Source organism: Ciconia boyciana, chromosome 7 (assembly GCF_034638445.1).
Source record: "Ciconia boyciana chromosome 7, ASM3463844v1, whole genome shotgun sequence".
NCBI lineage: Eukaryota > Metazoa > Chordata > Aves > Ciconiiformes > Ciconiidae > Ciconia > Ciconia boyciana.
The window spans coordinates 434,956-548,588 of record NC_132940.1 but is presented as its reverse complement, the minus strand read 5'-3'; the positions used below and the strand labels follow the sequence as shown (position 1 = coordinate 548,588).

General features: G+C 43.1%; 1 protein-coding gene across 1 annotated transcript; it reads left to right on the top strand.

Annotated features, from left to right (window-relative positions):
• The first annotated feature begins 11,853 nt into the window (after nt 1–11,853).
• TNNI3K (TNNI3 interacting kinase) lies at nt 11,854–108,859 on the top strand. Its single transcript, XM_072867333.1, has 25 exons — nt 11,854–11,893; nt 12,530–12,638; nt 19,781–19,866; nt 21,434–21,531; nt 25,046–25,156; nt 34,348–34,446; nt 35,932–36,070; nt 43,886–44,030; nt 44,122–44,226; nt 44,888–44,982; nt 45,629–45,778; nt 47,841–47,927; nt 49,156–49,212; nt 50,184–50,276; nt 50,362–50,419; nt 50,535–50,729; nt 51,083–51,187; nt 73,557–73,609; nt 75,027–75,079; nt 76,264–76,396; nt 82,031–82,140; nt 94,358–94,417; nt 96,089–96,258; nt 103,795–103,874; nt 108,783–108,859. The coding sequence occupies exons 1-25, from the start codon at nt 11,854–11,856 to the stop codon at nt 108,857–108,859; spliced, it is 2,508 nt and encodes an 835-aa protein (XP_072723434.1).
• Nucleotides 108,860–113,633: the final 4,774 nt, after the last annotated feature.

Below are 113,633 nucleotides of genomic sequence, written 5' to 3'. Positions count from 1 at the left end.
CAGATACCTCAAATTATTTATTTTTAATTTTGCTTCTAGAGTGACTGCATTTTTAATTTTTCCATTTCATGCTATTTTTAAGCATGTGCTGTGTATTATATCAATGTAATTTGACTGCAAACACAATGCATCTTTTTCTCGTGCATTTACCTATGGGTTTTCATATTTTATTTCATGTTTCATTAGAGCCGTGTTTATCTCCGTACTGACCGAATTCCCTAATGGCATCTTTCTTACGCCACCTACAAGGTAGTAGTGTAATAGCTCATGAATATTACCCAAGCTGGTTTAACCTTCACCAAGTTTCTTCCTTATTGATAAACCTTTCAAGAGACATAGTATTTTTCCTGAGGATCTCTTCTGAGCAAGAAGAAATACAAAGGAGCTAGACATGGAGGCTGGGAATTGCTGAGGTTGACTTCAAAGGAATAAGGAGAATTTCTGAGCAAATAGAGGTTTTAAAAGTCATTATAAAATACTAGCTTAGCAATGGAAAACAGCAGTAGATTTGAGAACATTAGGGTCCGGGACAAATGCGTAAAGTCACAAAGTAAAAATCATAGAACATGGAGCATGAAATTGTGGTTTGTATATCATCCTGTTTGCATAATCTATTCATCTATTGTTAGAGTATACAAAATGTTTGGGGAAAAACAAATGTTTGACATAGACTTTGCATCTTCAGTTGGAGAGCAAACTTTGTTCTGAAAAGACTTCCCTGGTGATTGCTTTACTGCTAGACAAGCTTTCTGGATGTTTAGCAACAGTAAAATGCAGTTGCATTCTTTTAACATGATTATTCACTTTAACTGTTACAATTGCATTTATTCTAAATTCCCTAAGTACCATGTATTGATTTCATTACTGAAAGCAATCTGGATATAAATAGAAAATGGATTTGCTTCTGACACGTAAGTAATGGGGAAAAAAGAATGAGGAAAAGCATACTGACTTAATGGCTTTTGGAAAGTATGGGGGTAGACTTGATCAAATAGCAGCTGCTATGGTCTTGGAAGCAGTGTGCTTCCAAGGAAAAAAAAAAAAGAACAGGAGTGAAATCCTAGTCGTAGTCTTAGACTAGCATGCCTGGCACCTGGGTTAACAGGCTGCCTCAGGCTCTGTCAGCCCACCAAGTGCACAAGGAGAGGTAAGAGGCACTTCTTAGAGCATTCCTCTCAGATTTGCTTTCCTGGCAGCTGCTGTCCTGCCCTGGACTGCTCAGGTGTGCTGGCCCAGCTGCAACCAGAAGTAACTACTCACAGGCCTGCAGAAGGTAGTATCCTCTGGGATGTGCCATCCATTACTGTCATTCCTTAACCTAGCCTCTGTGTCAGGGTGATCCAAGTTACTATGAAACTGTAAGTGTTATGCAAAAATTCTGTCATTCTGATATAGTGTGTTGGAGAGGGGCTGTGTGGTTTTGACAGGGCAGTAACCTCCACTGGTAATCCCTTAACGTCGACAGCCCGCAGGTCTGACCATAAACCCAGGCTCAGACTCTTGCGGTAAGCGTTGGGAGCCCGGTAGGTGCTCCTTAGGGGCCACAAAGCAGCCTGGCACTTGCAAACAGTAAACGCTCATAAAATCCCTGGATTACAAAATTCACAGATAACTGCTGGAAAGCTCAGTTGTGTCTTTGTCACCGAGGGCAATAACACTTCCACTGTGCTTAGTCCTGCTGTCAAGGATCTAAGTGAGGAAAACTTCTGTAAAGATTTGCTGAAAGTAGTTCTTTGGCCACAGCCCCAGAGAGCGTGGCCGCACTGTAGGCAGTGCGCAAAAGAGCTGGATGTCGGCACACCTCAGAACAGGACGTTGTTCCTGTTCGTGATCTTCTCTTCTGCTCTGCAGTTTGTAGAGCCCAGCCCCATGCAGCGATTGCTTAAGCAAATGGTGTCGGCGTTCAAACACACCAAATGTGCGGTCAGATGCTGCTTCATTTATAGCTCTTAAAATATGTGACTGAGTTGAATAGCTTGTGGCTAAACACTTCAGTGAGGAGCTAGAAATATTTTCTTAACCTTTGAATAAAGGCCTAAGATGCATTCTTCACAGGTTTGCAAAAAAGGTAATGTCCAGTCGCATTTAACAGTTCTTAGCAGCGTGTCGATGAGTTGCCCTGTTAGCAAATAAAACATTTGGATCTTGAGGCAAAGAACTTAATAAAAAAAAAATCAGTTGTAATGGAATAAGCGTAGATTTGATTTACTAGGTAAGAAGCATTAGACTGCTTTAAGTCTTTATGCCACTCCACGCTTTCCTTTTACACTAAATATTTTTGTGTCAAATTTTGGAAGCGGATTTTGGTCAATAGTAGCCATAGGTAATGTCAGCAAGCTTAATGAATTTATTCCACAGGTATTGAAACATCTGGATTTGTAATATTTTTCATTTTGAAACCACAATCAAGTTTAATGTAATATTTGATTAAAAACATTAAAAATTATATTTTATTTAATACAGAGCTCTATTAATTATTTTCTCATATGTTCTTATATCATGTAGGGTTATGTGTGTGCATGTTCACACACACATTCTGTAAATTCATTCTTGGACTCCACACTTAGGAATAAACACTTTTATATAAAGGCTTCCACTAACTTCCATTGAGCTACAGGAAGTGCGTGTTTGCCCATTAAATTTCTAATGCATCCATAATCCTTTGTGGTCTTTCTTACTATCAATAAAATTATCATTGTGAAGTACAAGATTAGAATGTTTATGGAACTATTCAGAGAAAATGGACCATGCCATAGCGGATGTTAGTGCACGAAGATTGATAATCCTGGCAATCCAGGCATCCATCTGTCGGGGGCTGGTGGAGTTTAAAAATTAAGATACACATCCATTGCAGTTTGATGAATTTTGTTGAAAGGAGTGGTAGACATGAGGCATATTTTTCTGCAGGCTTTGTTGTGAGTTTTAAATGCTGAAACGTGGCTTTACCCTGTCAAGCTACAGAAAGTAGCTAGTTTTGTTGATTTTCCTGTATCAGCTTCAGAATAAAATCTGAAAACGTGCAATGAATACCCTATTTGATTGAAGTCACTAGGCATTTTGCTTTTGATTTAAGCAGGGGCCAGGATTTTGCCCCTGGCAAGCATGTTGATGGAGTAAAGGCTTCTAGAGTCCACCAGGGATAAGAATCTCTGAAGTGAAGAACAAGAGCTGCAGAGCTCTCGCTGAGTACCCTGACAGCAGTGTTACAAGCCTGCGTACACCTGCCAAACCTTCGCTAATCTCCCGCGCCTTGCTGTGCGGCTCCTGGAGTTCTGGGGGCGATGGGTGAGCAGGGGATCAGTGGGCCAAGAAAGCACTGGGGCTGCAGAGCACAGAAGTAGTTGCAAGGAGAACAGCCAGTCTGGAGCAGATGTAATGTCGTTTTGGAGTTAACACGGTATTTCTGTCAAAAGAAGGAGAGAGAGGAGATGACAGATAAGCGAGTATTTGTGTGTATCCTTGATGGCACATTTGAAAAAGAATGTCTTTCTTTAGGCATGAGATAACTCTTTGGTGTATGTATTGCAGCTATTTATGAAGCGTGCATTTTTTAGCTGTAACAAACGCTAGTCCTTACAACAAGGGCTATCTTGTAGTGTGATGAAATCTTATTAAAATCAAAAGGACTTCGGACTGGACGCTTCCTGACTGTAATAATCTAAGTTTGATGTACACAACATGTGTATGTATTTTATTTGTATTGCATTTTACAAACTTCAGCTAATCTTTCTTTTTTACAATCTGCTGTTAAAGTAGATGACAACAATTTTCTTATGCAACCAGCTGGGATAAACTTGTCCCAAGGAAACCAAGAGACCCGTGCAAGGCCACACGTAAAATTTAACAGCAAGGTGGTAGTCATTATGGGGGTGCTGGTTTCTAGTATCAGATTCTGAAAACAAGACCATCATGGCATCCTGGCCATGATTTTCTTCCAGTCTGAGTAATGAAGGATGCAACGCTGAAAATGACAGCCAGGTAGGACCTTCTAAGAACAGGAGGCATCTACTGAAATGTGGAGTTTGATTTTGATTAAGGCGTATTGAGTTTCCTAGATGGATGCAGGTTTTGTACAGGCCTCTAGGTCATTGCCTGGCTCCATCTAGCCTGAAATGCAACTCAGGCTGGTGCAGTCTCAAATAAAACCAAGATGAGTGTTTAATGATTTTATTCATGTCAGCTTTATTTAATTAGTTTTGCTGTGTAGTGCAATAATAGGGCTCATAATGAACATCATCTTAATGATTTCCCTGAATGCTTTGAAAGCATGCTATAATGAACGGAGATTTAGCCATACTGTATATATTACACGATGAAATTTGAGAGAGGAGGATTATTTCAGTAACCTTTTAGGCAGGAAATTGAAATCTGAGAAATTGGGCACTTAAAAAAGAACACAAGGGAAGGCAGCTGAAATAAAAATGAGCAGCTGACAGATATCTGTGCCAGAATGATTTGGGGAACTGACGAAAGAGAGTAGGCTCCAACAATCATTTGGATCTGCGTAGAAATGTTCTTGACTGGGGCAGGGAGTTTGTCTACTGGAGCTCAGCAGTCCTAGCCTCTTCTCGTTCCTAAATCTCTGATGCAACAGCTTCATTTTCTCCGCTCTGCACATGCGGAAGATTAATCCCTGTGCAAATGCCACTGTAGCATTGTGAGAACAAAAATAGCAGTACTATTCTTCTGTACACTTCTTTTAATCCACCGCCACAGAGAAGCCATTGTAAACACTTTTTTCATTATATGGACTACAGAGTTCCTGGTACTTTATTTTCATGGAAATGCATTTTCTTTTAACGTCCTTTTCATTTTCTGTGACATATCTGAATGTCACCAGAATGACATTGAAATGTATAGGAGCAACTTACAGCCTCTTCAAGTAAATGATAGATATGGATATGTTCTAATTAATTTGAAATAAAGACCATTTCAAAAGACTTAATCCTGTAAAGGCTCCTGGTGAAGGACATCTAAAAGCAGAAATGGGAAAAGAATTTTTCACGTTTCTCTTGTAAGATTGGATGTGACACCTGCACGTTCCAAACATAAAACTGCAATAAAACTTCTAAAAAATTAATCAAAGAAATTTGTACAGCTCTGTATTCTGTAAACATTACATCTGAAGACTTTACTCACTGAAAGACGTTGCTCTTGACATTTTGGTGCTACTTGTATAGATGTTAATGAGAACTGGCCTAACATGGTAGTCAGTGCAGTTATCCCTTTCTTCTCTCTTTGCAAATGGTCTGCAAACAGGCTCTGCAATTATTATTAATTTTTGCCTCCCCCCCCCAGTTTCAATTATTCTGCAACTGCTTCACATAGCCTATGATGTGAATGCTTCAAGAATTCACCTGAAAGTTGCTTTCAGGGTGAGCAAAGCTGTTGCATTGACTTCGCTGACTGACCAGTTTATCCTCCCGTGCTGTAGTTTCCAGTGGTGTTCCCTGAGTGTCCATATAAATCACCCACACAAATGTTTGCAAAGAGTGAATAAAAATATGGTATAGAAACTGATGACTTCTTTCTGATGTATTTCCATAAAGTACAGGGTACTAGAATATAAATAATATCCAAGGCATTTACTTCTTTTAAAGCAAACAATTTTATCTCTATCTTGTCATGGAAATTTAATGCTCTTACTGTATAAAGCTGTTGTATTAAAATGCATTTTCTGTGCAGAAGTGAACAGAACATTCCTTGAGCTTTGGGGTCTGTCCTGGTCCTGTTTCTGTCAGAGTTTGCTTGGTCTGGATGGAAGAAAAGTCTTGTTCTTCAGGCCACAAGGAATGCCAAAACCTATTTTCTCAATTCCAGATTTTTTTCCTGGTATTTCGCTCCCTGCTGTAAGTCACCACCCCTCACCTCACCTCTGCTGCAGCGTCCCACTTCAAGCAGTTTTCCACTAAGCTTGTAACTGCCCTTAGAGCTGCTGGATCCCACCTCCGGGTGCAGTCACAGCATGGGAGCCTCACCTCTCCTCCCGTCGCTGTGCCGCACCTCTCCTCCTGTCGCTGTGCCCCAGTTCACCGCTCGGCACCTCTCCTCCCGTGTCACTGCCTCACTGCGCTGCATCTTGCCGCACACCATCTCTACGCGCCTCTTCTCGCCTCACTGTGTCTCACCAGGCCTCTCTTCCCCTCACCTTGTCTCACCACTGCTCGCCTCACTGCTCTGTGGCTTGTCTCACATCATCCCACCACGTATCTCGCCTTGCTGCTCTGTGCCTTGCCTCGCCTCCGCTCCTGCACCTCTCCTCAGCTTACGGCACCTCGCCTCAGGGCTCTTGTGCCTCGCCTCAGCACGCCTCACCTCGCCACTCTTCACCTCACCTTTATGTTCCTTGCTTCGCCTCGCCTCGCCTCTCCTTTAGCTGCTGTTGAAAGCCTTTTCCCTCCCTTCCTCCCTGCAGGCAGCACCACATCAGCTGAGAGAGCAGGACAGAGGCGCTGCCCGTGGCACGTGGGGCTGGCACAGCCCCTCGCTGGGCGCTGACAACGACCTTGGGATTTGCCCCTGAGACAGCGGGAGCTGCAGCACCAAAGCCAGCCAGAAAAGGGGGGCTCCCTGGGCCAAGGAGCCATCACGGGCCTGTTCCAGGCTATCCCGTGATTTTTACCTAAAGTGACAAACTTCCAGTTTGGATTGTACTGCGCATCCAGGCCCCTCAGGGACAGCAGGCTGAAGCCAAGGCCTTCTGCAGTGCTAACGCGCATGGAGCAGCTGAGTCACCGCCACGGCAAGTCCCCCAGCACGGTCAGGGTACCGTCGGCTCCTCCGCGGTGCCCCAGCTCTCCCTCCAGCTCGCCCAGGCTGAGCAGGCAGCGTTGGTATCAGCCTTAGCTGCTCTGTGGGGATAAGCCCAGTGAGGGCAGAGAAGCATGCAGAAATCAAGGCACAAGGTCCATCCTGGTATGTTCAGGGGCTCGGAGGGGAGAGGGTTACATTTTTAGGGCCTTGACTGTAAGGGTTTCTTTTGTAAATCTCAAGACTTTTATTAAAAAGGACAATATTATTACTGTTTTTATTATCACTCCAGTGAAAACTGAAGTGCTTTTACCCAGACCATAGAATAATAGAATGATAGAATGGTTTGGGTTGGAAGGGACCTTAAAGATTATCTAGTCCCACCCCCCTGCCGTGGGCAGGGACACCTTCCACCAGACCAGGTTGCTCAGAGCCCCATCCAGCCTGGCCTTGAGCACTGCCAGGGATGGGGCATCCACAGCTTCTCTGGGCAACCTGGGCCAGTGCCTCACCACCCTCCGAGTGGGGAATTTCTTCCTTAGATCTAACCTAAATCTCCCCTCTTCCCGTTTAAAGCCATGACCCCTTGTCCTATCACTCCAGGCCCCTGTAACAAGTCCCTCTCCAGCTCTCCTGTGGGCCCCTCAGTACTGGCAGGCTGCTGTAAGGTCTCCCTGCAGCCTTCTCTTCCCCAGGCTGAACAACCCCAGGTCTCTCAGCCTGTCTCCATAGGAGAGGTGCTCCAGCCCTCTGATCATCTTGGTGGCCCTCCTCTGGACTCGCTCCAACAGCTCCATGTCCTTCCTATGTTGGGGGCCCCAGAGCTGGACACAGTACTCCAGGTAGGGTCTCAGGAGAGAGGAGTAGAGGGGGAGAATCACCTCCCTCCACTGCTGGTCACGCTTCTTTTGACGCAGCCCAGGATACAGTTGGCTTTCTGGGCTGCAAGCACACATTGCCAGGTCATGTTGAGCTTCTTATCAACCAACACCCCCAAGTCCTTCTCCTCAGGGCTGCTCTTAATCCATTCTCCGCCCAGCCAGTATTTGTGCTTGGGATTGCCCCGACCCATGTGCAGGACCTTGCACTTGGCCTTGTTGAACTTCATGAGGTTCACACGGGCCAACCTCTCAAGCCTGTCAAGGTCCCTCTGGATGGCATCCCTTCCCTCCAGCGTGTCAACCACACCACGCAGCTTGGTGTCGTTGGCAAACTTGCTGAGGGTGCACTCAATCCCACTGTCCATGTCGCTGACAAAGATGTTAAATAGCGCCAGTCCCAATACCGACCCCTGAGGAACGCCACTCATCACTGGTCTCCACTTGGACATTGAGCCGTTGACCGCAACTCTTCTGAGTGCGACCATCCAGCCAATTTCTTATCCACCAAGTGGTCCATTTGTCAAATCCATGTCTCTCCAATTTAGAGACAAGGATGTTGTGCAGGACAGTGTCAAATGCTTTGCACAAGTCTAGGTAGGTGACGTCAGTTGCTCTTCCCTTATCCACCAACGCTGTAACCCTGTCATAGAAGGCCAACAAATTTGTCAGGCATGATTTGCCCCCAGTGAAGCCATGCTGGCTGTCACCAGTCACCTCCTTATTTTCCACGTGCCTTAGCAGTTTCCAGGAGGATCTGCTCCATGATCTTGCCAGGCACAGAGGTGAGACTGACTGGCCTGTAGTTCCCCGGGTTTTCCTTTTTTCTCTTTTTAAAAATGGGATTATGTTTCCCCTTTTCCAGTCAGTGGGAACTTCACACAACTGCCACGACTTCTCAGATATGATGGATAGTGGCTTAGCAACTTCATCCGCCAGTTCCCTCAGGACCCGTGGATGCATCTCATCAGGTCCCATGGACTTGTGCACCTTCAGGTTCCTTAGATGGTCTTGAACCTGATCTTCTCCTGCAGTGAGTGGTTCTTCATTCTCCCAGGCCCTTCCTTTGCCTTCTGCAACTTGGGTGGTGTGGCTTGAGCACTTGCCGGTGAAGACTGAGGCAAAAAAGTTGTTGAGTACCTCAGCCTTCTCCATATCCCAGGTAACCAGGTCTCCTGTTTCCTTCCAGAGAGGGCCCACATTTTCCCTAATCTTCCTTTTATCACCGATGTACCTATAGAAGCTTTTCTTGTTGCCCTTGATGTCCCTGGCCAGATTTAATTCTATCAGGGCTTTAGCTTTCCTAACCTGATCCCTGGCTGCTCGGACAATTTTCTCTGTGTTCCTCCCAGGACACCTGTCCTTGCTTCCACCCTCTGTAGGTATGTCATGAGACAGAAGAGCGGAAAAGTGAAAAATCAAACGTGTCTCCTGCCTTCGGAGATGCCGTACGAACAATCCACACAAGACGTACTGTCCCAGGAGGCGGCTGCCCGCCAGCTGGTCTCCGCTGCGGCTGGCAGGCGCTGGCAGCTCCCATGAACGAACGTGAGCTGCCTTCACAGCAGCGGCTGCAGGTGAGGTTTGCTGAGGGCAGGCAACGGCACCACGGAGCGCTCCCAGTATCTTCTGTGTCCCTGGTGCGCGAGGCAGTGCTGAGGGCTGCTACGTGGCGAGGGGAGGTGGCTGGAGGCTGGGTGGTGTGAGGGGGAGGCGCAGCACTCCTGAAGGCAGAGCCGTTCCAGGTGATGGGCGCCGGTGCAGCTTCCTTCCTGCTCCGCCACCACGCAGCTGGCGCAGGAGTCGTGGAGCAGAGAGCGTAATGCAGTGCTGCATGCACGCGCGTGGTGTGAAGGAGAAGGCTGAGTCTCAGATGCCTGAGAACTGATAGCACTGAGTTCAGCAACATCTGCAGCAGAGGCTGCGTAAATGCTGCAGGAGTGCAAATACTTGCACAAGCGCTGCGCTGCTGTGGTGGCCATGACAGCTGCTGAGACACCCTGTGTCAGAGGGGGAACCTCCGGCTGGTCCAGCTGCCGGCCCTTCTTTCAGGGCAGCTCCTCAAAGCACAGGCTATGAAGAAAAAGGCTGATCTAGCTTATTTGACAATCAAAGGTAAAAATCCTAACATGATTAACGCTCTGCTGCATGAATTGATCAGAAAATGTTCAGCAGGCTCCACTGCTATGAAAAGACAAAACGCGTCCACTGCTGAGTTCCTGACGTAGTCCAGGCTGCCGAGGGGGACGTGTGCTGAAGCGAACGTGTCCTGGCAGGCCTTTGTGCCTGGGTGCTCTCTAGTAGGTGGGAGAGATGGCCCAAACGCTTGTCTTTGGCTGCACAGCCAGGGCTGCAGTTTAGACATTTGAAGAAAGACAAAGAGCACTAAGCTAATAAAAGCAGTGGGAGAGGAGATACCCGTCTCGGTGCTGCTTTTCCAGCTCCTCCAGTTGCTTGGCAACTAGCTGTGGAGGATCAGTTACGAGGCTGGGGCCTTTTTGCAAATATTTGGTTGAATATCACAGGGCATATTATCAAAGCAGTTCAAAGTCTTCTGAAATACATCCTTGGTTTTATGTGTAAATCAGTGCAAATAAATGGAGGAGCTCGTGCTGTGTCAGGAACTATCATAGGAGTGCAAGTTTGTTTACAATGGGATGCAGCATGTTGAAGATTTTATATATGTGTATTATATTTACATATCTTCTTGCCTGAAATCCTTAACTGAGAAGACTAAGAACTTACACACAGAACAGCTGCCAAGGTCAATCAACACACTTTAAATATATAAATATATATATAAAAATACATAAATATACATGTGTCTATATTTATACACATGTAAGTATATGTATACCAAATACATAAAAGAAAAAAACAATAAAAGGAGGAAAAGAGACACATACAGAAACCAGCATGAATCCCATCATTGGCTGGGACAATATGTGTGAAGTAGTTCCATTCGATAGAAAACACAGGGAAATGGATATGAAAAGGGTAGACAATAGATGAGCAGATCTGTGCTACCCAGATTACTGAGGAGGTTCAGTTTGTGCGAGTGAAAAGCAGTGTTATTTTGCTCTTAACCAATCTTTCAGAGTTCTCAAGCACAGACTCTTACAGGAATGCATCTGGGCATGCAGTCTAGGTTAATTTTGTCATGGTTTGTTTGCATGCGTGTGCACACCCAGAGCCCAGTTTGCCCAGTTTAGCCTTCCAGCTAGCCAGATCATGGGGGTTTTACTACATTACTGTGACACTGGGTCCAAGATAAAACACTAACAAACAGGAGAAACTAGACTGAGCACAGGATTTAGTCACGTATCTCTGTAGATCCTGGTCCTCAGCTGTCTTGTACGTGGTCTGCTCGGAATATGAACAAAGCAGCTTGGCTGTGTCCACGTTCATTTGTGGAGAAATTCTACCTAGTGCAGGAGCAGCAGCAAAACGACCTCAAGAGTCTCCTCCCTTCTTTGTACGCCTGTCAGCGGTGACCAGCCTGGCCTCCTCCAGCTCATGTCCTTCAATAGCAGCCTGAGCGCCGGTTCAGCCGGCCGAGGTGCTGCTGCTTGTTGGTGCGAGGAGGGTGAATCTCTGTGGTGGTTCTGCATGTGCCCACGGAAGAACACAAAGTAAACGCGCTGAACTCCTGACAGCCAGCTCATTTCCTAGCCTAATTCAGTGAGACTTCCTTGGCATAACAACATGTACAAATATTACCAAACCACAAAAGTCAGTGCTCTCTGATACGGCACAATTTGCACTTCGTAACTAAAATACCCAGATGCTCCACAGCCATCCCGTATGCTAGGATACCTTTTAATGTTACGAGCTGAGATCACCTCTGGCCTCTCCAAACTGGGGACCCAAGTATGCTTAGGATTCAGCTTCTTAAATTCCTTTTTCTCTACAAAATTGTTAGCAAGCTGCCAAATTACCCACTTCCCACCCGTTTTAGGTGTTCAGCAGGTGAAAGCAAATGTTTCTGTTGAAATAGCCAGTAGATTTTTAAGCAAGCTGATTAGGTACCTTTACTATTTTTTTACAGTTGACAGCACAGCCTGTTTTGCTCCGTATCATTGTTGCATGACATTCCATTTGGCGCAGGGTTTATTTTTAGCCAGGGACTATCAAAAGCATTTTTCAGTAGGACTGTCACTGCTCTTGAACAAGGAATCATATCACTGCAAGAACTTTGCTGAAACAAAGAAGATATATTGGACAAATGGGAAATTATAAATCTAGACCAACCCAGACTTGCACTGGTAATTAATGTTGCCTTTTTAAATGCAATATACCGTACATCCATCTACAAGAAGCAAATGATATTTCAGGAAATAACTCATTGCTAATTTACTCTTGAGTTCAAGGGTAAGGTATTGTATTGTTCTTGGTTTACAAGAAGAATGGCTTAACCCAAATCACATATATAGTCCGTAAAAGAAGACAAAAAGCTAGTAAACTAAATTTCTTTATGCAATTGTATAAGATCATATTAACTTAGATTATTATGTTGATTTAACTCCTATTTCATTAGAAAAACCTTCAAACTTCCTACCTTTTTATGCTGTGTGTCTATGCTAAGATTTAGGAAATAAGAGCTAACAAATGCAACCTAAGGTTTAAGTTTTCTCTTGTTCAAGTTAAAAATATTTCTGATAAGGATTCATATGTATTAGTTGTCTAGGAAATCACTATATATGTGTCTATATTGGTTGCAGCAAGAAAAGTTTAATAGCTGTAATATTTTAAACTTTCATACTTTAATAGAAAATATATGAAACAGGGTACAATTGGATGTTTAAAAATCAAGTGCTTTGGTTACTGGGACGTTATGATTTGAGTTCCTGGTTTTTATATGTTTTGAAGTGTTTTATGAATCAGGGTTTTTTTGTTGTTAGATGAATGGAAGAAGAAAGTTAGTGAATCGTATGCTATAATCATAGAACGATTAGAAGATGACCTGCAAATCAAAGAAAAGGAGCTGGCGGAACTGAAACATGTTTTTAGGTAAAATGTTCTGGAAACCTGTTTATGAATTTCTTTCAAATTAGTATTTGCTATTAAACAGTATTTTCAGTTTCAGGTGTTTTCTTATGGAATGAATATCTCACATATGGAATGCATGTTCTTTAATGTCTGTTTTTGGGAATATGTCATTACAGTTCTGGGCCAGAGTCCCACAGCGTTGTACGAAAACTAGTGGCTGTTAATTACTAATGCCAATATTTTATAACAAACACCTATATACTTTTGCAAATTAATTAGCTTTAATGGGATGTCTAATTTTGTTGTGTACTTTTCAGTTTTGCTAATGTGTTTCTTCAGACAGGAATATTGCTGAAGTAACAAATTTTAAACAAACACAAAAGCAGATTATCTTCTGAAAGTGGATTTCAAATTCATGATTGTAATCACTTTCTCAGGACAACACATGCTAACAACCAAGTTCACCCAAGTAACGTACTTACATGTTCATTATCTGAGAAGCTCAAATAGAGAAAACACCCACCTCATTGACTGTGAATAACTTAAGAAAATGATCAGGTAAATAATTTCAGACAGGAAAACCACTTGAAAAAATAGGGGATCCTAATCGGAAATAAATCACAAGCTCAAAAAAGCCAAACTGGTCTTATAAATTACTCATCATGCTCGCTTTCAGCTAACATAATTATCACTGTTTGAGCCTGTTAAGTGGAAGACAACATTGGGCTTTCGCTGCAATATGCTGACCACTTTGGCCATGATCCAGTATGGTACTTCTGTACTTGCCTCATCTTAAGCCTGTTTAGTAGTAAAACTAATTATCTTAACAAATTGGAGCCAGAGTACTCTTTATTTTAGTTAAGCAAGACAACTGAGTATATGGTGAAAGTGCTTGATTCCTGCATTAGGCATAAGAAAAAGGAAACAATTAACTTTAAGGTTAGCAGACCTTTGGCAGTTCAGCTTATCACTCTATCTTACTGCCCCACGTAAGTCTCATTAAGATGTCAGCCAAACTCTTCTTCTTAGATAGGTTCTTCTAGAAGATACTGGTTACATTGCATTGGAAAGGCTTTTTTTTCAGTCAGGCTTGAGGAATCAGCCAGTGATTTCAGTTCCAAAAGCTGATTTCATGAGTAATGAAATCAGTCAGATTTTGTGAGTATCTAAAATCCAAATCTGGCCTGTGTAAAAAATCAGTCTTGACTACATGAAAAAGTTTTCTACAGTAGCAGTGGCTATTTTCAGAAGACTTCTCACCTCTGAAGTAGCAGAGGGATTGATAGGGTTTTTTCCCCGTTATTAAAACAAAACCATTTATTAAAAAATGTTAGGACTGAGAAACTGGATGGTTGTTGGAAGCTAAGGCAAAGAAGGTAATTTGCCTGATGGAAATGAAATAAGTAGCTGTTAAAGTCCCTGCTCTGAAAGATTTGGAACATAAATAGGACAAAAGTGACAAAAGGAACATAAATAGGACAAAAGCCTAGCAGAGGAAAAAACTGTCAGCATCCCCATTTTACACTTAGGGAACCCATGCACAGGTCAAGGGGTAAATTGTCCAGTGCCATAGAAAAAAAACAAGAGTTGCAATAGTGAAAAGTAAATTTATCAGTAGCGTGACACCTGTCACTTCTTGGATAAAAGTTGTCCCTATTCTATTCCTATATCTCAGAGCTATTAGTGCAATGGTTTCCTAAAAAGACCACCCTAAAAATAAAAAGTCAGAATTTCATTTCCCTAAAACATGCAATTATGTCTTCAGAAAGGAATCAGGAGGACACCTAGGTAAAACTGGGTCCTGAGTGTAGTCATTTGAGCTAGTTTTCATTTTCAGTATAGGCCTTTTAATCACAGCTTTTAATATATAAAACTTTCCTTGCAATATGTTCCCACAAAAACATTAAAATTTTGCCAGTTTATAAGAAATCAAATCATATTAAAAATGAATATCATTAAGAAAACAAACTGAAACTTTTTATTATTCTATTTCATTCTGAGAGAAGAGGAAAATTTAAGTATATAGCTAAAATGGTAAAACCCGGATTCTTAACTACTCATTAAGTGCTAGGAATATGAATTTTTAATGTAATTCTAAAGACAAAAATTGAAGCAGGAGACATGACTTTACAGCACGATAATATTCTGTGATTTTGAGACTTGCAGAATTCATCCTTCAAACAAAGCAATCCATTCCACCATGCAGTCACTGCAGTGCGTTGATATGTAAGCTGTGTACATCCATGCATACCCAACATGTTACAGCAAAGACAAGTTAGCTAAAAGGACGTGTTTCCCAGAATCTGGAATTTATTTTTCCCTCAATTGCCCCTGAAGGAAAACCTGAAGAATAGATGAGCCTTATATCACTATCATTAATCACAGTATGTCAGAGAAGAATTGCACGAAGATAAAACATATTTGAAGAATGAGATTTTGTTTTTACTGAGCAAAACATGTTCCACAGTAGTAAAGTGAAGTGATAGGTGAAGGGCTGTCACCAAACAAAGGTAATGTGACTATAATGTGTGAAAAAAATGTTCCATACAGAAGCAGTTTACATTTAGGACATAAAAAATGAGCTTCCTTAACACGTGATACCCATCTTCTAAGGAATGCATATGAAAATCTAGACCGATGTAAGAATTGATCTCAGTGAGGCACACAGTTTTGGCAAAATAAGTCCAATTTTTGCATTTATAAATAAATGCTATGCTCTATTTTTATCAGGCCCATATCCTTTTCAAATCATGCACTGTTCCCGGACATTATAAAACACTCAGTATTGACAGCAGGCAGTCAGGAGTTTCCATCAGAGTGGTCTTTCTGATAGGAAAAGTATTTTCCAAAAAGCTAGTTTTTGTGAGAAAAAAACTGTCAAAATTTCTCACAAGGAAAATACTTAATTATTGCGTATTTAATACTTAATTACAATTCATTTAATTTGAGTTAGAATCACTAAATTATTTACGTACCAGCACAATTCTTTACAGCACAAACACAATTCACACACCATTTTCTTCCGTGGACGGACGTTCCTGGAGACGCAGTCCTCCTGTACTGCAGTGCGGGTGCTCCTCGTTCTGCCCAGACCCTAAGGGATTGCACTGGTCGTGGCACTGGATGCCTCAGCACGGAGGAGACCCCGTCCTGAAGCCTGCCCTCTAAAGAACACGCTCAGAGCCCAAACTACAGTTTCTGTGGGTTATAATGTGTCACACTGCAATTTGAGAGCTCTCAAACCACTAAACTCAAAAAGTAACTTTCAAATTCTGGAAGTTAAAACGGTTTCTTTCAAATAAAACCCAGCAAAATGCAGTGGTTTAACATTTCCAAATGAATTTTGTCACACTTCATGAAAAAGAATATGAAAACACAGTTTTTATTCCTGGTTTAGAATGATAACACACATTGAACAAGCAGAATTTCTTTTAGGATAGACTTAACTAAGAGAACAGAAGTAAAGACAAGTCTCTGGCTTTGTCTGCATTTTAAATTCTATTTAAAGAATAAATTATTGAAATATTTATTGAAAGAAAAGGCCTAAGTGTCACCTTGCTTAACAGGGGCCATCCTGAGAAGGGGAACTTTGCATAGGTTTATGTTTTAAAAAGAGAGGGAAGTATTAAAACCTTATTTTTAACTGTAGCCATGTTAAATATGTTTAACAGTGCTACTCACTCAGGATGGATTTATAGATATACAAATCTAAATCTTCTGCTAAACCATGACCATTGTTATACTGATACTGAATGGAAAAAAACCTAAGCTTCTATTGGCAGACCAAAATCGGCATTCTCCACAAAAATATTAATTGCTACGTGTATTTAATTTTCAACAAACATAATTACTTAGAATGTTTGACGGAGCAGTAACAAGTCAATCCGTGCTAAAGGAAACCCATGAGACTTGACGACAAAAGCTAAAATGTTCAAGGATGGTAATCATTTAACAATCTGTAAGTAAAAATAGAGTGATCATTTTCCTTCACACTTTTCAGAAGCTCTCTTCACTGTTTAAAAAATAAAAGTGACACTTCAGGCATCCAGGAGTTTTTCAAGTAAAGCTATAATGCATATTTAGGCAGGACTTACAACCAGAGGTGGGTATCGCTCTAGCTATGAAGAGGTTACTGCTCTCTTAACTGGGTGAATTGAAGATGTCCTGTCGCATTGTCCACAATCTTGCATAAAGATCCTGTTCGTGTTTCTTTGTAAAACTAGAAGCATCTTTAGGTTACTATCCATTCCCTTTACTGCCAGCTTTTCTAGCTTTATTTTATGAAGTACTTTATTTTTGAGCTTTGACAGGTTTTGTATGACAGGAAAAAGAGAATGGAAATTAATAAATTATAAAATTACATAGGTTGTAATATTTTTATGTATGTTCTTTTTTTTTTCTAAAGAAGAACAGAGCACCAAATACAAATGCTGAAAGTCTTTTTTAATGAGTCAGACTTGGTATGGATACTATTAAGAGTTATTATGTTAGAAATGTATTAATTATAATCACTTTGTTTTAATTATTCATTTCATCCTTGTGTGGCCTAGAAAGCGCCATGAAATTATTAAGCTATACAAAAATGTAACGCCGTACCAAAAATGTGGAAGAAAATTAAACATTAAATTGAGCTTCATTTTGTCAGAGTCACAATATGTAAGTGACATTTAGTTGTCTGAGAATTTTAAGTGCAAACATGCCTTTCCTTAGCAGGATGTGAGTACAAACTGTAATATTTTAATTCTTTATATCAAAACCAGAAACACAAGTTAATGGGAAGTCAACATGAGAATCTATAAATTATTTCAAAGTTCTGTTTTAATATATCACATTCCAGTGCAGTAAACCAAAGGAGGAAAACAGTGCTATGAAATTGTACCAGTCTGTTGGACATTACAGGGTCCATGTTCCTTCTGATGCCGTAAAGTAACAGTTAGTAATGGGTGTTTTGAGCAAAGGTGAGAGTCCCGGCACGGCACGGCTGCTCCCCTGCCTCGCTCCAGCCCCTCCTCTCCTGTCCTCTCAGTCTCAGACACGCACAGACCTTATTAGGACTTAGTGTGCCATTAGAACGGCAAATCCTCAGCCAAAAATGTGACGCCCGTCTACAAGAAGGGCCGGAAGGAGGGTGCGGGGAGCTACAGGCCTGTCAGTCTGACCTCAGTGCCAGGGAAGGTTATGGAGCAGATCATCTTGAGTGCCATCACGCGGCACGTACAGGACAAGCAGGCGATCAGGCCCAGTCGGCATGGGTTTGTGAAAGGCAGGTCCTGCTTGACCAACCTGATCTCCTTCTGTGACAAGGGGACCCGCCTAGTGGATGAGGGGAAGGCTGTGGATGTTGTCTATCTAGACTTCAGTAAAGCTTTTGACACCGTTTCCCACAGCATTCTGCTGGAGAAACTGGCTGCTCATGGCTTGGACGGGTGTCCTCTTCACTGGGTAAAGAACTGGCTGGATGGCCGGGCCCAAAGAGTGGTGGTGGATGGAGTTAAATCCAGCTGGCGGCCGGTCACCAGTGGTGTCCCCCAGGGCTCTGTGTTGGGGCCAGTTCTGTTTAACATCTTCATCAATGATCTGGACGAGGGGATGGAGTGCACCCTCAGTCAGTTTGCAGATGACACCAAGCTGGGCAGAGTGTTGATCTGCTGGAGGGCAGGAAGGCTCTGCAGAGGGACCTGGACAGGCTGGATCCATGGGCCGAGGCCAATTGTGTGAGGTTCAACAAGGCTCAGGGCCGGGTCCTGCACTTGGGCCACAGCAACCCCATGCAACGCTGCAGGCTTGGGGAAGAGTGGCTGGAAAGCTGCCAGGCAGAGAAGGACCTGGGGGTGTTGGTCGACAGCCGCCTGACCATGAGCCAGCAGTGTGCCCAGGTGGCCAAGAAAGCCAATGGCATCCTGGCTTGTATCAGCAATAGCATGGCCAGCAGGACTAGGCCAGTGACCGTGCCCCTGTACTGGGCACTGGTGAGGCCGCACCTCGAATGCTGTGTTCAGTGTTGGGCCCCTCACTCCAAGAGAGACCTTGAGGGGCTGGAGCGTGGCCAGAGAAGGGCAACGGAGCTGGGGAAGGGTCTGGAGCACAAGGCTGATGGGGAGCGGCTGAGGGACCTGGGGTTGTTCAGCCTGGAGAAAAGGAGGCTGAGGGGAGACCTCATCGCTCTCTACAACTGCCTGAAAGGAGGGTGTAGAGAGGTGGGGTCGGTCTCTTCTCCCAAGTAACAAGCCATAGGACAAGAGGAAGTGGCCTCAAGTTGTGCCAGGGGAGGTTTAGACTGGATATTAGGAACAATCTCTTCACCGAAAGGGTTGTCCAGCACTGGACCAGGCTGCCCAGGGAAGGGGTGGAGTCCCCATCCCTGGGGGATATATGGGGAGTCAAATATCCCTGGGGGTATTGCAAAGCCGTGTAGATGTGGTGCTGAGGGACATGGTTTAGTGGTGGGCTTGTCAGTGCTGGGTTAACAGTTGTATTTGATGATCTTAAAGGTCTTTTCCAACCTAAACGATTCTATGATTCGATGCAATGTATCTTTTAGAAAGACTACTTCATTCCTCACAATGCTTTAGAAATATTTTTCCTTTAATCATTGCCAAATTTTTGTATGAGCTTTGGTTACCTTCCTTCCGTGGATGTGCTTCTGTGTGTTTTATATAAATGTTTCCATGTATTGATTGTATAGTGTTTCTATGATCTCATTTGGGGAACATAAACTTACTTTCTGAAAGGCTTTTTCTGGTTATTCTTTTGACTTGGCTTGTTTGCCTCTAGTTCTGTGCATGTCCTGCTCGTCATTTTAGAACAAATACATAGGTTTTTAAAAATATTTTTTAGTTATTATTGCATCAATAAAGAAACTGGTTTTGTATGGATTATTTATATTTCTAAGGAGTCTTTCCTCAGTTTTCTTCTAATTTAGCTGAATTTAGAATGTATATACTGTGACTGAATAGCAGGATTGTTCAGAAAACTATAAATCTGGACTACTCACTTGGTAATCAGTAAAGTATTTCTAGATTTACAGAGTGTAAACTGGTATAAATTTAGCCCTGTGTCTCAAAATAAATTATATTGAGATTTCTCTTTTAAATTTTTTCCAAATGAAAGAAACTGTGCTAAAGGATTAAAGCAGTAATCATCTGTAAAATCTCTTTTTTCAGCTCTGATGAAGCCTTCTGCAAAGTCAATTTAAATTACCGCACAGAAAATGGGCTCTCTCTTCTTCATTTATGTTGCATATGTGGGGGTATGTATTTGAAATATGATGTTCTTTAAACTTTTTATTTACATGGCTACTGATTTGTTCTGTCTAATAACTGTCAGGAAGATTATATTTTCAGTGAATTTCTTTCTGTGTTGTCCTTGTTGACAGTTGGATAAGCATCTATAAGCATTACTCTAAACTCTGTTGCCAAGGGGGTTGAATCAAGTCACACTGAACCCCATTATAGCTGATTCTTCAGTCCAAGAAAAGTTTTGGTTGATAATGTAGCACGTTTTACTACAGGTGTTCAACTAATTCAAAATTACTTGTTGTATGCATCAGTTAATGAATCCACACTCATCTAGTATTGCTCTACATTTCTGTATTCTGTACATGGACTAGACTTCAGGCTAGGGAGCTAGTTTTAGCAATACTTTGCCATACATACATCTATTTTTCTAGTATAATGGAAATACCTGTATTTTATTTCATGGTGATTAAAAGAAGAATTACTCCAATGCTTCAGTGAAAAACATCAGCTGATAGGATTTTTGCAGATAGCAAATCAGAGTACGCAAGAAAAGAGTGCAAGATGTCTTCTGGGATGTTCATAAAAACACACTAATGGTGGAATTTTCCACTCTGATCCACATTGCTGCTCTGTTATCCGCATAGTGAGTCATTAGTTCATGCACACACTTTGCACTTGTTATACAATTTTCAGCAGAAATTGGCTGAGAGAGGCAAAGAGAATTTTACCCTAAGGTTTCAGTTCTGCAAAGTACTTGCTAATAACATGCATAAACGATTTGCTCAGTCTTAGTTAGACACTATCATGAAGGAGGACCTGATCCTCCACTGCTGAAAACCGAGTGGATCTTTACTCTTAATTTCAGAGAGTGCAAGATCATATCCAAAGATGACGTCAGTACCTGGTAACATTAGAGCAATTGGTGGGATTGCTGAGAGGAAGTTTAAGAAAACATACAATGTTAATTAATTAGGTACGGTATGTGAACACTTGCAGGAGGGAGAGAAGCTATTAGATCCAACATTGTCCCTGATTACTGTCATAAGTATTCAGAAGGCAGATACATTTTTTGAGATCATCACTGTGCATCAGAAAGATAAGAGTAAAACTACTTTCCCATTCTGACATTCATTAGCATCCCTCAAAATGACTGTCTCTGTAATAATGTTGAGTCGAGAGGGAGAGCAACACTTCTGTTCTGAACAGGCAAAGGAGTTAAGTGTCTGAGAAACCAGAGATTCTGGAAGCATCTGCTAGTTTATGGAGTTCTTTGCAGCATGGTCTGGATGTTAAAAGAGGAGTTTGCTTCTTTAGAAGTTCAACTATCCTTAACAAATCCTTATTAAAGTGTGAATGAACAGTGAGCCAGTACATGGCCAGATCTGCAGCTGTCCCAGTGGATAAGGAGATGGTGCCTAATTCCATTTTGAGGTTTCACGAGATATATTTTATGACTTGCCTCAGGTCAGCACATGAGCTACCTATTTCTCTTTGCTTTCAAACTCATACAGAAGTTTCTTACTTCATCTGCACGTCCTTTTCTGTAAATGACTTTGTTTTCCAATTTTCTTTCTAAAGGTAACAAATCACATATTAGAACTCTTATGCTGAAAGGACTGCGCCCATCCAGATTAACAAGAAACGGATTTACAGCTCTGCACTTGGCAGCTTATAAGGTAAACTATTTTGAATAGAATTGATGAAATCAGAACTGAGCAGCTTATTTGTCTGAACTATCTAGTTGAACTCTCTAGTTGCTACTTCTGGTGAAAATATAAATTTCACATTTACAGTGCATAGGAAAATGACCTATAAAGAGACCATGCACAGGAAATCAGCATGTGCTTTTGCAGTATCATCCATGAGGATATGATATTGCTTTGGAAATATTGATTAAATCATTCAGTGCAACTCAAGATAGAGGAGTGTTCTTTTTATTATTCTAGCTATTGATAGAAACGATCTCAAAGGACTTTATTTTACAATTTATCTCTTTTTTGCTTCTTTTTCATTGTTCCTCCTCAAGTCCCACATTCAGCTTCAATATTCATTTTCTTCACTATTATATTTATCTTTTAAGACTCAACAATAACAGTAGCAAGGAATAAAGTGGACAAAGACAGCATTTTCCTAAAGAATTGTTACGATTCTTATTTTGAGATGGAGCATCTTAGAAACTTAATTCATGTATAGGCTAGCCCCAAAAGCACTTAGCTTTTTAGAGGGAACTCAGATCAAATTTAGGAGTTTATATTCTAGACTGTAATGTTCAACCCTTATATGTCCCATAGGTGCCACAAGGTCATAACAGCCTCTATTTGTTCTGCAAAGCTCTCATGGCAGATACCATTCTGATTTGCTGTGTGTTCAAAGCTGATATAGAAGGTTAAGTAGGCTGGCACCTGTGTGCCACTCTTGATCCATAAGTGGTGTTCCTCACTCTGTTGCAAGAGGACACAGATGTGGTAGATGGTCTTTAATCCAAATACCCAGTTCCAGATGCAGCAGGAATCGTCACAGTCACAGTCATTCTTCTCCAAAAGCTCACCTGTGGAAGAGGAGATGGTTTGCCTTCTATTAGGTAATAATCTGATAATTAGAATATTTGTCCAGAGAGAAGACCAAAGTCTCTCTTGGAGAGAATTCAAACTCATATTGCCAATCAGCAAGCTATGGCTGTCCTGGAGTGAGCATGCAATCCGCTTTCCCGTGGAAATGAACGGGAGGGTCCTCAGAACAGGGAGAGCGAAGGGAAAGCCTAACAGGGTGAGTAATGACAGTATTGCCTGGGACACGTGGCATGTAGTCACGAGCATTATTTGTGCGAGGAAGACACTGAACCGCCAATGTAGCAATGTTTTAGCTATTGTAGAGGTGGGTAGGAGTAGAGAAAGAAGAGATGCAAGCAGCAGCTTTTGTAATTTTGTCTGAAGGTGGGAAGAAAGACACAGCCCCTACTTCCAATGTTTGCTGTGGACAAGCTAAGCCAGTTTCCTGCTCCAAATGCTGGATTTCATGAATCCCATCACTGGAACTCTGAACTTGCCCCAGGTGTGTGTAGAGAGGTGGTCATTAAATAGGCCGAAGACTCAATCATGGAGCCAGATACCTAAAAGTTATGATATGCTGTGGATGCCGTGGATGCCTTATGCTCTGCATCTCCATGGCTTAACTCTGTATATTTGCACCATAAGCTACCTTCCTCTCCCAGTCACTATAATATGAGCACTTGCTATATCTTGCATTATGTCTTGGAATTCCTATGTTAGTTTAATTTTACAACCACTGGTACCAACGAGCTATGCAAGCTATAAAATGATGACAATAATCAAATCTTATACATCATGGGATTAAGTGATGGTTTACAGCAATCATAAAAGAAACTTTCCCCCACGCACAATGTTGCATAATTAGCCAATTGCCTTAGATGAATTTCTCTGCCTTTCTTTAATGGCAATCTCAGTGAATGGTTTCCAATTAATCATTTAGTTGAAAATAAAAATTCCTTTGTTTATTTCTAGGATGTTTTCATTACCTGGGAATAGTTTTCATTTTGCCATCAAATCTTGTTTTGTCTGTTTTCCCTGCACTGTAAAGTTGATAAATCTCTTGCATCCACTTAGGCAAAAAACTGTATCAGCAACTTAATCACTCTGGTGATGTGATACAATATCCAATATCTTTTTCAGGTTGCAAATTAGCAACTAAGCAAAACTAGTGTGGATAAGCAAACTAGTGTGGATTTTGGGATCTAAAATAAAATGCAATATAATATTTTTCCCATAAATGACATTTTAAGACTTCAAGATTTACCATGAGTTACACAATGACAGCTTTTGTTGTATTATAGTTCATTTCTACGTAAAATATAAAGGACCTAGAGATACCTCAGAAACAATAAAGCAATATACATTGAGCCAGGGCAACTTCTTGTGAAACTCCTTGACTTCTTCTTATCCATAATCTGAATATTTTGTGGCATTTCATAACAGTGAAACAGAACTAGGAAAACTGGACTGAGTCACTAATTAGAACGGAACATTTCTAGATAATTCAAACTCAGCCTGTCTTCCCAGGCTGCATAATGTCCAATCCATTATGCAACCAAGTACCATGCTTCATATCTAAAACTATTTGATAGGAAAAGTGATACAAACTTTTACTGTCCATTATTATCAAAGAGAAATTCCTATATTTCCTGGAAATAGGAAAACCATTTCAGTATGAACAAATGTTATGCTTTCACAGACACATTTAACTGCTGCTTCTCTGGCACTGGTTCATTCTTACCCTTCTTTTAGTGTCTGCTTCAAAGAGGTAGAGAACAATGAGGACGTTTGGAGATTTTAGCATCTCTTTTGCCCCTGTGTTGTGCGCATCTCTTCTTAGGAAACAATGAAAATGAATTGGAGAAGGCTCATCTCTGAGCTGGATGATGATGGAAGGCAGATCCGCAAGAAGTGAAAATTATGATAGCTCTAGTTGGTGCAGTTAGAACAAGTGATGGTGAGAAAAATGGCCTCGTTTCTCCTGCAAGTTCTGCCACTGCCCCCAAACAACTCATTTCACTTCTCTGTGTTTAATTTCACTATTTGTAAAGGAGAATTTATTAACAGTCATATTGCCTGGGCATTATGACTCTTAATGTGTTTCTCAAGTTTGTTTTTATTACTATCATTTGATTGTGCCCATTGCTGTTGTTATACCTGGAAGAAGTCATAGGAAAAATTGTGTGCATGACAGGAAAGAAGTGAAACAACACAAAAAATAAGCTCACAGTTCAGAATTTGGCATACATGCTATATATTTACCCTGGGAACTCCTCAGGTGCTCTTCTTCTATGTTAGGTACTGTAATGTTTTGACATTTAAACAGTTTGTGTGAGTACTTAATAAAGGCTTGGAGACTGAGAGATCTTTAAAGACATCATGAAATCAGAATAGAGACTGGTTTTTAAAGATACAGTCTTTAGTATAGCAAAACAGAGACTTCTGGTGCCCGGGACAAGTCTTCCCTCCACTCCTTTCCTTGCACTCTTGTGCTCCTGGGGTCGTGGTAAGTCCCTTTTCTTGAAATGCAGCAGTGCAATAGCTGGGGAGGCCTAGACATATACAGCTCTCTTTGGCTCCCTCCCTGCAATTGTTAGAGCTGTGGCCCAGAAATAACATGTTTTCAGTGCATACCTTTTAGGACAACGCAGAACTGTTAACAGCGCTGCTGCATGGTGGAGCTGACATTCAGCAAGTTGGGTACGGAGCTTTGACAGCCCTTCACATTGCCACAATCACCGGTCATCATAAGGTATGTTTCTCCTTTTCTATACAGGAAATTATATAAGTGAGTGCTAATATTAGCAGGTCATTTTATTTTAGATTTATTCCACTCAAAACAAAACTCAGAATTGGTTTAGTACAGCTAAATTTTACTTAACTTTTTTGCATCTTGTGGGAAAACCATATCTGTGCATATATTTTTACATTGAACAAACATGCACAAAGGATATAGATCTGTTTGTACATCTCTTACCTTTATATAAATGTCTTTAAAGTCTTGGCAATAAATGGCATTGTTTTCTAAATATCAGAAGTGTTAACCAATAGATACATGATGAAACACACTCAATCATACATGTCAGGATTTCTGAACCTGGATATGAAGTGAGGCTTCCAAATACTGTCTCCCTGAGTGTGAAGGAAGCACAGTTAAAGAGTTTTATTCCTTCTTCTAGGTGTCACAGGCTCTGCTTCACAGCTCTGTAATTTTCACTTCAGAGAGGGACAGAGGTTCTCAATTTAGAGCTATCTTATACTTCAGATTAGGACAGAGAAAACTGTTGTCAGGGTAAGTCATTTATAGCATGAATCTCAAACATCCATATTGATAAGTCTCCTATGGGTTGGAGACTTATCACTTTGGGGACTAGAGGAAGGAGGAGAGGGATGAGATCCCCTAGATGCCCATAATCGGGCCTTTCCCTTTCTAGACATGCTGTCAGTCATGAATCTGTTTTCTTATCATTTACCACCTCAGTTCAGTCATTTCACTCATCATCTCATTTCTGTCACCCTGGCAACAGCTCACTCAGTGTAATTTATTTATTTTTTTAATCTCTTAAAGTACTGGGTGTGCAAAATTACCTTGGTAATGAAGGGTTTATGACTGTAAACATACTTATGAATTCAGGTACTTCACTTCTTATCTCCTTTGGGTCCATTAAGCAAGCAAAGATTTTGTCCTCTGCTTGAGTAAAAGTGTTAACTTATACAGAGTGCTGGACCAATTTATGGAGACAGAAACATTAGAATTCTTTAAAGAGAGATAATCAGCAAGAAATGCAAGAAAAAATAACTAAGTACAAGGGAGGAAATAGAGGTTATATTAATACTTGCCTTTAAGCTGTGAATTTAGTTGTGCATCTTAGACTTATAAATTCACTTCAAGTATAAGAGTTGGGCTGGATGACTTCAACAAAGCATGTGTGCAGTTTTCAACAGAAAGAAGAACCTTTATGTATGTACATGGCAAGAAAGAATACACGTCTTATGAACTCCCAAGTTACAGCAGTCACTGAGCTTATTGATGTAAAGAAAGCCATCTCTTTCGCTACATTTTCAGTCAACCAGCTGACACACACACGCACAAACTAGTCACTATACATATGCGTATAGAAAGAGTTACATAATTATATACTGAAAGAGAGAAAAGACATTTCTTTTCAAACAGACAGTTTTGTTGGGGAAATGATAACTCTGTAGAAATTTTCTGTGCTATCTCAAGAAATCTGCCAACGTTTACATACCTGATCTGAGAAACTATGAGGCTAGCCATCGAAGTTCAGCTGAGGGAAGGTGATACTTCTTCATTTAGGCAGTTTAGATTTTCTTTGACTTATTGTTTTTGTTTAGTCTGAAGAAATTATCAGATCTCTGGGCAACAATATGCCAGATTTTCTATTAGGCTTTCAAAGATGCTGATAGATCCCTACTGGAATTTGCAGTCAGGATTTTAATATCCAGTTAAGTTAATTACATATCTGAATTACTCTGAAGCTTTTGAAAATTGCACTGGGCACCCTTTGCAAATTTTTGCACTTAATACCTTTGAGTATTTCACCTTGTGTGTTAACTACACGTATACATAGATAGAGACAGTACCTAACATCACAGTAGTCATTGCAGGGCTCAGAGTTCTTCAGTGTCTACAGACACTGATGCAAATAATGATGCCAACAGTAAAGTAGTCACTGGGAGTAACAAGCCACGCTTTGCAAATCCAGCTCTGAACAGCTTGCATACCAGCACTTTTGCACGGGTACACAGTTAAGAACTGTATACCCGTAGTAAATTTTCTACTATAGCTTGGCTGCAAAAGGCTGCCCAATTGCGAGAGTGCAGGAGGCAGACATTTACTGGAGCAACAGTTTCAGCACTAGTTAGTGTAATGAGTACATGGCAAGTCCCATGAGGGGGCTGTGTCAAAGGTTCCCCACATTTCTAATGGAAATATACATTATGCTGTTTCACGCCCTTAAGGGTGATACATATATAGCCTGTAGGTATATGTCTGTGTGTATATATGTGTGTGTGCATGTGTGTATATATGTGTGTATATATGTGTGTGTATATATGTGTGTGTATATATGTGTGTGTGCATACTTTCTCTGCTAGGGACCTTTCCCAGGTTTGTGGGCCATCAGGGGCAACCGAGGATACTGGTGAATTTAGCTTTACGTTGCAGCCTCCAAACTGGTTCCAAAATGATTTAAATCTGACAGGTATGTTTGCACTTCTTGTTAAAGACAGGATGCATAAAGACACAGTTGGTGACGACCTTGCGTTACCTAGAGAGTCTGTGTGTGAAGAAGGTTAAGCTGAAAAAGGTTAAAACAATTTACGGGTGGTCACACCAAGGAACTCAATTAAAAAGCTGTTAGCCTTCAGTGTTTCAGTCAGCAACTCCAACAGTGACCAGGGGACAAATCGATCTGTAGCATCTGTTTAAGCTGGTGAGTGAGGAAGCATGCTAGCAGGGCAAGCTAACCATTTATATTTTGAAGGTCAGCTCTCCAGGTGGAAGAACGAGGCTCCTGGGTGTGTCTGCGCACAAACGAGGCTGAGAGCGAACGGGGATGGGGGCGTTTGCATTGTAGCATTACGCCCCTGAGCTCACAGCGCATCATGTCATTCCCTTCGAGTGCACATAGGGCTCTTATCATTAGCTTAACGGAAATCCTTCCTTGTGTATCCTATTACTAAAAAACAGATAAGGAACCACCATATCGAATTGTTCTGTGCAAGAATTACAATGGAGATATTAACCAGAGTCTTAACTCTTTAATGATCTTTTCCACTTTTATGGAGTATGTATTTAATGTTTCCTCTGTGGGAAATACAAAGTACTCTTCTCTGCATTGGGGTTTCAAATAATTTTTAAAATGTCTGGGCCTTGTCCTGCATATGTCAAAGGAAGACCTGCTATTTGTCTCATGTCTTTAGCTCCTACTGAGGTTCTTGAAAAATAGGGGTGCTCAGAATCCAACAAGGATAAGACCATTAACCTGATAAGAAAGAACTTATTGTGAGTGGTTTTGAAAAGCCCCTTATTTCTTCCTTGGGAATGATCAGATCTTTATCAGAAGTATTCTCCATAAATGGAGTGGGACTCTATATAACTCGTTTGGTCCATCTGCTGGTCTGAGGACTGAAGATTTATAGTCCAGGTGAAGGCTTTTTCTTTCCTTCTTTATATAGCTTCGAAATCTTCAGTGAGCTGAGGATCACTTCTGGTAGATTAGCTTATTTTGTCCACAATTTCATTAATATTAATGCAAATATGGGATAATTTTTTCAACCCCCCCCTAAAAAATAGAATAAATTTAAGAAAGAGAAAATAGATTTTTGGTCATCTTCCTAATTCCAGTAAGATAAATAATTATTTATACCATTAAATAAATAAATAGCAGAGGTATACACACCAATGTATAGTCTTTTACTACAGAAGACTGACTATATTTAAGAGAAAGAGAGAGAGAACTGGGGGGAAAATTGCTTTGTTCCCCATTTCCCTGAAGAGTCAGTCTATGGCTTTTGCTCCATCACCACACCGGAAACCAGCAGAGTGATCAGTTCTCTGAAATTAGGATACTGAAGGCCATCAGCATCAATGGGGTGTTCCAACTCATTTGAGCCAGTGTGGTGTATAAATATTTCATCTGCTCTATGGTTTAGTGCCGTATTTTACTTCACCAAAACGATGCTGTTTGCTTTTTTTATCTATTAATGGAAATTGCAGTTTCCAAGGGGAAGAATGAAAAATTAATGAAAAATTATAAAATAAGCTGATGACCGTATTAGAAACATCACCAAATAAGTTTAATAAACCTCTCATTAAGTCTGCTATTTTGAAAACATTAAATGTTTCCAGCCCAGGGAGGTCATTGCTAAATAAATAATGCATGTACCTCATACACATTTATGTGTTGGCCAGTATTACTGCGTTGGAAAACCAGTATCATTGCCTACTTCATTTTGTAAATTAAAGTTGTCATTCTGGGATTACAACATCTACAGATGTGTGAACTGGACTGAGGGTTGCAGGCAGGATGAACCAGTGCTACTTAATTTTTGCAACCTGCAAAAACAAGAATCTGAAGTGTGAATGTATTTGTAGCAAGGACGTGTTGGGGAAAAGGGAGTTAGTCCCATCTTACAGATTTTCTACAGTAATAAATCCCTTTTCATTTACAAGTCTTATGTTACATCAGCATGTTTGTCACCTCCTGTCTTCACTGGAATTTTACTCATAATAGGAGTACATTCAAATGATTTAAGAAGCATTGAAAAATTAAATTTATGTGAGCCTATTTAAATGGTTCACAAAGTCCCCATTTCCTTCTTTCATTCCCTGCATTTTATGGTAATGCTGCATCTTCCCAGCCCTTTGTTTTATCTGACACCAATTTTTCAGACCTTTTCAGAATCATTCTAGAACCAGGAATGCAGAAATGGTATTCACACTGCATCAGTATACGTGACTACACAAGCTGCAAGATAACGGGGAATCAAAGATCCTCAGCATTTGCCTGTCTGAGGACCCGACCAGTGACAAAGAGGACTGGAACTCATGACTGGTGAATTCAATAGCTATTTTTAATAGCTACCAACAAACTGTCCAGATTGAATGAAGTGAAGGAAGCCTCTTACAGCCCACAAATGGGAGCACAAGGTGTTTGGCAAACACAAGTGAAAAAGCATTGAGCTGCAGCTCGCTAAAGGAGCTTAAATTAACCTGATGATATGAACATGTCTGAAAACAGTGACAAACTTTGACAACACTTTTCTCCAGCTGTGCTTTCTCCCCAAGAATGTCCTGTGCAGAAAATTTATGTGTGACCCATTTTTAAGCTAGAAGTCAATGTGACATTTTAAAACTATGGTAGTGTTAAATTCACAGTGATCTCTTTGCCCAGAACAGTTATCTTCTAGTAATATTGCACAAAAACATTTAAACTATTCTGTGTCTGTCATCTGCCAATATCGGCAAAATATTAAAAAAATCCCATTCTTTGGCTACTCTGTAGCAAAAGCAGTCCTGGGGAGAGCATTATATTTCAAGACACTAGTACCTGCATCTTTCATTAATGACTTATCTGTGACCTGTGTTTTGTCTGCTTGGAACAGCTAAGACAAAAGAACCTGCAAAAGCTCATTGCTGGTCTGATGTCTGTCCTCGTGTCTTACAGAAAGGCATATATTAAATATTTCAGTAGATTTCTTCCTAAGAAAGACAATTAATTGTACATTCATCAGCAAGTTGTATTTAAAGCATTCAGAACCCCCTTTAGCAGTTTCTTAATTCAGTCTGATAGAGTTTGTTCTAAAATTCTTACAGATACACGGAGAGTTAGGAGTTGTAATAATTTAATGCAAAGACACTTTGCAGGACATGACTGATCATATCTACACTTGCTAAATTGGAGGGAATTAGGCAAATGCTTGACACTAATCATATTTTTATTTTAACAGCTTAATTAATAAAGGAACTCTGAAAATCATGATAGATTCTTTAGATATGTTAGTGTAAGGCTGTACAGAGGCTAGCACTGGTGCAAAGGCCTTAATTGTTGAAGTTGTCTTCTCATTAAATTTTAGCTGCTGAAAAGTCAATAATCATTGATTTTATTTTCTTACAGGATTTATTATCCCTTGCCCTTGTCCAAAAGACGAAGTCCTTATGTAGTCTGTCTTATGTTTTATTTTGTTGACTCCTTCTAACCTTCAGAGTAGCTTAATTAATTGTCTTTGAAGCGAACATAATTGACTTGAATGTTCAAAAAGCTTCTGAATAAACCTTTCATAAGAGAATTTTAAGAAAAATTACAAAGTAAGAGTATTGTTCAAAGTATTCAAAATATCATTTTGGATTAAAAATTGGTTGCGCGAGGAAAAGGGGAGCAGTAGTTTCCCTCGTTCTCCGGGCTGTGCCACTGTGAACCCAGCCCAGGAAGCTGCCGGCCGCCCTCGTGGCCAGGCTGTCCAGCTGGCTCAGGCCCAGGCTGCTGTCCACCAGGGCCCCGGGGTCCTTTCCGGCAGAGCTGCTCCCCAGCCAGGCAGTCCACAGCTTGTGCTGTCGCAGTAGAGGATTCTGTTTGTCGTTGTTGAACTTCGTATGGGTCACATTGGTCCATTCCTCCAGCCTGTCTGGGTCCCTCTGGATGGCAGGCCCCCCCTCGAGTGTACTGAGGACATAATGTGATGTCCTCTGCTAACATGGCGAGAGTGCTCTCCATTGCGGCCTCCAGGACCATTGCTAAAGGTATTGAACAGGACAGATCCCACTGTAGACCCCTGTAGTACACAGCTTGATACTAGCCTCGAGGCAGAGTACAACTTTTTAACTGCTACCCTCCAAGCCCCATCATCTAGCCACTTTTTCACCCACCTAGTTTTGCACCCATCCAGACCATAAGATCTCAGCTTTGCTACAAGAATATTTGGGAGACAGTGTTGAAAACCATGCTGAAGTCAAAGTAAATGGCATCCACTCTTCTCCCTTCACCCAAAATTCCAGTCATTTTATCATAGAGGACAATCTCGTCAGGCAAGACTTATCCTTGGTAAATCTGTGCTGACTGTACCCAGTCACACTGGGGCACTGAGAGGTGAAAGAACTCTCCTCTCCTCACCTCTCCTCTCCTCTCCTCACCTCTCCTCTCCTCTCCTCTCCTCTCCTCTCCTCTCCTCTCCTCTCCTCTCCTCTCCTCTCCTCTCCTCTCCTCTCCTCTCCTCTCCTCTCTCTCTCTCCTCTCTCTCTCTCCTCTCCTCTCCTCTCCTCTCCTCTCCTCTCTCTCCTCTCCTCTCCTCTCCTCTCCTCTCCTCTCCTCTCCCTCTCCTCCTCTCCTCTCCTCTCCTCTCCTCTCCTCTCCTCTCCTCTCCTCTCCTCTCCTCTCCTCTCCTCTCCTCTCCTCTCCCTCTCCTCTCCTCTCCTCTCCTCTCCTCTCCTCTCCTCTCCTCTCCTCTCCTCTCCCTCTCCTCTCCTCTCCTCTCCTAGGAGACACTGGAACAGGTTTCCAGGGAGGTTGTGGAGTCTCCATCCTTAGAGACTGGACAATATTCAAAACCTGACTGGACACGGCCCTGAGACACCTGCTCTAGGAGTCGCTGCTTTATGCAGGGGCGTTGGACTGGACAATCTCCAGAGCTCCCTTCCAACCTCAATGGTTATGCGATTCTGCGTCATCCGCAGAGTCTGGCTATGGCTGCTGGGGATGCTGTTCATCCCAGGATTGCCTTCCTTCAGGAGTCCTCTCACTCCTGCCAGCTGCCACCTTCTCCCTTGCCACGTGCTCAGAGCTCACGTGTCTCTGGAGCACCCCCATAGCAACCAAAGACAAGCATCAGTGTTTGTGGGGCTTGTTTGTGATCTGACTCACAGGCAATGCTCACTGCTCATCCCATTCACACCAGAATTGCTTCTGTCCCTGCCCAGCATGCTCCCAGGATACTTCTAGCTTCTGGAAAATAATATCGGACACAGAGGGCCAACATTCCCCATCATTCGTACTCAGCGATGCTGAAGAATAATTCCGCAGGAACACAGCAATCCTCTCCTCCTCCAGCCTGTCTTCAATAGAAGGGCTTAGTCCTTGCAACACTTAGGTGCCTCCTATAATGTGCTGGACCTGTTGAAGCCCTTGGATTCTGAAGGGACAGAAATGGCCTTGCAGGGCTGCTTCCAGAGGAGGCTTACAGCTGATACCACAGTGAAATGGTTAAAACTAGTGGGAAACAGACACACTTGAATATGTCAGGGAATGGACCTTACCCAGAAAATGTATTCAGTCAGTCCCATGGAAAAAATGTATTTCAATTTAAATTGTGTAAAGAAATAATCCCTGTACACTAATGTTGCTTGGTAACAGGTTTTCATTCTCTGGGTACTTGAGAATGACATGGGTTTAAATGACTGGCCCCACTGTTGCACGTGTGAAATGATTCGGAGGTGTCAGCTCAGATAGCAGTTGACCGAAATGTGCATCATCGCAGCCAGCGTTAATTGGCATCATCGGTGGCAGTCTCAACGAATGAGGAGGTACAGGTATAAATAGCGTGGCACAGCAGCGGGCCATTTCCCCTTCTTTGTCATTTCTTCCGATTGCCGGGGAGGTGTTTCCCAGTTGCTCATTGTACTGTGGGTGATTCACAGTCCAGCATCTTTCATCATCATTAGACTCAAAAATTAACATCCATCAAAATGATATGTAGAACTACTCAAATAATCCATGGCACAAGCCCCTTAGCGTGCCTAAAGACTCCCTTGTGCTTCAAAATAATTAGCAGCCCTTAGGCTTCAATATATAATCCAAAGTGGTTTCATTCAGAGTTCTATTTTGACAGTTATTCAGAAAGCCAATGTCTGATAATTCATAGCTGTCCAGGAAAACACTGGCCTCCTGAAAGACCAAAAAAGTGGAAATTTGAAAGAAAACACTTAGGGTTATTTATTGAAGCCAAAGGGCTATTATCTTCTAAAATACAAAGAAATCTTTACACGCTAAGGGAATTATGCTTGAGGATTTACCTTCACACATTTACATTTAAAAGCATCTTTCATTTTGGGGTTTTTTTTAACTTCTAAAAAGTCTGATATGTTTACTGCTCTTTGTTCATAATGGTTAAAAGAAAATTAAAGGTTATTCGGAGAAACTCCAGACAGTCATCTCTGTGCCTCTTACTTCTTAAATCAGCCTTTTTACTGGCAAACACATTTTCAGGCTTATTTATAAAGCATCAGTGACATTCAGTGTTCAGTTAAAGTACTGTAGTTAATCACTTTTACATGTTGTATGCAGTTCTTCACCTTTATAGCTTGCCGGTTTGGGCCTTTTTGCCCTTTTTTTAAACTGGTGATGTAAGGTTTCGAAATCTTGGTTTACTAGCTGACCACATATATATAGTGCTTCTAATTGGAATTTTCTGTTTGTTTCCTTCTAGGCTGTTGATATTCTTTTGCAGCATGGAGCTTATGTGAACGTTCAGGATGCAGTTTTTTTCACCCCACTGCATATTGCTGCGTATTATGGCCATGAACAGGTAACTAAATTGGGGAATTTCAGAAAGCTGAGAAGTGGAACACCGAGGCAACTATAGGTTTAGTGTTAGACATTTTTGCTTTACATTCCAGAGGGTCCCACCATGAAAAGGTCTCACATACTGAAGTTACACTTCTAAGTCAACCTCTAGTTGCTGTAAGAGTCTGAGCATCAACAGGAAATTTCTACACTTTAATCCTCTGTGCTAGACCCCAGCAAAAATTGGTATCTTCCCCTCTAGACCTCTTGAAACAGATGATTGTCTCACTAGCTTTGATAACCTATAGACAGACTTGGACCCAGAGGCATATTTCATTTGATGCTTGCTCATCCCACATTTCAGAGAGTGCATAAGGAATGTGAGCATACTATCTTAAGCCTCTCCAAGGAAGTGAACATCACTTCCCAGTAATAACTAAATGGCAATTCTATTGGTTTTCCTTGGAATTCACAAACTAAATTGTGGCCACTTTTAAGTTAACAGAAAAACTTATCATTTAGAGAGCAGGATTTTCCGTGAGGTACGGTGCACGCGACAAGTCCAACTGTGCTTGCATCGTTCACGCAGATCACAGACTTATTGAAACATAATCTGAAGTTCTGACCAAAGCTGGCATTGAGCATCCCAATTCTCTTTCTTTTACTAAAGTATAATTGACGTATGGTTAATCTAGTAGTCCAGTTATTTGCCCTGAATAGCCCTTTTGTGTGAAATGTAATAATGGGTCTATTTCGGCTTATGCAAGTCATTGCCTATACCTTTCTTTGGCTAAAAGCATGTATTCTGGGATATTTTCAAGTTTCAAAGGATGACCTCTAGGTAGAGTGCATTTTTCATTTCAGTGACATGTTACTTGGAGTGCATTGAGGAGTTGTTGTAGGAAAGGCTTTTGAAAGAACAGAAAGGTGCACAGATGATCGAAAATGCTCTGCTTCTGTGGCTGAGTGACAGCAAGGGTGTGAACCATGGATGTGTTCCTGAGATCCTTCTTTTCATATATATGCACCTCATCATCCAGTGACATTAAGAAACTCCTTGCATGTTGGGCTGAGAGATTAGTTTGCTTATTTGCCATAAGCCACTTCTGAATAAATAGTCACAGTCTTGTGAAATTACGCTAAAAGCTTGGATGGTGCTCTTGTGATAAGAGCCACGGATCAGAAAGGAAGCTAAGGCTCTGACATGTGTGGACTTTGAGGGCATTTCCTTTATTATGCTGACTGGTCAGTTAAACAAATACGTGTGCCTTGTGTCTAGACCTTTACCATACATAACATTTCAGAGAATGAATGAGCACTTGCTTTTGAGAATTTTAATATTTTTATAGATATGTAACTTAAAAATGAGTTTTCTAGTGAATCTCCTCTCCCTGTTTTAACTTTAAAGAGAAGCCCACTTAGTAATACCCAATGCAATATTCTACCTGATTTTGTCAAAAGATTTATTTTCGTGTGATATTTTAATTAGCCTTGATGAAATATTTAGGTAACCCACCTCTTACTAAAGTTCGGAGCTGATGTGAATGCAAGTGGTGAAGTTGGAGACAGGCCTCTCCATTTGGCTTCTGCCAAAGGCTTTCTCAATATTACAAAGCTCTTGATGGAAGAGGGAAGCAAAGCTGATGGTAAGAAAAGATATTTTAAAAAATCAACTTTAACGTTGTATTTTATAGACAGAGTCCGGCCTTTAATCTTGAATTTAGCTTCCTAACATGTGCTCTGCGTGTGTCTGTGTATCATTTTGGGGCAACTGAAATAAAAAAATAGCAGTTGGAGAGTTTTCTCCACTTCTTAAGTATGCTTGGTTTGTCATCTCATGTGCATTCTGTTTCCACTAATAAGTTAGAGGCGACAAACAGCAGCAGAAAACAAAATTAAGATTAATATACAGAGGCAGCTTACTATTGAGACACTCATCCAATCAGAGACCACGCAGCCATGTGGTATGTATCTCCCATCAAAATGACTTCAATGCAAAGTGAACTCCTACTGAATGAGATGCAGATGAAGGATTTTAAGTCAAAATTGTACAGCAAGTAATTTAAAATAATTCAGATGAGAAATTGCAAATGGTTCACAAACAATTCCACAGAAAATTGAATCTTTTTAGCACATGCTCTATTATGCTACACAAGCTTCAAACGCTTCATTGTGGGACGTTTTCTATAAGAGAAAGTGTGCGTGAGAGAGATGTAATGGGTTGGACAGATACAAAAGTATATTAGCATGCTTTTCGTATTCTGTGAAAGTTAGGAATTGTGCATTCTTTTTACAGGTAATCTCACACTGATGCCAGTAAGACTATAACACTACAGTTCAGTGCTGTATATTTTGCATGTGCTGCAATTTAAAATATTTTCCATTGTAATTAACATTAGCATGCCACTAGTAGTACTGCTGAATTCTTATGCTTGCTCTTTTGTTCCTTCTCCTTATGCTTTTTCAGCAATGTAGAAGGCACAAAACATACCACTCTCCAGCCTTACTTTTCGATCGCTGTGACATTTGCATCATAGGCGTGTGCATACACGCTTGTGGCCACATCCTACAAAGTCTTATAAATGTTAAAACTTAGAGGTCAAATTTTATGCATATTATGAATATTAATGCAGAGGTTCTTACTTACTAAACAACATTAAAATTATTTGAAAATTAATTTCTTATCCTCAGAATAAGAGAAAGAAAAGTTTTTTGAAAAGGAACAGTACATTACTTGTAAAAGTACTGCTCTTTAATACATCTTTGGACTCCATCATTACTCTTGTTAACTTACATCCACAATATACAAGGTCAAATCTTGGTCCCCTCCAAGTCTATGGCAAAACTTCCATTAATTTCAATGGGGCTAGGATTTTGCCTAGGGATATCACAGTTTGATCTTGGAAAAGCAGAACTGGAAAAACAAGAAACAAACCAACAAACAAAAAAAGCATTTGCTGCGAGAATCCTGCGTGTTATAGACAGAACAAGACGTTACCAAAATTCTTCAGTTGTTGCTTCTCGCTCTAGCATCCTACTTGATGCCTGGTTCCAGTCTATGCACACAGCTATTCATGAATTAAAAACAATAGAGCGTAACAGGGGAAGGTTAAAAGGGCCTCTTGTATAGCCACATTTGAAAAGCATGTTAAATTGCCAGGCTCAGTTCTTTCCTAATCTCACCTGCTCCCATACCGCACTGACACCTGTTAGTTGACTTCAGGAGAAGGCAGTCGAGTGGTCATTTTGCACAAGTTCTGTGTTCTCAAGCCTACAGTCTTCAGTGCTGACTCTGTACAGCACTGTCACTCCTCAACAATTGTTAAAGCAGGGACATGAGCCCATCATGCTTCTTCCTTGCTCGTTATGCCCAGTAGTGCCAAAGCAGCAGCGTTCACATAGCCCTGTTCCTACTCTGCCAGCGGCATGAAGACTGTGTTTCTCCCCCATTTCCTCTTCTTTGCTAGATTTGAAATACAGATTTACCATATTCTCTGTGAGTCTTGCCTACAGTACACACATCCTACTCAAGGAGTAAAAAAAGTGTGGAAGGAAACAGCATGACTCAGATTTGTAAGTACCTTCTTCAATAGTGAGCTCTTGATGTTTCAGTCTCGACGTGTGTGCACTGAACTGATATAATTATAATAAAGAGGGGGAAAAGAAGAGATGTTCACTCACCATAACAAGGCAGTGGGAGGTTCACTATCAGTTAGAGAGTTTATTCCAAAAGGAAAAGAATCTGGGACACCGTTTCAGATTCTTTTCTTTAAAATCAGTATCTTCAGCAATGGAAAAAGAAAAAGGAGACTGCAAGCGGGAAGTCTGTTACCCACAAAGTAGCACGCTTAGAAACTTGGTATAAATATAGCAGCAGAGGAATAACTCTTAAATGCCTAGGAATGAAAGTAATTGGTGAAATAACTTGAAGACATTTTGGCAGTATTCTGTGCAGACGAGTAATTGGTGTCATAAACTTGAACTATTTCTTTTAACATAACCTGACTAACTCGTTGATCAGCTCTGGGGCCATGGCAACTGAAGAAAAACAGTGACCACTGAATCAGACTGAAAAGGTCAGAATACTGCTGAAATACAGCAACATTTGCAGTCTAACAATAGCCAAAGTACTTCTTCAACCCAACCACAATATATAGGAAAAACATTTAAAGGTACTACCCATGTATATATCATCACAAATGTTCGTATTTTACATATGCATGTACATAAAGCCAATATGTTACAAGTACAGTCGCTTCTCCAGATGCTAATCTCATAATCTGTTTTAACATAAACACTGTAGGGAAGGACTAAGTAAATTCTGTGCATTTTCAGAAATCACATAAGGTCTTTCAAGCACATTTCTTGAGGTATTGATCTGATTCCTTTAAGCTCCAAATTCATTTTGAGATCATTAGTATATCTCAAAGACCAGCATGCCATTACAAGCTGCTATCACTTAAAGTGCCTTAACCATCTTCAGATTTTTTCAAACTTATTTAGTATGGAATTTCTCATTCTGTTTTTATTTTTAACAACTTCTATTTCCTTCTTTCTTTTTTCATGCCTTCCAAACTCCTAGAGATTTTTTTGCACTACTGAGTCAATATGATTGCTACCAACTTGCATTATTTACTCTGTCAGGAAATTCAGTTTTATATTTTAGAATCAAATGGTAGAATGTAGCAATAATTGGGGTACAAAGTAGCACATCATAATGTTTGATTCATTCTTGTAATCTGGTAGATTTTTTTCTAGGATAATTGTAATAAACAAAATGCAGAGAAGGAGTTTTTTCTTAAAGTAAAGTAGAAAAGGAAGTTCATTACAGTGAGAAACCATCAGTATTCCTAAACAGCCATTCTCTTTCCTCATTTCTTCAGACTGAAATTTTGTCCCCTTCTTGCTTTTCTTGTAGCTTCGCTATACTCACATCCGCACCCCACTTTTCTCTATATAGTTTCTAAGAATGCGTATTCAGCAACACGTTAGACCCAGATGACTCGCTGGTTTTAGCAGTGAGCTGGGTATGGCCTCGACCTTGAGAGGGGTCTTGTCGAGCTGCTGAGCGCTTTACGTCATCAGAAGGGTACATGTTTGGGTCTCAGGAGGGCTGACTTCTGAACCAAAGTCCAAGTCGTCCAATTATTTGCTGTTTCTCAGTCTCGTCTGCCACTTACATGAAGGAAGATAAACTTGATTATTGAAAATAAAGAGCTGTGGGTTTTGCCTGTTGTTGTGTTGTCAGCTGGCCTGATTGTATGGCCACACTTCTGCTGGTGTCCCAGCACCCCAGGAGAAAAAGGAATGGGCAAATGAAGGGTGGGATCTTTTAAAAAAATTAATGGTAATTTAGAATTATCAGCATGTTCCACTCTTTCTTATGTTCAATTTCTTTGAAATCAGGGAAGGCCTGGAAATAATTGCTTCTCAAATGCTTGAATGCAGAAGTAGGACTTCTAATGTAGATGTTTGTATGACTTCAAAAACTGTTCCTTTCAAAATGAAAGAAAAAATTCATATTTTAAAAACTGTTTATGGCCTGATGGGGTAGCTGAGAAACAGAATATCTACAAACTTAGAGAACTAGTTGGCAGTCAGGAAACAAGCATTTCCTTTGCTTCACATAAGCTAAATGCTAATTTTTATTATTCTTCAAACTGGTGGTCCTGGAGCTTTCTTTTGGGGACCACGTAATATAAAATATATTCTTTGTCTTTATAACTGCTATGGTCTTTTAATAAAACTTGTCTGCTTGCAGGACTACTGAGCTGCCTAGAGTTGCAGCTCCTCTTTTTTCAAGTAGCTTTGAAAACCATTGTCACCTCTGATAAATACAATAAACTTTAAATTTTAAAACAGAGTTTGATATTAAAAATCCAGGCACGTTCAGTCATGCTTCTCTGCATATTAAACAGATATAATTCACTGGGACTTGGGAAATTTCCCTTGTTTTTTTAAAACAGACTTGCATTGTCTTTTTTATCCTTTTACTTACTGAAATGGTTTCACCTGTTACTTTCTACCTACATAATGTCTCAGTCCTAAGAATAATTTCTACAGTACTCCATTGTGTTCCAGACAAGAAGTTAGCATTTGCTCATTTTTACTGTTTACTCGTAAGGCAACCTGAATTTTCAGTCTCTGACTGCCATGACAGTTGTACTATCTATCCTCAATTTAATATAAAAATACTTTAAAATCTCAATTTGAAGAACTCTGCTATACTCTTCTTTAGTATTTCCTGAATCAATATGATGTACTTTTCTGCCATAACTCTAAAGTGGTTTTGACTGATTTTGTTTTGTTTTGACTCTGAAATTCTCCTTCTTTTTAAGACAGTATTCCAGTTTACCTGTCATGTTTCATTTAGAAATCAAAAAGCTATCAATTACAACAAAACCCATCATCCCATGTTGTAGTTAGATATCCTTCCAGGGGCAAAGGAAATGGCTTGCAAGTATTTGACATCATTTCCAACTGCATAAACAAAGGAGAAGATATACGTTTCCTTCCTTTCTCCATCTTACACCTTGTGTTGTAGAAGCTCATGGCCCTGAGCCCCCTGATGTCCATTCAGGCCATTCCGTGGGTACATATTCTAAAATGCTGACATTTATTATTGTAAAACTTTGACATTTATTCCCCCCTTATTTATTGCACTTCAGAATGAATCTGTGTCTGGTACCACATCATAAGAAAAAATAAAGGCTAACATGTCACATGAATCTATAAAGTGAAGAATTATTTTAGAATAGAGAAATAAAACAGTTTACTTTTCTTTACTCCTTTTAATATAAGACTGCTAGGAAGGTTAGTGGGGGCAGTTAATGAAATTTGTGGGCCACAAGCTTAATATAAGTTACAGGAATTCCTTTTTTTTCTCTTTTTTGGCCTGAAACATAATTCATCTTTGGAACTATCTGTCACTAGACATCAGTGAAGTTGTAAGCTCAGCTCATTTTAAAGGACTGTCCATTTCTGTGGGCATTCAGCATTACTTCAGAAAGGTTTTTAAACAGGGATTTATTTTAGTTTTCATTGTTCCTTATACTCACAGAAAATCAAAAGAAAACAGAACCTCAGAATGTGTGTGGTTTACCCTTTGTCCCAAGGAGGCTCAGCTATAGGAAAGAATTGTTCCGGAGAGACGTTTGTCAATGTTGTGCTTAAAAGCCTGCATAGTACAAGTTTGGACACCTGTAATAGACAGATTATTCCTTAGTAGCCTATTAATGTCTTGTAAACTGTCTCAAAGATCTGGTGCTAGACTGAATCAAGACCTAAATGTTGTACAAAGTAGGCTGGATTTGTCAATTCTGTCAGTTATGGTATCAACCAGTTATGGTTGTTCTATCTTTAACCGTAGAAAGAAATGCATGCTCTCTTTTAAAATGGAATAAAGATCTTCTTTGGATAGTGAAAACAGGACTTGTATGTCTCTGCACCAATGGAGAATTCTGCCTAGAGCCTTGTCCAATTTCTTCCTTCCTTCCTACTAGACAGATAAAGAGAGAGACATATAAGGTATATCCATCCCCATTTTGGGTGTGCCTAAGAAGGTTCGCAGGTGCTGGAATGCAACTGCCTATCCTGTAAGCAGAGAGAAGGCTCCCTGGCATGGATGTGGTCCAGGATAACTGGCAGTCTCAAACAGTTCCCACCTGTGGGTCAAGGATCTGCCAGGGACGGCTCCCCAGCAGACAGGTTGCACGCAACTGACCTTGAAACAGTTTGATGCTGTTGGTAGGTACCAGCAGTTCGGTGATCTTGGCCTCAGTGCCAGGGGTGTTCCCAGTCCTATTTATGTTGTTAGTACACATGCAGCCATAGTCTCACACTGCTCACTTGATAATAGCTATTCTCAAGAATTGTTGGGTTTATGTTGTTCTATTACAGAATCATTTTTAAATAGAAGTTCATGATAAAAAGTGTGTAGTATTAATATTTGCTATACTAAAACAACAGCAGTCAAAATTAGATGGTTTCAGAAATGTGAATCTGCTTCTGCATGCTAACTGAAACAACATTTTGATCTAACGGACCAGTTACTGATAGGTTTCCAAGTGCTTTGCTGAACTGGCACCCAAATCTTCAAGAAAGAATCTTGGTCTTACTGACATTGAATCAATTGAATCAATGAATTTTTTTAAAATTCCCTCATTGCTTGCTAATATTGTCTATCCTACAGCAACCCTACTATTTCACCCAAAATGTCTGAGAATATGAGCCAGCCAGGAGTTTAAGAAATCACATCAAATTCAAATCCTTTGCGCAAATATGCTTATTTGAGAGGTATTTAGAATGAATTAGTTTCAGTTTTCTTTTGCTTTTAATCTTATACTGTTGTGTGTTGATTAAAGCAACTGTTTTTGCAGGTAGAAGGGTACAAGAATCGGTCTTCAGAAATTTAGAAAAAGTACTTTCATTGGATATATTTTTATAAGTTGTGTGCAACATACACAATGCATGATTTTGTGACATAAAGCACTGGAAGGGCAAATCTCTTAAACAGAAGAAGACCTTTGTATCGTACGTTGTTTGTTTTCCATGTGAAATTATATTGAACCAACAGAGATAAATACCATTCCCACCCAACAATAATATACTATGTCTCCAATTCTGCCCATTCTTTTCTATAGTTTCATGTTCTGTCAAAGGATACTCCCATCCTTTTAAATATGTGAAGCACATACATAGTCATCCTTGCAGGTGAAAAGAGACATCGAGCAAAATGAAAACATTGGTAATCCAGACGTTTGAATGAATTCTCCTCTTCCTTTCTTGCCTTTTATATATTTATATTTTAATAGTGGCTATGAAATAGATATCCTTACTGTGTCTCCTTTATTTTTTTAAATTTTCTTTTTTGTCACTGTATAACTATATCAAGAATCCTTGATCCTGCTACTCAAGGAAGCTAACATAAACCTTAAAACCAACTGGCTTTTCCTTTCCTAAGAGCAACAAGGAAGTATGTTTCTTCCTAGTATTTGTAAATAATATTGTATATTAATTACATTATATACATTATACAATATAACTATTGTTCCATGCATTTGGAATAACTCAGTGGATTGCTTTCTTACATATAGTAACCATGTATCTTACTTTTGCTTCACATTGTAATATCCTGACAGCAATTGCTCTTTCTAAGGGTCATTTATAACTTGTGATTCATTCATGGAAAGCTACATCAAAACATTCGATACATCTGCTTCTGGAAGAAAGCAGTTATACCCCAAGTCCAAAAAATCGTCTTGACGGTGTACTACAGATGACACTGAGTAACGTAGTTTTGATATATGAAAGCTCACAGAAATTTCAATTTTAAAAAAATAGGACCATAAACATTTTAGCAGTTTCATAACGTATATGCACAATACATAAAGCATTACTAAATATCCAAAGCACCTAAGTATAAAATGCTTTCTTTGATGTCTTTCTGCGTCAAATGGCAGTGAATGCTCAGGACAATGAAGATCACGTTCCTCTGCATTTCTGCTGTCGATTTGGACACCATGAAATTGTAAAGTTCTTACTCCAGAGCAGCTTCGAAGTTCAACCCCATGTGGTGAATATCTATGGAGACACACCTTTACATCTGTGAGTCACGTGGAGAAGCTCTGTTTTACATGGTTTGGGCCTAGTTAGAAAGCTGGTGTTGTTAACAACTCTTTACTGACTTCGTCTTCAGTGCGTGTTACAATGGAAAGTTTGAAGTTGTCAAGGAAATAATTCAGCTCTCAGGAACAGAAAGTCTCACTAAAGAAAATATATTCAGTGAAACAGCTTTCCACAGGTGAGATGTTTAAAACGCCATTATCAATAGAATTCCACTTACACATGCATGCCATACAATACCCAAAATAACAAATGTCTCGCCAACAGCCAGATGAGGAACAAAGCAGTGAGCTCGACATGGATGTTAAGTTTGTATCTTGAGATACAGGAGAGGACATGAAGTAAGAGGTAGAACCAGAGAGTGAATGGGGAGAGAGAGAGCAAGCAAGAGAGAGAAAGGTAGGAAAGGCATCAGGTTCATCAACATCTCTATGAACAACAGTTTCTCTTTCTGTCCAGTTTGGAAGCTGAGTTGAGAGCCTGTTCTGCCTAGAAACCTGCTGGAGCCTAGATATTCTAAATTAGAAATGAGGTGGCAGAACACAGTTTGGTCATGATGCTGTAAGTTTGTAAAGTGTTATTTAAGAGGCACTTTGCAAAACAGACTGTATTAATTTTGCATAGCGGCGCAAAATTAATTTATACAAGAATAATTGGAATGTTTCTGAAATGACAGAAATGAACATGCTTTGGTGGATTAATCATGCATTTGCACATTTCTAAAGATCCTTTATATTATTACATTTTTATCTCTGTGTAGTTCTTTTTAATTTTTTGGCTACCCAAAGTGTTTGTCCTTTTATGGACTATAGCATTCACTTTTCCCTTTATTTTTGCAGTGCGTGCACCTATGGAAAGAACATAGAACTTGTAAAATTTCTTCTTGACCAGAACGTTGTAAGCATCAATCACCAGGGAAGAGATGGACATACAGGTAACACCATCATACTTATTGTGTATGAATGCATATACCAGCACCAAAAAATTTGGAAGCCATATACGCAGTCAGGATTTCCAGGGTAATTCCCATAATTCGATGATCAGCATCCAATTACCTTTCAGACAGATCTCAACTTTTTTGATATATGTTTGCAGGCAGGCATAGAAGTGATAAGAGTTCAGTGAGGATGTGTCAGGCTCGTTAGCTTGTATATGAGTAACAAAACCTGATGTAAACTGATTCTCCTATAGTTAGGCTTCTAAGCAGTTTTAAGAATTGGGCCCAAGTATTATTCTGCTAGGGTCTGGGCATATAGGATATAGTGTCTGAAGGGCTGCACGCCTCCGTGTCCCTACTACAAGCAATGAAGAAAAGAGCCTTCTTTGTTTCTACTTGCCTTTCCTCACGTACAAAGTTGTTAAATGTGATTTGCGGGTGGTAGAGTAAATGCTGACATGTTGTGTAGCAGGCAATAGATTGCTTCTTGCAGGGTTAATATTTTATCTTCACCTATTGCCTCAGGTATTTTTTTGATAATATATTCCTTTATTGAGGAAACCAATTTGTGCTTTATAGTTGTTGCTGCAAGTCCTATCATGATGTTCTGGCAGTTGTGCTTACCATGCTTCTGATGTTCTAGGATTACACTGTGCTTGCTACCATGGTCATATTCGACTTGTACAGTTTCTACTGGATAATGGAGCTGATATGAACCTGGTAGCTTGTGATCCCAGCAGGTCCAGTGGAGAAAAGGATGAGCAGACCTGTTTGATGTGGGCTTATGAGAAAGGTATTTCAATTTTCTAGTTTCTGCTACAAAATCCATAAGAACAGTACAGGAAGGAGAGAACAGTACAAAATAACCCCTCAGTCCCTGTAGACTAAGAGCTCTCGCCATCTGCTTTCCAGTTCCTGGCACGAAGGGGTATAAAAAACAGCCCTTTTCTTTACCTTCTCAGATTCTCTGTTAAACATCCATTTAATTCAACACAAACTCAAGGACAGGAGTATTTCTATTTTGCTGCTAAAATAGAAAACATACAGCCTGTTCAGAAAAGGCTGTTTCTCCCTCTGGTATGTGCATGACGAGTTTTAATTTTATTATTGAAGGAGGCATTGCAATGAGCGATGAATCAGAGTCAGTAATCTCAAATTCTTGCAAATACGGATCAAAGCAAGGCATTTTCCATGGTTCCTGTTCTACTGTCCTATACGTACAGCAATGTGTCAGTTTTCTGTCCTGTTTTTGAGTCCATGCAAATAAAAAGATTTATTTCTTCCTGAAAATGTTTTTGATGTTCACATGCATTTGTGGATTTCATTGGTGTTTGAGAGCCATGTATTTATGTAGGATACCCTTCAGTTTATTCTTCCTGGCATGGCCATTCCACCCCTATGGACTGTGGAAGGCTATTTAAGTAGTCTCTTCATTGCTTTTGTAAAGAAGTGACCATCTTCTTTGGGTTAACATTTATGTTAATTTAAGTGATAACACTTCAAACGTTTAGTTCAAGCATCCTCTGAGGTTGGATGTCCAGAAAGCTGCTGTCTGTAAAAATCTGTCCTTGATTTAAATTCCTGTGTTTTAGAGAATTGTTCCGTTATGCTGACACTCTGGTGTGAGCTCATGTCCCTGGCAGCCTAGTGACTCAGCAGGACTTCTTTCCTGTAGAAGGTAGCTTCTGATAACAAGATGAGAGTCAGCAAAAAAAGCTTCTGCCTCATCTGTTTCCTCTAGCACCCTTAAGAGTTGGAGTTGTAAGTTTTTTGCAGGACCCTAGAAGACCTAGCAAACAACCTTTCCATACCTTGTGGGCTTACAGGTCTTTCCCTGGCTTATTGTAAGCCAAAAAGTTTGTACTCATTAGGGCATTAGTGAAAAACGTCCTTAAAGAAATGCCAACAAACTTTGCAACTGAAGAAGCAGGAAATGATAGGTAGCATTTGGTACATGATCCAAGCATCATGACCTCAGCACAAATGCGTATCTTTTCCTCCTCTTCTTGTCTGCTCTCATCTTTGTAAGCAGCAAACAGGAGCATTTCCTATCGGCCTGGCTGTGCGCATAAGCAGTGCTGAGCCCAGCCGTTACAGTGAGCACAAAGCAAGAACTCGAAAATGCTCTTCTTTCCCATAGGTTTGCTAGGGGATGGGGGGAAAATATCAGTTAAAGTTGGAGGATTCTGGGAATTCCCCCTCCTCCAAAAGCATTGCAGTACCATTTATTACGAGAATGACTGTAACATAGTAAATCTATGGATTTCAAAGGTCTTTCAAAAATCTGATATTGCCAAAATACTCTGTATGAAATTACTGAGGGAAAACTCATCTTTGAAAGGTTTAGAAAAGAATTTTGAACATTGCCAAGCAGAACTTTGTGCATCAAACATCCGAGAGCGTGAGCATGCTGTGCATACACTGCATTCTTCTGGTTCCTTGCAGAGGAGAATAACGAGTATAGCAACTGTCTACAGCAATATAGTGTACAAATTTTGTCCAGTTTAGGACACCAGAGCTGAAATATTTTCAGGCACTGGTTGTCCTTGTAAGGCCTACTGAAGACTATTGTCAGCTAGGATTTCTGTAGCAGGGTTTTTTCCATTGCCATATACTGCATCTTAGGGTTAGGTGGACTCATGGAAATAACATGCTTGTTTTTATTGGCAGGTATTTCCCTGTATTTCTGTGGTTAAGAATCATAGTATGTTGCAGATTAGCACCACTATATCACCGTTTACATGTTTTATAGGCACATTGTACATTTTTTTTTAAATCCCCTGATTTTATATAAATCAATTAAAAAGACTATTGTGTTTACCTGCAAATCCTTATATTTCCTCTTTCTTTCTTAGGTCATGATGCCATTGTGACCCTTCTGAAGCATTATAAGAGACCTCAAGATGAATCACCCTGTAATGAATACTCACAACCTGGAGGAGGTATGGTCTGAGAAATCACTTTAGTCTCTAACTGAAGGGTCTGATCCAAAGACCGCTGAAGTCTCTGGGAATGTTCCACGGATGTCAGGGAGCTTTGGATCAATTCTGTCTGGCACAAAGAAAATTAGTGCCATGAGAATCCCCATTTTCCAGGTACTCTCCGTTTATGTCCAAATTCTTCCTTTATCTTAAAACAGAGTTGTCACTTTGCATTACTCACGAGAGAGAAAAGCTAAAAGCTGTGAGTTGAAGATCAATCCCTAGTAATCACTACTCATACCTTTTTACATCCTTAATACCTTGTTTAGCCATTCTCTTTGTGTTGTTTAGCTCTGACGTTTCTTTGATTACTGACATTCGGTATATTTCTACACTCAGTCCCCTTCATATTTTTTAACATCTTTGGATATCTAATTCCCCCTTGGGAAAAATTAATTACCCTTTTTGCTACAAAAATACTCATTTGTATTGGCAACTAAATGACAAATGGCAAGAAGAATGTTAACAAACACAAGCAGTTGATAAACAGAACATTTTGCAGCGCGTTCAGAACGCTGTCTACAGAGAGGGTGAGTGCGTGCTGCGGCTTGTCCAGGTCATTGACTCCTCCTGCCATGGAAACAGGAGGAGCCCTACCGCCAGCAGCAGCATCGATCCGCTTCCTACGCTTCCAGCTCTGCAGAGCAGTTTGACCTGTTCCAGGTTTGGGTTTAGTATACCCCAAGTGTATGTAAATCTTTAGGGGACTAAGTTTATGCATGTATTGGAAAATGACTTTGGCAAGCAATTAACACACCCAGACAGGTTTTTTAATGCTGATTGTTAAAAGAACTCGGCTCCCACTTAAGCAGAAAAACAAGAGATGAAATTTGTGGTACATGGAGAAAGCTGAGGTCTTTTAGTGCAATACGCTTGCAGCCCAATTGTCAGAATCTGTCAGTCTGACCTGGGTTCCTTTACAGAATCTAGCCGATACACAAGGCTACGTTGGCCTTCTTTACCACCAGTGAAAGTCAGTATCGTTCTACATCGTTTAGTGAAGCTATATACAAATTACTTTCAAGAACGCAGCAATATAACATCACAATCATATGTGTTTGTGTGCTGATGTGTATTTTCACCCCTTTATTTTTCATTCTTTCAGCAAACATTGCCTCATTAATTTATCAGTACAGATGCTTATACTGTCTTTGAATTCCATAAAATTCATTCTGTTCTTTTATTTCAGATGGTTCCTATGTGTCAGTTCCATCCCCTCTAGGAAAGATTAAAAGCATGACTAAAGGTATTCTCAATGGCAGGGGAAAACTTGAACTTTTATGGTCTTTTTACCCAAGGTGTTTGTCAGCCTAAACATACTACGCAAGATTCATTATTCCTGGAATTGTCATTGTTCAGAGATTTAATGATGTGCATAAGCAGCAGCTATATCCCCTAGGATAATTCTAGGAAACCATATACTTAGCTTTGTTGCTCAGCATCATGATAATTCATGTATTTATCTTATTTTCATTTACTTTAAAAAATATACTTATTTTTATTTCTTTGGAGAAAAGGATGTGCTTGTGAATTAGTACTAATGAAATATACACATCTCCATGAATGCAAAAAAATATCATATTGAATTCCACTGTAAAATGCCTGGGTTATCTTTACAAGAAAAATTCTGTCCAAATATAATTGGTGTTAATCTGAAACACCTTGTCGTGGTTTAGACCCAGCCGGGAACTAAGCCCCACCCAGCCGCTCGCTCACTCCCCCCGGTGGGACGGGGGAGAGAATTGGAAGAGCAAAAGTAAGAAAACTCGTGGGTTGAGATAAAGACAGTTTAACAGGGAAAGCAAAAGCCGCGCACGCAAGCAAAGCAAAGCAAGGAATTCCTTCACCCCTTCCCATGGGCAGGCCGGTGTTCAGCCATCTCCAGGACAGCAGGGCTCCTTGGAACTAATTCTCAGTATAGAGAATTTTACACAACCATGACATAATACAGGCAGAATATGCTTATGGGACAGTGGTCATCACTGATAAGATTTTAAAGCCAAGAAAGCCCAAGGCAACTGTAGCATTGCAAGTATTTGTCTGTTATTGGGGTTTACTGTGGTTACTGAAAGAAAAGGGAATAGGATCACCAGTCAACCAATTTACAGGAGGAAAATTAGCTTGTACTGTGCAATGGTTTTGTGAAGTTAAATACTTATATTCTGTCCTTCCCATGACCCTGCATTTTACAAATAGGATAAGTGTTTTCTTTTGCAGAAAAGGCAGATGTTCTCCTCCTCCGTGCTGGTTTACCATCACATTTCCATCTTCAGCTCTCTGAAATAGAGTTCCATGAGATTATCGGCTCAGGTACCAGAAATAAGAATGCATCAGTTTTAAATGTCTGATGTTCATAATAAATATCTTTGTGCTTATTTATTTTCAACCATTTTAGGGTCTTTCGGAAAAGTATATAAGGGACGATGCAGAAATAAAATTGTCGCAATCAAACGGTAAGTTTATCAGACTTTTCCATCTTGTTTGGTTAATGACCGAGTTTGAAGCATTAAAAAACCCCATATTTCATTATATTTTTGCCTTACTGTTTTCTCTCATGTAAATTCTAAGCTATCGAGCCAATACCTACTGCTCCAAATCTGATGTGGACATGTTCTGCCGTGAAGTTTCCATTCTCTGCCGACTGAATCATCCCTGTGTCATCCAGTTTGTGGGAGCTTGCTTAGATGACCCAAGTCAGTTTGCTATAGTCACTCAGTATATTTCTGGAGGATCGCTCTTCTCCCTGCTTCATGAACAGAAGAGGTATTCCACTCGTTCTCTACTTGGGCTTCTGGTACAGAATTCGGATGACTAGTAAACCTATGCTGATGTAAATGTTATTCATTTCAGTGTAAAATAGAGAAAGGAACACACCAGAAAAATTTTAGCTTTGATTCAGATTATTGGGTGTACAAAGGAAATTAATAAGAAATCACAAAATTGTTATTTAGTCATTATCTTGCATTATATACATTTACATTACATAGATTATATAACACTATTTTGTATTTAAAACAATTCTAAAGGTTCCATGATTTACAGATAAAAATAATTTACAGGTAATTCTTGTCTGTTTATTAACTTTGAGTAATTTTTATTTTTTTTTCAAAATATAGAACTCTTGATATGCAGTCTAAATTAATCATTGCTGTAGATGTTGCCAAAGGCATGGAGTACCTCCACAACCTCACACAACCGATCATACATCGTGATTTGAACAGGTAAGTTTCTTTCTTTATCCTAAAACTTCAGGGAATCTGAAGCCTCAAAGCAACAGCGATGGTCTGCAGTCTCATCTGTATTTGCAGACCCTTGTAACTGTGCGGGATCTCATTAACACTGCTGGAGCTTGGAGGAAGGTCTGCTTGCACCAGTTGGACTGGGGAATTGGGGAAAGCATGATGCTTTCACTTTCACTGGAGGCTTTAACACATTTTAGTTGAATGACTTGACAGACGGTAGTCAGCGTCATGCTTATAATAATTTCACTGACAGATATCTGAAATTTACAACATATTTATACCCTATTTGCGTACATTAGTCCCATGGGATAGCCTTTTTCCAATTTATGCAATGTAGTATATTTCCCCACTATAATTTTTTTAATCCAAAACATTAATTAATTCATTTCACCTACTTTTACCCCTCTAAGGATTAAGTGCCTAATTTAGTCACTAGACCCCTAAGGTCAACGCAGAAATGCGGAAGGACTTCCAGAAGGCAATCCCTCCCGTTTGCTTTAGGTGCCTGTCTCGAAAAGGGAGGAACCTTGGATGAGCCTGTGCTTGTTACAGGGAGGGGAGCAGCCATCGAGCTTAGGCTAAGTGCCTAACGCTGACACTCGTAGAGGTGTGGTAGGCAAATCCCAGCCCAGGTGTCAGCTGACAGTGCCACTGGCAAAGAAGCAGGAGAGAGTCGACATGAGTCGGTTATCCAGATTTCCTTCTGGAAATGAAACTGGATAGAAAAAACTCAGCTTTTATACAAACCGCTAGGAGTCACATTTGCTGAACTGTAATTGTCATTAAAGGATGCAACTGCTAAAAACCAGGAGTTTCTTGCACCTGGCCCACCAACGTTCAGTCTTTGTTAGAAGCAGGAAACATCTTCTCTACTGAGCAGAACTTTTTGTGTCATGTCTACATCAGCAATCACTCAGACTAGCCATTCTGCACCAACTTCTGCTTTGGAAGGGCACTAACCAAAGTCACCTGTAGGTGTATTTAAAGAAGAGCAACCAGGTGAAGAAAGTTAGTGCTGAATAGCTCTTGCACTTTTTAGCTGCAGTAGTTTGCTTGGAAACAGCTCCTTCATATGTACAAGCACTGTGACAAGAAAGCTGCTACAGAAAGAATTCTTAAAAGGTAGGGTGAAGTGGGTTACAAAATGGGTTTTCTTCAGTGTCAGACATACATCTCCTCATTTTCCACTAGTTTAACTACTTGTTTTTTAAAAAGTGACAGAAATGTTCATTTTGTTTGTGTCTCAAGTGACTGGGCCTATAGAGTTCAGGTGATATAATAAATAACATTTTCCTGCATCTTGCTGTAAGTTTTCATTTCCTAGCGACACTGATAGCTGCAGCGAAAGATTCCTTGCGAAAGACACGCATTCTTTTGGAAAAAGGAGCTGGGTTTTCCCTTTGCTAGGCAAAGAAGTAAACTGATTGTGAGACCATGGACAGTTCAGGATTCTGGTATGAAATTCTGAAAAAATATGAGGCAGCAGCAATTTTCTGGACATCGTTGTTAGCATCTCCAAGAGAACAGCATGGCTTGCACACATGAAAAGTTCTGTTTTCTTGCTCCAAGTGTACCTACACTGACAGCTCTACAAAGGGCACCTGTGAAGGGAGGGATTTCAACTGTAGTATTTGTCCTTTATAAACGGGAGGTTCCTGGGATTTGAAGCATAGCAAGGACACAATGCGTGTATAGATAAGACCAGTCACAGAGATGCAAGCTGAAGCCCACCGAGCTCAGGTCCTGTCTCTGGCAGTGGCCCATAGCGACAAATTTGAGAGCCAGGCGTGTATATAACGATAATGTCTTGAATGCTCTCTCAGTGCCCAAGAATTTTGGGTTCAAAAGGGTACTTTCAAAAACGAGTACCTGCTCTTGAAGTCATTTTTTAAATGAAAGAATAACTCTATTTGTGGTTATGAAAGAAAAAATATCCTTGCAGACTGAAGAAGAAAATCAGATCACTAATGCAAAAAAACCTGCACATTTCTTTATTTTAGTCTGAAAAATGCAGTTTACAAACCATGGCGCTTCAAGCCAATCTTCTGGGATTTATGTGCCCTAGGTTAGCAATACTGGCACAAATTCTGCTTTATGCTCTGACTGCAAATTTTAGCACCCTTTGCTTTATTCATCTCCTCCAATGTATGAGTGCATCCATCTGCTCATATTAAAACTGCTACAAGCACATAAAAATGGCTGCTGTTAACCACTGCCAATTACATACCCAATTACTTTATTTAAATGTGCAGATATGGTGTTTCTGTACGGATATGATAAATGTATGATGCTTAGAAGAATATTGCTGACATGATATATTCATCCATGTATATTGACTATATGGAAGGTTAATTTAAGTATATTAATATAAGCCATATTCTGCAATTTTACTGTAGCAGAGCTACATAAAATTTGTCCATCAAAGAGTATTGTAAATGCACTTTGGATTGACTAAATACTTTCAAAAACCATGTCACTGATCAAAATTCTTTTAGCCTAAGAAAGCCTGAACCCACGTTTCAGAAGTCTTTGAAATGCTTCGTTTTGACATTTTAAATTATTTTTTCTATTCTTCCTAATTTTTTAATTCGAATCCAAATTCCGAGGTTTTAAAATATAATTCTACTTATCAAATAAATATCAAAAAATAAAAATGAAAAATTGAATGTTTCATCTTCATATGAACAAGTAAAATTTTGTTGACATGTCTGTTCCCCACTTTTTATTCAATGATGTTAAGCTCCATAAAATGTTCTGAGTCAATGCCAAACGAAACAGTCCATTAAAATCACTTATTCAAGCAGTTCCATTAATCAGCAGGAGACATTAGGACAGTCAAACTCTGAAGTGCAATTCAGATTCTCCTCTAATACATTTTGAACGAATAACAATTCATTATCAAGTGATTTGACTGCAAAGCTTTGCAGTAACCAGTTCTGAGCGATTCGGGAGGAATTGAGGATTCAGGGCAACGCGAGCAGGGAAAGCACAAACTCTGTGTTCTTGACCACGTTTGTGAGCGACGCCTGCCCGCAGCACAAGCTCTCAGCGCAGCGCTGCTCCCGCGGGAACCTCCTGAGCAGCGTTAGGGCTCTCCGCAGCGTGACCGCGCAGGCAGAGGCGTCGGCTCTGGCCTTCGCCCGCGGAGCCCAGGTGGGCAGCACGCGCTCCCCGAAGGCCCCGCGCTCTCCGCTCCGCGGCACCTCACCTGCCCTGGCAGCAGCGGCCGCGGGGAACCCGGGGATGGGTGGGGCGGGGGACCCCCGCCGCCATCGGCTGCTGCTGAACAGGGGCTGCTTCCCTGCGGCAGATGTTGCACCCCTGGATCCCCCGACGGCTGTGCGTGCTCCCCCACGACTGGCAGTGAGGTGCCTGGTCTCTCATTTCCTGCTGCGCTACTGGCGCCTTGCGCCGTGTTTCCCTGCCTTCAGGGGTGTATCCTGAATTAAGTCGGCTTTTGATAATGTCAGCTGAGGCTTCTCCAGTGTCTGTCTCCCAGTCTCGCTGGTTTTGCTCAATGCAGAGTACGCTCAGTCCTGATATCTTGTCATTTTTAGTAGCTGAAATGATGAAATGCTGAACACTTAATTCATTGGTTTCTGGCCTTGTTGACTGGATTTCCCACACAGGCAAATGCTTTCTTCTACTGTCCTGGAAGGATGGATACAAATACTTGTGTAATCTGTTTCGGTTTTTTTAATTTTTCCCTTTGAGAATTCTCAGTTTATTGTCAGCATAGCGCTGTGCTTTCAAATAACACTTTGTCACTTTCTTTCACTACTTCTTTTCCTTTTGTTTTGTCTTTACTTTGAATATTTTCCTATAATCTGTTTCTTGGTTTGTTTGGTCCATTTGTTACAGATAAAAGCATCCCCGATCGGGTCACTTCCAAGAGCTAAGATCTAGTGCAGGTCAGCGCACTCGTGCAGTTTCTTTGGCGATACCTGAGTGGAAGCACTGAGTCCTCGGTGTATGCAGAGAAAATCCGTTCTTGCTTTTCTAGCTATGAACATAGTCTCAGGGTGTACATATTTCAGTGAAGGGTGGTGCAAATACCCTAACTGTATTGCACTGTGACATTTTAGATGAAAATGCCTCCTTTTGCTAAAGACAAAACATGATCCTTAGTTCTGCTAGCCCTTTAATGCAAAAGGCACATCATTCGCACTGGGGATGGCTGGGCTTTCCTCTCACACAGCGTAGCTGTGCGCTGCTTTGAACAAACAGCTTTCTGCCTTTGACTGTCACCTCTTCTGCTTCTACAAGGCATCCCTTATAAGTCCTGACTATTGAGACGGACATTCAGTTCTTCAGTTTTGGCCCAAGTCAGGATTGCTGACAGTTTCTAACTGCATACCTTTACTCTTTTGGCAAATGGATCTTAGCCCATCCTGTACGACAAGGTCTGGATTAAGAGCAAAGAGAAACTGCTGATATTACAAACTTTCAGTACATTCAATTGTGAGGAAAAGCTTGGCACTGGGCAGAGCTTTTCTACATTAACCTTTCTTTCTCAAAAAAAAAAAAAAAGCTGTTGATAACGGCAACATGGCTCCACCAGTCCTAGAGGCTTTTGGAAACGTTACAGAAAAAAGCTCTTTAGGCCAGACCTTATTACTGAGTCTCCAGTTTTTAAAGTATAAGGCGGATTCACTATGATATGCTGTGCAGAAAGCAACCTGGATCTCGACGTACAAAAAAGACAGGCTGGAAGAATGTCTTCTCACTACCTCACTTTCTTTTTTCCCCGTGACTGTACTTGCCTCGGTTCTCCATTGCCCATCCCACCACCTCCACCGCCCATCTCCACCGCCTGCTCTCCTTACAGTCAAGGGTCCCTTCTCCTCACCCCACTGGCTCTGACTTCACACATCCTCCACTTCTCACTGAGTCTCCTTCGTATGCCTGCATCCCTTCGCAGGTTCCTTTCGGGCCACCGAACTGTGGAGCTCAGAGGAAGATGCTTTCTTTTGAAGCTGTAGTTCTTGCCTCCGTCGTGATGCAAGCCAAGAGCCCCGTGTCTGAATGCTGCAGTCTGTGTAACTGTTCTAGGACGGCAAAGATCCAGACCTTATGGTTCGGCTTTATGCCTTGTCGCTACTGGCTGTTAGAAAAATAGTTCCGCACTGAAGGATTTTAAATAATGTTTTCCACAAAAGAAAACCCAAAACAGTATTTCACTAGAGAGCCAAAAAGCATATAATTGCCTCACAGAACTTTTACCAGATCATATTTGTGAGGGTCAAAAGATAATTTGCTATAAGGACATCAGTGCGGTTGATGCGTGGTGCTGAGAGTAGCTTAACTTCTGAAACTTTTTAGTGTGAGAGCAGAAGTTGTGTTTTCAGCATGAGTCCCAGTCAGCCCACAGGCACAATTACTAGATGAAAATCTTTATGACAACTGAAAAGAAAGACTAAGAGTGAAATTGTGACCCTCTTGTGTTAAGTTTTGCCAGTGGCTTCACAGGAGCCTTAAATTTTTTACCTTAAATTTTCACATAGCTTGTAACCCTCTTTGTGAGTTCTGAAATCTAATGCAATGCACATAATGCATTAAATAAATCTGCAATATGGCTTGACAGAACAGAGAAGAAAATGTATCTTTCATGTCTCTACCCTGGAAAAGGGGTTATCCTTCCATTTTGAGAATAATTGGGAGTCTTATTTTGCTTTCCAGTTCTGGAAAAAGAAGTTCTGACAGCTATCAGCAATGGTGACATGTACCAGCTTATTACTACTTATGCCGTGGTGAGGGATTGTAGCCACAATGATTACAGCACTTTAATAAAAAGGAGACCATTTTAGTATCAATTTAATTTAAGCCATAACAGCTGAACATGGTTGGACCAAGCCTTTGAGCGACTAACCTTCATTTGATGGCTCTAACTATCTGTAAAAGTTTCTGAGAGCTGGCTTAGTGAGAAAGATGAAAGAGAGGATGGAAGCCTGGTGGTAATGCGGATGGTGTCTGCAACTCCTCTTTGTATAAAACCCCTTATGAAATCTTAAAATAGCAGTTGCCTTTCATTAAACCCACAGTGTGTTAAAGGTAGAAAGATCTTTTCATGGCCCTGTTCTCGGGGAAAGGGACATGCACTGAATGTGCTTTGCCTGTCTCTTGTCCTGAGAGGGAGAAGCCCTTGCATCTGGCAGGCCCGCAGAACTACTTGCTTTTGTAAAAGCCAGGATGATTACACACTTCTGATTCTTTTATCCTTTTTTTTCCTTCCATGGTTTCATGAAGAGAATGATGCTTGGTCTCGCCATTTCAAACTGCGTGTGGCCTTAACAGAAGACAATTAATTTCTGATTCTGCTGAACTCATTATTAACCTTCTGTCAGCTCAGATCAGATCAGATTTATCTGCTGTATTTCTCAAAACAGAGGCTTAAGAGTTCCTTTCTCATCTGTGGTTTTCAAATTTCCAAGTGCCATTGAGGCAATAATAACATTTTTGAGATGTACCTTCCGAGCCTTATTTCTGTGGGTTATATTTTTTACTTTAGAAGAGAAAAATTAGTAACTGTGGTGTTCACTGGTGGTACCAGACTGACAAAACCCTTCCAGAGACTACCTCCTGCTTTCAGACATGTCCATACACTCAGCACCAAGATGGGCATTTCGGCATTGTTTTGTCAGAAAGACTTATGCACGCCATGCATGAAAGGGTCTGTTCATTGATTTCTTGGCTTCTCCACAAAAACTGTCAACCCAGGTCTTGACTATATGTATCATCAAGTTGGGTTTATTCAAGGTCTATACAACCCTTGAGTAGATTGAAGTTGAAGCCAGGTCACAATAAATTTTATTCACATTGAGAAATGGTGATAATTTTTGATAATACTGACATGATGATAACGTCATGGTGATAATACTGACAGAGGTCAAATTTGAGCCAAGACCAGAGAAAAGTCTGTAGTTGCTTATGATTCGTGTGCCTACATTCAACCCAGGGTACAGCCTTCAAGAGTCTCTCTAGTTTAGCCTTGTGTTTTATTAATATTTCCATTTGACATCTGGTAGGGGTCTCAAAACATGTCATACTCAGATCACTTAAATATTTTCATGGAAAGTATATATGGGAGCTAAAATCAGAGTAAATATAAACTAAAAGAGTCATGGCTACATTGTATGGACCTGCTACACTTTTATGATTAAATTTATCATCCCAAGGTTTGGGGTTAGGTGAAGCTAGAAATCTTGAAGACAGTGATTTGTGGGAGTCCTGGTTGGGAGAGCTTAAATTTTTCTGTCCTGAAAACTGTTATCTGGTGAAATTTGTGTTCCTCACTTGACTGCTCTTGCTCGTATCTACAGCTCTAATACAGGCAAGTTATGCTTTTTTGTTGAGACCATCAATATTACTTTCATTTTCCCTTCATCATGTAAGCCATTGCCAACTTTTTCATTTCTTTTTTTCATATACTTTTCACTCTCCTGAATTTACTTGGATGAGTCAGCGTTTTGATAAATATCATGTAAGCATTGTTGTGTCCACGTTCATATGCTTTTATGTTGTAATTTGCTCAGCCCTTCGAAAACCATGTGCCGTGAAGGCATAGTGACTGGTGTATGAAAACCTTGATCTTCAGAGTTACTGGAAGCATTTGACCTAGCTAAAGCATTTTGCGAATCTTTCCCCACGTTCCCAGTTTGTTTGAAAACCTGTGTTTGTGATGCTAATTTCTAAAAGCCTTGCTCTTTCTTTGTTGCATGCAACTGGTGGCGTTCTGCTTCCTCTTGTGTGTTCTTTGCTGAAAATTAAATCCATTGCAATAGCTTCCTTGAAGCAGTAAATCAGTTTTCAATAGATTCTATATACACTTTTCCTGCTAAATGACATTTTGCAATAGGCAAAAGATATTTTGCCTGCATGGTCATGATCTATATTCTTGTACTGCATCTTGGATACAGTACATGCCTTTCGCTAGCAAACATTTAAATAGCAAGTATTTTGTCTCTGCCCTAAGCTTGATCCTATCCAACTTTTATAGAGCTGTAGAAGATTGTAAAGGTGGCAATAGCTCACTTTTCCAGTTATTTTTAAAGGTTTCCTCTCTCATCAAGTTTCTGCGCCAGGTACAGAACCTCCTCTTGTCTCTAGCAAGTGTGACAGTAATTGAACAGGATCTTGCTGTTTCAGCTAGGTATCCAGCTAGACCTAGTTAAGCGCAGAAGTGGGGAGATGTTATTCCAGCTCTCTTCAGCTTTTCTGGTTGCTAGCATCTATGGCAGATGTCTCGTCCCTGCAGCAATATGTATTTGCATTCTGTCATAGTATCACAGTGGTTTGAAAAACAAATGAGTTAGTGTGTAAAAACTCAGGATTTTCTTTTTCTCCTAGAAAAAAGTGATACTCACCACACTTCAGCCTATTTCTGAGTGCCTGGAAAAGTACAGCTGATTCCTAAGTTGTGGATCTGTGAGGATAACAGACTAGCGCAGTCGCGCTGTGCAGGATACGAGGGACCGCATCCCTGTGCGGAGCTGATCCTGCTCAGGGCAGCCTGTGGGCAAAAATGTGCTCGCAGCAGCGGCTCCGTTGCGTGGCTCTCGCTCTCTAACCCCCCACATTTAAAGATATTTTAACTCCTCTTAGGCATGTAGATCCTTCCCTGATGATTAGAGTGTCACAGATGCCTTCTAAATAATCCTAATTTGCGCTGCGTCGTGCTGCATTGCTACCTCAGTGTTACTGACTTCGCAAAATCTTGACGTACTTGAGTTGATCTTTCCAAATTGGGGTAAATGTAATGGTTTGTTTAGAACACACACATTGAGTTCTTTTTCACTTGGCTGCTGGCTGTGCTTCATCTTGATCAAACATAGAAACAAACAAAGAAAAATAACCAAAGCTTCAGTCTTGTTAATTCCTGGTATCTGTTCTTCACAAGTTTGCCTTCCATTTTCCACTTTATCTACTTACTACAAAGTCTCTCCCAGGAAACTGAGATCCATAAAGCTTTTTCAAAGTTTGAAAGAAAAACTTAGATCTCCAGACATCCTTCTAGCATAATAATGAATTTTGATCCATTGTTACTGTTCTGTCAGAATACATGGATTTTGTTGAGCCCTTTTAGAGAGCCCAGAAATAAATGTTAGCTCTCCTGTACATCCTGAACTATAACCACGCTCCCTCTTCACTGAGCATAAGTTTACTTCTTTTAGTGGTGACTGGTGGAGTACTGCCTGCCTCTGCCTTTGTAACGGTTGGTCTAAAATCACAAATTCAGAAAGGCACACGTCCCACCAAACCCAGTGTGCTTCAGCCTCCGTCATCTGAGGAAATCGGTTCTCAGACTGTCATCAGGTCATTTATAAGACCCGCCTTTGTCCCTTGCACCCCGCCAGTCCTGGGGAGCCCCCCAGCCAGGCAGTCTGATCAGGCCACAGCAGTGTCTTCTCCCCAGTGCGAGACAGCCCTGCGTCTCCCTGCCCGACGAAGGGAGCGCTGGGGATGCCGCGTTTCGGAGCAGGGAAGGGCACAGCTGAGGAAAGCATCCCTCGTACGTACCTTTGACTTCAGGTCCCTGCTCAGTGGCACTGATTTGGCAGCACCAGGCTTCTCCTGCTCTCTGCTGTTCCCGGTGCCACCAGTTTTCCCCGGGAATCACCCTTCTCGTGAGCTGCACCCGGCCGGGGGCCCAGGAGAGATGCTGCTGCCTTGCATCCCATCGAGATTTGAGAGTGCCCCCACTTCAGGACAGTGTGAATGGGAGTCCTGGCTGGGGGGGAAATCCCCATATCCTTCATGTTAGGAGGTTTTCTTTAGAACATTTCCTCTTAAAACAAAAACAAACACACAAGAAACCAACCATGAAGTCCCTTTGCTGTGTCTCCCTGCATGAAAAGGGGTATGTAACCACCCGTTGAAATACTGCCTTCCAGGTTCAGTCACAGCCACGTGTTTACCTGGAATAAACATTAGTGAAGCAGTCAGAAAAGTAGAGAGGGATAAAGAGGAGCAATCCCATTCCCTACAGAAGGAGAAGCAGCCTCTGTGTTTCTGGCTAGCGTATGATCCCAGGATCAGGCAGGGGAGCAGGCGGGAGGGAAAGGAAGACAGGGAGGGTCAAGAGACAGTGTCCTGACCGGAGGAAAACATGACGCTGTTATGGATGGTAGGAAAGTGAAGAGCCGCTTTGGAAATGCGTCAGACGTGCCTCCCCGCAGGTGTAGACAGGCATGACTTTGTCTCTGCGTTGAGGTTGCTGGACATGAAGAATGCCCGTGGTGCCGTGTCTGAGCCAAGCGGTTTGCTGACAGGGCAGAGTGTGCTGAACACAGCGTCGCACCCACGCACGCACAGCCCCAGCGCCAGCCCGTCTCCCAGAGGGAAGATAACGTCTGTCTGCATCTGCGCGGAGAGGCACTGCTCTGGAGCAGACTGACAGAGGCACTCGCAAGGGCTTCCCTCCATGGGCCCTCCTGAGCCACCCTGCCAGGGTGTCACCGAAATCGGGAATCAAACTCCTTAACACCAATGTAGTATTAAGAAGCAGGCATTCTTTATTGCAGCGCTGGATGCACGGGGGATCGCTCCTCCTAGCGTGCATACCACAGTTTGCATCAACCATAACTTATATTCTTCAATCCCATACATATACATTAAATTTCCCGGAATTATCATGCATATTCATTCTATTTCCTAGAACTAATTATCATATTCGCGTGGTCATTACGCATGCGTCCTTGAGCTCCGAGGGGCTTCCGTGGGGGTCTCCGGTGGTCTCTGGTGGTCGTGCAGGTGTATCCCCTCGTTGACCCCTTTTTCTGCACATGCGCAATCCCACCTGGCTGATGTAACCCATTTCCCTCTCCATGGTCCATGGTTTCTAACAATATGATTGATGCTTGGCTACCCCCATTCCTATTCTAGTACAAACCAACTGTTCCAGTGGGTCAGCTAGTCCTCGACCTATTGTCAAGATGGGCTGGGGCTGTACTGGGAACATAGCAGCATTGTTCATAACCATGATTTATTATTCTCTATTCTATGTTATTCTCCCCCCCCCCCCCCCCCCCTTTGATTAAAAAAAGTTATCAATTAACTACTTCGGTTACATGGGCATCCCCAATTCAGTCACATCCTCTGTCTCGAGTCCTGAGCGCAGCTGAGAAACCATCACTCAGCTCAGGCCTTATCTCTGCACTCTGAGAAATTACGTTTATGCTTACGGTGCACCAATCTTCTGGATTTTTTATTTCTATAAACAGAAGAGAGAGCAGGAAATCATAGCAAGGGGTTTAAGTCAGGATGTGTAGTGTTAAACTATTAAATCTGTATTTCTACACCTGAACAAGCACCAGTTAGGAGAGGTGCTGAAAACCTCACTTTGCAGGGAGTTTGGTGGGACTCCTGTACATGAGTCAAAGGACAGGTACTGGCTTTCTCTGCTACACACAGTCTAGTAACACGTGATGCAGAAACACCGCTCAGGGTTTGCAAGGGCAGCACAGAAATGTTTTTAACTGTTTTGAAAACCAGACTCTTTAATGTGAAGACTGTTCTGCTCACATGTATATGCTTTTTACAGAAAAAAGTCAATATTACAAGAAAAGTAATTTAGACACTGATGAAATCAATAAGCACTGTGGCTCACATCAGAAGTTTGTGTCGAGTAATATCCCCTGGAATCAATGCCCATTGCAGGATACAACCATTTATAATTTCGCGCTGATGTTGCAATGACCCACTGCGAGGTTAAGAATAAAGGATCTCACAAGCTGTAAATAGAGTGAGGTGAATCAGATCACCTTTTAGTCTAACGAGTAGCTATCCTTACTTGAAAACTATTACCCTTATTTTTTGCAATTTACTGACCTCAAACTGTGGTTTCCCAAACCCTCATATCTTACAGTTCAGCTTCTTTCCTAAAAAACCTTCAATTGAGAGTGTCATGTTGAACAAGACATGAACCTGAAATAATTCTGAAGACTGGAAAACAAACTTAGATTCAAAATAGTCTGTTTCTACACAGCCAGGAACAAAAGCACATCATTTTTCTCCTATGGGGGGTATTTTTCAAACACTGTGCTTAGTCTTTTGTTCGTCCCCCTCTGCAGATAATAAAACCAAAAAGAATCACTTCAGTCATCGCTCAGCTTAGGACTGTGAGACATTATGTGAGTCACAAACCCAGTCCTCTGCTCTTAGAACCAACCATTTCAGAGTCTGGCATGTATAATGTGGGCCATAACTTTGGTTGACTAGTGCATGGCTAGTGCATACATTTCAGCTGGAACAGCACACTGTATTCAAGACTTTAAGGAACAGAGAAGCTATCAATCTTTTCATAGCTTACCTTCACTTTAAAAGCTGCAAGTGCCCTAGATCTACCCACATCCATCGACTGGCCTCTTCACCTTCTCTTGGATTATCATAGGACTTTTATTCTCTTAATGTAAAGTAGGTGCCTCCCAAAACTGCTGTGTTCTCTCTCTTTAGACAAGCTTTGCATTTTTTGTCCTAGTGACGACAGTGTAGGTGCTCGCCTTAGTTTTTAGCCACTGGAAACCCTAATTCCAATTTGAAGTCACACAGTGTTGTGAGTATGGCTTATGTTCCTTCCCTTAGTGACCTCAATTTTGTTATATTAAATAAATGTTACATGTTTGTGTTCTTTCTAAATCATAAACAGCTTAATCATAAATAGCTTTCTAAATCATAAACAACTCCATAAAACCTTGTGAACGTGAGTCGCACCAGGAGTTTTCCCAAGTGAAAGTCCCGTAGTTCAGGTGGATGGCAGTGCGAAAATACTGCAATCCTAAGAATGCAACTGTCTGTGACGCATAAGAAAACTATGATTATGGAATATCTCAAGCAGTAGTGCACAGACTGCACCAAGGTTCTGTTACACTGAATGCATCCTCTCGGTTCTGAGAAAGACCTCTGAAATCACTGGCCTGGCACTTCCAACCTGCAGAACAGAGAGAGAGAAGCTGGTTCTTTGTTGTTGCTTAGCTACCTTCTGCAAAAGTGCTCGTATTTCCTACACTGGCATGAAAAGAAGAGTCTTTCTATAGCCAGTTCTGAGCATGACTAGCTAAAATTCATTTGTATATGGGGAGGAAACACTTCAGTTCTGATAACTATATGCTCTCAAATGTGTCGGCACTGTAGTAAAATGACACATCATTTTGTATACTCAGTAAAGTATGAAGAAGAGGAGCAGGAAGTAAGTGCATTCAAAAGGCATTTATGTATCCACAGAAGCAAAAGCCCATGTGTGTATAAATATGCGTATAGGTATTTACTCAATGCTTGGGGAATTAATGAATTCCCTTAGCAAATCCCTATGTAGTTTGTTGCATAAAGAGCTGCTTGCATGCTGAGGATTAAAGGGAGGCCACTGGAAAGCTACAGTTAATAAAATCATAGAATAGTTAAGCTGGGAGGGGCCTCCAAGATAATCTAGTCCAAAACCTTCCCCGAAGTTGGACTGACTTCAAAATGAAATGCCTATATGAAATCTAGTAATAGTACACGAAGCTGGCTTCAAACCTTATCTCTGGCAGAATAGTTCATTTCATATGGCAAAACCTACCGGTAGATTAGACTGAGCCCTTACAAAACACAGAAGAGAAGACATTTTGGACTAGATTCAATTTCGGTCATTTTGACTGACAGAGCTTCAATCCTTGCTTGCTATCCCTCTGTAAAGAAGTACCGCAGAAGAGGAAGGACTGCTGCCAACAGTTTAATTTCAAGTTCCACAGTCCAGTCAAAAGCCATGAAATGGGGACTGGTATTAGGAGAAAGATAGATTTTCAAGATTAAGGTTTTGAAGATTCACTAAGCTGTATTTGCAGTGTCACAGTGCTCATAAAACCAGTAGTGTCTCCTCAATGACCAGGGAACGTGTCTGTCTTTGAGAGATGTAACCAAGAATGCCAAAGAAACTGATTTGCTTTAGTGCTCACTGCCATTCACTGGGGATTAAAAGACTGTGAGAGGGGAAATGCGATCTCTCCTTTTTTTCTGTCTGTCTTATTCCTTTTTTTGGTCCATTAAGGATTGGGCACATAAAAAATAAAATAAGATTTAAAAAAGGATGTACACCTGATAAAGCCTATCACTCCGAAATGGTTCAGTTCCACAACATATTGACAAGCACAAGAACCATACAAAACTATCTTAATTTGTAGTGCTATGTAAGATAACAGAGTTGGCAAAAAGAAAATATAATCTACTCTAACATTTCCCATGCTTTGTAACTGTTTGCTCTTTTCTTCTATACTTCTGGCAAAGTAAATATAATTTGAATTATCTCTCCAGAATTAACATGTGCATTGAACCTAAAACAAGTGTTGCCAAAGGGTATAATTGATCCATATCACAGAGACCCCCAATGAAAGGAAATTCAGAGATAATGTGACATGCTCACAAACTGTGCGTTGCATCCCCCTCTGGTGACCAGTCTGCATATAAACCTTGGTAGGGCTGACTGGAAACTTTCCATCTGAAGTCTCTTCTATCAGAGAAGTTATGGTTTGGTTTTGTTTTCAGTAAGGTATGAAGTTCATGGAAATCCTCCCAGGGAATTATCAAAATTTTCCTTTTTATATGCAGTTGTTTGATAGTTGAAGAATGTAGGCTCCTAGGATTTATCATAATTTATAATGTAGGCCAGCTTAGAGGATAAATTCAGAATGGACACTTCAGTCAGGTTATTTAGTTACTTACAGGGAAAAAAATGTCATTGTCTTTGCACAGCACATTATGAAATGTCTGCTTTCCATCTTAATTCAGGACAAAATCAGAAGTTGCAATCTTGAAAATTTCCGGAAATACTCGGACTTATTTCCCAACCCACTGTACTAAATTACTTTATTTCCAAGACCTTTGAGGCTTCATTTGTCTTGGGACATTAGTGTAGTCTCTATATTATCAATTTTCTGCAAAAAATTGCCTCCATCCCAGTGGTCTTTTGTTAATAATTCTAACACTTATGTATATGCATCTTCTGGATAAATCTGAGCCGGTAGCACAAAATCAGCAAGACGTCTTTGAGCTTCTTGTCCTTCTTGTGCTGTTGTGTTCTTCTTAGGTAGTTGTGTTGAGCTAATGGGGTTTGAGAAGATGATACATAACGTCTGGAGAATTTGTAAAATAGGTGTGAGTAGAAGATTGCCTGAAAGACTGTGTATGTATTCTGTATGAGCTTTTTAGACTTTCCAACCATGGTCGATTAGAGGAATTTTGTTTTGTAGATCATTGGGGTGACAACAATTGCAGATTTATTATGAGTTCCAAATTTAATGCATGTGCTGGGCACATGCAAGCGAAAAGCCTTCCAGAGAGGGCTACATTTTAGCAGTGTGGGTTATGTCACAACCGTTTGGAAGATGACGCCAGTACAGTCAAACAGCCTTTTGGCTGCTTCAACATCAGAGCAAAGTAACTGTCTCACCAATGAGGAACACGTCTTCTTTTTCCGAAACATATATTCCGGTTCAGCCACAATTCTTAGACCGAAGCAAGAATTTAGAGGAGTTGAATGTCCTGTGTTACGTGGGAGTTCAGATCAATGCTGTAGTCCCTAAAGGCCATTGCAGATTTGTTCCCTGTTGTCTTTTTCTGAAATTTCAGTCTTGTTTTAAATGTCACATTGTAAACTGGCTTCTGTCATTTCTCTTGGTGAGTTTACTCTGGAAAAAAGCCCTGACTCTGAGTAAATAATTAATACTAGTTAGTTGCATTTGATTAATTAAAATTATCAATAATACTGTGGTCCTGAAGTTATATATTCACACTGATTATGCCACCATCATGACCAACAAGTACATTTGTGTATATCACAGGCAGGCCAGGAGTAGAAATAAGAAGTGGTAGATTTTTTTTTTTGTAACTTCTGTTCATGTGGCTGGCCTTTGGCAAATCACAGCTCAGCCAAGATTTACATTTGCTACTGAGCTACAAACTGCTGAAATAGGAACACCAAGGAGGCAACCGTTTCTTGACATTTCTACCACTGAAAGAAGCTGTCTGAAGCTTCCAAATAAAGTTATGTGTTGGCTACCAAGTGCTGCATCAAGTTGTTTTGCCAGAGATTCGGACTCTGGCAAGCAAGCCCCTCCAGGCTCACTTGGGAAAGCAGCGAATGGGATGCAATTTGCCCCTTAGATCTGAGTTCAAAAACAAGCAGTAACACTGCCAAGAATTACCCTGCCCTCCTGCGGACCTTCAAAAGTCGAAACGCTCCCTCAGCTGACAGACACGCGGCCAAAGCAAGGCGTGGCTGTGCTCAGAGAGACGATCCTCGCTTCCAGAGCTCATTACTGGCCAGCTTTCTCGGCTGGGGAAAGACTGTAGAGGAGAGAGCGGGGAAAGCGGTGGTGGCAACTGCATTGCTTGTTGAAGCGAAGAGTAGGCAGTGCAAAGATTATCAATACAAATACTCCCTCAGCTAAGACGAAAACCAGAATTCCCACTTTGCCCAATCATGTTTGTGTATTTTACTGTTTCTTTCCTTAATTTTTCGGGAAATTAATGCTTAGCAAATTTGGTTTCACTGGTGAGTGGCACATAAAACTCTCTGGAATCATGGCACAGGATGCCCCTTCTGCGGTCTGCTCCAGCGGTGAGCAGAGTGCGCTTCAGACCCAGGCAGACTCTCTAGACTTCTTTGTTCCAACTAGAGCAACACATGTTCTTGCACTTCAGAGGTGCTCAGCTCCGTCCCCATGTGTTAACCACCCTGGAAGCCAATGCACACACGTTGGTGAGCACGCAGAAAGCGGGTCGTGCTGTTGCAGCCTCTTGAACGCACTGTGAGAAATGGGTTCGTGCTGCCTCCCCGCCCGCCAGCCTGGGACCGCCTGCAGCAGCGAGGCACAGGGTTGCAGGCACAAGCAGTGCGGCTTCGCACCACCCCAAATGAACTGAATCAAACCCTCTCTGTCCCCTTGCCCTCCTGAGACTCCTTCGTTCAGGCGGGGACTCACCAGAGTGGTCACCCTGGCTCAGGACCCCGTCCTTCGCACCTGGCCTCTGCCTCCAGAGAGATCAGGAACCTGAGGAGGCTGGGTCACGCAGAAGATGGGCAGAAAGTGGCAGGTGGTGACGTCGTTTTGCTGTGCGCTTCGCTGCCTTATTGCCCAGCTGCCGCCTACGTCAAATGCCCGGACTCTGGTCGGGAGTGCTGCGCTTCGGGCGGGCTGGAAGCCAGACGTTGCCTGGGGTATCGCCCTGTGTGGGGACACACACCCCGGGGACACGCAGCTCTGGCTGTCCGCGCGAACGCGGGCAAAGCGCAGCCGCTGTCGGGCGGCAGGAGGTTATTTCAGGCCTCGGCCTCAGGCGTTGGCTTTGGCCCACCCCGGCCAGCAGCCATGTTCTGTCCAGCTGCCTGTGGCACTCCTCACAGAGACAAACGAGGGAAAACGCTGCCAGGGGACAGGTCGGGTGGATGGAGGGACAGAGCCAGCAGCTCCGTGTGCTCCTCCCGGTGCCGCAGCTCACTCCCCACAACCACTTGGAGCTGGGGTGTGGGGGGGACAGGTACAGGTGGCTGAGGATTCGCGAGTTCAGAGGAACCGCTGCTTTAACCCGGTGTGCGTTGCGTCGCGATGACTCTACCTGCATGTCTCACTGCTTGGAGAGGAAGAAAGAAGCGTCTGAAATTACCCAGGTTCTCAAAGAAAGTACTGCAGAGCTTCTAAGCACTCAGTTCTCATTTCTTGATTACTTTTCTTTATATATGTATCTATTTTCACAACTGGCTTTCTTCGTGACCTTACAGAGCTTCTGAAGGGAGTTTGCTTGTGAGCCAAGTGCCTTTGAGCCGCTCGGCTAGCTCTAGAGGGCGGACGGCAGCACCCGCACAGCCGGGGGCTGCCGGCCCCGCGCTTCGGGAGCCTGAAGGCAAAAGCAGAATGGCCCCGCACGCCCCTGGCAGCCCCGAGTGCGGCGGGGACGAGGAGCGGCCATGGCGCTCTGCCGCTCGCTGCAGGGCGAGCGTGGCCGAGGGGAGGCCTGCAGCTGGTCAGGGGCGGCTGCAGGGCCGTGTTTGCTGTTCCTCCGGTGAAAAGCAGTGTAGAGCTGGGTCCGCTCTCTCCTCTAAGTGTGGTCTGAAAAAATGATGCAGCAAGGGGAAGAGTGCTGTCTGTTCTGTCATGTGGCGATAGAAAAGAATCTGTGCAATTCTCACGTTTCTCTTAGAAACAGAAATAGTGAGAGATGAGGTATACTACAGAGATAAAGGTGATATAAAAACCTGACTGTAATTAGACATTCGCTTTGAAACTCTTCTGTACATTTCAGTTATCAATTGCTGCTTACTTAAGAAATGAAAGCTCATTTCTATTTTTTTCAGTTTGGGGTTTTTTTCTCAATGAAATTGCAAAATGGTAACTAAGAGCTGAGACAGAGCTGGAAAGGTTAAGTTTAATTTGTTATAAACTGATGTTGCGTGCTTAATTTGATGGCTATTTGTTTACTCTCAAACTATGGGGTATGGCAGAGACAAGAGATTACAGCTATTCGGGTTCTTGGCAATATCTTTTAGTAACTATTAAGGAATGAGATATCTCTGAACGAGAGTTTTACCGTGTCCTTTTGGAGGGAAGTAAGTTCCAGCTGCCCTATAGCTCTGAATATTTTCCTATACAACGCTCATCAGGGAGACAGAACCAAGACCTTGGAAGTCACTTGCTTAAGTAGCCATAGTACGTTGATAGCTTCAGGGAGAATAGTGTCTTCTTTTAGGGTTAGACATCATCATCACCAAATGAAAAGAAAATTAAATTATCCGAGAACAGAGAGTTCAGCAGTGCCTGGACAGGCAGAATCCAAAGTGTCCCCGGTGTATGCTATGGACTGTACATATGGGCATCTTTACAACACTGTTTCTAACTTGAATGCAGTCCGCAGGGTCTCAGAAGCTCTGCTCTTAAATGTGGATAAAATTCAGCCCAACTCTGTTTTTCTTCCTTTGATGGAGCTGATGTTTGTGCTACACGTGCTGGCACAGTCGCTTCCTCCAAAGCCCTTCCTCTCGGCAGGGGTCTCAGCCTCAGAAATCCGGAGTACCCTTCTGCAGGCAATGGCCATCCAGCTGCCAGGTGATGCTGGAGAAGTGAGGCTCTTGAGCCATGAGTTTCAATCAAGGTGCAACAATTGCAGTGACTTTAGAGGAGCCCTTGTTTTAAGGGCTCCTTATATTGCTCTGAGGAAGAAATTCTTCCCTCCTCATTGAAAACAGAAGTTGGGTACTCATTGTAAATGCCAGCCACCTTGGAGCACAGCTTGTATATCCGCTTCCCCACTGCATGGGTTGGAATAGTGCCACAGCTCTATATGCTGATATTCTCCAACTGTCGATGTATGTACAGACAGAGACCCGTTCATCCTCGGACTGGTTCCAAGTCCCCTGATAATATTAATTGAATTGAAGTCTCCCTGGAAATGCCAAATAACATAGGGATGGGGTTTTCCCACCGTAAGTTCCTACACAGCCAGAATTTCTTCTTATTTCCATTCTGTTTAAAACAAGCAGTAAAGTTTATGGAGACTCACTCTCTATTTTATTCTTGATCAGCACATGTTGTTTCAAACACTAATTTCCAAGTCAACAGGAGGCATTTCCAAATGCCAACCCCATGTGAAAGATTCCTGAGCCAGTTGCAGGTGAGCTGGTACAGCTGTACCAAACACATACTTACACTCCTGCATGAGAATCCCAATCCTGAGCTAAAAACATTGGTATGTTGTCATGGCAGTCTGCCTGGAAGACTTATCCCTGCCCCTGAGGAGGGCTAACTAGTTCAGGCTGAGCATCCCTCCGGAGCAGATATTCTGCTTGCAAGGCTCGGAACCTCTGTCTTGTTCACTTACATTTCATCTGCTCTAAAGCTCCAGAATTCAGGAGTTGATACTTTTCTCACCTGTATCATCTAGTCTTTTATCTGTTCAGTCCAAGTCCAAGAATAAAGTGCCCCCAAATGAGAATTCATTGTTTTCCAAGGGTAATGTTACTTTTTTCTCTTATTTGAAGCTATCAGGGTGAAAATGAGTAATAAATGCCTGTTTGGTTCTTATCTAATCTGAATATCTCTAATCTGAATATCTTCCTTTTTACAGTTTCAGTGTTAGAAATACTCTGGTTTGGTTTGGTTTGCAGCTCTCCTGCGTACCTGCTCACAAGATGACACTCTTATAAAATGGATAAGAAATATTTATAGTCTTATGTAGAAATCTTTTTGTAGTTGTTTTGTTCATACTTGGAAGCTTATTTTTTAAAATCCTCTCATTAATAGAAAGGATGCATACGTAGGGTTAGATTTCCTCCCAGACGTTATCCATATCCCTCACTGTCTTTGAACAAATAATATGTAAATAAAGCTGAATTTTCTTCACATTACCTTCAATAAATGGGTTTAAACCACCACACAAATCTCATAATTCACCTCTTTGGTTCTAGTAGTTTTAGGACAAATCCAGTAGATTTAACTTTAAGCTTCCAAATATCTCTGCTGACAATCTAAGGTAAAGTTCTGGTTCTCCAATCCTTTACATTCACTGAGGCCTGCAGTTGCTATGGTTTCAAAGTCTTCATGGAAATCAGAACACTTTGATAAGTGTCAGTACAAGTAATTATCTCTGATAAATGATTTCTCTGATCTCTGGATGTCCTGACAGAGATTGCCCCATACACGTGCTGACCAAACAAGAATTTTCCTGCATTTATTCTTTTCTTCCTAACTCCAGAAACTGTCGGGGGCACGGATGAAGACTTTATATTGAAACAAAAATCCAACATACATGTCTAACACAAATATCACATTTTCCCGGGATTTCTTGCTGTCTGCAGTTCGGTGAGAAGACGTGAACATGAGCCTCGCCCCAGCTGCAGTACACCTGAAATCCGGGGCATTTTCCACGGTGCACAGCGGTTCTGGCTGTAGCACCTGGGCTCGGGGTGAGCAGGGGCAGGGAACAGACACGGGCCAGCTCTGCAGCCCTCGCACGGTGACTCCAGCACGTCCCGGAAGCGTTGGGCTGCACAGCGTTCCTGTCTGTGAATTCCTGCTCGGTTAAACCACAGCTCCGGCCACAGTCCTGAGCAGTCTGGGCTCCACTCGCCACAGGGCACCAGCCACCGCCCCGAGTCCTTCCTTGCTACCGTTCACAGTTGCAACCACCAGTCTCCAGGGATGCTAATTGCATGGTATGGACTGGTTTGCCTAGGGAGCTCTGGAAGGAGATGCCACCAAGAGGTTCCACTACCACAGTCAAAATGCACTGTAATTTTTGCAAGTGTAATTTTTAAGGATAAATGCAAAATGTGGTTCTTTCGATGTCCAATAATGAACAATATCTTATGCTTGCAATTATGCCTATCAAACAACGACAAGGAATATGCATTTCACGGACAATAAGGTGAAACAGTAAAAAATCACTAAGTGCTCCTGACTTAGTAAGCACCTTGAAATCTAGCACTTTACCTGAGACTCGGTTCAGGTCCAAAGTAACTTAGCACACATCATCAGTTGTACTCTGCTAGCTCTCAAAGACGTTATAAAAAGGGACGCTGTAGAACTGGAGCATGAAGGGGGGGCAGGACTGAGATCTTACCTCTAGCGACTGACAAATCTCCATTCGTGCGAGCAGGGAGAAGCTTTCATCCTAGACACTGAGATAAGCTACAGGATGAATGACGTGTCTTCTTTTCATAAACAAATGGAGGCGTTTTAAGAAATAAAGTACCTTTGTGTCACAAAAGTAACATTTGCATTATTAAGTGTGGTTATTAAATTGAATGGGACTTACCATTGTGTTGTCATTTTTTTTTCCCTAGCTTAATGGATTTCTTATGGCTTCTAGTGTATGGCTTCTAGTGATCCATTCTATATGGACTCTTCAGATCTGTTCCTTCCCTTCTATACATCTGCATAAATTAGGAATTACCACTATGAATTTATGCTTACGTAAGCCTTGAAAGAGAAAAGAATCAGTCCGTGTAATTTTATTTAAAGGCCATCACTGTGTTTCAAATATTCAAATATTTTTTTCACTTCATCACTGCCATTCAGTGCACATATTGAATAAAGCTGTTATACTTGATCTGTAACTAATTACAGAAATTGTTTTGCTCTGGTATTGATTAGAAATTGACATTCTCATTTATGAAGCTATTGGGTTTGCCTTCTCAGGGTTAATGTGTACTTTATAGCAATAAATATGAGATGTGGCTGAAAGTGGTTTATCTATAGACATTTATCTACTTAAGCAGGTGATTTGAACTCCTCAAGAGTTTAGCTATGAACAAAAACTGTAAAATTTTCACGCTCTTTAAGACACTACTAAACAATTACCTATAAAAATATATTTTTTTCCCCAGTCACAATATTCTCCTGTATGAGGATGGTCATGCAGTTGTTGCTGATTTTGGAGGTAAGGAGTTTTTATGAAACATTCATAAATTAACCTCAAATTCTCTAAACCTGAACATGTGCTGACTAAGAAAATGGTGAGGAGGTTGCTCTTCATTTTGTTATTATGAGAGGACACAAAAGGCTTTTAGGGTTGAGAATACCCCTATTTTTTATCTCGTCTTAGTTAGCAGGTGCTGTGGAGTTCCCCACTGTTTATCTGAGAAGGGAGCCCAGATGACAGTGAGGTGGTTGCATCTCAGTTTGAGTTCTAGCAGTAGGTTAGAGGAAGAAGGTGAGTGAAAATGCCTGTAACAGAAGACGTGCCCTCCTCTTTCATGGCAAGGGCTCAGGATCTGAGGATGGTGTTATTGTGCAAGTCTGCCTGTTGGCAGCCAAGCCCCATGGCAATAGGACAGGTTTCCTTCATTTTAGTTAAAAGAGCAGAATGTAGCTCGTTATTTCAGTTACGGACCTTAGTAACTTTGTGCTCAAAATTAGACTGGGCTATACTTTATGAATCTGTGTTTCGTGCATTGTCATGGTGTTTGTCGGCCAAGCTCCATGGGAATGCATTCTTGTTGGTGCAAGGGTGGAGTTTAGGGTGCTGAGTTTGACCTAACTCCTCAGGAACTACTTGACTTAAGACATGGCCATTGTCGCTGTGCAATATCACCTCAGATGTGATCAGTAGAGACGCGTGAACATCCCCTTAACACAGGAGGAGGGTGCTGGCAGCATGACCGCCTCTGTGAGGGACCCAGTGCTGACCCAGCCCTGTTGTTATCCAGCCTGCTGAAGCAAGGAGATAGCACAAGGCTTGGACCGCATGGGAGTAGCTGCTTGTCTGGGCCGTTGCTGACAATGCTCTTATTCATACAGATGCACGCTTAAGTGTATTTTTCTGGTATGTCAAAGGCATCTAAGTCCTGCTTGGGGACTTATTTATGTATCACAAAATGTAGTATATACTACCTTCACTATATTCCTGCAAGATCTTGTCATTTTTAGGTGGGCTGCTTTTCTGACATTAAATAAGACTGACAGGCTTCTGTGGGATTGCATTCTAATGCAGGGCTCAGTGACTGTTTGTTGTAAATCTAGATACAGTTATATTAACCAGTACCAATAACCATGAGGTCACAGATTCTGAGCCGGACCCTCAGCTGCTGTAAACTGCTATTAATGTCCATGGAGCTTTGTAGATTTATGCCAGTGCTGAATTTGGCATGCAGGTTTCAGAAGCCTCATTGGCTGTACGCATCCTTGTTGAAAAAGAGCTATCACAGTTCTCCTGGAGTCTCAAAACCCCAGAGTTATTAAAAAAACAAAAACAAAACAAAAAAAAACCACCACCACTTTTTATCAATACTTTTGTATCATAAGGTGGGTATCTGTGTTGGCTTGACAGTAATTTTTTTTTGTTCTGTGTGTTTCAGAATCTAGATTTTTGCAATCCCTGGATGAAGACAACATGACAAAACAACCTGGGGTTTGTTTCTTGCTTTGTTCCACATAATTAGTATAAAACATACAGGCAAACTCAGCTTAGGAGAAAATGACATTAGAAATATTTTTGTTGGAAAAGATGAACTGGGATAGTATTTTGTCTCTTTTAATGTTTCTTTGTGGATTTTTTTTTCCTTTAAGCCTCTTTAATAGCAGATATGAGTGAATATATAATATCTGTAACAGAAAATAATGCTTTATAAGGTTGTCTTTGGAGCTCTATTGCCCCCAAAATCCCTAGTAAAGTGTCATTTTTTAATCCACCCTTCCCCACTCACATACACATGGTGCTGGCAGGTGGTTCCTATTTCTAATAGGGAATTAGTTATTCAACACTGATTTTCTTTCAGAGTTCTTTTCTCCATTACAAGCCTATTGCTCACAGAGAGTCAGCTTTACAAGGCAGTATTGTTGTCTTCCTAAGTTTTACTCCAGGTGCATTCTGTGTGTCACTCCATGGTCATGAAAGGTTGCATCATCATAATGACTAATTGTGGAATAGGATGGGTGATGCTAAAACCAGGGTTTGACAATCGTCTTTTTAACAAATTGTAATGTGCGCTCACTGTGTGAGGAGTGAGCACTGCTGCTGCAGCCCTGGGTCCTGCTGGGGTTTGAAGATGTCTCACTGAGAAGACCTGTCTTGTAAAGAACGTAGATTAAGTTACTGAGGTGCAAGGAAATGGCAAAAACACCCTGAACTCATTGCTCCAGCTGGAGGCTGGTTGCTTGTGAAGCAGCCTCAGAACTGGGCTTTGCAGAAAGCAGGGAGATGCCAAGAGAGGAGGCACCGACCCCTCTGGACCAGCAGTTGATTGGTATTAGATGACACGCTCGGACCTCATGATGTGGTCTCCAGACTTTGAGGCTGGGTGTTCTGCTTTTATTCTAGCACTAGTCTCATGTTTAAAGCCTGATCAGTCTGGCTTTAGGAGGTTGAGACAGCTACCGTACTAATGCTGTTATGTATAGCGTGCAATAATATGCTGCCTTGGATTTTGCAAGCTGGGTGAAAATTTTTCCTGGCAAATTTACCAGTTATTTTATGGAGCAATGGAGGCAAGCAAATAAGAAAAGAAAGGAAAACAAACATACAAATCCAGGAAAAGATGCGTATATGAGGAAGTAAACACTGTTAATGTATTATTGATGTTTTCTGATGCACAGAACCTACGGTGGATGGCCCCTGAGGTGTTCACCCAGTGTACAAGGTACACCATAAAAGCCGATGTTTTCAGCTATGCTTTGTGCCTCTGGGAGCTGTTAACAGGTGAAATTCCATTTGCTCACCTGAAACCAGGTAAGATGCTCAATGAATTAATATTTAAATTTCTCTGAACTAGAGAAGTAGCTACACTGTATATTAACCAATGTTTTAGTGAAGTTTGTTATTAAGTGCTAAGATTATGCATTCAGTGAAAAGCATAGAACTATCCCACTATTATCGCATATATTGCTACAGATCTACATCACTTAAAATTTCTTATCCAGTTCTAGGATTAAGAATAAGTCACTCTAATTGTAGGCCTTTTGTCTCTCACATTGGTGTCGGGATTGTAAAGCCATTCCTTGATACATCTCCTCCTTGACCGTATTCTCACGTAGCTTAAGAAAGCAGCTGCAAACAGTGGTGGGGTAGCAGCAGCAAACCAACATTTCCGGGACCGCGCTTTGCACTCCCTGAGATTTTGACCTCTTGATGTCTGCCAGGAATTGTTAGAGGTTGAGAGAGCCGCAGGATGTGGTAAGAGCTAGCATGGGTAATGAGAGAGGTTTTGGGGCCCCATGCCGTCGACACCACCCGCTGTGGTCTGTCCTCCTGTGGTCGGAGGTGGACCTGTGGCCATGGTGTTGTGCAGCTCTCTCCGCATGGGAGACGGCCTGGAGGAACCTTACTGAGACCTTTCACCCCAGCAACTGAAACGGCTGTGAAAGATGGGGGATCTTTTGTTGTGTTTTAACTGGGTTTGGGGTACAAAGAGAACAGTTGCTGGAGGAAGAGATGTGCAAAGTTTGTCAGATGGATCTCAAAGAGGTTTTCTGATGTTTGGAGAAAGCATGGCCTATGGCAGCATTTTGACCTTGAAAAAGGTGAATTTCTCTTAGTTCATACAAATTTTTATGCCCAAGCAGAATATAAATGTCGGTAACAATGTATAGTCCTTTGGTGTTCATACATCTATGTGTCTGTGTATAACTGTATGTCTAATTCTGTTTCTTAGGTGCCTATCAAGATGCTATTCCCTTTTTAGGTCAATTGCTTTATAAATTACTCAAATACTAAATGAAACCTAATGTATTTTTCTCATTAGGGCATTGCTCTTATCTTTTCAAAGTCATTTTTGATACCTGCAAAGTTTTACTTATTGATTCGTTCCTTGTTTTGTTATTTTTGTTTCTGTTGGGGGAATCATTAAATAAAGATTCACTTTTCTGCTATTTTGAGATTATACATCCATTAAACTCCTTTGGATGCCTTTGTCATGTTCAGAAGGTCAGCCTCTTGCATGCAAAAGGCAGCTGTCATTAATATTGGCAATTAGTGTGTCAACTTGGTATATGACCTTCTACACTGTATTAGCTGGTTTTCATCTCTCTTTACTTCTAACTGCTAAAGTGATGCAGAAGCCAAACATCTGACTCAATTTCACTTCAGGTTCTAGAAATAAAATACCTTTAGCTGTGAACCTGAGTTTCAGTTCTGAATCATTTTCATGTTTGTATTCCTTTTCCACTGGTCCCTGTTTCATGGCCATCTAACTTAAGATCAAACCATACATTCCTGGGTGCAGTTCTAGTACACCATCATCCATATTATCAAAGCCTTCTATACGGTTACCGTTTCTAACATTAATCTCAGTTAATTCTGAATTAAGCATTTTACTCTGTTCAAATTATGGTCTAGATAGGACTAGAAGACTCGAGAGGAGTTAAAGCGCACTGGGAGCATCATAAATGAAATAAAGGGCATAAAAAAAGGTATAGGAGTACTGTTTCTCTCCCCCCCTCGCCCTTTTTTTTAAATGTATTACATCAACTGAATAATAAGGTCCCTTTATCCCGACTTCCATGGCCTTGCTGGCTTTTTGTTTCTGCAGCTTTTAAGAGAAGCATTTTCTGTCCCTTCTTTCTTTGCTGAGACACTATGCCTAAGGAAGGGCTCTTTCCTTCTCCTCCACTGTAATGATGAGTCCTTCCTTATCTCCAGATCACCAGCAGTTTGTTTGAATCCTGTTATAAAACACATTTTTCCAAAGACTGTGTTGATGTCCGCAAACGTGGGGATGCAGTTTTCTGAAATGCTGAGGTTTGATGCAGGTCTGTTCTCCTTAAAGTGAGCCCACCTAGCACCTAATTTTGGTCCTCTCAGTGGTGCAAGTAAGTGTAATTTTCCCCCTTCCGTGGATAAGGAAACTGAGACTTTGTACAAGGTCACAAAGCAGGTGATTTTTCAGATGCAACAGTCGTGGTTTACAACTAGTTCCTAGTCTCTGTGGTACCTCCAACTGTTCTGCTTGTGAAAGATATATTGACGCACAAAAAAAATATTGAATGTGCACACCTGATTTATATATATATTCTGGAAAAAGCAGCTTTGGGGGTGTTGTAAGTTTTATAGTCTATATAAAAGTCCCACATTTAAGGTATATGTTCAGATGATGACTATTCAGTTAAATACAAATCCCCTATTTTCCTCAAAGTATTTATTTCAAGGTGAGGGATTTTCTTTATGAAAATTTTGTATGTTATCTGCAGAACACTAATTATGCATCACTGACTTTTTTCCTGGACCACATAGAGGTCCAGGAAGCCATTCTGGTGAAGTCCATTGAAATAATTAGGTGTTGAAAAGAATATTTGATTAAAACGAAAACTAGGTGTCACCCATTGTAATAAAAGTCGTCACCCCATTAAAAGCAATTCCATGTTCTCTACTGAATCTAGTACAGTATCCAATTATATAAGGGTATGCTCTATACTGAATAAGATATCCATTCATCAGATTTCTATTTGATGAATATGAATAAACATTTTCATAGGTATTGAATCAAAGTCACTACTTAATTCATCAAATAGAACATCTGTTAAAACAGGTGTATTCCCCAATTAAATCACTTCATCATTAAGTCAAACATAGTGCTTGTGGAGGTCCACATCATGCAGTCCTATGGAACCAAAGCCTGCAGCATGTCTTCTGGTCAGTAAGGAAACCTACTGAACGTGCTCAGCAATCACCTGTAAAATAGACAAGGTGAAAAAACCATGATGGTTCTGAGAAGTTGCTGGAGAATGCAAAACTTAGTATTTATTAAATACAGAGATTACTTCTTTGCTGAGGTTTTTACAGCCTGAGAGTTTGCATATACTTCAAATATAGCAATTAGGCAACCGGTTGATAATTAATGGTGTCATTATCCTATCATTACATTATTAAGGCCCAGGCTACACTGCAAGTGCTGCTCAGGTTTGTAGCCAGTTTAGGAAACAGTTGGGATTCACAAGCAGGCTGAGACTGCGTGAGCGTGGAGCACAAATACACGTCCGCAGGCGTGCACGGAAGGCGCAAGAGCTGCATTTCACACACACTGCATCACCTCAGCAGGACTGTGCTCACGGAAGCAGACAGAGTGGTTTCGCAGATCAGTGCAGGTGGATGATGTGTTTGGTCTTTGTCTTTGTTGTCACTTTTCCTTTGGGGGTTGTGTGGCTGGGATGCAGGTTCTTCAGCAGATGCGCTGATGTGTTTGTTGCCCGCTTGCTTGAGCTGCCGTTGAGATGAGCGGGTCTGCCATCCAGTTAGAAACCCAGGAAGGGTTCCCAGGCCGATCCTATCCTGCTTTCCCGAGAACTGTGGCTCAGTTCTCTATTCATGCGTTATGTGTATCTCATGTATGCTTGCACAAGGCATGACTGCAAAGGCGTCCTTCTGTGCTCTAGGCACAGTCTGCATGTGGAAGTAGATGTTGGCAGTTACCTGGTGCACAATCTTCCATTTAAAAGACATTCTGGAAGGCCTGGGGGGAAAGGACACCCTCGGATACCTGAAGATCCTCTTCCTTGGCTGTTTTCCACAGCTGGCATTCAATTCACACCTGTAAAACTGTCAGCAAGTAAGCTTTGGGTAGCATTTTGTGGGGAAACACAGGGATACAGATGTCTGGAAATTATACGTGTGAAACTAGATTCAGAAACTGAACCATTGCATCCCACACAGCAAAAATAATGCAAAGATGACACTTGCACTAGGAAATGGCACGTTATGATTATAAACATACAGGTATCCAATATAGGAGATGTTGATTAACATTCTGCAGTTACTACAGTTGATCCCCTGATCCATAAAAAAGAACAAATTGAAATAGCTTTTTTGTACACAGGTTGTCATTGATTCCTCTCATGGCTTATAGTTGCTCTGACCCAGAAGAAAGGCAGGATCTGCCCAACCAGTCAAACCAGAGACTACTCAGAGGTTCAAGGATATCACATAGCAGGGCTGGAAAGCATCGCTAAGTTCAGAGTTTTGAGGACTCCCCAAATTCTCTTCTGTTTTGTTCATTTTTGAGAAGAGTGGATTCTTGTCATTTAATTCAGTCATTCTAAAGTACTTTTTAACAGATTCATTTTTTTTAGCTGAAGAAAAAGCCAACTGACAGTGAAAGGAGAGCCCAAACAATAGTGACACAAACAAACTTTGTAAAGTACTATAGAAGTATACAGAAAGACACAGTGTGTTTCTCCCTTTCTTTTTCTAATCCTGACCCCATTAAACTGATGGAATAAATCCTATTAACTTTTGTAAGACAAGATTTTGCCAAGAAGTAATATAACACTTACATTACCTTTGGCAGGAAAAAAAAGGAGCGTTTTTCATTGCTATATTAATCTGATTTGCATTTGCCCTCTTTTCATAGTGTCTGCTAGGCAAAAGATGAATCCGGGACTATCTGAGTCATGCCTTCAAAACCTTGTTAGAGTGGAATCAAAATTAGGCAAACTGTTTGCGCCTCCTGTCTACATATAGTTGCAATATCACAGGATTTATCTGATATTAACATTCTGAACCATCATTATGCAGACAAAAGCTGCAATGAGGACAGACAATGGCTGAAATTAATCTATTCTTATGATGAATACCGTGATGAGAATGGGATATGGCTAAAAAAAACCTAGACCATTCTTGTTACAGTCTCATGGTTGCAATTGTACAGTTCCCTGCATATCCCATATACTCTGATCACATCGTTTTAAAGTGTCAGGCAAACAAAGGATTTTACTTAGCTTTTGATATGAGTTCAAAGTACATTTGTTTTGGCCTGAAAAACTTTTGCTCAAAAGGAATGAGAGGAATTAACCAGGTATTTGGACTCACTAAACGTGTAAACCCAATTAGGAAAACATTGTGGCAATTTTGTCTCAGTCAGTAGTGGCTTGCACTTATAAAAAGGCACTCCCTAGATTTTTACTAAACAAACACTTAGAATTAATGCTTGTCTTAGACTTGAACAGAACTAGCCATGGGTTATTTTAAGAGATCAGTTACCAATTTATCTGCAAGTGGAGTATACCTGTCACCCTGTCTTAATAATGAAGATGATAAATTTTTTGAAAAGTGAGTTGAAGGTTGACTCATTTTTTCCCCTAAAGGCCTTTTTTTTTTTTTTTTAGGTATTAAGCTAAATTAGGTTGTCTTTACCCATGCTCAGTCTTAACGGCAATGTGTTTCCATTCAGGGTTATGGACTGCCTTAGCTATCGTTACAAACAGTATGGCTTGGAAAGCCTCTTTTAGGCTACAAGTCCTTATCTACAGGTTTGATGGTTCAGCATTTCTGTACCTGCTGGGGTGTATTTCAGTAGTAAATAGGTTGTGTTTTCCTGGGAACGTGTGTGATTGCTGGGTGCTAACGGGTTTCTGTCGCACTGTTCGCTCGCAGCAGCGGCAGCGGCCGACATGGCGTACCACCACATCCGCCCGCCCATCGGGTACTCCATCCCCAAGCCCATCTCCGCCCTGCTGATGAGGGGCTGGAACGCCTGTCCTGAGGTGAGTGCCCCCGCCTCGCGCAGCCGGAGAGGCAGCAGGAAAACGAGTATTTCTGCTTTGGCCAGCCCTCTGTCTGACTTCACATGGCTTGCCCAAAAGCCCCGGTTTCCGAGGCAAGTGCCATTGCAGAAAGCCCTGAGACAGTTAATGGTGTATGTCAAGAAATACAGAAGAGTTAGTGGATTGAGGAGGAAAGTAAATTAACATTTAGCTATTCAAAATTTAAGTAATTATGTAACTTTGATTATGACTTGAGTTATTACTGAGTGAGTAGAAAAATACTTGCTGCTCTCAGACTTTTGTAGGAATTGTCTATGAATTATTGATTATTTTTTTTTCCCCCATGTGAAAAATAAAATCCGTACCATCACAAAGAGGAGCCAAGTTACCCCGGCAGTGTACAAACTTCTGGCTACTTTTATACCATGTTCTGAGGCTATTCCTTGATACCCTAATAGGCTACAAGCACAGGAGGTGTGTAGAAGACAGAATGACCTGAAGACAATCACAAGTCCTCTCCCTGGCATTTGTGGCACATTGCTGCAGTCCCTGTTCTGGGAACAGCTGGGGATAGGACACACAGCCAGAAGTTAGGAGAAATCCTGTTTCTGAGAGAAATAGGGACCAGTCTGGGGCCTCTTTCTTCTTCATGGCAGCTGCTCTCGGTTCATAATACCCAAAACTTCTCACTGTTTTGTGGTTTTTTCTTAAGCTGCTGTAAGATAAACTCTGCATACTGATCTTGTGTGTTTGCGTTCCCTGAAAAAACACTTATATATATTTACTTATCACTGTGTTTCTTGCTTTTAAAGCAATATCTTCTTCTCCTCTCAAACGCAGAGTAGATAAGACCAATGAGGACACATTGACTGGTCCAAGAGACTAGTCCTCATAAGGGGATCTTTTCATGATAAATTTTCAGACCCACAGGTTTGGAAGTTAAGGAAATAAAGAGTTAAGAATATTTTGGATCTGCTCAGAACACCTTCTGTGTTAAAATTTAGTTTCTGACCAGCAGCTCTAGCCAACTGCTTGGAGAGCATGCAGTGACTGGGAAGGGTATTGCCACCCAGGGATCTTAAAAGCGGTCTACCAGGCTGTGAATGGAAGGGCAGCTGTCCTGGAGAGAGCCAGCCGTCAGTCCCTACCATCAGGAACTTAGCAGGTACCTGTGCTTTATGAGGGAAAGGTGACCAGAAAGCTTAGTGAGCGATGTGAATTCAAGGTAGAATTTAACAGATGCAGGTATAAAAAAAGATTTTGTATCAAGCAAACAGTAATAAGCCAAGCACAGAAACGTTTTAAGTACTGCAACTTGTACATTACAGAGAGCAGCCACGGTTTTGAGAACTGTAAATGTAAATTTTTACATTAAATTAAATTCATGCTCTATGTTCCAGGTCATGAACACCACTGGCTGCTCCGGTCAGTGAACTTTTCCTGGTTTACCTTCCTCTCGCTTACATTCTATGTTGTTCTGTTCGGCTCTGACGCAACCAGATGTGGTTCCTGTCTGATTCTTCCCATTACCAAAACCAGTATTCAGTTAATTGAGTAAAATTACTTGAGCTGAATTACCTTTAATTTTTTCCGATACTTTAATCAAAAACTATTTTGTGTTTTTGGACTTGTTGAAATTTCCCACCACAATTATGCTAATAACTTTCAGGAAAGCTGGGGCAGTTTTGTCTGTAGATTGGAAGAAAGAAAAAGAGCGCTGTCATCATGGTTGTTTTCCTCACTTTCTTTTGCCTCCAAAGGTGATGCATTAGCATATTCTGCAGATGGTGCAGAATATGAAAAATAAGAAAAAAAAAAAAGATTTGGGAACATAATCTGATTGCAAGGTCTTGGACTCATAAGCACTGGATTTGTAAAAGACCTCTGGTCTGCAGCTGGATGGAGCAAGGCGTTTATGTTCTTTTTTAAAAAAGCTCATTGTCAATGTTAAGGACGTTTTTGACAAGAGAAGATACTGCCGCGTAAGTGCTTTTGGAAGTGAGCTCTCGTGGCAGACGAGCGGCCGCTGGTGACTCAGGCAGGACGTGGCGCGGGGCGCGTTTCCCCTCTCCCTCTGCTGGTGTAGCTCCGGCAGGGAGGGCTGCCCTGTCCCCCTTCTCGGGCCGGCACACGGACTGGAGTGCCGAGGGGAAAGAGCTGGAGGTGGTGGTGGTGCCGAGGAGGTCGCGGTCGTGGGCTGGATGCTGTTGCGCTGCTCTGTGAAACCAGGATGGATAATCTGGGAGTGCTGAAGGGTAACAGATGACAGTCGGCTTTATATGCCACTCAGAAAAAGTGTGCAATGCAGTGAAAAGGCTGCAAGAACAGTCTGTCTAGCTCTCTTCTTTTTGCGTGGTAGGAAGATACAAACTTTTAAGAATGGTTTAACATTGGTACGATTTTCTTGAGAAGGGAACTTTTGGGGAGATTTGCTCAGAGAAGGCAGAGCCTGTGTGGGGAGCCAGAGAGAAGAACGAAGGAGGACCACAGGAAGAGGGATGTGGAATGGAAGAAAGTCTTGCCTCCGAGATGGTGATGCAAACCAGGTTCTTTTCTCCAGCTGAAATTGTTTTCACTAATAAAACCTTGGTTTTTAAACTGCCTTCAAATTCAAAGTAATGTGGTTCAGTGTATTATCTGGGTTCCTGTTAAAAACACTTAAAAAAAAAAATTTTGCATCTCTCTGGCAAGTTTCTGATCTACTCCATCATCCCAGTTACAAAACCAGGGCACGTTTCTTGCTTTTGTTCTTTAGGAGGTAGAAGATCCCCTTCATGATCCCCTCCACATAGCGTATTGCAGAATGCTGTGATAGTATCGTGTTATTCTAAAGATAACCCCTCTAGTGTTAAAGCTATTCAAATGCCACCGTCCTCAATGGCACACTGTTACTCAGGAGTACTGTGCATGTGTGAGTAATCGGAGTGAGTGGAGGGGTTTTTTAAAGAGAACTTTGTTGCTGATTAAAAATATCCATCGGCTTTCTGAAGGATAGAGTAGGAAAATCTTGAGTTTTGTACTTTCCTCTGCTTTTCAGTCAAACCAAATATAATACTTTCCTGTCCCTACCTCATATTAGTCCAATATTATCCTCCATAGGTTTTACTTTTAACTTGACTGCAAGGTTAGGAAACCATGACAATCTCCTACTTGGACCTGGTCATCACTACTTTGGGGTTTTTTATAGCCGTGTATACCAGTGTACAGGAGGTGTAACATGTCCCTGAATTTTGCTTATGGCCACTGATTTACTCAGATATGGCCTCATTAAATGCATGACAATCAAACTCCTTCTTTCCTTCTGAATTTTGAATTTCATTCTGATTCTCCCCTTACGGTCCTCTCTGTTCTCTTCTAAAAGAAAATCCACCTTTATCAATCTTTGAAAGGTCATGCAGTGCTGTAGTCTGTAAACCTTCCCACTGGCCCAGACTGCTTGGGTTAGTAACAGCTCCGTAGAAATCCTCTTTCAGGGCCTCTGCTTCATCATTCACAGGCACGTTTCTGCAAAGCTCTTGGGAGCACAACTCCACCAACCTGCACTTGAGGCATGCGAATGAGCCGCCTCTTGTGATCAGTGTCCCTCGGAATGCTCCTGACTGATGTCTGTAGGCATACGGACATTTTATTTGCCTTTAGCCTTGCATGAGGCCTATTTTCCTGTAGGAAGTGGCGCATTTCTTTGCCAGACCCGACAATAGACATGACTATTATTTCATTTTCCTGAGCTGAGCAGTGGTTACAGGATCCCACAGTGAGATAACTTCTTGGCTCATTTCACACTGGGATGCATCTGGAGTTTTCTGATGCGTGTTCATTCGCTCTACCTTGTTCAAGTTTCCAGGTAAAGAAGGCCAAGACTAGACAAGAGAGACCAACAACTCCTGTAACAAATAACAAGTTTAAAAGAGAAAATTGCATACATAAGCATATTGTTAGGAAAATATAAATTGAAAAGACTATGTTAGTTTTCTTGTACTCTACAGTGGTTGGAAATTGAGAGAGGATAATAAGATCAGTTCAAGTCTTCTGCCATATCGTCTCAGAGGTAGTACAATGCACACATGTCATCTTGCAACCCTGGATAAGATTTGGCAGAGCAGCCTGTTCGATGCAGAGCAGTGGCAGCCCTGCAGGCATATTCTGCAGCAGTGCAGAGATCCCGTTAGTCCCTGCCATTAATCGCCCCATGATGACGCCTCAGACTTTCTCCAGGTGATGATGCATTCTGAGGAACTGCATGTGAGAAGAAGTTTGTTCACATGTAATTCAGGGCATGTAGGCTTTACCAAGCTTCACACTTATGCTGAGCTGAGTTTATTACTAATGCATCTCTGCCTGCCGGCAGGGCTGTTAGCACTGTAGATGCTATACCAGTGGACCAGAATTTCCCTGCCGTTTTGAAGAATCGCTCCACCAGAAAATTTCTTCACTATCTATCTTGTAAAGATGATCGTTTTGATTACTGATGCATAGCTTAGTAGAACTGGTCTAGCCAAAGACAGGGAAGGCACATCCACAGAAGACAGAGCTCACTGGAAACACATGATGACGATGTAGAAGACGAGAGAAAACACTGTGCCTTTTGCAAACTCGGAACAGGTCCTGCAGTCTGTAGGGAGAGAGGGAGCAAGCCTCAGGGGTCAAAGGCTGCATGAGCAGCAATAACAAATGCAAAGCCATGATTAACCCAAGCAATAGGAAGACTTAAAATAAGCTAAGAAAACAACCGTTGGGCTCCAAGATGGGCTGTCATGCTTTGTTTTGCTTCCCAGCAGTCTTTGTCCAAGCACGGACTGTGCCTAACCTTTCTGAGCCTGAGAGCTGACATGAGATCTCAGCCTTAGGTGATTTGACTGCAGGCAGTGGTATGGCTGCAGGCAAAATTTTAAGCTGTAAGATGAAAGAGAGTATGTTCAAGGATGGCTTTTGGCAGCTGTACAGAAATGAGGGTCAGCACACAGGAACAATTGTTCCCGCAGTTCAGCGGGAGAGGGAAATGTAGGTGACAAGTGTGAAGTGTTATATGGGATTTAAGGAGAGAAAACACTGCAGCCACCTCAAGAAGCTACAAGATGTGACAGTGACAGCTACGCACACTGCCTGGGGTGTCCCATTCAAAACCAGCACGGAATATTCACCCCTGGCTCAGACGGCCAATGCACTGACCGGGCCGTCGCACTGAGCTCCACGCAGGGAAACCACCTCTGCCAGGACTCCAGCCCTTTTTCTTCATCCTGCGGGGTCTTCCCATTTCCTGGAATTGCTCCTTTTGTCTGGGGCACAGAACATCCTCAAAACACCTCTGACTTGTTGTAAGCATCCCATAAGAGATGCTTAAGGCATTAGTTTTTACAGGAGCAGCTGTAAAAGAGAAACAGGAACATGATTTACAAGTTGTAGAAATATTCTGGCTCTTGATCTCTGTTTCCTATTGTAGCTTTAATCCTAAAAAGATCATATTTATGATCTTTGGAGCTGGCAAACCATGTTTTTCACTTGTTCCAATGCAAAGAAAGTGGTTCTTTTGGATTATTGGGGGGAAAAAAGATTTACTCGTTGCTTTTTAATTTCTGAAATCCCAGGAAGGTGTCTGTTGCTTTATTTTGCTTTATTCAAGGAGTACTCATACTATATTGACAGTTCTCTAAATATCCAGTGGCAAATATATCTCGGGTACTAAAACAGAACAAATAGTCAGCTGTGAATCTTTTCCAAAGGCCTGGGGACATGTCCTGGTTTTGGCTGGGACAGAGTTAATTTTCCTCCTAGTAGCTGGTGCAGTGCTGTGTTTTGGATTTAGTGTGAGAATAATGTGACACCACACTGACGGTTTAGTTGTTGCTGAGCAGTGCTTACACTGGGCAAGGGCTTTTCAGCTTCTCATGTCCTGCCAGCACGAGAGGGGGCACAGCCGGGCCAGCTGACCCCCACTGCCCAAAGGGCTATTCCAGACCATACGGCGTCGTGCTCAGTATAGAGACTGGGGGAGCTGGCCGGGGAGCGGCGATCGCTGCTCGGGGATGGGATGGGCATCAGGGGGTGGTGAGCAATTGCATTGTGCATCACTTGTTTTGTATATTCTTTTATCATTATTATTATTATTTTCTCTTCCTTTGCTGTCCTATTAAACAGTCTTTATCTCAGCCCACAGGTTTTACTTTTTTTTCCAATTCTCTCCCCCATCCCCCCGGGGGGAAGTGGTGCTTAGCTGCTGACTGGGGTTCAACCAGGACAGGACAGCTGTGCTTTGCAGAAGTCACAGTCTGGTGCCCTCTGGTTCAGGGTCTGCTGGGACAGATGAGAGGTCACGCACGGGACCCCTCTCCGTAGCAGGGCCATTCCAGCTGTGGCCTGGAGAACGGGGGACATCAGCCCACGGGCACGTGGACGGTCTCTGACAACCACGTGTCAAAGTATTAACAGCTCCAGAGGTTACACCAACTCCTTGCATTTCCCCCCAAAACCTACCGATAGCCGTGGCTGAGAACGGTGTAGCCTGCTCCCGGGATGAGACGTCAGGAATGCATGGCAAGCCCCCACGCAATGGTAAGGGCAGTCCCGTGGAGAGGATACTGCAGCGTGGGGAGGCGAGAAGGGGTAGCGGAGACAAAGTTCACACACGCGTCTGTGCCAGCCTCCGACGGCGAAAATGCTGTTCGCCGCAGTCCCTGAGGGAGCAGTGCAGGAGTTAACGCTGTTCCCCAGTGGCCCCCTCTCTCCGTGCTGAGCTGCACTCTCTCCATCAGTGCCCAGTTCTGTCGGTCTGTCCAGCTGCATCGCCAAGCTCACTGCCATAATTTCCGTCTTGCCTGGATCGAATCATAGGGACCCAGCCCTCCTCCAGCCTCCCGCTTCATCCAGGCACTCGATCATTTATCAGAAGCATCGTGTAATTCTCCTGTCCATCTAACTATTAGATTTTATTTTTTTTTGTTACGCCGTGACGTGACATATTTGTTTGAAAAACTGAAAGCCATCTGTTCTATTGTTTCAAAATTACTACAATGCTTATTATTATCATGCTGTTGTTTTGGGATGCATTTTTCATTGCTTAGGGAAGTGAAAAAGCAACACTTGGAGGCAGGCAGGGTACAAGCAGTGATGTACGCGTTTCACACGCACAGCCCGCCCAGAATGGCTCATTCTCATCAGCTACATCACTGCTAATCCTAAAATGGGCCTCTCCTATTCCATCTGTCTGAACTCTTTATGGGTCTTCCTACTATTTCAATTCTCCCCCATAGGATATGGAATTTAATTTTCAGAGGCTTAAAATAGTAAACTCAATGAGGATTTTTTTTGCCAGCTGATACCCTGGGAATTTTCATGTGGGACTCTAATGCTGATAAAGACAAACCTCAGATATGTGTTACAATTAATAAACTCTTCTTTAGGATAGAAAGTAACTGTACTGTGAATTTCAAAAATGTGCGTTGCATCTGCAGTAATTGCTGTCTTTTGGAGCCCAGCAACATCTGCAGGATCGGAGTCTGATTTAACAAGGAGTTATTGCAGTAAGGTTGTTGCTACGGCACCTTTCTCGCATGCTGCAATTGTGACTGGTTTTTAATGACTGGAGAAGTCCATCTCATCATCCCAATTAACTCAATAGCAACAGCATTAAAGAAAATAAAATACACAAGTGTTCCCTTCTGAGATTATAAAATGGTGGTTAAAGAAAGATTGGTTTACGTTGGCTTTTGCAGTCGGTTGCTGTTTCTGCACTAAAGGGAACATGAACTAACTAAAGCAAGATTGCAAAGACACCGTCATCCTCAGACTGGTAGCCTTTAGGGCCACAGCAGGATTTAAGGGTGCTTGAGACCATCCACGGTAGAGGGACAACAGTGACGCTCCCCTAACTAGTCTTCGTATCTCTGTCCTTATATTGAGGGTCAAATCTTCCAAAGCAGGGTTGATAACCAGCACTTTTCTGATGCTACATCCCAGCTGTATCTCCTGACTGGGTGGATTATGCACAGATCTGTGTATTTGCACATGAAAATGATGCAGATATTGGAATGTGTGGGCACCTGTGCTGGCTCAGATGAGGCGGGGCTGTCTTACTGACAGTGTTACTGTTCTGGCATTTGTAGAGCATAAGAACGTTGGGTTTGTTCATAACTTCTGGGCTTTGACAGTGTTCCTTGGTGATGGAAAACAGAAAGCAGCCAGAGGAATGTCATCTCCATGAAGTATTTCTCACACAGAGAACTATGCAGATGGGTAGGGCCTTTATATGCTGCTGTGTGTCAGCCAGGCAAGGGACTCTGGGTGCTCTACAATGCCATCTTCGCATCCACCGCTGCCGCAATTGCACAGGTATTTTTGCACGTGGCTCTAAACTGTCTGAAAAGTCAAGAAATACACTCCAGAGACTGGAAATTCAGTTTGCTTAGAAAATGTTCCACAAAGTGGGTTAGCTGCTTTAGGAAACACGTTACAGGGGTAGGCTGTGGGTTTGGAAACTTTGGTTGGTTGGTTGGTTGGTTTTCTGGTGCTATTCTGGCATTTGAGGTCTTCGTTGAACAACGTGGAGGTTTCATTTCTGAGGAATGGGAGCAGATTTTGGAACCTGTGTAGTTTTCTGGTGTTACAGGAGGCCTTGTTTCACATTACAGCTTCATATTACTGAACCAGATACTCTGACTTTCCTACGGGAAACAGAGTCCTGCATTTGTGCCCTGGAGTCCCTTTTCTAGTTAGCCTAGCTTAGAAAGACAGGTTATCATGTGCCTCAACCCGTCCTTGTCCTGGATACTTGAGGGCTTTCTTACCTGGTTCAGTGAACTGACGCACATGCTCCAGCGCTCTCCCAAGACAGGGAAGAGGGAGCTTGGTGCGACCTCGGGCAGCCGACTGCCTGCAGTCAGCTTTGCCCCCTTGCTCTGTTCTGTACCGGCTATGTGCATAATAGCTCGGTGTGAGAACTGCGGATGACTGTATCTGCAGTGCAGGCTGTAGCTAGCTTATTTCACCACTAGCTTGTTCATTGTTATTAGTGTTTCCTGCGTTCCTGAATATGCTCTTGTCTTTGCACGTTATGAGCTAATGTTAGGGCGGGGGGAGTGGTTCGGTTTGTTTTCCGTGTAACTATAAAGTAGCTGCTAATAATCATCAACATGTAACTCACATTCTGTTTAAATTTATTAATAAGATGTCATATTAAATTGTTGACTTAAGCAAGCACTATGTAATGGATATAGTCACTGCATCTTGTTAGCATTTCCACAGCTCATTGAGCCCCAGTAAAAAGAAACCGTCTTTTTAGAATCCTAATGCACTTTGTTACTCATCAGTATCACTCCAACATCACTTAATCTTGCTAATGTTTTAGAGCTGCATGGTAGAATTATAAGGCAATTGATAGCTCAATCAGACAGTGTATGGCTTGAACTTTGCACAAGATGTGGGCAAAAACTTATTAAAATGAGCTTTATTAAACATGTTTTGCTACCATTCTCAGTAACAAAGGTTTTGAGTTACTGCTGAGGGCCTTGGAACAGTTTCAGGAGGGCCACTGGGCAGAGAAAAATAAAGCAGTGCTATCAGCCTCTCGTCAGCATTTGCCAGGTTTGCTGTGCAGTCAACAGCCTCTCCTAAAACTGTCAATACAAATCTACAGTACTGCTGTAAATTCACTGCAGAGATTAGCAAGCAATTCTTTCCAAGTGTCTCACTTAGTTACCTGGTATATTTAATAATCCTTGACACAGTGATGTCTCCTGAGCATACTGCTCAGGAGGAGGGACTGAAGGCTATTAGTGAAACACCGTAACAAGCAGAATGAGCAAAATATCTAAAAGATAAAAAGCATCGCCAGATCGATATCCATCTTACAGCATCTCACCGTAGAGGTATAAACAAAGACATTTACTTAAAAGAGAGGTTATTGTTAGGGGAAAATTGTGAATTTGGGGGCTCAACGAGTGTTCACAGGTCAGAATTCTCCAAGAGGTTTGCTCAGTTTAAAAAAAAAAGAGGCAGAAAATGGAGTATATCTGTATGGATTGTGCTGGATGTCTATGAAATGCCTCCAAATTTGAAAATTTATCCTTTTATTCATCTTTAATTTCGTTCGAGGTTCATCCCAACTGAAAACTAGTTCCCATGCGTCATGTCACTCTTACTGTTTATCAGGTACTTGAACATCTGTGTTCCAGAAACTTTTGACAGTACTTGTTTCCAAAGGCAGACTGATGACTAGAAAATTAGACAGTGTCTCTTCAGCAGCATTTTTCATTAGCTATTTTAATTTGTAAGCTTTAATTGGAGCCAAAGTATTTGCCATAGTACCTGGGGCTTAGTTCCATAAAGAAAATAAACATTGTTTTAGTTTTATTAAGTACAACTCCGATGTTACAGTCAGTTCTTCCATGGTCTCCGACGGGCTAATCCGATGGGCTCCAGTCAAGTTCCATTGAAGGTGACAGAGCTTATCACATGCAATAAATGCAGTATTTCTTGAACACTTTGTATACAGGGATACTCTAATGGGGTCATACACCACTTTATAACAGAATCCTTTATCAAAGGAACCACTGAAATCACCTCACAATCAAGTTTCTGTCCAGTCATCAGGCGGGATCTCCCTTCTTCCCACCAGCCTTCACCCAGCTAAAGAAGAGCCAGCTCTGAGGACTCCTTGTCGTTGTGAAGGAGTCCGTGTTCAGAGGGTCGTTTTTGCCATGGGAGTTTTCCCCACCACTTTCCTAGGCGTAAGTTACTCACAGCAGTGCTTGCTGGAGCCTGAGATTCTTGTGGGAACAGCGTCTTTCCAAAGTGTTTTTTCAAGTGGCGTATCTCAGTGCGGCGGTTGGCATCACGTGGCAGAACGATTGAAGTAGTCAGAAGAGCAGAAGACTTTAAAGACTGGCTGAGGAAGGAAGCACCCAGGGGACTGTCAAATGGCAGTGGAGAAATCCTGTCTCTCTGCCACAGCTTGTCACCCTCGCAGAAAGGCTGGTAGGAGTAGGCAGGAGAAATCGGCCGAGGTCTGCACCCCATCGCAGCTCCTGCTCGTCCCCCGCAGGGACACGCAGGGGGAGCGATCCCGCTCGGGGGAAGGGCTGGTGGCCGGAGGCAGGAGAAGGATGTGGACTGCCTCACTGCCGCTGCCACAGGGAGCACGATTCAGCCAGGGCACTGCTGTGGACACCAGTAACACACTTTTCTCCCTCCCTTTCCTATGCAACTGCAGACAAGGACAAGTCTATGGAACGTAAAATGGACCGGTCATTTTCTTTCTTACTCTTTTGAGAAAGAAAAGCATTTAACGCCCATTTTGTTACTATACTTTCTCACAAAGGGCTAAAACCTGAAGTCTTATTTCTGTGTATTTTCCCTCTGCTGTCACCCATAGATGTGAGGGCTGCAGGACTTGGTCCTACAGCTCTTAAATTATGCCTACCTCTTGCAGGCAATTTTGTTGAGGAAGATGTGGCGATGGGAATGAGGAGCTTCTTTAACAGTCACTTAGTTAAGGTATCCCCAGTCCTCCTCTGTCAAACACCATTGTATGCAATGCTTTAGTTAAGCCTGAACTTCCCTGGGAAGACTGTGCTGTAAACTGGAACAGGGGATTGATCAGCAATAACAAGAAGGAGGTATATTTGTCCTTCCCCTCCGTTGCCTAACCCTGTCCCTAGCACAGCCTCCACAAACTCTTGTGCCACGTAAAGCACGCAGAGATGGAGACGCGTGCCCGGGAATGGGTCGGGCAGGCGGTGGGGGGCAGCTGCGGCGATGGTGCGTGTGGAGTGACGCAAGTACGCCAAGAAGGGAAGGAAGAGGTGGCCATAAGTGCAGTGTTGGTCAGGAGCTTGTCCGCTGCTCTTCACAGCTGTTGCTGCGTTCCAGGTCTTGTTTATGAGCAAAGAGGAAGCATACCTAACGTATAAGCAGAGCCAAGAATTTATTGTTAGTATTTTTGTAATCTTATGATCTAGTAATTATTAGCTTAAATCCAATTGTTACAGATAAAGAAGAATAATGCAGTTGAAGTTGTTATACACACCTCTCAGTTTCGTAGTTTAGTACTGAACTTGCAGTTCCCATCAGATTCCCAAACAGACTGAAAGCAACGCCATGAAATTGAGAAAGGGAAATGGAGGGGAGCTGGCATTCATCACGTATCTGTAAGTCAGTTTAGTCACAGAAGATATGCCCCCCTTCTATTTTTAACACAGCTCTGCTTTTTCTGTCGTGTTCACAGGGGAGACCAGAGTTTTCAGAAGTGGTCACAAAATTAGAAGAATGTCTGTGCAATATTGAGGTAAGGACCTTATTTCCACGGCGGAGTGTCTGTGCGTGTGCCGCGTGGTCGGGAGCACCAGTGGGGAGAGCAGCAGCTGAGGCAAGCGGTGGCTTTGGGGCCTGCAGGCTGCTTGAGCTGCTCGTCCTATTGCCAGCCAACATGCTGTATTTTCAAGGCAGATTGTCAATAGTGGTTTGTACGGGGGCCAGGAGGAGGAGGCAGGGACCAGAGATTGCTGGGAGCGTCAGGAGCTACTCAGAGCGGTACACTGAAGAGAGAGCGTGGCCAGCGCTGTGGGGATGCACTTCGCAGTAGTCCTGGGCAGAATTTTTTACTCCCATTCATCCCATTCAAGACTTGGTTTAAAAAGAAGAAAAGACAAACTGGCCAAGACGCTTGGGAGAGAGGTAAAAAGAGAAAACGTAAGAAGGAGAAAGGCAAAGGCAATTCCTGCTTTGGACTGTGGCCATGACACAGACAGACGTATCAGCCTTCAGCCTGGTGTAAGATAAGTGGTCAAACAGCAAGTAAATGATTCAGGGCTGCAGTTCCTGAAACTATATTTGCTTTGTGTGTTTGTGTGTGTGTATGCATGTAAGTGTTAAAAAAACCCACAAAAACAAACAAACAAACAAACAAACAAAAAACCAAAAACCCAACAACTTCCTTTTAAAATGGATTGCTGCTCTTGAGCATAAGGGTCAGAAAAGACACCCATAATCTATCACATTTCTTCATGCTCTGACTGCAGCTGGTTGCTCTATGCGTAGGTGGAAGCTTTTAAGTGTTAAAAAAAAAAAAAAAGTGAAGTGCTATATCACAAGAAACTGTGTCATCTCATGGGAGACCTGACTTCTATGATACATAGGCAGCAGTGCCTGCAGGAAGAAATCTGGGGCAAGAGCTTACATACAAAAAGAAAAAAAGAAAGCATTATTTAGCTGGGGAGTTAGACCTAAGCTCCACTGTGTCTAGGGCAAAGCCTTGTTTGAGAGGGGTTCTGGGGAACAAGATCTCTAGGAAGTTAAGTACTGCAGCTGATGAAGGATGAAGGTGGAGAGTTTTGTCTCTCCACCTTCCTCTATTTCCTCTCTTTTTTCTTCTCCTCTCTCAGCAAATCATTTCTGCTCCTTTTAAGTATCTCTGAAACCAGGAGTGGCAGGGACCTTTTGTCTGGCACAAGTCTAGGTCCCTGCTGCTGCAGGCACCTGTGTTGTACGGTTGGTCCGTATGTATAAACACGTATGGATGCGCTAGCCCTGCGTTTACACTGCCCTGTCGGTCTGAATTCCTGCCCTGGGACACTCGGACAGGACGGCTGCGATCAGGCAGCACGGCCTCCTTGCTAGTACAGACAGGAAAGTCCCAGCCGCGGCTCCTGCCAGGGAGGCAGAGATGTCTCCCAGCTGCACAGCGGGTGCTCGCAAGCCAAATAACTCATGGCTGAACCAAAGCATATCTTCTGGAAAGCCATCCAACCCCAGCTTGAAAACCCCAGGCGACGATGAATTGACCACTTTACGTGGCAGGCAGCGTCCAGTTCTCCTCAGCTGATCAAAGTCGGGAGGCACTGCTTTCTTCAGCCAAACTACAAAGGAAATGTGGGACACACAACTTACGAGAAAGAGCCGAGGAAAGCCTCGTCAATATGTAATAACAGCGCCGCCTTTTTTTTTCTTTTAAATCCAGCTAATGTCTCCAGCCTCCAGCAACAGCAGCGGTTCTCTGTCTCCCTCCTCATCTTCGGACTGTCTCGTTGCACGAGGAGGTCCTGGCCGTAGTCACGTTGCAGCACTACGTAGTCGGTTTGAATTGGAATATGCCTTGAATGCACGAGCTTATGCTGTCTGGTCACAGAGGTACGTACCAGCCCTCGCAGGCCGAGGAGAGCGCTTACTCTGAAAGGGACAGAAGGAGTCCTCCCCGAGAGCGCGTGGCTCACGTGCCTCAAACGGGAGCTCCCTGCAGCAGGGATTGTGCTCAACAGGGGATATGGCTGCGTGGGAAGCCAGAGGTAGAAACGCACCCCAGGGCTGATCCACTGCCAGGGCCAGCCGGGGAAGGCACTTCTGCAGTCTTGTCTTCTCCTGGAACTGCTGTAGCACAGGGCGTTTGGGTTATCTGAATGCTGCGGAAGCCATCGTGCTGCCAAGACAACAGCTAATCATTTGCATTTTTCACTATGAGTAACATAAAAATAGTAGAAAACCAAGTCCTGCCGTGTACGGACTCTACCCGCAGTACCACTGCTTTATCACGTGAAACAAAAGACCGATGACTGCCCATCCAAGGGGACAGAGATGAGCGGTCATTAGATGGATGTACGTTTAGCTGCCAGCAGGTCTGGGAAGGCCAGTGTTTGTATGACACTGTGTTTTCAATTTGAAAAATTTCACTAAAGAAAAGCTAAAAGACACATTTTTCTTTGCAAAAAAATAAAGACAAAATATGCCAGTGTGTGCCATCAGTGACAAGATGGAAAACCCAGGCTAGACCCCGGGCAGCATTTCAGCACCAAACGGCGTGGCCGGAGGCATCAGGTGGCCCTGCGGCACAGAGCCTTACGAGCCTCCTTCACCGTGCCGGCACTGCGCCCGTTTCGGAGAACTGCTCATAGAGCTGCTTCTGTGAAGTAATGCCATCTAGGGGAGCTGACTCCTGCAGCGGCTTTTTTGTGGTTGGCAGACCAGTTTGTTATACTGGAGGCAGTTTAACCTCTGCGTATGGTCTGAAAAACAGAGGCTGTGGTAGTGCGTCGCATCAAAACAGGAGGATTTGCTAGTCCTCGTGAGGGGCCAGAGCTACCCTGGGAGCTCACCTCTCAGCAAAAATCTAAGCCCTGCAGAAATGTGATAAGTATATTTGCTGACTCATATCACAAGCATGGCTTGTTATCGCTGCCAAAAACCATGGCAGACATGTCCTTCTGATTAGGAGGAATAGGGCACACTTGGGAAAACCCAGCTGGAAATCCTAGAAAAAAGCACATTTGGGAAGAAAGGTCACACTGAAATGCCACTATGATTATTTTGTACGAGACAGTTTGTTTCCTGTTACGTGTATATTTATATGTCCCCTTTATGGAGTGCGTAGCTTGTGTCTGACCAAGTGTCTGAAATCTATTTTCTAAAATGCCCTCACCTCTATTAGATTCTTAGTATTAGAGGAGTTTATTTAATGAGAGGGAGTTTTATGGACAGGAAGAACACCCAGTTCCCTGATCATAAGAGCCTGTGATGAAGATAAAACATGGGGAGAGCCTAGTGATCCCAGCGAGCAGCTGGGGTAGAAAAGCAAAGTAACTGAAGAGGTGCCATTTTCTGATGTTGTGTTTTTCAGATCTGGATTTTAGTTTTGGGGGTTTTCATCTTGATCTCAAATTGTGATGTGATTAAATGAATGAAGTGGGCTGTGCTACTGGAAGAGGGTGTTGCAGTACCGGGAGAGAGAACTGCCAGACTGGGGCTGTCACTGCGCTCGTCGCGAATCCCAGGCTGCTGTCTGGGGAGGGTGGCAGGCGACGGTGTCCGTGCCGAGAAGGGCAGGGACAGACAGACAGAAACCGGACTGTCCCAGCAGGTACAGAGGCAGGAGATACAAATGCCAAGTCCCTTTTCCTTACGGAAGAGGAAAAGGATCTCAGCCTCACAGAGATTCGTGGGAGTCGGCATTGCTGGGGCTGTTCCTCTTGGAGTACATCCTAAAAATTGCATATCATTCAATCTATGACCATAGAAGGATAAGAAGAACTCCTGATATTTTTTTAAGGCAAAGTCACATGTGGGTTCTCTATGTTATTGTACCATTTAGTTAATATCTGAGGCAGTCTACCCTACCACTTGGGAGACCTGGTTTTGAGGGCAAATTTAGCAATCTCCCGTTTCCATCCCATGGGGAGTTGAGAGTACTGTGAAAATGAAATGGTGCTCTTAATCTCTGCCAGAAGAGCAGTGCACTTAGTCTAAACTTTACCCTTTAGCACCACTTAGCAGTCAGAAACAGCAATAGCAGAGCAAGCCCTGCCCTCCCGGTACGTTCCTGTTAACCGGGGTGCGGAGAGTCAGAAATACAATCAGCTAAAATGGGGAGCTGGAATGGAGGAGCAAAATTAATCAATCCTTTGCCTGTTCGGGGGCTCCTATGGAGAGGCAGAAGGCAAACACCTGCAGAGAGACACTGAAATCTTTTACATGAAAATATAGATCAGACCCGAAACGCTCATCTGGCAAAATGCGATGTCCTATGAATTGCATGGCTTTTGTCACGTGCTGCTGGAGCAGGACACGGAGGCGGGCACTGAGGTCAGGATGAAGGCAGTGTCAGCTAGACTCTTATTTTCTGAAAAGGACCAGATTTTGCTGTTGAGTGTAATAGGTTTGCATGAAAGGGATAAGAAAGTGCCGTATCTAGGTTATATCTCTGGACATGAGAGAGAGAGAAGGGGCACTTGCAAGTGCCCCTCTTGTCTGTAATTCAGTGTTCCCAGTGCAGCACTGAGCTCGTTAGCCCACCAAAACGGACTCCTCTATAACCCCAGCAGTTACCTAAAGGTGGATTCTTCTATCCAATGCTCTGCCGTACAAACTAACAACATTCAAATCTATAAATAGCACCCAGAAAGATTCACCCAGAGGCACAACATTTGACGAAAAGGGAATGGTTTCCACAGTTTCAGTAGTTTTTCAATTATACAACACACTGAGATGATTGATGGCTTCACTTCCTAATGACAATTGTTTCTTAGGGTTTCATTTTTGTAAGCGTAGGCATTTGCAGAGGGACGGGGTCGCGTTGGTGTTGTTTTCCCCAGCTGGACTCTATTTTCTGGGCTGCCTCCTGTTTCCATCTGCTCTGACGATTTCATGTCCTATGAAACACCGCAGCATGCAACTCCACACCACGGCAGAAACAATTCGTCTGATGAAATCTCCGTGTACCATGCATGGAGTTAAACAGCCACGGCACTGAAGTTGTTTGTTTCTCGCCTTTACTTTAGTGTCTGTTTAGCGGATCGCTCTCTGGCATGGCGGGATGCAGGAGTCTCGTAATGAATCGGATGCAACAGCTGTGCATTTTAATTGTCTGTCTGACAGGACAGCTGAACACGTCAACTCATCACCATATAAAAGCTTTAGCTGTTGATTTTCTACTTCTTTACACCTTTAGCATTTCCCACAGAGTCCAAGGACAATATCTGCAAAAGAATAGTCTTTTCTTGTTTAAGTAGCTCTCAATTAACCCAAGTCAGAAACATTTGGGGTGTCCTTTCTTTGTGTTTTTGCACAGTGACATTCACATGTCTGACAGGCTTGGCAGGGGCTGCTCTTCAGCCTATGCTACAGGCTGCCTCATATAGCAAATGCACGTCTGCATGGCATGGTGTGTCATAATATTCTGAAAGAATTCCCTGTCTGTGCAGAATAGAGGAATCGCGCAGCAAACGTTGCTCTGTCTGCTGTGAAACAGTTGTTGGGTGGGTGCAGGCAGAGCCTCGCTCCCCAGCTGGACGTACCCCTGCGTGCTGCCGCCGGGAGCTCCGTGCCCACCCGTCCCGCGCACAGAAGTAACGCCTTGCTGAGTAGCACTTGCTGTAGGCGCGCTGGCTTGGCCGCATCGCACAGACCTCCACCACGCAGGCAGCTCGGGCCCCCTTCCTCCGGCGTGCACCAGCTCCCGGCCTGGGGAGCGGCGAAGGAGGGAGGAGCGGGGAGATCACCCGTCCGTCCAGCTGGCTGGCAGCCTGGCCGTCCATGGCTCTTCGCAGGCAGGCCCTTGAGGGGACAGTCCTCAGCGCAGTGCTACCCAGCATCTCCTCCTGCCCTCCACGAGCCGGTTGCAGACCGGGGTGGCGGGGGCTGAGGCCGGGGCTGCGAAGCTGCAGCCACCTGGGTGGGATTTCACAGCTCAGCCTGGCACCGCCAGCAGCGCCGCAGGTCTGCCCTGGAAAGGCACCGTCCCGGCCTGGACGCCATCCCTCCAGGCCAGCAGGAGAGACGGTTCCTGCCGCAGATCCGTCCGTGCTGGGTCTCGTCCCGCAGAGACTGACAGGCTCAGATCTCTCGCGAGGTGCTGGGCCGTAACTCGCGACGGGCGGGACTGCAGAGCTCTGCTGTGCTCCGGCTCTGGGGCTTAGCTGCAGAGCCTACGAAAGCAGCGCTGCCACCGCAGACGCAAGAAGCTGCCGTGTGGCGTGCGGCTCAGTTCTCAGGGATGTGCATACACGTATGGGTGGGATCACGGGATGCGGCATCCTGCTTTTAATGCCTTAGCGCAGATTTGCAAGGGAAACTTGGTCTGTTCAGGAAGCAGCTGCAGAAAATCGAGGCATTTTGATGGGCTTATTTCCTCTAGCTGAAAGACGTCCTTTCCTTCTCCCCTGCTAGCAGCTCTCTTTCTCCAGGCTAAGCAACGGTCCCACAGCAGACACCACCACCCGGGTGGTTTCTCTCCAGCTTTCACGCTAGTGTGCTTTCTACCGGGCAGCTGTCCTCTTGGATCGATGGCAAGTGCCTGCTCGGTCCCTTACAAACCACCTTTTCTCACAGAACAGAGGACAAGAAAAGCCGAGTTATCCCTTAGACAAAAGTTTTAAATTTGTTGTCAAGGGAAAGTTCACTCTTTCCAAGCTTTTTTCATGTTGTTTCCAAGCAGCTATTTCTTCCCCTTCCAGACTTAATGTCTAGAGAAGTGGCTAAACAATTTATTGAAGAGGGTTTCAGCTCTTCTGGTTGGTTAACATAAACCCTTACCCAACTGACAAGAAATTTAAAGAAAAAACATATGGCAAAGTGACTGCGTGAATGGGGTTCAGTTAGCTGTTCTGAGAGTAATCATATGTCAAGATTTTCTGCCTTCTCCTAAAGTCAGGGTCATGGCAGAGCGGGGTGTGTTATTTATCACAGATTTGTATTACAGTTCTCCACCCAACAGCTCTTCATTAGCAGCAATTCTTCCATCTTTTTTTTCTTTTTATGTTTACAAAACCAGAGGATTCCTGTCTGCTGTTTTTGTTCTGAGCTGCTCCAAAGGCAAAGAGGCCAAGTAACTCGCTTGGGAGTTTCTCCTTTCTGAGGACATCCTCGCGTAGGACAGACGGCCGCTGTGGTTCCTCTGCCGCTGCAGGCAGGTGTCCCTGGCACAGCCGGCACTGCCCGCCTCCTGTTCGGCCGCGTGGCTGGCCTCGGGCCCGTCTCTCTTGGCTAACACATCGGGACTTACTCTGTGAATGCTGCGCTAAGAATTCAAGCAAAGTGTATGTTTTATTGCTTCCCCTGGAGACCTCCTGGCTCTTCCCACAGCCTGCGGATGCTGCAATAGCTTTCTGCAGTCCTTTCAGATGCAGATTTGCCAGGCAGTCATTCACTGGCTTTTTGCCTCAGCCTCTGACTGGACAGTGTTTTCCCAAAAGAGACCTCCTTATTGTTTTCCTCTGCCTGAAGAAGGGCTTCTTGTCCTTAATTATGAATGAGCTTCAATAATGCAAGTGCTGTAGTAAACGTGTACACGTTCCACACCATTGCGGGTCAGCCCTCAAAGGGCTTTCCATTCCCAGGCACACAGGCAGCTGTGCTGGCAGCAGGGCGAGCGGCTGGGTGGGCGGGTGGGTGTGGAGGAGCTGTGCAGCGCAGAGGAGGGACAGCTCTTTGGGATGGCAGGGAGCAGAGTGGGGAAAGAGGTGAATGGTGCAGCGAGAGGGAAGTCAGGAGCAGCACGGAGAAGGACAGGGTGGTGAAAAGGTGGGCAGAAACAATATTCCTGAGGTGCCGGCTGAGCTGGGGTGAGCTTTCCCTGCTCCTTCAGGGTACACCTGGACCTCATTGAACTCCCCCTCCAGCCTGCCAGGCAGCTGCCCAGCCTCCTCCCACGGGGCACGGTGCTCGCTCCAGGCATCAACAAGCAGTGCCACTATAGGGAACCCGCGTCCGTCTGTCCTTCTTAAAGATGTGTCTTAAGCTGGGAAAGCCAGAGCCGTGGGACCTGTCCTGAGCCTCCCGGCACTTGCATCAGTGGTAGAGTGATAGTTGGGTTCGGGGCAGAAAAGCAGACAAGCCCCAAGGAAACCTGAAACAACCAGCCTGTGTCCTGCCGTTGCCAGCTGGTGTCAACGTTTCGTGTTCTGCCGCTTGGACGATTCACTGAGTCACCCTTTCCATTTCACGACTTCACGTTTTAGAGGTTGAAAAGCTAGATTGATCAGTTTTGCCAGCAAAAATATTTGAAGAGTAAGTGAAGCTGATGTCACGTTACTTTGCAGTTAGTGGAATTCGGCAAACCTAATCCTATTATCCTGCCAAAACTGCACAAAGAGATCACCAGGGAGAATACCTTAGTGACTCCTCAAAAGAGGCCAGAAGCCATGAATACACTGTTAAGTATAGATAGTCTAGTGGTGACAGACCTTTGGGTTTTTATATACTGTGAGATAAATAATAACCACAGCATCTAATTAAGTTGATATAAAGTTCTGTTTAGTACTGTGCCTTCTGCCTGCACCGTGAAAAGTGTCAAAGCCCGAGAACCGTGGCTGATGGTATTTTCAATGAAAAGGCTTCTCAAGGTTTACGTGGGCATACTCGGTGAAGGCAGGCCAAATGAAAGAGCCTCTTTCTAAAGCACAACACTCAGATGTTATTTTCATGGAGGGCTTAAATCCAGCAGGTCTTCTTTAGTCCCCCAATCAAGTATCAGATATGGTCAGATAGATGTGCGCTCTCCGTCATCTCTAAACGGTTCCGAAGCACCTCTGTGTGCTGCTCTGCTTCCCTGTGCCATCAGCTGTGTCACTGTAACCATTATCCCTTGCTTTATTCTTTTGGCAGCTCCTTGGAAATAAATGAACTAAGGGCTAAATGAGGAAGGCTGGGGCTTCTTGGTTTTGTATGCGCTCGGTTTCTGTCTGCCAGTAACCTGAGAAGAGCTGGTGGAGGACAGTGCTGTAGGTGATAGCTCCTTAGGATGGGGGATAAACGACCACAACCGTTGGCGGGACAGTGGTTGTGGTCAATGACTGGAAGATAATTCAGCGATCTTCCTTGCCAGAGAAACTTATTTGCAGGAGTCTGTTAGCAGTGATGCATAAAATACATTACAATGATCCTGGATTGATGCCTAGACTTGCTTCTAAAGTAGCAACATACAGACAATTGTGAAGCCCCAAACAGTATATTTGAGGGACGTGGCTTTGAGAATGGATGAAATGTGAGCACGCATGTGATTCACGTTCTTGCTTCATAACTTTTTCTTGCTTTTTGTGCACTGCAAATACTAGTGGCTGGGCATCAGGCTGATGTATTTCATGTTACTTTTCCTTCCAACTCTGTAGAAAAAGTTCTTATGGTCTGGAGATGTGACTTTATCAGTCTTATCTAAACTGACACCTCCTATCTAATTTGCAGCACTGGGCAACACCCTTCTCCAGGTCTGTCTTTGGATGACATGAGAAGAAACTTCCAGTACCCACCAATCGACAAAAACGGTGAGTTAATGCAGAATACTCCTCTGAGCATCTCGGTGTGCTTAACCAGTGCAGAGCTACAGTCTCCTGAGGTACCAAAAAGTCTCATGAGAAAACTAGTGTACAGTGGAGGCTGCTGGTTGCGGTCAGCCGGAGCTGGCGAGGTCTCGCCCGGTGCTCCTTGCAGCTCGCGGCTGCTGTCGCTGCACGTGCGCCCCAAGGACTTCGGAGCCGGGTGCACTTCGGGCGCACTTTGCAAGCATCCCCAGTAAACCTCCTTTGCTACACGGCCTTTGCTCGGGTCTTGTCTTGCAGGCAGGTCCTTGGGAGTCTGTTTCTCATCCACCCTTTCCAAATGGCTCACGAACTCACTGCCTGGTTCTTTACCGTTTCCCAAGCATAGAATGGTTACCAGCTTAGAGCTGTTTGTAACCCAGCAGCATAAATAAAACCTTAAAATAAAGAGCGTATGAAAATGTAGTTGGCATTAGGGTAGTATCAAGCAGACTGGATTCAGACATCTTGGGTAAATCTTTCTTTCTTGGTGTGGATCTGAAGGTCAGAGTCTTAATCTCACCTTCGTGCCAATCTTCATTCACACTAGGCTCAGCTGCTGCGTCCTAGAAGGACCTGCCGCTGGTGTGAAGCCGCTTTCAGTACATGCTGTCGGGGTAGTACGTGTTTTATGCTCAGGTGTGAAGCAACAGTACGTCCCAGCTCAGTAACCTTCTGTGCAGCAGCACTGGAGCGGGACTACACCTCCTGAGTGCGTGATTTTGGAAAGCCTCCAGCTGCTGTCCCACGGTGCTGCTCCTTCTGCCAGCACCCGCTGATCCGTGTACCTGAACGTCCTAAGGTGCTCCAGGGCCACCTCAACAGGACGTCACTGCCCCGTTTCAGCGCTGCCACACGGCCAGGGCCCGTCCGCTGTGGCTGCTGTGTTTGCTGAGCGAACCTCAGCACAGCATCCGCGGTCACCTTCGCCTGACGACAGCACCACAGACCATGCTTCTACCATCTGCCCGGAGCCATGCAGATGTTCTGGACCTCGTCACCCCCTGGGCAGGTGTGGAAGCCCTGGAGAGAGAGCAATGCAAGAAGGTGTCTTCCGAAGCCATTGCTAGGGGGATCACCACGCCAGAGCACTGCAGCACAGCTGGCGACACCAAATGCAAAACCAGACTCTGACACAGTCTTACAACAGAGCCACAGCCCAGGCAGAGAGCGCGGCTTTGGCACTGCCCGTGCCGGCCACGGCTGTTCTGAAAGCTGGGTAGAGGTTTTTTCATCAATACTCGTATCAGGCTTCGCCACGTGATGGACAAAGGAGGCAAACAAAAATGGCAGGAGCCGTGAGGCTGACGTGGCGGAGAATGACAGCAACATCCTCAGAACCAAGGAGTGGGGCTGGGCTTTGATGGACAACACGGACTTGTAAGGACTCGGGTACACCGCGGTCGCTGCCTCGGGAGTGCCCAGCAGGAAGGTGTCTGTGTTTGCTGCGAGCAGAGGGGTTTTGTGCTGCGTAAAGTCTCTGTTTCTCCGAGGCACACCTGAGAACACACAAGGAAAAGAGATGTTTTTCTGTATGCTCTATGCTTACGTAGGTTTTTCAGTATGTTCAAATGGCAGCTGTGCTGGACCCATTGACTTCACAGTGCTGCCATTCTCATTCAGGCTTTGCTGCTCTCCCCTGCCCTGGGGCCTTCTCACTCCTCTCCTGGCAGCCGCTCCCTTTCCTGCCACTTTCCGACCTGTTTTGTCACCAGGAGAATTCAGCATTTTGTTCTGCCGGAAGCATATATCAGAAGCTCATCAACTCGTCGTCTTTGCCGTTTTTCACTGGCCTCAGCGTGACTCTTGCCCTCCCTCCTCTCCTCTGAACTGAGCACATTGGGTGAGAGAAAGAGAAAACCTGGTCATATAAATATTTAGAGTACAACGCTAACAGCAGTGTTGCTGTCATAATGAGTAGTGAGGTAATGACCTTTGAAACAGAAAAAAAGAACAAAAACTTTGTTATCACTTGTTGTATGCAGATTCCACAGCTGCAGAGAGCAGTTCCTTGGGGCACAGCTTTCATCAGGTACCTGGCAACTGGAAAACTCGAGGAGGAAGAAAAGAAGAACGAAACAGAAATGCTTAGTGAACTCCTAGAGAAAGACCATCCAGGCCAGACCGGAAAGGGTTTCTCAAGCCTGTATTACAAAGGGACACACGGGAGTGAAGGGCTGGTGGAGAAGAGACTCTCCATGGCTACACGTAAGCTGTGGGATTAAGGAGTGATTTCAGACTCCACTCATGAGACCTCGAGATTTATTTTCAAATACACCTGTCCCTTGAATTATAGCTTCCACAGAAGGGAACCAAAGCATGCCAGTGGGAAGGGAGGTGGCCCGCCAGCCCTCCACGCTGCGGGTGCGGATGCCCGGACCATGGTGCAGCACAGCCTGATCCCAGCCAAGAGCCGGCCAAGCTGAGCCTTGCGCCGACTCAGGTGGCGATGGAGAAAGCCAGGGTGGTAGAGGAACGCGAAGAGCCTGGCTGCCAGTCACAACAGGACTGGAAAAGCTGCTCCTTGCCACATACTTCATTTCAGCAGGTTTGTGCAGCTCGAAGGCGAGTCCTGCTGTGTCACCAGGATGTGTATCCAAGGACCAGCAGAATCACCATCCCTTGTGGCAAAGCCCCAAACCCAGCTGCCCTGGAGCCCCACCACAGCACTCTGCAGCCCAGCCACCCCTTGCTCTGACTGCAGCCCGTGCTTCGAGATCCCAGCAGAGGGATCAAGCCATTGCAATGCATAGCGGCACACCGCAAGACAGAAAGCCCTGAGCCCTTTTTTATTAGAGTGCTTGGTCGCAAATATTTGCACTCTTTATTTATGCCACATAAACCAATTTCACTGCTGCCTCTCTGCATTCAGGTCCATTTTGATCTTTTTTCTTTCTATTTGCTTTTTGCCTAATGCTTTCCATTATCCTCATTTTTACTTGCAGTCTGTAAACAATAAAGAATACATGCACTATTTTCCTTTCTCAATAAAAGGCCCAAAAGCACCCTGCTCCCATTCCGGCAAGAGCCTTTCTGATAGTCAACAATTTTCTTCATTCAGTGTATTTGAAAATAGGAATTTTACAAATAAACGCAGCCCTGATTTCTTCAGCGAAAGCAAAGGACCTGCTCTTCACGAGAAGTTTCACAAACTGTGAGGCAAACAGTACGTTGAAAGCACTGAAATCATACGAGGCAGATACACAATGCCCAAAGAAAACTGTACGTCCTCTGAAATTTAAGATAGGTGTAAACATGGAGTTTAACTTTGATTTTGGCTTCTCCTCGCTGACTGCAGCTCTCAGACGCTGGCAGACAAGCTCATGATGCTGCTGCAACAGCCAAGTTTCCCAACTGCAAAGACGGCCCTGGCAAGGCTTGCAGCGCAGCAGCCGTCCTGCAACGCGAGGAAGCGCGTGCACTCACGTGCAGCGCAAGCCCAGGCTGCGGCGTGGCACAGCGTCACCCCTCCTGGCACTCGGGAAGGGCACCGTCCGCCTGGGAAGAGACGCATCACTGGCGGGCAAGGGGGGACCCCGGGAGTGAGGCAGGCCGAGCAGCCTCCTGGTCTTAATCCTGGCCGGTAGGAAGCTCACAGGCACTACACGGAAAAGAGCAAAGCACAGGATACGGTCAAGGGGGTTGGAAACATGAAAGCACCTCTTAAAGGGAAGGTTCCCCACTGTGTGGCAGCAGTAAGGCAAACGGAAGCGATGGCGGAGCACGTGGGCAGTCTCCCACCCAGCGTGGTCAGCGTACCGCGGCACAGCGCAAAGCATCGTCGCCACGGCTGGAGAGGTCCTCAGAGGACGTCCTGCTCTTGTGGCGCGCCCCGTCGCAGACCGTCGCTCCTCACAGAGCCAGCGACGCACCACGGCCTTGGCTCCAGCGCTGGCGCGCGCTACCTTCGCCTCACAGGGCACGTTCAGCACGCGCGAGAGCAGGCCCAGCGTTGAGGCCCAGCGTATTTAGGATAGGAGTGAGATGCCCTGAAGGAAAGCTTTGCTGCCAGCTTTCAAAGCATAGTGTGTCATCGTTAGGAGATAAACCAAGGTTGCTTGTGGATGACAGCTTAGGGGTGCCGTGGTCAGTTCTGTTGCAGTTACCAGAGTCTGAATTTTGCGCGGCTGTGTGTCTTTTATGTTCGGCAATAGGAATCTGGCACCCGGAAGCCTTAGCAAAGTTTTCTAACCCTTCTCCCACCCCACCCTGCGCCCCAGAAAGTTTTCGTCTTCTAGCTTCTCTGCTCTCTTGTTTCCTGAGCATCTGAGTATCTCTGTACAATGCCTAGTTATCAAGAAATTTGAGTTGGCTCCACTGGATTTTTAATGTTAGTACAGTCAAACAAGAAGCATGGGAGCGGCTGACCGATGACACCCTGTAAAGGGAGAAACGGTTTCTTTGGCATGGTTGGAGCAGCTCATTGGAAATACAGTCCAGGCAAGAGCAGTTGCTTTCTGTTTTGTAGCATCAAGAATTCAAATATTTTAAAAACACTTCTCAGAATACTTATTTTGAGCCCTCCAAAGCTCTAGTCAAAAGGGCAAAAGGTATTTTTTTAATGGCAAACTTCTACCATGTTATTAAAACCTTGAGATTCATGTTTTTATGTCAGTCACCAAAGATTCTTTGTGCTTGATTATTGTGAATTCATTGCATGAATGACAGGGTCTGTTTACTTCCTAGCTAAATTTTTCCTCAGCAGATGATATTGAATGGAGATTTGCAGACAGCAAAAAGGCATCAGCAGGGTCTGTGTCTATTAATCTCAAAATGATACGCACATTATTTTGTTGACATTGTCACTGCAGGGAAAGGTGGGGGAGAACCGCTGCTATGTTGAGCCACACGTGAACTTCTCTCTGCATCTTGCAGGCTACGTGTCGGATCCCATGAGTACCATGAGGTTTCATTCCTGCAGCAGCAGCGGCAGCTTTGAAGAAAGCAGCTGACAGCATGAACCGTCCGCCGGCAGAGGCTCGCCAGCAACCGGCAGCAACAGTTCTCACCGTGTCAGCCAGCTCCCGGGCATCGTGCGTTACGCTGAAGAGCCCTAAACCGAACAGCTTTATTTGGTGATGGCAAATGTCCCTGTCACAAGTTCTGCTCCAGCATCTTTCTCTGCTGACCTGCTTGAGTGTTGTCTTTTTTTTGGTGGTGTGCATCTATCTTTAACGAAGTGAATGTCCACAAGGAACGCTGCACTTTCATCTTGAGCATTAATAATTTGAGGAGATGAAAGTAAAAATGCATCTGTTACAGTTTCAGGGCTCCGAGGCAAGTTGTTGCTCCCTCGGCCTGCGCTGCGGCTGGGGCTATCAGCCCTCCCTGCCCGGCAGGTGCCGGGGAGCTGCCAGCCCAGTCCCCGTCAAGAGCAGCAGCCTGTCACTCCTCGTCACCACCCAGGCCGCCATGGAGGCAAAGTTGTTCCTGCTCCCAGCTTCGGAACCAGATCTAGTCTCGTTTCTGAGTCGCCCGCAGTCCGAGACACGTCCCGTGTCTCATTTTCATCACCACGGGCTCGCGCAGGTCCCCAGCACAGCAGCCCCATGGCTGCAGCTCCTCAGAGCCCTGATCTTTGGATGCTTTCCTGCTCGCTGAGAATAAAGAGATATTTGGGTGGCCGTCTTAATTGTATTCTTCCAGACATTTGTTGGGTTTTATCCACTTTCTTGTTTTGGTTTGAGTGATTGTTCTTCCCAAAGAGTGTAAGGTTTCGTTCAGACATCTGCTTACAAAAAGCAACACAGGTACTCCAAAACAAACTTTAAACCAGAAGGAAAATATGCAAAATTGTGTCGCAAATATGATAACCTTAACACAGTGCAGAGCTGCATTTTCCACTCGAAGCAAAACTGGAGCGGAGTGCCATCTAGTGCGTGTGAGCTAGATGCGCTGGGTGCGTGCCGTCACCGGCTTCGCAACAGCAGCTCTGATCACTGGAATTCCAAAAAAAAAGAGGTAGAGCAGGAGAACTTGGACTCTTCTTCTAGAAGCAATTACAGAGTTAATTATGCTGTTATTTTCTGGGGTCTTTTTTCAAATTAGCAAAATTTAGCTGCAAGCGATTCTGCTGTAATATTATTCCTTAACTGGATTCAAAGACACAACTGAGCAGAAATTGAGACAGAACTGAGTGATGAAAGCGCGACAGAACTGACAGGACGGAGCGCGCCTGGCTGAGTAGAAATCAGTGTCCACGCCGGCGGTGCGTTGCTCTGTGGCTGTGATTTGGGATGTTGGTTTCTTACGACAATGCTCCCTGAGCCAAGGTCTGCGATGAGGCATCGTGCAGTGCGACACCCAAATGCGCAGTAGGCTCTACCGACTCACACCTTCCGTGCGTGTCATCAATTTCACAATCCTGAAGCAATAAAAATGAGGAAGATTTCACTTAGCAAGGTTTACAGGTGTTTTTTCATTTGTTTTGTTTCACTTTCTGAAAAATTCAGTGGGGGAGTGTGACGGTGTGCTTCCCCTGCCCCCGACCTTTATCTCCTGTAACCCTGCTTAGGTGATAACCAACAGCGGTGACTGTAATGGATGCATCTGGTCACGATGGCTGCATCAGCTCAAAGTGAATTCAGGAGACAGATAACAACACAATAGCCTAGGGCTATTGTGCAATGCGCCCACCGAAGAAACTAAAACCTGTGGTCGGCATGCAAATATGACTATGGGTCAATCATCTTACCCCCATAAATAGGGAGCAGCCCAAGAGCCCTTTGAGCTCTCCTGCACGGCAGCGGGCTGCATGCCAGGATCTCCCCTTGAGCAGGGACACCCCTCAGGGTTACTCCTCGGGGTTGAGAGATTCCTTGCCGCAACAGATCCTCAGTAAGTGACTAACAGCATGCTAAACTTTGAAATCTTAGCTAAGTGATATAAAGGATTGATTGCGCATATGTAATCCTTTAGACATAAACCGCTGACCAAGTCTGGGACTAGGACTGGATCCAGCCGCACCCAGACTCCTCTCTGAGAAGGAGTTTAGAAAGCAAGGGGATCCTTCCGAACCTCATGACTCAACAGGAGGGTCTCCCTGACAGTTCTGTCTGACCCTGTCCTCTATGCAGTAAATAATCAAGTGTACCTTGCCATTGAATCTTGTTAAAACACTGTCGCATTGAACTTTGTTAACTCCCTATTCTGTATCAATAAACTCTATTTTTTACTTCTCTCTTACGAGTGAAGTGCACGCTCACTCCATCCGCGACAAATTGGCGTAGTCGGCAGGATGGCAAGTAGTATCACTGATTATTTACGGAGGCATGGAGTGAATCTGAGTCCCAAATTCTCAGCAGAATGGACTCGTGACAATTGGCATAATTGGGAAGCCATTGAAGAACACCTAAAAGTAACTAGAGGCCACACAAAAGATGGAGAAGGGAAAGGAATTATCTGCAAGATGCTAGGTGCCTGTTTAGAAGCTGCACATCAGGAAAGAGACCACAGAAATAAAAAGGAGCAGGACCTACAGAAGGAAATAGAAAGTAGAAAGGCAACTGAGTTGTTACTATCTTTTAAAATTGAACAACTGCAGAAACAGTTACAGGAGGAAAAGGAAAAAAGACAAAAGTTGGGAGAAAAGGTCGAGATGATGCTTATACAGGCTCCCCGCCCCCCCGACATCGTACAGATTAGGAAACTAATAGTATCCTCTGAAGACTGGGATGGAGACATCTGGGGTGATCCCGATGACAGCAAGCCAGAAGACGATGACCCTTTGTTCCCCACAAATCCTCCTGAGTACGAAGCCAGACCCATTGTTAAAACAGAAAGAACTGTGGGCCCTCGGGGTGCTCATCCGTGACATACTACGCGAACCATCCCCTGGGATCCGCTGCAATTGACAAATTTGCAAGAGAGATATAGCAGAAAACCAGGTGAAACTGAAACGGAATACTTGTGGCGAGTATGCCTCAGTGGCGGTGACCGAATAATGTTGAGTGAGGATGAAGCAAGCGGCTATTGGGGTCCGGGAGTTTTCTTAAATTTAGGACCTGACCCGACAAATACACCTCATTCTATCACCAGCCAAGTAGCTTATTGGGCTGGAGGAATAGACAGCATGGAGCGAGGTGAACCTTCCATAATTCCCATTAAATCTTTAAGTGAGCTCTCTACAGCCGTCACAAAAGCCGCCTGTATACAAGCCATGCACAAACGAGGGTCCCATGATGTCCCACTGTCTGCTAAAGTAGATTTCGCAATGTTAAAACCACTGATTAGAGGAGCCCCGGCAATTCTTAAATCCCATTTAGTTGCAAAACGAGATGAGATCAAGAAAGACACAGAACACAATGAGGGACTAGGTGACAACGCTCAAAATGCCCACAAGCAGCTCCCTACCTGGGCAGAATTGATGCACGGCATTGTTAACTACAGCCGTGAGATGGGCTGGGACGATGCACCAGCTGAAAAACAAAACCTGAAGCCCTGGGGAGGAGATCACAAAGTAAGACCCATAAAACGGGGAACAGAAACTAGATCGAAGGGAAACAAATTTAAAAACCCCCAAACGGAATCTCAAGAACAGAGGAATGAGTTGTGGAGGAATGCATTAGCTTTAGGCATTCCCAGAGCTGCAATTCAAGGTCAGCCTACTGGCATAATTTTGAGTCTAATTGAAGCATTTCAAAAACGAGATAACGGTGAAAGGAAGGAGCATATCTCAACTCCTCCTGCGCCACACCCCAGAAGGGGAGACAACCCCTTCCTCCCCCTTAGGGAGGAACTGCAGGACATGAAGTCAAAAAACAGGTAGTGTCCGGAAGGCAACTGGGCCTGCCTGTCCGGAAAGTGGAGGCTTATCAGTGGATAAATGATAACGGCCCATACATTCTAATTCCAGTTGGTCCTCAAGGACAATTGGTAAAGTTTTTAATAGATACGGGAGCACAAATTTCACTATTAACACAACAAGATGCCGATAAGCTGAGCGTACAACCCAGACGGCAAAGAGTTAAAATTACCGGCGTGAACGGAGTGAGTGTTCAGTGCCAAACTGGCAAGGTCAATTTATGGCTCCCGGGCGAGAAGCGCATGTCGAGTACTCGCTTTGCAATTAAAGAACACCATGAAAATATTTTAGGTTTCGATGTTTTAAACGGACGAACCTGGCGCCTGCCGAACGGCAGCATGTGGTCCTTCGGCTCAAACATCGATCCCAAGCCCAGCAGAAGCTGGGAGGCTGCAGTGCGGGCACTGCGCGCAGCCCCTGCGCTCCCCGAGTCAAAAATCACTAACGTACCGCAATATCCCATGTCTGCTGCGGCACGAAATGGAATTTCTGAAGTCATAGCTGATTTGGAGAAACGACAAATTATCTCCAGAACGCACTCCCCATATAACTCACCTGTCTGGCCCGTCCGGAAACCAGACGGGAGGTGGCGTTTAACTGTCGATTATCGGCGCCTGAACGCCAATACAGCCCCGCTCACGGCTGCCGTGCCAAACATTGCCAACTTAACAGCTACTGTGCAAGCAGCTGCACGCCCATGGATGGCAGCCCTAGATGTAAAAGATATGTTCTTTATGGTCCCCTTGCAGGAGGAGGATAAAGAGAAGTTTGCTTTCACTTGGGAGGGAATACAATACACCTTTCACAGACTCCCACAGGGGTATAAACATTCACCCACGATTGCTCATGCTGCGCTTGCTGAACTTTTACAGACAGTCTCACTCCCCAAGAAGTGAAACTGTACCACTATATAGATGATATTC

Coding starts and splice junctions, on each gene's coding strand:
- TNNI3K (XM_072867333.1), top strand. CDS start 11,854: ATGGGAAATTATAAATCTAGACCAACCCAGACTTGCACTG. Junction 36,071..43,885: donor AGAGGGAAGCAAAGCTGATG/GTAAGAAAAGAT, acceptor GTCAAATGGCAG/TGAATGCTCAGGACAATGAA. Junction 45,779..47,840: donor GATGTGGGCTTATGAGAAAG/GTATTTCAATTT, acceptor TTTCTTTCTTAG/GTCATGATGCCATTGTGACC.